Source organism: Pelodiscus sinensis, chromosome 11 (genome assembly GCF_052426305.1).
Source record: "Pelodiscus sinensis isolate ZL-2025 chromosome 11, ASM5242630v1, whole genome shotgun sequence".
Classification (NCBI taxonomy): Eukaryota; Metazoa; Chordata; order Testudines; family Trionychidae; genus Pelodiscus; species Pelodiscus sinensis.
In genome coordinates, this window is record NC_143062.1 from 33447005 (window position 1) to 33591183 (window position 144179).

Consider the following 144179-nt stretch of genomic DNA (forward strand, 5'->3'; position numbering starts at 1 on the left):
CCAAGATATTTACACAAGCGATATTGAAATTCTTTTTTCCCCTCTATAATGTAAAGAATGATTTTGCAGTCCAGGAGAGAGAGTTTGGGGGCATGTTCATGAGAACATTATTGGTCCTGATACATTGTTAACATTCATTAAGAAGAAATATGAGGCCACCAACTGTTGACCTTTGCGATTTAGTGCCATTTCCCTTGTACCTTGGGAACAAAAACTAACTCCGTCTTAGGTCTATTTGTCACGGTTAGTGCTGCATGAAATCAAGATAAACTCATAATTTTGTTTTCCCTAAGGTCAGAAGCCTGGATCCAAACTGGAAAAAAAGGAAACTTTCCTCAGCATGTTAGAGCTGCCATGGAATGGAGTTAGGCTAGAGGGAAGAAGTTTGGATTCAGATCCAAGCAAAAATATTTCCAAAGTTCAGGAATTTTCAAGTTTAGAGTCCTAGTTTGGGCATGAAGAGAGATGTGCATAAGCCACAATTTGGATTCAAATGAGACCCAGATAATGTTAAAGCAACTAAAGATTTTTTTCCCCAATAAGTACAGGCCAAACTTTAATACCTTTACTCCATAAGACAACTTGTTGACTTTAGGACAGCTTTTGGACTAAGGTCCTCGTCAACACGAATTAGAGTAAAACAAACTATCTCCCAGTGAAATATTTACTTCCAGTAGTACTGACTCCAGTTTTCATTGAATATTTTTTCCAGTCACAATTAAATTAGCCAATGTTTAAACTAAATCAAAAAGCTACTTTTGGCCAAATGTTCAAAAATGCATGCTTTTGTACATAAACATGCTTATCTTCTGCCATCATGTCTATGCCAGAAGAAATATTATAAAACAAACAAAATGTTTGTATAGATTTTGCAGCTACTCTGGTTTGATGGATGCATTTTATTTGGCATTGTGTCTCTCACTTCCAAAAAATCAGTCGGTCCCTAATAGTGTCATATTTGGCTGTTCCCTTTATTCCTGTCTCCTTTACTATCTGTTGTAGTATTTGTGGGGACTATTGATAGGTCTAAGTCCCAAAACTCATATATTGCATGTCCAAGCATTCAACAGATTTCAGAGCTGGGAAGTTGATAGAGCCTTTTCTTCAAATGAGCTCAATTTGCATTTGTTCCTAAAGCAACATCTCTACCCTAAACCTGGGTATAAGCATCATTAGGTGGCAAGATTAGAGAACATATTTTTAGAAAGGAGGAGAATATTTTTAAAATGTCAAAGTTAAGTTTTTGTAAAAAAATTTCGCAGTGGTATTGCTATTTATTAAGATAGCAGTTAAATGGATAGTAGTGCTAGTTCTTAAAATTATGTATGGTACATCAGCAAGACAGAATCTATATAGCTGAAAACTAAATGCCCCCCCCCCCAAAAGACTTCTAATCATAAAATAGTGTGTGAATGAAAGAAAATGCACAACCTTGCAAGCAGGCACATTCTAAGAAATTAAAATCAAAGTCAGAGTTTGTTAGTAAAGGTAATATTCTCTCGTTTATGCATTTAAGCTCTAATTTTTTTGCTGTTGGCACTCACTCAAGAGATGTGGTTTTGAGTTTGGAAGTGACCATGGAAAAAGCAATTCTATACAATAGTGCTGTTTTATGTCTTATGTGGACCAACTGGTACAGTAGCCACCTATAGGAGGGAACACTGGCAAATAAAACAGCTGATTTCCATGTGTCTGTATTTTATGGCCACAAGACATGTATTTTACGATAAACTTAAAAACCAACAAATGGTCCGGTAGCACTTTATAGACTAACAAAACATGGAGATGATGATATGAGCTTTTGTGGGCACAGCCCACTTCTTCAGATGACCAGAGTTTTTGGTACATTTGTACAACAACCAGCCCCCTGCCCACCCTGTGGCAGCATGTCGCAGAGCCCTGGTTAACAGACTCAGATTTGCTGGACTAGCACCACAGGGCTAAATAAACAGTGTAGACATTCCTACTCGGCTTGGAGTGTGGGTTCTAAGACCCTCCCCCTTAGGGCCAGTCCTAATTAATTGGCAGCCCCAGGCAATCACTCGGCTTACATGTAGGTTTGCCAGATGGTTTTTAACACACACACACACACACACACACACACACACACACACACACACACACACACACACACACACACACACGGCTTTGTCAGCAGCCCCTTGATAACGGCAGCTCTGGGCGACCGCCCAACTTGCCCACCCCTAAGATCGGTTCTGCTCTCCCTCATCACTGGGGTTTTAGAGACTGAGCTTCAGTTAAAGGGGAATGTTTACATTGCTTTAGCCTTCTAATGCTAGCCCTGCAAGCCCAGGACTGTTGACTCAGGCTCTGAGACTTGCCACTTTTGTTGGTTTTTTTGTAGTGTAGCTGTGCCCTTAGCTATTATAATGGAAGATACTATTCCAGTATCATGTCAAACATTAAACATTAAGGGGTATCAAGTTCTTTATTTTGTTAAATTAAACAGCATTAAAACACTAACTACAATATCGGAGTCTAGTTGTTTTACCTGTAGTACTAGGCACAAAGAGACAGCATAGGACTGCCCCATTGGTTTATAAAATACAAGCTTTCCTTACAGGTCCACCAACGCCATCAATTGCATGCCATTGATCACTGAAGGTGGATTACCAATTGCACAAATCTGTCTAAAAAAAAGACCATCAAAGATTGAGAACCTCACGCCCACCAGAAAGCTTTTGCAGTATGTCATAAATAATATCAACACCACACTGGGTACACCACCACCAGTGACATACATTTTCAAAATGATGTTTCCAAATTCAACTGTTTTCTGGGGAAGTGATAACACCAGGAGAGTACATACACTTCAGTAGAAGATGGATCAGAGACTAAATAATGAAAATTAGTTTGGGCCTATGTCTTATGAAGTGCCCCATTTAGCCTCTAACATGCCATGCACCCACATATACAGGACACGGAGGGTGCGTCTAGACTGGCAAGATTTTGCACAAAAGTGTAGAGAGCTCCTTCCGGTGCAAAAGCCTCTTCTGCAAAAGTGGTGGCTCATTATGTATGCAAATGATGCTCGGCAATATTACAAGCTTAGACTCATTTGCATATTTCTTGCACAAGAAGCTGCAAGTGTAGACATAGCCTTTGTGTTTAAGGAAATAGCTATTTAGTCAGTAGGCATTTGCTCAGTGGAAGTGCATATGCCCCATTCCAGGGGAAAATACAAGATGTATTTTGTGCATCACAATCTTTGTCCTATCTGTAGATCTTATCTTTTATCTGGGTCAGTGGTGGTTTCTTACAAAGGAATGCAGCAGCAGAGTCTTATTGGCAACATGGAACTAAATCCTGTACTGAAATACATGATGTACAACCCTGTGTATTCCCAGGATAGTCTTATTTAAAGAGCAGTTCCTCATTTAAAATGCATCACTGGTCCTCAGTTCAGTGTATATATTCCATTAGAAAGGCATAACGTTCTCAGGATTTCCATATTTCAAAGCATTGGCCATGATCCTACTTTATAGCACAGCATTTAGAGAGAACTCCTTGTTTTCTGTGGATGGATAAATATGTACCCTCTGGTTAGGTCTATACCACAGAGAAGATCTAAGCTGCCACTGCTGATCTTCCAGGGTTCAAATTAGCAGGTCTAGAGAAGACATGACAATTAGAACTGAGAGGGGCACTTCAGTAAATGGCAGTAGTTCTGCTTCCACGAGAAGTATGGGAAGTTGAAGGGAGAGTGTTCTCCCTTCAACTTCCAGCAGGGTGGACAACTCCAAAAGTTGGAGTTAAGCTACTTTGACTTCAGCTATCCAATTAGTGTCCTTTAGTGTAGACATACTCTATGATGCCATTTCTTTCTGTATGAAATAGTTGCATTATAGTTTATTATTCTTGTTCATCAAACTCAAATCCATTCACATTTTTCTTGAATCAGTGCATACAAAGGCCTATAAATAAAATGCTGGTTTTCAAACTATTGTTTCCCATTTTATAACTTTCCTTTGTTTATTTTTCTAGCATTCCTCCGATTTATGGTCCTGGCTGACAATTTAAGGAGTTGGTTCATATTCTAACATTTCACACTGCAAATATATTTATAGAGTTTGTGCCACTGAAATGCCATGAAGTATCCTTTCTATTCATCAAGTCTCTGAGGTACCTCATTAATCAATGTTGAATGTAATAAATCACCCCTTGTAACACCATCTGTAAAAAACTTTTCCACTAAGCTGCTTCAGAATAACAAAAAACAAACACAATTTGTCTCTTTAACGCCCCTTCTGTTTTAATTACCAAACCTGTATGTCTGACTGAGATCAGATTTTCTAAAACAGTTGATTCTTCTCACAGTGCAATGAATTTCTCCCTTTCAGATAAAGGTTCAGTGCAAGGAATTGATTGTTGTTTTGGTACAAAATGGGAACACAAAACAGAAAGGGTCTTTACATTTCCTTCCTTGACTACTGCAGTTTTTCAAGTGCATTTTTTTTTTTTAAAAACAGAGCTGATTTTCAAACCTGGAGACCACCAACCTGCTTCTTCCAAAGGATTTGTTCAGCATTATTTAATGCTTTCCTTTGAAAGAATTTACACAGAACTTATCTGCCCCCTGAGTTTCACAAAAAGACTAAAGGCAATAAAATATAACTACAGGGTATATGCAAAATGGTTATTTATGAATAGTCTGAAGTGAAAACACTGTGTACTACAGAGCAATTTGATTGACTACCAGATTTAATGGTACAAATAAACTGACTGGGACCAGAAAATTCCCCTGTGAGCCCTCTGTCATGGTTCAGCACTATAGCCTGTAGAGGTGGGGAAAAGTGAATGTTTGCTGAAATACCACCGGTCCCTTCCTGGGATCTTGTAGTGGGCCTCAGAATTTGCTGGGTCTGCTTTGTTCCATGGAAAATGAGAATAAGCTCTGCAAGAAAACTATGAAATCCTTGTGGATGATTCTTCCTTTGGGCTCCCTCTTGCTGGCATAGGATGCATTGTCAACAAAAAAAAAAAAAAAAGAAGAATAGCTAGCGGCTAGTGTACTGCTCTAAACCAATGATTCTCAAAGTATGGTCTGTGGACCACTAGCGTCTTGCAGGTGGGACCTGGGCTTGGCCCCTCTTCCCTCCCAGTGGAGGAGCCCCAAGCCTTGTAGGTCAGATCTGGATCGTGCGGGAAGGAAGCGTCTGCATGCACTACTGCTCCTCCTCCCTGTGTCTGGAGAAACAGCAGGAAACTGCTTCCACGGAGGGTTTTCCCACTGCTCCCATTGGCCAGAATCCCAGCCAATGGGAGTAGGGGAAGCTGGTGCCTGGGAACAGCAGGGTGCACAGAGTCAGGTAAGCACCCCTCCCCCCCCCATTTCCCTTATTCCCAGACCCTTACGCACATCCCCCTCACACACATCCCCCCTGCACAGACTCCACCCCCAGACTCCTGCACTCTTCCTCCTGGCCAGACCTCACACCACCACCCATTCCTCCATCCATTTGGTCATCGTGGGTGATTGGCTGATGGTACATGGAAAGGTTTGTATTGAGTGGGGAGGGCCACAGGTAAAAAAATTTGAGAACCACTGCTCTAAAGTTTAGTCTAACCTATTCCAGGGCCCGGGATGACATAGAATTGGCCACAGGAGTGACAGTTGCAAATGGCTTCTTTGAACCACTTCTCTATTTTGCCCAAAATGAAAATTAATCAGATAGACTAGTCTTTATGAGTAGATAATCCATAGGGCTATAAACATTCTATACCATTTGCTACCTTCAAAGACAGCTGGACTTGCATATGCATTTATACCAAGAACACTTAAGAAAAATGAATCATAGAATCACAGCTGGAAGATACCTCAGAAGGTCACCAAGTCCAGCCCCCTGCGCTAGGCAGGACCAATCCCAACTAAATCAACCCGGCCAGGGCTGTCAAGCCAAGACTTAAACACCTCTAGGGATGGAGACTCCACTACTTCCCTAGGTAACCCATTCCAGCGCTTCCCCACCATCCTAGGAAAATAGTTTTTCTGAATATCCAACCTGGACCTCTCCCACCACAACTTGAGACCATTGCTCCTTGTTCTGCCATCTGTCACTACTGAGAACAGCCTCTCTCCATCCTCTTTGGAATCTCCCTTCAGGAAGTTGAAGGCTGCTATCAAATCCCCCCTCACTCTTCTCTTCTGCAGAAGAAACAGACCCAAGTCCCACAGCCTCTCCTCATAAGTCATATGCTCCACCCCCCTAATCATTTTGGTACCTATATAGCTCTGTGTAATAGTGTAGGCTGTGCAATTAGAAAGAAACAGTATCAAAATTGCAGAGAGAATTTTCTGAAGTTTAGTAATGGCAACCCCCTCTCACCAAAACAAAACACCATCCTTGTGAGAGGAACACACGGAATTCACAATCCGGGGGAAAGGGACATTAAGGCAGCTGTAAGCCACTGTTGTGGCTTCCCAGTCCCGAGTTATTCTGGAGACCAGTGTTTCTCAAAGTTGGCTGTGGGCCTGCTTTGGGAATGCCTCTAGTGGGCTTGCGCCACTTTGTTTTCCTAGTGGGTCCATAGCCACAGAGCCTCATGGTGCCTTTTAGCTCTGGTTCACTGTTTCCAGCCAGTGGAAATGTGAGAGGCAACTTGTCTGGATAAACATGCTCCTCCCATAGTTACCCAAATTTTCCTGTTTTTCTCCGGCTGTTGACTTATCATACGTTTAGCCCATATACTCTGAGAAAGGAGTGTATTTTTATATTGTCAATACAGTGTCTAACACAATGGAATCCTAATCACTGGTAGGGTCTTTATGCTCTATTCACTCAGGCAAAATCATACCAATAATACAGGGCCCAATTCAGACAATTGTTACAGGAAGTAGAGTTCCACATACTTCCACCAGGTAGGAATTTGACCCACTAACTTTTTTTTGGGGGGGGGGGGGAGGGGAGGGAGGGAGAGGGAGGAGGAGAAGGGGAAAAAAAAGAAAAAAAAGCTTCCCCCCTTTCACTTGCTCTTCTCCCCAGCCAAAGAAAAGATACTTGCCTCTTCATCTTGATGTTATTGTGGTATTAAGTATCTTGGCTTGTTTACTCTTAGATTTTTCTCTGGCTATATTTTGTATGTCCACTTCTTCAAAAAAGCCCCACAAACAAAACCCTGCAGTGATTCCATTGGAAATGAAAATGTGTTCTTTATCTGTAAAAAAGAAGTACACAAACAGTAGTTTCATGTAGAGTAGTCAAATCCAGAGCAGTCAATTAAAGACCACTTCTATATTGATTTTAGGATTCTTTGACTACTTAATTGCCCAGATCTTGTAATGTTACCAGAAAAGAAAAATTACCGTGACAAGTTTTCCTCGTGTTTGAAAAATGGCCTTTTGTTTGAGTAAATTCTTTTCTGCAGAAAAGGACAAGGCTGGTACCTCCCTGTTAAATAGCTTTGGAATCCTGTTCTACTAAAAGGGTACCTTTTTCAGGCTTTTTGGTTGAAGGAAATTTATTCAGATGGTCTCAGGGGAAGACTTTGGCAGTATATCAATAGGTCTCTTTTATAAGGAGACCTTTACTCACTGAGCTGTAACTTGGCCTTAGTCTGTTTCAGATTGTAAGTTAAAATACACACAAAATGGCTGTATTGAAAGGCCTCCATGCTTCAGCTCTGATTGTTAGTCTCCAAAGGAATTTATTAGCCCAATAAATAAAACAGCTGGTCCAACAATACCACCTTTGTTCAGAGTTTTTTATTTTGATATAACATGGCGGAGATAAATAGCCACCTCTGAAAGATTGATATTAGAATATCCCTTTTAAATCTCGTGGTGCATATTTAAAGCTACACAATTGTGATGAACCCTTGTACTCTGCAAACAGAACACCATGTGCATTTGGAATAAATGGCACACTGTATACAATACGGATCCTGTCCTTATGGAAAAGCAAACATAACACATACAAGTTTACCAAATCAGGGAATATTGAACAGCCATCCATTGTACATGTTGCCTTAAGGAGATGAAATCTCTATGAAGTTTAAAAAAAGTTCAATTTGTTGCAACTGTGCCCAAGTGTTCAGTTATACATTTTCATGTGCATATGTGCTTACAGTCACTAAGACAGCTTGTGCAGTAGTTGCAAGTGCAACTGTTCACGCACTTCCTTGAAAACAAGCCTCCTATATTCAGTTGTACAAATACCATGTTTCTATAGAGTGGTACTATACTTTGCCCACTTATATTTTAAAATTATAATTACAGTTTGATAGCAATACTTCAGAAAACAGATCTGCTTTGGAAAGAAAGAAACCATCTTCTCTTCTCCCAAACATTTGCTCATCTCCAGAACTCTCAGCTGCAGAATAAGCCTTTTTGATTTTTCTGAAAAAGTGTCGTTAATTTTTTTTTAAAATAAGTTTTCATTTCTGGGGTTCGAGGTGGGCCTAGAACATGAACTGACAAAACACAGCAGGAACCCCCCCACCAAACACCACATTCACAGTATTTGTTGCATGACCTGAAGCTGGAAATGCCAGAAGCTGTATAAGAAAGCATGTTCTTTTAAGATTCTGAACCCAAGTACGCAGCACCAAGAAGCTGGACACTGGCTTTGTCATGGAGATCAGCACAAAAGGAAAATCATTAAGGGGAAGAGGGCCCCCAAATCCATATCTTTAACCCTCATTTCATTCACAGATAGATTCAGAAATTCACACAGTCTCTGTTTCCTTGCTTTGTCAAAGAAAGGACAAAAAGACCCAAGCTGGTTTAGCAGCAAGCTTCTAACTATGCAAGTAATAAGTACATGGAAAATTTCATGTTCCAACAGAACAGCATGGAAAATATTTCAACAGATCAGCAATTTATGCTTAAGAAAACCTAAATCAAAACAGTTCTGTTGTCTGTAAATAATCAACTCTGTTTTGAAGGATCATCATCATTTTTCAGTGCATTAGAACCCAAATGTGCCCAAGGCATAACTTCAGACAGATGAATTTGCCCCTAGAAACCTGAAGTATTTAGACAATTTTAGACCCTCTAAATAGTTAATAAAAACCTGTTTTGCTTCAATTGATATTTGGTAGTTACTGGGACAAAGTTATTTTTCTCTGCAACCACCAACTATGGCCAATATTTTAACAAATACTAAATAATAATTAATAAAGTATTTTCATAAGCAGTGGAAGTCAGAGTAAAAGCAGGAACAATTAGATAAGTACTTACTATAAAGCTCCTGCAGGATATATGTGATGTCCATGTAAATTAACTTCAGAAATAGAACAAAACACAAAAATCTTAACTATACAGATTTACTTTAGATAATTTTCCCCAGTAAAAACTGTAATTTACCAAAATAATTTTAAAGAAGAATAACTAACTTCACTTTTTACAGGACAACATATATCCATATCAACATTATCGTAGGATAGCCTGAAAGCAATATCAGGCCACCGAATGTGAAATGGGAGTTTTCAGAAGCACAAAAGTACTACATAATTCAAAATGAATGCACGTTATTTTTACAACTCAGATTTTCTCTCTAGGGTTTGTAAAAAAGCCTCATAATAATGTTTATGCAATGACCTTAGCCTGCTTTTGACTCATGTTTTTCTTACCTAATGTTGCTGATATATGATTCTTTATTAGTTAATTAAATGTATCTTTCTATAATTCCATTTACTTTTAAAGTTGTCTTTAAAGTGCTACCAGACTAATTTGTTGATTAAATTTTTCCTGTTACAGACTAACTCGGCTACCCCTCTGAAGCTTTTTTACAAAAATTAAGACTCCTGACAATTTCTATTTGTTTTGATTTTAGCACATTTCTCCTGTGTCCAAGGCAAGATGATCATGACTAAGGGTACGTCCAGACTACATGCCTCCGTCGACGGAGGCATGTAGATTAGCCAGATCGGCAGAGGGAAATGAAGCCGCGATTAAAATAATCGCGGCTTCATTTAAATTTAAATGGCTGCCCCGCTCTGCCGATCAGCTGTTTGTCGGCAGATCGGGGCAGTCTGGACGTTCCCCTGTCGCCAGAAAACCCTTTTGTCGACCGCCCCGTTATGCCTCATCCCACGATGCCTACATGCCTCCGTCGACGGAGGCATGTAGTCTGGACGTACCCTAAGTTACAGTGGCTGCTTTAGGCCTGATTTTGTCATCAGAAGTCCCTGCTCTATTACAGTTAATGGATTAGGCCTGTTATCTCTTCTGAGTAGTTCTATTAGTTTTAACAAATAGTGTCAACACAATGTGGCCTATGTTGTTACTAGGGGGGGTGTAGTAGGGCATTCTTACCTGGAATACAGATTAGGTTGCAGCCATGCCTCAGTTTCACTCACATGGTCCTTTCTGATTCCAGCTAAGTACATACAGTCCCCTGACCAAACCAAAAGAATTGCCTTCTGAGGTAAAAACCTAGAGTCTAGTAAACTATTCCAGGCTGAGTCCTTGCCCTGGACTGCAAATGTGTAGATTTGGGGTGGGGGGGCGGGGAAAGACAGGGAGAGAAGAGGGAAATAATTCCTCCTATGCTTTTTAAAAAGTGTTTCAGCTTGAGACCTCTTCAGAAAAAGCAATTTGCCTAGAGAATGCCTCAGCCCCATGGCACTGCCACTGTGCCAGATCAGACAGCCCTTCCCTTGTGCTATCCCAGTTGTCAGCCTTCACCTGAACCCCAGCCCTTCATCCACAAACAGATCTTTATCCTTTAACTTCTACTACAGCCCTCTAGTAGAAACCCATAAGTATCTCCATATTTCCCTTACTTAAGTCTCTACCCTAAGCCACTGTGCAGAGACATCCAGAAACACACCATCTCTTCTTCTTACATAGCAGGAGAGTGCACTTGCACCTGACCCCTCTAGGCCAGACAAATGTCAGCTTCTCCCCTGACAGGATTACAATTTAAAACAGATGTGCTGACCCTCAGGTCTGTCCTTTAACAGATAGCTCCCCTACTCACAGTGTTGTCCCCTGGACATTTACTGTTTATCTGTGAATATCCCCTAGTTTTCACCATCATGTGTGATCTCAGAGTTGGCATTGAAGGATGCCAGGAACTTGTGAGAGTTTCAAGACTCCCAGACTGCCTGCCCATATTAAAGATTTAAAAATGTGTTTCTGATGCTTCTCATCTCCCTCTCAGACAACAGTACCATCTGACTATCACCTTTGTTTTTGAGGTACTATTAAGCTCACAGATTTTCTTTTCATTGCCCTAAATTTTATGCAATGCAATACATTCTCAAAGAGAAACAATACAGTTAATCTTTAAATGGCAACTATTTCAGTGGAAGAAGTGTAATAGGCTGTAGCCCTTATTGGGGAGAAAGACTAACAATCATAAGACTTGCCCATGCAAGTCCTGCCAAAACATACTATTGACATTACTAATAATGCTGATCAAAAGGCTCCAGTTTCCCCAAGAATGGTAAATATCTGTGTACAAGGTTCATGATTTGTTCAGCATTAAGAATAAATAATCAGCCTCATTAAAACAATCTTATGTAATCATCCCACCCACAAGGTTCATAGAAATCTGAACTTGTCTGGGATTATAGAAAAGATCCTCATTTACTATCAATAGAGCATCTGTTGGCTTATGGTAGCTCAGTATCTGGCTCCAGGTATTAAAAATGACTAGCATAGTAAGATCCTCACTCAAGCCCCTTGCCCTGGGATACCTCCTAGTCCACAAATCAGCCAGAGACCCCCTCTAGTACACTCACCCATGTCTTTTTATTGCCAGTTTCCCACCATCTTCTATTTACAGAGATGTAGATTGCAGCAAACTCAGCCAACCTCTTCTACTACCTTGGGCACACCTTGGCTCCTCCCTCCTGGCTCCTTTCCACTGCCCTATATAGATAGCCCTCTGGCTAATGAGGCCCACAGCTGCTTCTAATAGCCCTTCAGGCCTGGGCTTGCTCAGCTGTTTGCCATCAGCCTTTTCAACCAGGCTATAGTGGCAAAGCTCTAGCTTAGCCAGCAGTCTGTCACACTAGACATTTACAGTTGATCATAGGTTTGTTTTTTCATAAGTTCAGGTGCTCTGCTTCCATTCTTGGAGCTGAAGAAGAGCTTTGTGTTGTTCAAAAGCTTGTACTGGGCCCTCCAAAAAATTAGTCCCATAAAAGATAGTTCCTTACCTACCCTCTCTATAGAAATCCATACATATTTATGTGGGGTCACCCTCTCCATTAATGTACGTGTGTGAGGTTCATAGCCCAGGGATGAATGTTTGGCCCAATTAGCTTCAACAGGTCCAGGACTCCAGCCTAAGGCTCTGCCAATATCTGCACAGGTGACCTGGACTCAGATCTGTCAGACCCCAGATTCTGAAGTGAAGGATGGTGACCCTCAAAATGTGGGACACAGGAAGGCCAGGCCTTGAAATTTACCTGCCACAAACATCTAGACCAGAATACAATCATGCCGATGTTTATAGTCGATCACACAAATAGGGTCTGAGCATGGGCCAAGCAAATGCATTTCCAAACTGCATGTAACAATTACAGAAAATAAAGGAAAATCAATTCTTATTGAAGTTTTTGTCTAGGTGTACTTATTACCTCTTAAGAACTGGGCATGACCTACTGCCTGAGAGCAGTGTGATCTATGGAGAATGAGGAGGGTGCTTGGCTTGCAAGGGGTAGGAGCCACAGGTCTAGGGGACACAAGGAATAAGGCCTGAAGAAAAGCACCAGAGAAGACAAGGAGGCACAGCAAGAAAAGAGCAGATTTGTGAGCTGGACCAGGGCTCCAGCCTAGAGTGGGAGAGTCATAAGCCTGAAATGCCTGGAGAAGGTGAGTTGTAGCTAAGGAAGGGATTTGAAGTGGGGAATGACGTGTTTGGAGCAACCAGCCAGAAACAAGAAGCTTTTACAACAGGATTTTGTATGGTCTGATGGGAATCAGATGACAAATGAGAAAGCGATTTAGAAGAACCTTATAGGCACCCGGGAGAAACTCTCAGAGCCTGAACACAGGGGTGCTTTTTGGTTCTGTTATCATTGCTACCCAAAAACTCTCCTCCTTTAGTACAGCAGCAGAGTAGTGAAAGCATTTAGGCAGCACAGTAGAAGTGGATCTTTAGAAAGGATTTTGAATACAACAGATGTTAGCCTCAGGAACTGGGTTTGGGAGAAGCATGAAAGTAGGCATGGAGACAGAAGCAAGAATGAGGACAGGAAAGATGCTGGCATCAAAGAGGCATGGTGGGGACACAAGAAGATAAGCTTGAGCTATGGTAGGGAGTCTGGGAGTAGACGTTAGACACTTGCCTGCAATCCTCTGACCTTTGCATTTTTCCAGGACCAAGCCTAATTTTATAAATAAATGGGACAGTTACTGTCTTTCTTACTGCAGATAAAAACTCACCTTCAATCTAGAGAAGGTGGCTGCCTTTTACCATACACAAATAGCTCTACAGATTTAAGCCTTTAAAATAAACAAAAACAAGTCAAACCATTTCCATTAACGGATGTCTATTTTGTTCCTCTAACCATACTGTGACATTAAAAACTGTCCCAGTGCAGTCTCCACCTCCCCAAACTACTCAGGGGGTGTATGCTTCGTTTTCTTAGCACAGGATTTTTCTTCTTCCATCCATCATACAGTTCAAAGGCAATGTTTCTAGAGGCTTTACAACATGATCCAAAGTCACTCATCTTGATTACCAGCAGACTGTCCAAAGCCTCTCCATTATTTTTTCTGCTCATTTAATACACATTGAAGAGTCTAACACTAATTTCTCTGTTTCGGAATATTTCCCTTGCTTGAATAGAAAATCCCACTTTTCTCTAGGAGTTAGAGTAGAGGTGAGAAAATCAGGTACCGGGTCTGGATCCAGCCCAACAAGCATTTCTCTGAGGCCCAGCTGATTAGCAGAGCATGCACACTTACAGCAGGAACCATATATTCAGCTGTCCCTCCCCCCACCTTGCTCTGTCTTACCTCTTGGGAGTGACTAGGCTGCATGTCTACACTATGGGACAAATTCAAAATAAGATACACAACTTCAGCTATGCTAATTACATAGCTGAAGTCAAAGTACTTCAACTTGAATTTTGGTGCTGTCTACACTGCAGGAAGAACACACTTCCTTCAACTTCCCTTACTAACTGTGAAAGTAGGGTTACTGGCATTGACTGGAGTACCCCTCTCACTTCGAATTAGCTGTCTTCACTAAACTGCTAGTTCAAACCCTGGAATATCAACAGAGGCAGCTTCGGACTTCCTCTGTAGTGTAAATGTACCCAGGATTCTTGTGAGCTGTGCAGAGTGTATGCAGAGTGTATGGGTGTGTGTGTTTGTGTGAGTGCTGAAGTCAGGGCATTTCCCTGCTCCTGTACATATCTCTGCAGAGCAGAGTCAGGGAGAGGGAGACACACAGCAGAGCTGCTCCAATCTGAAATATGGATGGTAAGTGACTCAGAGGAGTGCCTGTTTTAAGATTTTAATCTACATGTAGATCTTTAGCGCAAGAGTTCTTCTGCAAAAACCTCTTCCAGAAGAGAGCATCTACACTGGCATGTGCTTTGTGCAAGAGATATGCTTTTGCACAAGAGCATCCATGCCCGTGTACATGCTTTCTTGCGCAAGAAAGCTCTAATGGCCATTTTAACCATAGGGCTTTCTTGCGCAAGAAATTCATATTGCCTGTCTACACTGGCCTCTTGCGCAAGAACAGTTGTGCAAAAGAGCTTATTCCTGAGCAGGAGCGTCAGAGTTCTGACACAAGAAGCCCTGATTTTATACATTAGAACATCAGTTTACTTGCGCAAGAACACGTGGCCAGTGTAGACAGGCAGCTAGTTTTTGTGCAAGAGTGGCCACTTCTGCGTGAGATCATGCCAGTGTAGACACAGCCTTTCTGTATCACTGGCACGTACCCAGTCTGTGCCACACACACACAATCTGTGTGTCAAAGTCTGTCACAGAGTCTCTCTCTCTCTCTCTCTCTCTCTCTCTGTATCCCTCAGCCCCATAGTGGGACCTAGAGCTGGCCTGTGACCATATATCAAGATTCACGAAGTGATCCCTCTTGTTAAAATTATCGCCCAAGCCTGGGTTTGAGGATAATGATTCTTTTTTTTTCCTCCAAAGCATCTTTGCAAGACACTTAATACAAAACAATAGACTAAAGCACTGAGCTATTATTTTATACTAACTCAAGTCTTTAAACATGATTTTAAAGGATAATTCATTGGTACTAGATGAAATTATGTATGAGTAATCCAGTCACCTTTATTAAATTGACAGTGGTTACACTGGTCATTTTTTGCTGCGTATTTCTTTTTTGAAATAGTAGGATTCCATATTTGTTTCAATACAACTTGGGATCTGCAAGTCACTGTTTTAATCTCTCCAGCTCAAGTTGCAGTTTGTCTCTGTCATCCTTGTGCTCTGTCATAAATCTTTGATCACAACAGCAAAATATGAAGTAAGACAGTTGAATATACACCTTTTTTCTGGAGTGTTCATGAAAATAGGAGATTCAGCATTAAACAGCATCTCCCAAATTTATTGTTTTCTTTCTCCACATTGTCATATCTGAGCAACTCAGTCAATGGATTTTATCCTTATGACACCCTGTGGGAAGTAGGAGCTTTCTTTACAGATTTCACAGGTTTATGCTTCGTATTTAAACACTTTCCAAAGAGACAGGGTAGAGCATATTGAGAAGCTTAAAAAAGTGATGTTATATTTATATTTAGAAACATTTGTGTTTGGTCAGTTATATCTACAAACATGGAACAGAACATTTAAAATGTAATCAGACAAATATTTATATACAAATTATATTTTACCATTTTGAGAATAAATGCAGAAAGTAAATTAAAAACTTAGTCACAAAGCCTATGTCTACACTACAGGGTTTTTACACGAAACCAGCCATTTGTGCGCAGAAAACAGCAGAGCGTCCACACCTCAAGCACGTTTTTGCGCAAGAAAATCTACAGTCAATTGACAGAACAGAGGGCTTTTTGTGGTGTAGGTATATCTCCTTCTACGAGGCATAACTCCTTTTTGCACAAGAGTTCTTGCACAAAAAGGTTTGTGTGGATGCTGAACAGGGGTTTCTTAGTCTCGTTTTGTGTATCACAAAAAGCACAGGTGCTCTGATGGTCATTCTGTTAATGGCAATCAGAACTTTCTTGTGCAAGAGCATCCATGCAGCGTGGATGCTCTCTTGTGCAAAAGCACATTGCTTTTGCGATGTGCTTTTGAGGTGTGGATGCGCTTCTGCGCAAGAAGTTTTTGCAGAAGATCTCTTCCACAAAAAGCTTCTTGTGCAAAAACCCTGCAGTGTAGACAAAGCCTTAGGGTATGTCTACACAACAGGGCTAAACTTGAAATAAGCTATGCAACCTGAGCTACTCTAATTGCACAGTTCAAGTCAAAATAGCTTAGTTTGAATTTGGGCACATCTACAAAACACTTATTTCAAAATAGAGCACGCTTCCTCTGACTTTCCTTACTCCTCATACAGTAAGGTTTACAGAAGTCAGAGTAAGAAGTCCATTATTTAGAATTGATTTTGAAATAATGGGCTTGCTGTGTAGATGTGCAATATGTTATTTCGGAATAAGACAATTTTTCAAAATAATGCTGCTGTTTAGATGTACCCTTATAGACTCAAGCTATAAAACTGGCTACAAGTTTGCTTATTAGAAGAAGAGTTACTAAATTGCATGTAAATAATAAAGTATTCCTCTCCTCTCATGGAAGAGCTACATTATAAACATGTCCATCAAATTAAAAAGTCATTTATTCCTACTTGCTACTGAGCAATTTGCTAATCAACTGAAAGCAACAGATAAAACCAAAATTCATAGAATTTATTTGCAACAACTCATTCTTGTGTGAAACCAAACTGTCTTGTACAGCTGTCCTGTGGCCTGACTGTGTAATAGCAGCACATACATGAGTTTAAAAATAAATTACATCTAAATCCTTTATGAAAGAGTGACAATAAGAAAGGTGTTTGCTAGGTATCTGGGATTTTAGTGTCATAGCTAATCACACAACCTAAAGTATGAATTATCCCCGCTAGCATAGATCCTTGCAGTGGAGAGCAAACTGAGCACAGATTGCATTCCAAATTCAATGCAGTGTTTCATTGAAATGAATAGTAATGAAGCTCATTCCAGTTTGTGGCGCTTATTAAATTCCACTTGCCCAGTCCCATACATTTATAGTGATTAGAAAAACAAATTTTACACCATCTGAATGAACAGTTTTTAGATTCCAGTTAAAAGGAACTGAGCTAAGGGGAAAATAAATTTGTCAATTCACCTGGCAAATAACCAAACATTGCAGAATGACTGATGTTATTCTTTTGATTGAGGCAGTTCTGAAGGCTTACATTGTTGCTCAGCATCTTTTAGTTACTTAGCCCAGAAACAGAGACTGATATTCTAAAGTCGTATTACATACAACCAAATCTGACAGGAAGCTTTTTCATCCTAACAGTTCACTCCACACTTAGTAGTCAAGTGGCTTTCTTCAAATCACACAGAATATGTTAGCAGCTGCAAACACTACAGGAAGATTGGAGTTCTTGTATGCTCCTCACTGACAGCCAGTTTTTCCATGTCTGTCATTCCCAACTGGGAGTCCTATGTGCTTATTGCACATGCTGGTGTATTTAGTCCTTTTACCCTCCTGAAGCTGAGCCAGTTCTCAATATGAAGGGTGACTAATGTCAGCAAATTAAAGGGAGGGGAATATTTTCCAGAAGGTGGCAATAACATTGGTAGGTGCATTAAAGTGCTCAATCATCAGAATGAACTAAGTTTTAGTAGAGGATCTAAGGGAAGCAACACATAGCTCTGTCAGTGAATCTGAACTCAGTTAAGCAACAGGGATGACCAAAGTCATTCTCGTGTCAGACCTTTCGGCTGGCTAGACCAGAACAAAAATCAACTGCATATTCAATGGAGGCCTTCTTGCAGCTGTCAACTAAAATGTTACACAGTAGGGAAGGCACCTGCAGCACCTTGTAACAGCAAAGACTTTATCATAGCACTCATTCAGGGCATGTCTACACTGCAGAGAAGATCAACTTTCTAGGAGGTCGATCTTGTAGTGTGTAATTTAGTGGGTCTCATGTAGACCCCCAAAATGAACGCTGAGAGCAGCCCCTGCTGGCATCCTGTACTCCTCATTCTGTGAGCTCCCATAAGTCTCCCACAGCATAGACACTGCAGCTGCTCAGCTTAAGGTAAGCCAAATCCAGCTACGCATTTTGTGTATCTGGATGGTATACCTTAAACCCACCTGCCTGGCCTATGTGGGTATGTCTACACCGCATTCCTCTTTCGAGCAAAATTGCAAATGAAGTGCAGATCTGAATTTCCCACACTTCATTTGCATAATGGCATCTGGGCGCTTTCAAAATACCCTATTTTGAAAGAAAAATGCAGTCTAGATGGGGTTATTTTGAGAGAAAAAACCCTTTTTTCAAAATAACCCTTACTCTTTTTTTTTTTTTTTTTTTTTAAAGATGTTTATGGGTTTTTTTTTTTTTTAAAAAAGATGTTTATGGGTTATTTAAAAAAAAAAAAAAAAAGACCCACCGCAGTCTAGATGGGGTTATTTTGAAAAGGTTTTTTTCTAATACTTCTTAAAAAAAATGAGGTTTAAGGGTTATTTTGAAAGAAGGTTTTTTTCCCCTCCAAATAGCCCCATCTAGACTGTGTTTTTTCTTTCGAAATAGGGTATTTTTGAAAAGCGCCCGGATGCCATTATGCAAATGAAGTGCGGGAAATTCAAATATGCACTTCATTTGCAATTTCGCTCAGCTACATTTGCATTCCTCTCAAAAGAGGAACGCAATGTAGACATACCCTGCTAGACCAGGCCTTAGTGTTTGTGGTTTGTACCATCCTCTTTTGGGCTATTATTCACATTGCCATAGTAACATGGATACACCAGGTGCCCCAACAGCAATTCTGGGCCTCAGGGCAGAACAGTCAATGGGTCTCCTGTTGCCCCCCTCTGCTTAGAAAACCCCCAAGCATCACCCCACCAGAAGAGTCCTGGGTCAGCCCAGCCCTGTCCCACACCTGCGTGGATAAGTCCCAGGGTAGTGGCATGGTACCTTCCCTGGGCCCAATTTGCCTCCTGGGGAAAAGTAGCAGCAGCATCTATTCACTCTGTCCCAGCATTTCAAAATCACTTTTGAATCCCCCAGAACATGCAGAACTACTACAGCAGTGGCCAGGTCCCCCAGGCCATTTTAGATTGCCTGGGCCCCTGAGCAATTGCTTCCTCCCCCATCCCCATTGGCTAGCTGGGGAAACAGAGTCTTGGTACAAGTCCTCAAGGGGCTAGGAATTGTACAAGTATGTAACAGACAGTCCCAGACTCAGAGAGCTTAAGCAATAGTCATCATACTACATTCCTCTCATTTTTCTTACCTGTGTGTAGTGGGAAGAGAGCCTGAGTCATAAGCCCCTTGCATTAAAGGCCTGGTTGGAAGCAGGCCTTGCTCGCAAAGTCAGGAAAGAACAGGGTGTATATTTCTGCAGTATCCATTCTAAGTAGTGCTAACACATTCTGCAAGGATAACAGGAAAACACAGACTCCCCCTAAAATAAGACCATGACGACAATATGCAATAAAAATGTTTTAACCAAGCCACCATGTAACAAGGTAATAACTAACCAAGTCAGGGGGCAGTACTAAATTTTTATACCCTGATACTAACAAGTTCTCTCAGAGGGAGTCTCTTTGTATGGATCAGGTAGGAACAGAAAAGTCCTGCCGTTCCCTGAGCTGGTCCATTTTTATGGACATACATGTATTAGTATTCTGGGAAAGACAGTAGGATACTAGTACCATGATTCACTGACAATAGATGTGGCTGGGTGTCTTCGTTCTTTAAGGATAGGTCTACACAGCAACATTATTTCAAAATAAAGTCCACGCCTACACAGCTGGCAGATATTTCAACGTAATGTCAAAATTCTGTCACGCTAGAGGACTTCTTACTCTGACTCACAGCCCTCATTTTAGGAGTAAGAGAAGTTGGAGAGTGCGCTCTGTTTTGAAATTATGCTGTATAGAAAGCACCAAAACTTGAAATAGGTGATTTTGAAATAAGCTACACAATTGATGTAGCTCAATTTTGAGTTTGGGCGTGTCTGCACAGCAGGGCTTAACGGAGCTTCAGGTCATTAGGTGGTTTGCTCAAAGTCTATGACACACACACACACACACACACACTTTCATTTATGCTGTTGCACTGAATTGGTTGTCATGCAATGGTAGGTATAGCTTTCTTGCTAAGGGCATACATTGTATAAGAAGTGATCTTTGTTCTGGATGAGCCACCATAAAAATACAGGCCAATGCATTTATTAGCTATTGCCTGGTGTAAGGCTTCATGTTTGCATGTGTTTTGACATAAAAAGTGAGATTCAAAAGACTAGGACGCTTTGAGATGTTCATATAATTCTTATGATCTAGATACTGATACCTGAAGTGAAAAAATATTGCAGCCTTTAGACTGTAGTGCTGTTCCAGGATACCGGCAGTATCCCAAAATAGCATATCATCTTTAAATGCTCCCACTATTTACCAAAATAGCGGGCATGCTATTCTGGCGTCCTTGCAACCCTCGTTCCACAAAGGTTAAGGGATTTGTTGAAATAGTGCCTTATTTTGAAATTTGGCATGGTTTACACAGTGCCAAATTTCAAAATAGATTCGGAATAAGCTTATTTTGAAATTTGGCACTGTGTAAACAGCGCCAAGTTTCAAAATAAACTTATTCCGAATCTAAGTAGAAAGAGCTACGCAATTTGCGTAGCGCAAATTGCGTAACTTATTCCAACAAAAGAGTGTGGTGTAGATGCACCCTTAATGTCACAGAAGCTTTGAGCAAAGTGACTTTACAGAGCAGTACGAAGGCCTCAGAGGTTAAGAAAGCTCTAGGGTTCAGGGAGACGTGAACAAATCTGAAGCTAGAACTTCTGCAGAAAAGAAGTTATGGTTTTATCTACTGGTATCAGAGCAAAATTGAAACTAGAACATGGTATGTTAGCATTTTGAAATCCTGAGTGATCAAATTAATTATTTAATGCAGTAAGTATGTCTACACAGCAGGGATAAAGCTGAAATAAGCTACACAACTTGAGCTATGTCAATTGCGTAGCTTAAGTTGAAATAGCTTATTTCAGCCAAAAACTGAAATAAGCTATTTATCTAGCAGGAAGTCTGAGAGAGCACTCTTCCTCCTACTTCCCTTACTCATAAAATGAGGGTTACAGGAGTCGGAGTAAGAAGTCCTCCAGCTCGACATTATGCCAAAATAACTGCTTGCATTGTAGATGTGGACTGTTCTTTTGGAATAATGTCAGTTATCCTATACATAGTAGCCCAATGTCAGTTATCCTGTAATGCTGAAATGCTGTCTGTTCCCTCGGGGCGGCCTGTGCTGCATGGGGAGTGTGGGGTCCAAACGGCCGTTTGATCTCCCGTGGCAGCCTGGCTGAGCGGCGCAGAACTCAGCTGAGCACCACAGTGGGAGAGGAAGGAGGGTGGGGTGGTGATGTGCGGCGTGACAGCAGCTCTAGGCCCCACCCCCTGGCTGTTACCGTTACCTCCCCGCCCCTCTTTGCCTCCCACCGTGGTGCTCAGCTAACTTTTGAGCCGCTCAGCCAGGCTGCCGCATGGAAGCAAGTGGCATAAGCAACCATTTGGGCTCTGCGCTCCTCATGCAGCACGGGGCGTGCGGAGCCCAGAAAGCCATTTGGGTGCTGCAGTTCCCCGGGTGAGAGGCAGAAGGGGGAGGAGAAGAGAGACAGAGGCACAGGAGGCGGAGGGGAGAGAGAGACTGGAGGCTCAGGAGAGTAGACCAACATGGAGGAGAGACCTGAAAATCCCATCTTATGACAGGCTAATTGATTAGCTCTGAAATAAAACTGCTGTGTAGATGCACCCTAGTAGTTTATCCACCACTTAGGGGCAGTGGGCCTGAAGAGTTCCCTGTAAGATTGTCTTTTTTACCAATAGAAAAAAAAGGTACTCATTGAGCTTGTGACACATGCTACATACAAATGTATACAGTTGGTATTGAATGTTAAATTATAATTGTAAATTCTAATCCATGGCCTGTGATCTTCATTGATTAGGAAAGATATGCAGAAGATATTAGCATTATGACTCTTTTTACATAATCAGAAATTAACACCCAGAATAAACTGAGAAACAGTTTAATTTACTATTTTATCTGGCAAGATTAAATAAAACAAACCAGGTTTTAAATTGGTTCAATTTGCAATAGCTCAGAGAGAAAGAATGAGATGTTCTTGTGGAGATGGGGCAATAAAAGAACAGCAGGTATAATGGTGTTGAGAATGAAACTTCTGGTTTGCCAACTTTTTTAAAAAACAATTTTAAAGAATTTAGGAGTAAAACTTATAATTTTATTCCAGTAATTCAAAAACTAGACTGAATTCTGCTCTTATAGTCTTATAATACAAAATAGTTTGGCCCACCACAGCAAAGTTTCAGAATGGAAATTAAGAACATGATTCTACCAACCTTTCTTTATGTGAATGATCTCTTTTCTTATGAGGATTACTCACATATCAATGATCTGTAGGACCAGATTCTAACAGAAAAACAGGGCAGAATATTAAGACCTCTATTTCTGTATAATTTCACACCCCGATTTGATCTGTTCTCTCAGTTTAAATTAGGCATGGCTATTCAACAGCCAAGTTGTCCATCATGGTTTATGTCCTCTCTCTTCCCCCAGATACCTCCTCCTATTTGGGGGGCCATTTCCAACAGTGACACTTATAGCTTGGCTACCTAGAGCACTAAATGCCCTTATGGCATCTAGGAATAGGCAGAGTGAAGTTGTGCTTTAGCCAATACTCCAACCCTGCTTTGCCAGGGCACACCCTGAGATGGGTGTGGATGGGCAGAAGCATTACCTAGAGTCATTGGGCTACTTTTACACCACATTGGACTGTCAAGTGCCTAGATCCCCCAACTTTACTTCTTTGTACTCAAAAGAGACTGTGGCACAATGGAAAAAAAAAGGAAGCCAGAAGTAACTTAAGATGCAGATACAAAACCATTGTCAGCAAGGTCAGTCAGGCCCCAAGCAGGACAAACTGCTCGCATGAAAGTGAAACTTCATGGGACAGTAAAGTCCTCTGATTTGAAGGCACCAGTAGTCTGCATTCATTGGGTCTGACATTTACACATATTACCACTATAGAAATTCTTTTGAAATAAGGTAGAACAAATTGTTCTTATGTTCTCTCTGATCTGAGCATGTAAAGAGGAAGATCACTTGACATCTACACCATTTCTTTACAAGCTGCTGTAGCTGAGACATTTTTAGATGAAATCTGAACTTGAGTATCTTCAGCTTCAGACTCGTGTCCATTTCAAAGAAGATATACTGCAAGGAATAAACATTCTTACTTTAAGCAAAATTAGAAACCAATTACTCTCTAGGTAGGGGATAGATCACAACAAAGTACTCTATGCACTGCAACAATGATATTTACTATATTTAAAAAACTCAATGTTTTAGTGACTCATTGCATGTGATTTGTAGTTTTCTTTTTATATTTACCTCTTATGAAATCTGGCTATAACATGGCATACTTTGGAGAGTGAACAAATAGAAAGTAAATGCTGTCTAGATTCTAATTTCTTTATTGAAAGCATATTCCCTATATGATTCAAGTTATTTTTACCAATGATTGCATGCAGTGCGTGCTTTTACCTTTCTTTTTTGAAGTGTCATTAAGAAAGTTCACATACTTTGGGCAGCAATAATTCAGGATACTATAAAGGATATCAAAAGAAGGGTGCAGTAAAACTAAATTTATTTTTCATTCACATATTGCTAACATTCAATAACCATGGTCTACTTTTATCCAAAGCTATTCAAACAGAGCTTAACAATTCCTAGTATAACTTGGAGACAACACATTTTAAGATGATTTATGTCCTACCCAGGTCAGAAGTAACTGAGTCAGAGATGAGTCAGATAGACAAAGTAGCTACAGGCAATCCCAGTCATACGTATACTGTAGGTACTCCACAAATGATGCATTTTCACTGTTTCTATGACTATTGCCATCAGCACAACTTCAGAACTGTTGATGCCACCACATCAGTCCTGGAGGTCAAGGTTTATATTTAGTGTCCAAGCATGTCCAGGAATACCAATTATAACATATCTAAGTGAGTGGTCTTCTTACAATACACACACTGAGGGTTTTGTTAAGAGTACCCACAGACCTCCATGTGTGGATATAGCCTTTCCCTACCCTATTATCAGATACAGACTTTTATGGATTCATTCATAGTAGCAGATGTTTTGTCTAGTGTGACGTTAGGATTGATTATAATAAAGGGGTGAAGAGCTAGGAACCTAATTTGTGCCTCCAGCTTTCAAATGCATAGGCCAATTCACCTCATTTTCTAGTCATATTAAAGAAATTGTTCACACACTCAGCATGCACTTACACTTTGTCTGCAAGTAAGACATCTTCTATAGTTTGAAGAATGTTTAGCCAGAAATCCCAAGCATAACATACGTAGCATGGAAATATTGTTGCAAACGATATTCCAGTTTTGTCAGTAATTTGGGTATAATAATATAGAAAACTAGGCTTATACACCATGTGTACCATCTGGATATTCTTTGTGTCTGTTAAAAGAATCTGATGGCTGTAGGGAATTGATAATAGGATCAGAAGGGTCTGGAAGTTAAGAATCCTTTCGGTTTCTTGGGTAGGAGCATTAAAATGTTATCAGGCACAGCAAGAACCAAATTGAGAAAATTATTTTCCCGTGAGACTTCCAGACCCAAGTCCAAATGCTATAAAAATGCAAATGGGTCCCACTTTTGAGGCCATCCCATTAATAATATGCCTCTGCCCAGAAATTCACACACTATAAAGGGGATCACAAAGATGAGCATGAGGTTAAAGCCTGTGCTCTTGGGGCTACAAGTCTAGAATTTCCAGAAATTTTTCATCTTCTCTAAACTCCAATTAAATAGTGGGATTAGTCAATTGCTCTTATCACTCCATTCTGCCATCAACTTAGATATGCCTGGTGCATAGGAAGGCTGCAATAACCTACTGGCAATCAAATTCTTGTGGACAATTAAGATGCCACATTATAGTGAAAAGGTGGGACATTATACACCAACAAGGAAAAGCCTGCTGATTTCCACAATGTACATGTTATTCCTGGTCACAACATAATTTTGGGGGTTAATCTAATTCCCTGAAGCCATTGATTTGCTACTAATTGCTAGTTTTTTATGAATACATGTATTTTAAATTCATTAACTGGAAGTATAGTATGCCAAAAAAGGGCATATGAAATATGTCATTATAAAAAGGATTCATCAAGATCTTACAGTTGAACCAAAAGTCTGCATGTTTCTGAATGTCTTGGGTTCATATTAGTCATGGCTAATTATAAGATGTAGCCTAGTGTATTTCATCTCCCAGTTATTACTAACACCAATGTGCTAGAGCAATTCTTTCCCATTAGGAGAACAGAGATCTCCTTCCTTCCCCCTAGCACAGGAATTTTCCTTTGTTTCCTCCAAAAAAAGGGTTATTTTCCTTAAAAAAAAAAATCAGTTCCATTTAAGGAGGGGTGGAGAGTGGTTCTTATCGGCCTGGCAGTGAACCACCAGACTCTAAATTGAGCCCAACAGGGAGAGATTCTCCTCCTCCATCCCCTTCTGCATATTTGTCAATTTACACCAATTCTAGCTTGGATCTGAGAGAGCAGACTTTAGATTCTCAAACTACTGGGTGTTCATGGATGTTTGGTTTTACTGCAGGTCGTACATAGAAGCTTGGTTTTATCCAGACTGAACGATTTGCCAGTAAGCAGCGTCTCACACTCCAGACAGGTAAAGTGTTTCTTGTGCCAGGTCAGCCCTTCAGCTTGCTGGTAGTCCTCTGAGAATATTATCTGTGGATGGAAAACAGATAATCCTGTTAATTCCTCTGTATGAGGGAAAACTATGGCAATAGTCACCCTTCCAATTGCCAAATTGGAGCACAAAAAACCAAATGAACATGCTTACTGGTCGACATTAGATACAAAGGATGTTTTAGGAGATTGCATAAACAGTGAGTATGAGATTATTCTTGTTTGTTAAACCAAGTCCATAGACCACATTATTTACAGCTTCATAAAAGAACTAAAAATCCCATCGATTTTAGAGGCAAATAAAGGGGAAATTTAGCTTTGTTACGCTAATATAAATCCAGTATATCCACACCAAGCAAAATGAAGAACCTCTAGATTCATGATAGTGGAGTTAGAAAATGACTGTCCCCCAAAGAGTATGGATGAACACAAAATGAGTTAATTATTCATTTGTGACAAACATAACAGCCATCATACTTGATGTCAGACTAAAGGTCCATCTAGCCCAGTATTCTGTTTCTTGACAATGGCCAGTGCCAGATGCCTCAGAGAATGAACAGGACAAGTTATCAAGTGATCCATCCTCTCACCTATTCATAACATCTGTTTTTCAGAAGCTGGGGTCACCACCTCTACCCATCCTGGCTAATTGCCATTGATGATCCTATCTAGCACTTTAACCCTGTTTTAGTATTGGCCTTCACAAATCATCTGGCAAGTAGTTCCACAGGTTGACTGTCTGTGAGAAACAGTACTTCCTTTTGTTTGCTTTAAACCTGCTATCAATTTTATTTGGTGACCTGTAGAGTTCTTGTGTTATGGAAAGGAGAAAAATTCCTATATTCACTTTCTCCACCTTGCCTAGATTTTAGACGTCTTTCATATCCCCCCCTTAGTGGTCTCTTTTTCTAATAGGGAGCAATGTCAGCGCTTTATCATGCTTCAGTGCATGACTATTTCCCTACAATACTGTAATTCTATAATGCAAATACTGTTAGCTTCAACATCTTAAGTTGTTTTTAAACAAACACACAATTTGGATCAGAAAAATCTCTCAAAGTTTTGCACCATTTGTATATGTTGATAAGAAAGTCCTATGAAGGTAAAATATGAAATTGTTCTCAACTACATTTCAATGAGACCATTATCCAGGACATTTTAACAAAGACCACGTTCAATAGCCACAATAGCCAGTAGATATTCTATGACCAAGCTTCTTAATGGTTAAATTGCCCTAAATTAGGATCTTAGACTTGAACCACTTCAAATTTGAGACTCAATCTCTGGATCAGAGTCTGGGTCTATCCAGTGACTTTGGTTCTAGTCTAGATCCCAAAACCAAAGGAGAAATATAACCTCTTTTCTGGTTTTAAAATGAGCAAAGTCTCACAAGATTGGTTGCCCTTCTGAGGAGATTTTGGCAGGAAATAGTGGAAAGTTGCAAGATTGTGCCTTTGCTGGCAAGAAATACAATACAGCCAGAACAACATTTTCTCCACTGTCAATTCCATACCTGAAACCCAGCCCTATGCCACGAACCTCATCTTAAATCTAATCCTGATTCAGTTGCTGGCCTATGAGAAGCTCTGAAAAATTAAGGTATTTAAACCACAACTGCCAGTTTCAACAAAAGCAACAGCATATGAATCTCATTAAGATTCCAGGTTATAATCCTTACTATCATCTATCTGCATGGAGACTTCATTCTTCTAGTAGCCCTGTACTGCACATCCCCAACTCACGAGCCACGTTTATTGTCCTTGACGTTTCTAGAGCTAGTAGGAAGCATCAGAGAACAAATTCTCTACCTTCCACATGTATTTGAGCCTCAAAAGTCACCTAGGAAGATCAGATCCACACAGCCTCAGAAGTGCATGTATGCATGAACACACACCCCTTCCCCTCCCCCCCTCCACACACAAAAAGCATCCATGTGCCGGGAGGAAGAATCCCACCAATAAGCAGGATGCAGCTAGAAGAGAATTTCCTGAGTATATAGAGATGGAGGAACATAGAAGTGGAACAGGCCCTCCCTATCTCTTTGCATAGGATCCCACACAGCTTGTCTGCATGGGAGACTAGCAGAATCATAGTAGGGAACCAGCCCTACCTCATCACAAGCTGCACAGCGCGGCCTTATGCTCTCGCAATAATGGCGTCCACACCAAACTGCGCCGTTCTTCCAGAAGTAGATCAGGTCAACCAGAGGTTCAGAGCACTTGTAGCACACAAAACAGGCTGGGTGCCACAGGCGATTGTAGCCTGCTCGGTCCACATACACCACAGGGTAGTCCGCAGGCACCACCTCTTTGCAGATCTCGCAGCACTAGAATAGAGAATAGAGGACTGTGTGGGGATAGCAGAGAGGAAGACTGCCCAGCTAGTTTGTATCTTCTACCGGACAAGAATACTTTCTGCAATTCACGTGGCAATCAAACCCACAGAAAAAAGCGTGAGGCACACATGATTAGAAATTGTGCATATTTTAGTGGCTTTTTTAAACAAGGAATTCTTGATTTATGGCATTTTGGATCTTAAATTCTAGTATCAGACAGATAACCGCAATGGTGGACTAATACAGTAATCCACATAGCCTGAAAGAGTTAGTCTTGTCTCCCACACAGAGGGCATCTCAATATTCCAGGGGAAGCAATATTTAGACAGGAATGCTGCTAATTATTCAATAATATACCAAGAGGAATGCTTTCTGGTCTCAGACTTAGTCAGATAAGCGGCTTATGTCCTGAAGCAGGATTAAAATCTATCAGTGACTTAACAGCAGAACATGTAGGAATTTTTATAAAAAAAGTGTTCAATATATATATTGCTTGCTCTGCATCATTTGGGCTTAAACTCTCCCCTTATCCTCATAGTAGGTGGAAGAACTGAGCAGAGGTCCATTTTTACTGCAGTACATTTCTACATGGGCCAAATGTCGGAAAAAAACCCTTTTCCGGAACATCCCTTCCCTGTAAAATGAGGTTTACAGGGGTGCCAAAAAAGCACATCTGCTCTTCTGAAAAAAGCTTCAGAAGAGCAGACACGTTCCCTGGATGCAGCAGAATTTCAGGGATCTCTCTGTAGTGTAGACATATCAGAAGTGAAATTAGAAACCAGTCTCAAGGATCTTAAGCATGCAGTAGGGATCTTAATGGTTAACCAATAAGCCTCTCCTTTAATGGAGGAGGCTTACCAGTTACAGTTAAGCAGTGGCATCTAGAGCAGCCCCTGCCCACTGCCAGCCCAGCTGAAGCACCCTCATCCATGGCAGGCCAAGCCCAGGTGAGAGACACACAGACAGAGAGAAAGGGGAGGTGCTCCAGCCTGTTTAAATGTTATGTTTAACCAGTTCACCTATTAACAGGATTTTACGTCCCTGCCGGACAGTGTTGAGAAGCTGACCCATGGAAAGCATTACAGACTTGATACCCCACAATCAGAAACAAGGGCCAGTGCTTCAGCTGGGGTAAGTGGGCACAGCTCCTCTGAAGTCAATGGAGTGACATGAATTTTCCACTGACTAAAGATCTGACCCTGTAACTGGCTGATGAGAATGAGTTGATTAATGTAACAGTTACACAGGCTGCAAGGTATCATTGCAATGATCTAATCTGATCACCACATAACAGGGCCATAGGACTTGTCTGAATGAATTCCTGCTTGAACTCCAGCAGGTCTTCTAGAAAAAGACATGCAATCTCTATTTAAAACTTTCCCATGAGGGAGAATCTGCCATGGCCCTTGATCTGCTGCTCAAATAATAGTCAACATCACAGTTAGTGATTTGTACCTTGTTTCCAGTCTCAATTAGTCCTCCTCCAATTTCTAGCCAGGGGGAGGGGTTATATGTCAGCTAGACTGAAGAGCCTTCTTATCAAAGTTTCTGTTCCTCATGTAGGTACCTATAGACTCAAGTCGATTCTTGATCTTCTCCTTTAAAGTTCAATACAGCCTACAATCTTTGCTCTTAAGGGGTTAATGTAACACTTGGCCTTCGTGAAACAGATTATGCTTGTTTCCAGTGTACCAATTTGAATGGCTCTATCCAGAGCTCAATTTAAAAAAAAAAAAAAAAAAAAAAAAAGGATTTTAGGGGCTACAGCCCAGGGCCCTGGACGAAGTAGGGGGGAGCCCTCACAAAATGATCTTTGGGCTGCCAGAAGTCCAGACCTTTTTAAGAGGCTCCCTTCGCCTGGGCAGCAGGCACTAAATCCCTGTGTTCTGGCTCTAACTGGTGTGCGTGTATGTGTGCGGCGACATGGTTCTGCACACTGCCTGGGCTGGAGCAGTGTTGCCTTGTGCACCGGGGAAGGTTCTGTCCTACAGGGCAGCACAGCCCACTCTAAGCCATCTGCTTCCCTCCTCTCTCCCCCACCCCCAAGAGGAGCTGCCCCCTGGGAAGCTCCCCATACACAAGCCCCCTGGCCAATCCTGCATCATATCTACCTCCTGGACCTCACACCCCCAACCCTGAACCCTACTCTAGCAACCCTACTGCCCAGAACGTCACTCTTCAACCCCAGCCCCCTCCCTCACTCCCAATCGCTTGATGCCAGCCTGCAGCCCCCTCCTGCACCTCAAACATTTCCACCCCACCACAGAACCCCCGCCCCCAGCTGGAGCTATCACTCCCTTCTGCACCCATTTTTGTGCCTCAAACCAGAGCACCCTCCTGCTCTGAACCCCTCAGTTTAGAGCTAGTGGGCCCCAAAACAATCTAATAGCCCCAGGCCCGAAAGTTAATCTGGTCCTGCCTATATCAGTGACTTGTCCTCTTCATTATTTCTCCCAATCTATAAAGCTGACCAGTTTTGATTTTACATTTACATGACCTGCTTTAACACTGAACAAAACAAAACAAAACATTCAGCAGTTAACTAGTGTTATTTTATGCAGACGTTGAAAGTTTTAAAGCATAGTTCTCTGTTCACATAGTGGTTTTAAAACAGGTGACATTCCATGGACTTGTCGTTTTACTCTTCATTTACACCATGCAAGAGAATCAGGGCAGATCTACACTTACCCAGAGATTGATGCTCCAGAGTGATTTTTCCAAGGTTTGATTTAGCAAGTCTAGTAAGGACCCACTAAATTAATCCCTGACAGTGCTCCCATTGACCCAGGTATTCAATGAGTTTGCAAGGAATAACAGGAAGTTGACAGGAGAAACTCATGTCAACTTCCCGCAAGGGGGATGCCACAGAAATTTGATTAAGTACGTTGACTCCAGCTATGACAGACAGAACTCCAGCTACAAGACTAAGTCAATTTTTTCTCCTCAGCATAGACCTGGCCTAGGTTCCACATGTCCACACAGGATGGGAAGTGAAAGCAAGCTGCAGGTACTTGGAGATCAGAGAGCTCAAATTACAATTAAGGCTAGTTTTTTTTTTTTAAATAGGTCACAATAGGAAATCCTATAACCATTTTTTAAATAAATATATTTAAAGTCTGTTTTCTACAGCTCCAAAGCATACTTTGTGGCTGACAGGTTGCCTTTGATGTTCCTATTTTACAATTTTGGATGGACAGAGTCTGCCTTATAGCTGCTGAGTCTGCACTTGATCAGCATTTTAGTTTCTCAGCCATCAAATGAAGTGCTTTTTAAGTGGCAGCTGGAAATTCTTCCAGCACAGCCTTTGGCTGCAAGGCAATTTTCTACCAGCAGTCTTTGAAGCACTGGTTAAAGTTTCATCAAAACAAGATGTACTGCTTAAGCAACTTAGGTCTCACACGTGTTGTGATTTAAATTGCTCTGCCTGATTAATTGTTTCACCAAGTAAATTTCCAACTGTTTCTCAGAGTTTAATGCTACAAGAGTTGTGAGTAATCAGACATTAGGAAATCTCGATTTGAGCTACCTCCAATGCCTATTTACGGCAAACAACAATTTTGTTCTCAATATTCCAGGGGAAGCAGTACTTGGACAGGAATAAGAAAAAAATATTAAGTTGTGTAACATTTGACTTTACTTCCAAAGACCTAGAGAAACCAAATGCAGGCACAATCAGAAGATGGGGAGGGGAGCACTGTGCCAAGAATTCCACCACCAAACCAAGCAGAGTATTGGAGCAATAATCATCTCTCTTCTGAAGATTCATCCTTCCCCAACTTCATTCCTGACAGAAGGGAGCCCACCAGATTTCATCAGGGCTCAAGTACAGAAAATACTATTTCCAGATGAGCACATTCCTTGACTGCCTAGACGAGTCTTCTCTTTTATAGCAGAACTCTCTGCTGTATGGTCATTGCCCTTCATATGTTTTTTCCACAATCAAACGTTTCCAGCATGTGGGCTTGCAACAACACGCTGCTGCCGCTTTCCTTAGTTAGAGCTGCAAGAAAGGGCTTGAACCCAAACAGCATTGAAGTTTGATTCCCCTCTATTACAACTGCACCTTCCCTTCGTACCCGAGAGGATCCCGTTGTTCATTTTGACAAGGAGGATCAACCAGTGTTACAAGCCGTCTTAAGGAACATTTTCTTGTTCCAACATTCAGATTAAGGAGTGAACCATTCCGGGCTTCAGTTTGAGACAGGCTTCTGAAGGGTCACATTTCACAAGGGCATGAACAGTGAAGTCCTAAACTATAGAAAAGGTGGTGGAAATGTAACAAAATCCAAGCTCTACAATTTCTTTTCTCCAGGGGTTTGTATAAACCCGTGGTCACCAACCAGTAGATCGTGATCTACCGGTAGATCTCAGGGGCTCTAAGAGTAGCTCTTGAGCCCTCTGAACTGCACACCTGTGCAGTACATTTACATTAGATTTCCTCATGTAATGTAGGCGGGGCTTCAAGGAAGGGGCGGGGCAGTAGATCTTCACCTGTTCTGAGACTTAAAAAGTGATCTTGGGTATAAAAAGGTTGGAGACCACTGGTATAAACTGTACCCCTCCCCAGCTTCAGCGGACGTGGATTTACTCGGTTTCACGTTCTAACAATAGAAAAAAATCTCAAAGCGGAACCACATCCCAACCCCAGGATGTTCTGCTGTTGTGCAATATCTACAAATTACTGTGGAGCTGAATGACGTTAGCTGCCCCTTTACAGCTTTAAAGGCGCTTGTATGGGCAACACTCCTGGGAACATGCCCATTGTGTTGCAGAGTTCAAATATTGTGCTCTGTCCCATCTTAGGTAGGGAGAAAGATGTTAGAAACATGAGGCCACATAAATAAGGCCTGACTTGAAAAAGAAAAACACACACACACACACACACACACACAGATGGTGGTTACATTTTTCAATGCCTTTAATCCTGAAGGGTCCTAACACACCAATAGATAGTGAGACACAGTCATCCATCTCCGGAGTAGCAAACATGTTTTGCATCAGCCAGACTGTGTATAAAAAGGAAACTGAAGCATAACTTCTGCACTCGAAAGTGACAGGGAGAATCATCATTTAGTTTGTTTTTGTGTTCGTTATTTTGCACAAGTACAGAGAGTCTAAGTTTGATGTTCTAGCCAAAATACAAACACCAACCACCACCACCACCACCACCGATGGGTTGTTTAAATGTCAGGGCATGGTTTTAGAGACCATTTGGCCATTGGAAACTTCCCTGGGACCATCTGTATCTAGATCCCTCCACACATATGGATGCAGATATAGATACAAAATTTGTAGCCACAAGAAGCAAGCTGCGGATATCCACATTGCATCTGCAGATGCAGATACCTATGGATATCCACCAATTTGCAGGGTTCTAGATACAAAATTTGTATCCATATCCTCATCCAGAGCTGCAGAAATGAGCTGTAGATATCTGTGGATTTGCAGGGCTCTATCTAGGTCTGTCTGGGGTCACTGGCTCTGTCCCAGCTCAGGGAGGAGCAGGCTATCTAGTGAATTCACCACCGTAATCAGCAGCAACCTACAACTTGCTTACTGCCCCATAGGAGGCGGCCTTTAAGAACTGACCCAACCCAACTCTGCTGTTTTTTTTTTTATTTTTTTTTTAAATATCCAACTGACTCAAACCGCAATATTAAATGAGTAAAATCTCTCACTGGGTTCAAGCTCATGTTTCTTGCCAACACAAACACGTGTGTGTCTGTTCCATCTTATGGCCGTTATTCAGTCTTCACTAGCCATCAAAAAGCATTGTACAGTAATATTCCTGCTTATTATTCCTTGTGGTAAATGGCACTCGCACATTTTAGGAGTGATCATAATAAGGCATTCTTGCCTTACAGCTCCATTTCTCTGGGGAGGAGTGAATATTTCATTTGCTGACTACCACCTGGGGTAACTGAATGCTACCCCCTCCGAACTGAATGGTTTCCAACCTGACCTCTCAAAAGAGCCAGTCATGCTCAAATCTCACTTACAAGGGAAGTTTCCACAGTCAAAGCTATTTTAATAAAAAAAGAAGGTCTGTGCTTCCACTGAATATTTAATAGATGTCTGCTGGCCTCTGAGTATTTGGAACTGTGGCTAATTTTGATTGACTGCTTAGCTCTCTGGTTCGTTTAATTCCAGCATGCTGGCTGCAGTACTGGAACATTTCTAGAGACTGGGTGGGTCAGAAATATTCTGTTTTCTGCCTGACAGAAAACTAGTTTGGCTAACAGGAGGGAAGGAGTGCAGTCCCATGATAGTTATGGAACCCCTCCCTCATAGGGAGAAAAAAAGGGCAGCCAGAATGGTTTGAGATCAGCTCCCTTTCTTAGGGAGAAAATTACACTGATCTAATAAGTTTTGCTTTCTACAGTTGGATTCCAATAGAAAACAGCTGCCTGAGTGTGCAACACCAGTGTCAAGGTTAGTATTCGCCACTTGATACATGCAATTAACATGAAAGGAACTTGTCACAGGGAACTCAAATAGCCACAGACACACAAACTGGAATGGCCCCATGTAGAGCGACTGTTGTCGCAACACAAAGCTAGGAGCCAGTCTGGCACAAGGTTTTTGTCCTCTACTTCTACGTGATTCTTTGACAGCAAAATGAGTTTGTGTTAGACCAGGGTGCCACTCTGCTGCTGAAATTCATGCAAACCTTCCCACTGGGATAGAACTGAGTCCATACCCTCTTAGTTGGAGCTGGAATAGAAAACAAGCAAAATGCTGTAGAACTCAGTGTTGGGAAAATCCAACAGTATACCCTAGCATTTCACATTTTGCAACCCTGCTAAGTTCCAAGACGGGCCTCCTCCCTCACCCTCGGCACTTGTATCCTTTAGTGGCTGGAAATTGCGACCTCACGGTCCTCTACCTATTATGGGAGCCCAGCAGGCCCGCTGATGGGGAAAGGGGGTGGCGTGGGAGGGTGGAAGGGGGTAACTACCCTCTTTGCCCCAAGGGCCAACAATTCAAAAGTGCCCAGGGCTCCCAGGAGCCACTGCAAAGCAGTGGCAGCCAGAACCCCAGGCCCTTTAAAATTCCCACTGGAGCACCATACCATGCACTCAGGATGGTGCTACAGTCTGGGGAAGGGGCAGTATGACAGTCCTGGTAGTGCTTAGGGCTGGCTGACTTGGCCCTCCACTCCCTCCCTCCCCACCACACCACCCCATGCCCAGGGGTCCAAGGAAGCTGTCTTGCTCCCCTGGTGTTCAGACACTGGCAAATATACTTTACTCTCTGGATAATGCCAAGATTAAACACTCTCCATTCTGAGGTCAGCTTCAGATGGCATGAAGATGGCTCACTAGATTTGACTGAAGCCTCCTTGCAAAAGCAGTGGTAAGGAGGAGAGAAGAGGTGAGATCCCACAGACCAAAAATAAATCAGTCCATGCCATGAAGATGTTGCCATATTTAGGCTTATTGTTTAGGAGAAGATTGCTGTAAATTTACAGCATTTTAAATATCTGGCCTGCCTCTTCAAGGAATAAAATACCAATACACATCTTAGTCTGGACAAATGGAAAGATCTGAATTACAGCCCAGTGCATAGCTGCCTCCTTTTCTGGAGTTGAAGATTGATCAGGGAATTGTGCACGATTTAATGGGAACCTGGCATAAAGACAAATTTCTGCTGGGGTACTACAAGCAAATGGGGGAACTCCTGGTAAAGCCACAAGCTTGCTTTGCAATTCCCAGCCAAGGTTCCATGTAAGCTGCATGGTAGCACGGCCCTACAGCTGCTTAATTAGCTCTGCCCAGCCAGAGTCTTAGTGCTCCAGGCAGGGAGCTGCCTGGCTAGGAGAGGGGTACAGTAAAACTCCAATAGTCTGGCATCCAATAGTCCAGCACTCCTGCTAGTCCGACATCAAAATGGCAAGAGCCTAGTGAAGGAGCTTTGGCAAAAAAAAAAAAAATGAGTCACAAGGTAACAGCAGCAGCAGCTGAACTGACCAAAAAGGGTAAAAAAGGCTTAAAAAACTAACATTACAGTATGTACAATAAAAAGGGTTAAGAACACTTTATATACAGTATATAATGTATACTATATATCTATATAGTATAAATAAAAAACCCAGCTTATAGTACCTCCTGATAGTCCGGCATATCTGATAATCCAGAACCTATGGGACCTAGGTGGTGCCAGATTCTCGGAAGTCTTCTGTATTTCTTCCTCAGCTACAGCAGCAGCTCCCTGAGGAGCTGGTAGGGAGGGGACATGCAGCTTAGAGGGAACCTTGTTCCCAACTCTTAAGGCCCAACTCTTACCTGTGTGACTAGCGTAACGTCACTGGAGTATGAGAAGCTTAGTGGAATCAAAGTGCAGCATTATGGCTTCGTTGCACAGCCTCCTCCCATGCTACTTTTAGAGGTAAGAAAAATACAGAGCATACCTAGTACTTAGTGTGACTGTCTGTGAGACTAAGGGGACAGGGAGTTGGTGTGGACAGGAAGAGGGAGCACTCTAGGATATGTGCAAACAAGGCAATGACAGAGGCTCAGGAAACAAGTAAACATCACCATGCAACTCTCAGGAAGCAGCACCTTAAGTACATCACTTAGAATTGGTGTTGCAGGAATCTCAGCCTTGATCTCTATCTGGCCTTATCCTACTTTCCTTGCTGATTTACATGTGTATGACGTGGATGTAAAATGCTACCAGTTTTCACAGCAACGCTAGAGAATCAAACCCATTGCCTGTGTTTCTTCAACAGGATTACTTCCTGGGCAGTTCTAGGAAAGCCAATATAAACATTTCACACACTAAAATATTCAGCTTCCTGATGTCCTATCGCCTCATACCATTTCAGCTCTGTTAATTGCAACAATCAAATCATACTAAAATAGGTGCTCCTGTTAGACTGGGAAATGTGCAGTTACTCTTTGGTATAGCAAAGTGCTGCCTTGCAGTTCAGCTACATTATATGTTAATTACAAGAGCTATGTTTGTGCTGGTTTGGAGACTATTTCAGTTTTCAGCAGGAATCTACAGAAAAAAAGTTCTAAGAAGAATATCAGTGTTATGTATTTGCTTGGAATGACAAACTTCCAGTCTAAAGCCCTCTGTGCCAAGAGGATTTTTAATAAAGGAGTTTTATGGAAGCCTTCTTTTTGGATGGTAAATTTTTTGGTTTGCGATTCTTCACCCAGGTTGAAGTTTTGCTGCAATATTCAAAAATCCCTGCTGTATTCCCAGACTCTAAAGACTAGTTACATAACCACTGGACATGGATAAAAAGTGAAAGTTAATAAGGAGGTTTTTACTTGATATGGAATGAAAAGTGACTGCACTTGACATGTTACCATCTCAGTATAATAATTACAAGACAATAATCGTCTTAAAAGTCACACATTAGTTTTTCAGTTTTAAAAATCAATCACTGAAATGATCTTGGCAAGTATTAGCACAAAATAAGTTTCCAGCTCAATGAATACACTTTATGACAGTATTTCCTGGAATGGCCACACTGACCACCTAAGACACCTTTTCAACTTTGTTGCATTAGATTTATATTCTCCAAGGATAAAAGACTAGTAAAGAATCTGGATCCTTTTGGAAAAGCATTTCAGTCCCAGCTGTGCACATATATAACATGATGGATTCCAGATGTATTAAAATCAAACTTCTGAAATATTAACTAAAAATAACTGCTCCTGTAACTTCAGCACAGAGAACCTCCATTACATGTTCAAAGTGTTACATTCAGGTAAAACACTACCTGCTATTACTGAAGTTGTTTTTATTTGTGTTGAAGACCTAATTGAGTTATTCAGTAATTTATAGGCATAGTAAAATAAAGCCACTAACTGTGTGTGCGCCTTGTTTTCTCATGCCCAACTTGAGACAGCTTGTATCTGATTTTTAGAAGTGCTGAGAACCCATAACTCCCACTGAACACAGTGGGAGCTGCTGTTAATGAAAACCAGGCTGCTTTTTCCATGTGCTTAAATTTAGGTAGTCAGCTTCTGACTTTGGATAATAGGATTTTAAGACACAAATCAATAGTGGGTGAACTCTACTTTGAATGAGAGCAGAGTTGGTCTAACATCGAATGCATCTGTAAGTTGTTCAGGCAATGAGAACACGTCACCATGCAACACTACCAGCCCCCACATCATCATCATGGTTTTCAAGCACTTACATATTCCACTCCTGTTGATGCATCACTCAGGGCTCCATTGGTTGCAACAGGTGGCTTACTTGCAGCTGCATTTGTGTTTTGCTGCTTCCCTTCCTCTTTAGCACTGCCACCTTGGCCAGGAAGTGCAACTTCACCAACTCCAAGAGCATCGCTTTTATATTTCTTTACAAAATCTTCCATAAGCTTTAGTTCACTGTCAGCCAGGCCACGACAGTGGAAAGAGTCCTGGTCGTAGATGGGGAGCTGCCTCATCAGCTGCCTGCGACGATAGTATGCCCCTTCCGTGCCGGCTACTGGTTGCATATCCTTTGGAATTAGCTCCATGTACTGTATAGCCTGATGGAAGGAGAAGGAAAAGATCAACATTCTCAAAGTGGTTCCTACACAGAAATACTAACTGTGTGCTTCATAGTTTTAGAGAAAAAAATGGATGAACATGTTCAGAAGAAAATAAGAGGTAGGCTGAACTTCTGGAAGCTAAGTTCTGAGGTTTCAAAGGCAGAGCTGGTCAAAAGTTTAAATAAAATTTGGATAAGAGGCAGGAAAATAACGAAATGTTGGATTTTGTTCTTTTCATTTTTTCCCCTAACTAGCTGCATAAATACTTAGAGCAGTGGTTCTCAAACTTTTTGGCCCATGGCCCACCCCACTCAATGTAGACCACCAGACAACCACCCATGATGACAAAACGAGTCCTGGAGGGGTCTGGCTGAGAGCTTGGGTGCAGGAGTGGGCTGAGGGTGGTGGGTGGGAGGTAGGATACAGGTGGGAGGAGGTTGCAGGATCTGGGCATGAAGGATGCTTACCTGGCTCCATGGCCCCCGTTGCTCCCAGGTGCTGTCCATCATCCTCCCCTGCCCCCATCGATTTTGACCAATGAGCACAGCAGGGAAAGCCTCCAGGTGAGCCGTTCGCTCTGCTGCTCTTTCCCCAGTTGGGGGAAGGTGACAGACAGCACACAGAGCTGCTTTCTTCCCCCACAAGCTGGATCCGGCCTGTGAGGCTTAGTCCCCCTCCCCCGCACCACACAGTAGGTAGCCAGTGCTGCTACTCTCACTTCATGACGGTGGGGGAAGAAGGGGCAAGCCCCAAGCCTGCAGCCTACCTGTAAGACCATCATGGACCACACTGAGCACCACTGACTTAGAAATCAGCCAACCTGATATTTTCATCTCCGCTCGGACATCTTCATTGTGACCAGGAATAGAAATACTATCTTTAACACATTATATGTAGCTCTTATGGAACATGTTCCATTGATAGGAGTCAAAGCACTTTACAAAATTATTATAATTCCCATTTGTAAAATATCAAATTACCCAACATCACCAGGCTGGCCAGTGGTAGTACTAGTTCTTCAATCCAGGTCTTCTGGGCAGCACTCTGGTGAACTAGCTTTTAGGCCACATTCTTGTACGCATCCCAATACACCTGACTCAAAGTCATCTAAATACTAGAAGGTGAGGGGAAGTTAGCTTGTCCAACTCTGATAGATCTGGATAAACCTGTATAATTATATGAACCTATGCAGCTTCTATTTTAAATGGACTTCCTTTAGAAGCGTGATCCTAGCATAAAAAATAAAATTAAAAATCCAGACGTTCTCGTCTACCTAAACCATTCTAACCAACATGGTTTAGTTGCCAAGAGATTTTTCCCCGCCCCCAAAAAGCTGTTTATCCAATACAAGCATATCTGGTAACAAAAAAGTTCTGAGCTGAGAATCAGTCCCTTAATCTTTAGCTTCAGATCCCTTCTAATTGCTTAGTTCTAAACAGACCAGTTGCTACACCCCTGTGCACGGTCACAACAGTTTTGAATACTGACCCTGCTAGTGTGTAGTGCATTAGAAGCCCATCCTCGTAAAATGAGGTTTTCCTAGTTCGAACTAAGCGCTCCGCTAGTTCGAATTAAGTTCGAACTAGCGGAGTGCTAGTGTAGCGCCTATGAAAGTTAGTTCGAACTAACATCCGTTAGTTCGAACTAACTCTGTAGTGTAGACATACCCTATGTTTGAAAGCCTCAGACAGTGCAGAAACCAACTACCTGTCTATGGTTGTCATCCAACTCCAGATAACTTAGTTGGGAGTTGAATCAGGACCTTATTTAACAGTGTTCACTAAAGGCACCATAAATCTGAAGTACAACAAAATTCCAAGTTCCATGACCTGGTCCCTTTAATTCAAACAGCTTGTTAAAGCATTGAGAGGAGACAAAACCACCCTAACTGAAAAGGCAGTTTTCTACCCCCACCATGCTAGGTTTTCATCAAGAGGTTTTCATTCTTTGCAGCCAATGTCTACCTTCAGAGAAAGGCCTTTTAGAGTTAGAGAGATAGTAAATACTAACAAGCAAATGAATTCCTTGATGTTATTGAATCTGTGTATTCTCATCTTGTGGAAAGCTGGCAGGTCTAGTATTTTTTCAGTAATGGTTTCTTTTCACTTGAGCATAAGAGCTCCTAAATGTTCTAGGGTAAAATATTCCTGTAGGAGGCACTTTCAGGTAAAAGGCTACAAGAAGAACAGAGTATGTCAGGGGACTTGACTCCTATTGCTGAGCAATTGTACAAAGCAGCTGCCAACAGTCAGGTGGCTACCAGCCATTATAAACCAGGAGTCAGAAGCAAGTCTATAGCATTGTATAACCAAAAACTGCAGCTTATAAGCCTCAAGAATGGCAAATAGCACTTGGGTGAGATGTTAATGAGTTTTGGTTAGCTTAAGTAAGATGTTACAAATAAAACTACTCCAAGCTCTACACTGGCAGATGATCATTTTATACGCTATATAAAGGGAAAATCCAGAGACTATCCATGCCTGCTGATGCAGGGCAGGAGGGCACAGTGAAAGTAGCTGGCTTCAGCAGTGTTATGGAGCATGCTCCGTCTGTGTGTGAGGACATTCAGTAGAAGACCAACAAAATCTGGGGAAAGAGGAGGAGGAACATGACCAATATGTCACCTCTAGATAACCCTATATGCCAATAAGCATTTGAGTAACTACTGACCCTACAGCTTTCAACTGGATGGTCACCAACGCTACTGATTTTTTTGTAGGTGGATGGTGGTCAGCTTCTCAATACTGCATAACTGTGGGGAGAGAATTCGGAAGATGGTAATTAAGAAACAGCTCTCTGAATAAGGTTAATCTGATGAAGATCCCCTGGGTAGCTAGTTGGCTATGAATTCATAGTTTTTTGGGACCAGTCTTGTCCCATGCTGAATTAACATTTACAGGAGGATGTTTTCTGTACACTGAAGTGATTTCTGGCATAGCTCTTAAAAGAAAGGGAGTTTCCCTCTGGAGGCCTTTTTTCCTGCTTTAGTGTGAAGGGCTAAGAGGCAGCCAGTTGGCTGCCTTTTGTTCATTTTTAATACCACAATCCAGCTGCATTAGATTTGCTTCTTATTTTGTCAGCATTTACAAGTGGAAAGTAATGGGATGAGAAACTATTAACTGTTTAGCATATGTCTTAAGTAGGCAGAGAAGTTTACATACAGAGCAGCAAACATTAAACAGCTAATAAGTAGTTAAAAAACCACCTTAATGCAAATGTTCCTAGCTACCTTTAGCAAAAAAGAGGATCTTTCAGAAAAATCATGAAATTTCCATGTGATTTCAGAGCTCAGCTAGAAAAAGGATATTGCCATCGAGTAATGGGAGAAATCCTGACCCCACAGAAGTCCGTCATTGGTTAAAATGCCCATTCAGTTCTCCAAGTACCAGTTTTTCACCTCATTTTTTGACAGTGTAAACAGATGTGGTTGCAAGCAATGGTATTTCAAACTATCCATTCAGAAGGTAAATAGTGTGTCTTTTTTGGTCGCTCCTGATAATTTACAATCCCAGCAGAAAAGCATCTCAGACCACTGTGGGTACTAAACTCAAGATCATGTTAAGCCTTCTTTAAAAACAGTTGATCCTTAATGAAGAAAGGTTTCCATAGAAGACCACACAAGGAAAAACAACATTGGCCCAGTCTTTAGGTATGTGTGTCAAATCTAAAGCAAGCTACAGAAAGGTGGCAACTACTTAAACCACAAATATTGTATCACAGACATAGCCTTCACAAAATTAAATGTGAAAATATACTGCCATAAGAATTTGAGTGGGAAAAGAACCAAGGCAGTTTATCCAAGCATATTAAAGATTCAGAATAGGAGCTCAAAATCTGCTGGCCTTGTTCAGCTGCAGTACAAAAGACAAAAACAAACAAAAAACAAAAACACTACACTAGTACACCTTAATGAAAGAATGTAATAAGAATTCAGCTGGACTAATGCATTTCTATAGAAGAGCCCTGAGAGCAATATAAATGTCAATATACCTATTTGAGGCATCTTATTCCAATGCCAGATGTTATATTGCATTATTTAAAAAAACAAAAACACAAACAAAAAAAGTTAGCAAAGAAAATGGATGCAAAATTCACAAGCCTTTGTAAGCCACAAAAAAGGTGTGTTGGTCATCTCGGCAGGGTCAAATACAGCAAGCTTTCCCCCTTCCAGATGAAAGATGCCTATGTGACTGCAGAATAGGTCAGAGAAGTCCAACCTGTCACTGAAGACTGGATTCAGTGGCAATAAGAGTGAGATTGCTCTTTAGTTACTATTATGTATAGATAGATGCTTCATGATGTTGCTTCCACTTTGATCATTTGAATCTAGAACTCCACCCCTATTTTCTTCAGATATTTCACAAGCGGTTTTCTTCATTTTCCACTGGGATTTTAGATACCCACTTCATTACTTACAGACCCAGCTATTTGCAAACAAGTGCTGAACTTTCTGTTCTTGAGCCAGCCACTTCAGGACAACAATATTAAAAAAAAAATCCCCAGTTTTCCACTGTGTGTTCAGAAGGGGAAGTCATTACTGCTGGTTAATTATAGGTTTTTCTACAGCAAGGCAGCCTTTTCTCAAGCTTGGCACAAATTTTTCGTGTTCAGAATTTTTCATGAAAATTACATGCTTATCAAAGTTATGTTCAAAGTTAATGAACATGTGTTTACTGAACATTTGATAAGTCAAAATCATGTTGGAAATTAAGTTAAAGATTTTAGAATTCCCCCCCCTTCAAAGTGGATCCTCTTTTTCATATGAACACCTTATCCTGTCCCATCTGTAAGAATCTAATTTCAGCTCTTTAGTTAATCTGAAGATCAGTGTTTGGCAACTCGCCTAACCACTATGAAGCTCTCCAAAATGTTTTCTGAACAGTATTCTTACACTGTATTGGTATAGACACATGAATACCAGTAGGAATGTGGTAGATTCATAACCACAGAGTATTGCTATGAATTTAAAAAGTTAAGATTTAAACAATGAATAATCTTAAATTCCATGAACAGAAAATACCCTTCCCTACTGCAGTCTAGTCCAAGCAGCACTATTCAATCATCAGCATTCGTCATGGGGAAAACTGGATTGCTGTTAAATCTGAACTAGGCAGTGTGCTTAATAAATCATGTTACTTTGGAGAACTGCCATTATTGTTCTCTGGATCCCCCAGCAAGTTTCCTATCTCCCCGGGGAACTGTGAAAGACAAACATTGGTTAAACAAACATTCCAGCTTTATTTTTTTTTAAAAAGAATACATGCCACCAGTAGTAGCTCTCTGATTAAATAGCCAGACAGTCAAATAAGATGTAATGTTGGCTCCCTATTACACAGTGCTGTGTCTTTAATTAAAAAAATAGTGTGTCATGATTCTTGGGAACAATAATTTGTTCCCCTCCTCCCCCCCCCTCAAAAAACTAGGGAAGACGTTTAGTTAAATTCTATGTATGCTTTCCTGATTTGATCAATCCTACAATTTTACCTGGTTTCTAAACCCTCCTATGGAGCAGAGAGAAGAACATTTTGGGAGCATCTAAAAAATCATTCTAGTTTAAATTAGAAGAGGAAGCTGCCCATGGAAGGGTGTGGAGTTCTAGGATGTTTAATACCAGAGCACATAGCTCAAATTGCTTTGAGGTCTCAAATTCCCCTAAAAGTCCTTCTATCAGCTAATATACTTCCAAATATTTTAAAAATGTCTTCATTGGTATATTATGCCATTATGGGAACAAAGTCCAAATAGTGCCATGGAAAAGAATGTGAAGTGATTAAAGCCAACAAAACACTCCAACTCCATTCTGATATAGACCCTCTTTCTAGTTCAAACTCATTAAAAAAAGAGAGAAGTTTATATTAGTGTTAAATAGCTGACTTGCTCTAGACCGTGTTTAGCTGTAAGAAAGATCTCTTCAATGTGATGCAATAGAGGTCATTTCAATGGTTTTATCATCTAGAGTCCAGTTGCATTTATTACATGCCGATGGAGTTCCTAGTTACGGATTCATGAAAGTTAAGGAAAAAAAGTTTGCCCAGCCACCGAGCCTCTTGCAGTTTGGACTGTGGTACCTGTGTCCAGATATTTTCCTTCATATTCCCTTTTAAGAAGGAAGGGGATAAAAGAAAACAGCACTTGCTAACATGACATTTATTATGCAAAACTGTAGAGTTCAGCAATAATTGGTTCTCAGAGAAAACAGATATTTAAATAAACTTCATAATTTTCCAATGGTTACATTTGCTATATATATATATATATATATATATATATATATATATATATATAATAAAATGACCAGGACATGTATGTATGGATAGATGGAGGGTACTGTGCTTCATAAGACATGGAGGTAATGTTTAGGGTTTTTTTTTTATATCCTACCATACATTTCAGTTCCACATAGATAAAGTCCATGTGTATTTTTAGTAGCTTGAAATCTGTGCTCAGTTCCTTAAGAACTGAAGTACACACAAGACATTAATAAGCAGCAATGATCGTTATACTACTGAATGCAGACTGACCAGTCACTAAGTTATGTCCCTTATATGTCCCTCCATTTCAACTCACTCCCATGTGAATATGGATTTCAATTCATATTACACACCCTGAGAGTGTTACTTAGCAGTAAAATAGTATCCTTAATAGCTTAGGGCAAACATTAAAATTTTAGTGTTTCCCGCAAGCAAGCTGTACAGCAAGTTGTTTAAAAATGGGAGGTGGTCACAGGGATTCGGTAGTCTAGACAGGGTAAGGTACATTCTTCTGAAACGGCCAGGCTTGGCCCTGCCCACACAATGCCTACGGTAGGTGTACTGGAGACAGTGCTGCTGCCCCCTGCACCTGCCCTCTCTGTGCTCTGGGGCCAGGGCAGGTGCATGCTTGTCCAGTCTCCTCTCCCCCTCTCCACAGGAGGAGCCTGCCTGCTGCACAGTGCCCTGCCTCCTCCCGGTGGTGGGGGCGGGGCCTCACCAGAGGGGGCAGGGCTGTAGATTGGGCTGGGGGCCTGCCTCCCAGTCCTAGCTGCACCAACCGCCCACAGAGATTGTGTCATTCCACTTGATTCAATAGCAAAACTCCCATCTACTATACATGACAGTTTGTCTGTCCATCCAAGAACTCCTACAATGACAAGAGCTAGGACTACCAAATTTGATAGACTGCTGTGTCTTACAGCTTAAAGCAAGGTGAGGGGCTGGTTGTGCTAGGAAAATGGTATGTTCTTGAAATGGGATTGCTTCTCAAAGCCATACAGACGTGAAAGGGGCTGACTGGGGTGCATCCCCCCCATTCTGCGGAGCCAGAGCCCCAAGCCTCACAACCCCCAGGTGCCCTTTAGGGAGGGAGGGCGGGCAAGGGGTCTGATGCTCCTCTCTGCCTCGTTTGTCCAGGAACACGATGCGGTTTCCCCTTGCTCCCTAACACAGGCAAACAGCCAGTATTTTGCTGCATTCCTCACTCTGGCTGGGGAATGCAGGAGCCAGATGAACTTGGACCTGCCCCAACCAGGGGACATGCACGCCTACCCCACCTATGCCCACAGGCGCTGCAGTGGATAGGCACGTCTCACCTGGCCCCAAGCGGCAACAAACGAGAGGGCCAGAGTCCTCTCTCCCTGGGACAGCCTGCATACTGAACCCCTCATTCCCAGCCCCACCCCACAGCAATGATTCAAATGAATCAGACATAAAAAGTTAAGGATGTGAGCAATGCCAGGTAAGTTTTCTAGTTGCTCTAATCAATGTGTACATCTACACAGCAATTAAAAATATCTGCAACTGGGCTGGGTCAGTGGACTCCAGCTGTAGGGCTACAATATTGCTGTGAAGACATTTGGGCTCAGTCTGGACTGTAGATTATTAGAGCCCCCTCCCCCTCATGGTGCCCCAGAGCTAAGGGTCTAGCCTAGGCCCCAAACTTTTACACTGTCATATGGGGGGAGGGATAGCTCAGTGATTTGAGCATCGGCCTGCTAAACCCAGGTTTGTGAACTCAATCCTTGAGGAGGCCATTTAGGGATTTGGGGCAAAAATTTGTCAGGGATGGCACTTGGTCCTGCTGTGAAGGCAGGGGACTGGACTCAATGACCTTTCAAGGTCCCTTCCAGTTCTAAGAGATAGGCAATCTCCATTAATTAAAGTTATATAACCCCACAACTCCAGCCCATGGGTCACATGCAGCCTATTTAAGCCAGCCATAGCTGTGTTGGGAGTCTTATTCCAGTGTAGACTCAAGTAATGAGGCCAGGGTTTGGCTGTTTTTCCACCTGGAGTTACGGAAATTTTTGCATTCCAAACAATTGTTAGTCCATTGTAAATCCCAGTCTCTGTAGCTGCTTTTGAGTTGACTGAATTTATGGAGGATCCTCATTCCTTTCAAGTGACAATGAACTTTTTAAAAACATGCATATTAAGTCAGTCCCCCTACCTGTAACATTAGAAGGTCATCTAGAGCCTTTGTAGGATATTTGCCAACATACGTGATGCCTCCAAACGCAACTCCCTAACTTGTCCCTCAAACCACCTTGTGCTCACTACCTCAATTTCCATGCATCACTTGCTTCTGGAGAGACTGCAAGTCCCAGCAGAATTGAGAGGCCTCATTTCTCACTATTCCAAGCCAGCTGGAAATAGGAGAGACTAGAATTCTATGAAAAAATCATGTTTTCACAAGCATTCTGGAAAGATTTCTGGATGCAAGATACTGAGAACAAGGGAAGGCAGGGAAAGCTTTTTGGCAGAGAACTGGCGCTTGATCATTCTGGGAGAGCTCATTTCAATTGGAAAGGGATGATTGAGTATCTAGTCATTTGCAGAGGGGTAAGGACAACAGTGGCTACAGAAGCAAAGTGTTGAACAGATGCAAGTCATCACTTATGGCCATGAGCATGGGTTGGCAGTAATGAGTGCTAGTCATTACACAAGCAAGAGGGCTGCATTCAATAGGATTATTCACATGAGTAAGGATTATTCACATGAGTAAGCAAATGAGGAATTTATTCTGTGCAAGGGTTTATTATGGCCTTGGACCTGAATCTGTAGACTTCTGGGCAGGGACCAGATCTTTTCCCACCTGAATATTGCTTACTGTTCTGTTGGAACTATGGGTGTGTCTAGACTACAGGGTTGTGTTGACAAAAAGTCCACTTTTGTCGACAAAACTATACCTGCGTCTACACTGCCGCTGAGTTGTCAACGTAACGTTGACAGAACTCAGCAGTTTTGTCGATGGCGGTAAACCCCGTTCAATGAGAAATAATGCCTTTTGTCAATAGAGTTCTGTCGACAGAAGGCATTATTGCATCTGAACTGTCCTTTGCGTCTACACTGTCATGTTGACAAAGCGGCTTGCTTTGTCAACAGAACTGGATGTAGTCTAGACGCTCTTTGTCTACAGAAGCTTTGTTGACAGTATCTGTCGACAAAACTTTTGTCGACTAAAGCTTGTAGTCTAGACGTACCCTATAAGTAAACATCTTCCCCAATTTTGAAGTCATGCTTAAGGGATGGTATTAACTGGTCTCCATCTGCATATTTATACAGTGGCACAAATATGAAACTTGCATGCATCATTCTTATTAGCCAGTTAACAACCAAGGGAACATCAACACAGCAACATTATTTTGAAATAACTTAGTCCATGTCTACACAGTAGGCAGTTGTCAAAATACTGTCAAGCTAGAGGACTGCTTTCTCCGACTCCTGTAACCCTCATTGTAGGGAAGTCGGAGGAAGAGTGCTCTGTTTCAAAGTAAGTGCTGTGTAGACACTCCCAATTTCAAAATAAGCTATGCAATTGACATGGAATAAGCTATGCAAATTGAGCTGAGTTAAGCCCTGCTTTGTAGACACCATAAGATACTGACCTAAAAACAAGCTACAAAAGCTATTAAATTTAAACTACAAAGTAAACATTTTACAATGGCTGCTGTAGTTTGTGTGTCTGCAGAAATAACAGAAGAAAATCCAGAAGCCTACTGAGAATTAAAAAGGAAGTAATACTTCATCCTAGAGAGACGTAGAACCCGCATGTGATTTAGATTAGAAAATGAGCACTGATTGTGCTTCTGGTTAAATGGAGACATATTGCACCTCAAACTAAGCCCACACTGTTTATGGCCTTAGAGTCAAGAAAAAAAATACATGGCTCCTTTAAAAGGAGATTGTCTCAATAGCAAATCTGAAATAACCATTCAATAAAAATGGAGACTCATACAGGAAATTTGCAAAAACAGCATCAGATGTAGATACTGTGTGGGTCCTGTCAGCATTAATATTATGGTTTTGATTTGAAAGATGGAGTGAAGTACAGTTTACTTTCAGCTAAACTTTACTCAGAGCCCTGAAATGTGTCACAATTACCAACTTCAGTTAAGAATGCCAAAATTTAAGTAGGTCTTGCATTTAGACTTGCAGGAGAGAGAGTCAGACCAATACAGCAAGTACCCATGGGATATCCGCATCGGTATTGTTTAGGCTTTGGAACAAACTGCAACATTCCATCTTCCTTATGACCATCCTGAAGAAAGCTGAGAAACTCTGCTTTATGCATTTTATGTTTTCATCTTAAAAATACTTGCGTAGGCTGCAAATTTGGTATAACCAAAAGTACAGAAGATATGCTTATCCAGTAATTTGTTTAAATTGGGCATTAGCTATATTAATGTGATGGCCTTTCCCTTTGTAAGATACATTTCTAGGAGAAACATTAATGTAAGTGAATCTAACCCCCCATATAGCTCCTCTCCAAAAAACCCACAAACCTACCACAAGCCATCTTATTGTTGCAGCCTGTAACTACTGAAGTTATTTCTGCAGTTGTGTGGTTTTCATAATATACCAACAATTGCATGATCTTTAACTTCAAAAGAAGCCACTGCTTTTAATGGCAACATTTCCAAAGGGGACTTTGGTAGGCAATGGAGAGCAGATTGCTCCTTTGGTGAATCCTTACCAGCTTCTGGGTCAGTCCTGGTGGAGCCCACTCGTAAGTTATTGTGTCAAATGTTGGATCTTTCCGAGACACAATGGGATTGGTGATGATCATACGGTTCCTTTTGTAGATGCGAACGCCGTCCCCACCTTTCACCCGGGCAGTAAGTGTAGAATACTTGGAGTCAGACAACAAGCGGCCAATTTTCCGATCATCTTCTGCATCAGAGCTCAGACCGTGATCCTCCTGGCTACATTTGCATGACTTGCATATCTTCCTGTGGCAGACAAATGAGATCATCCTTTTGATATAAGCAGAACCTTGATCGGCATGTGCTCTTTTTGAAGGCTCAGCACTGAACTTTAGTAACTTTAAAGGTTAAATATTAAATGGGATCATGACATAAGACAAAAGGGCTTTGTGAGGCCAACTATATTTGGGAAGGTAGCATGATATGGCCCAAAGGAATTTACAGGGGTATGAAATCTAAAAACTGTCAATGCCAGACTGTTGTCCCTGACAAAGGAGGGTGCAGCAGCACACATTAACCAACTTTGCTGTGTTGCAGCGGATTAGCAGACAGCCAGTTCTGATGAATTTATAAAGGATGCTCAAAGACCTGATTAGTTTCATGGTAGTACAACATGCAGTTTTCAATAGCAAAGCATTGGCCTCCATTATTGGGGCTTATACTTTATTGCAAGGGTTTTTGGTAGTCAAACTATAAATTCATATTCTTTTTCTTGGCAATCAAATTCCATAGTTTTGAAAGCAAAAGGCTAAATTAATTTTTTGTATAACTGAGTTCAGTGGAATTTGACAGTAATGATTAACTTGATAATTCTTTAGAATTAGTGAGTAATTTAGAATTATCAAGTTATACAATACTGAACTTTGAAGGTTGAGATTTTCATGCTGCATAGGTGGGGAAGTCAGGAATTCACAGTTGTATGTGACATTACATATTACATGCTGGAAACCTGTAGTAGTACACAGATTTCATATGTATTGTACATATGAAACTGCAGTACTTAACTACATAACATACTGAAAACACAATGGAACAAAACATTCATGCTTGTAACAGTTGTTAGATTCTCAAATCATAATTCTTGTTTATATGCTGGTGTAACCCTTCTGACCCTTCTTACACTGGACAGAAGTTACCTTCTAATTTTTAATCTGTTTCTTTTTGGTTTGCAACTGTTCAATACTTTGGTATTATTCCTCATCTTATCCTGAATAGGAGTTAACATCTATGCTGCTCAAACAAGTGTGTTACTGGTAGAATTCTTGGGTAGATTTTGCCTAAAGTTAAAAAAAAAAAAAAAAAACTGAAAGTGGGATATCTAGAAACACAAAAGAGATTTCTGATACTAACCATCCTGTTGAGAACTCCAGTTTGGTCAAAAATAGGTGTAGGATAACTATTGCTAAGGTAGACCTGTTCATGTGTGCAAATTAACAGCCTGTGAAACCAAAGCTTTTGAATTTTCACTTTTGCCAGCCACGTTTGTCACTTTTGTCCTTGACAGCAAGGAGGCTGTGAGTGGAATATTTACTATGGACATTTGGCATTATCCTCCTGGCTTGTGTCTGATTTGAAAACGAGCAAGTACAGACAGCATGGGTTTCCTTTAAAAAGCATGTTTTGAGTAATTGTAAACAGGCTTCTTAGCCTGTGAACACACATAGGATTACAGTATATAAGCCCATATGCAATGCATCAGGTGTCTAAAGTCTGAAAGAGTATAATTACTTTGGCACTAAGTCCCATTCCTGCTGTGTCATTGAATAGCATCAAGTACATGTCTGCTGTTTTGCAACAGGCTGATGCCAAAAGGAAAAAATGTTGGCTCTTTTGGCTGGGCTCCCCCAAGGTAGAATGCAACAAGAATTCTTCAACAGTAGCACAATGAGCCACCCTCCTTCAGTATCAGTCCCCCAAAAGTTATGTCAAAGCATACATCAATATTCAGTTTCATTTACCAAAATTCTGAGAATTATGCAGGACTGCAGTAAGTGATACTCTAGGATTCACACCCTGTTCAAATTCCTGCCCAAATTTTATTGCACAGTGCAATTTTTAAAAATATTTAGTACAAGAGAAGAGGATCCACAGTTACGAACGGGGCCCTCTCCCTGGTCTCCAGCAGACTAGGGAGAGGAAGCAAAGCGGCGGAGCATGCGGGCAGCGGACAGCCCAGACAAGTCTGGGCTGTCCGCTGCCCTCGGGCTCCGCGGCTTTGCTCTGCTTTGCTCCCAGTCCCCCTGGTCTGCAGACCAGGGAGTCTGGGAGCAAAGCAGAGCAAAGCCGCGGAGCCCGAGGGCAGCAGGACAGCCATGGCGTGTCTGGGCTGTCCTGCTGCCCCCGTGCTCCGCAGCTTTGCTCCGGACGCCTGTGGTACAGCAGCTGGGGCGCTGCCGGTTGGTCCCGTAGCGCTGCTCTGGGCGCTACTGGACCAACCCGGCAGCACCCCAGCTGCTCTGCCCCAGGCGTCCCCAAGTCAGCCGCTGCTGAAACTGACCAGTGGCTGACTACAGGAAGCCCCTGCCCCGGGCTTCCTGGAATCAGCCGCTGATCAGTTTCAGCAGCGGCTGACTTGGGGATGCCTGGGGTTCTTAAGTTGAATCTGTATGTAAGTCAGAACTGGCATCCAGATTCAGCCGCTGTTGAAACGGATACAGATTCAGCCGCTGTTGAAACGGATACAGATTCAACTTAAGAACAAACCTACAGTCCCTATCTTGTACGTAACCCAGGGACTGCCTGTACTTAATCTACACCGCTCTGTAGACAGAAAGGTGTAGTCTAGACACAGCCTAGGTTAATACATTATTGGGTCAAAAATAATCCTTACGTCTCAGTATGTCACCTGCAACATGTTGGCAGAGTTTAGTGCAGTTGGGTGATCCTGATCCAAACCTAGACAGCTAAAAGTCTATTTTCCTTGGTTGTGCAAGTCTCTAGCCAGCTAGTGTTTTCTTACAGATTTTATATTATAGCCTATTCTATTAACAGCAGGCAATCCCATCAGAGCAGTTATAGTTTCTTGGCTCCAAAGAAACCATTATGTAAGTGAAGCTGAACGTGTGTTTTTATTTGTACAAGATGATGTATCATTAGTTGGATTTTGGCATCTATGTAGCCTTCATCCAAATATCACCTTAAAAAGGGTTCTAGGTACAGCCACATCTGCACAGTAGAGATGTGGAATGAAGCCATTTGTTTCCTTAAAACCCCCCCACTACTATAAAAAGTGCCTACTAAAGAGAAGAATTATTGCCTCACACTTAGGTAATCATTTAAATGAAAAAAAGCCACCACAAAAAAAACCACACCCCCTTCTGTAGCTGCTCTGGAGAACTACCTGGGGACAAAGTGAGACATTTAATCCTCTCAGTCATGAACCCCCATAAAAAACTTACAGCATTCTCTGAAGTGATTTATATGGACCAGCTGGTCATGACTTCAAAGGGGTATTTGCCATTTGGAGATAGCTAAGTCATAGGGATGTCCCGATTATACCTTCTCCCCATACCCATCAGGAACTGTAGCCAGCAGCAGCAGAGCCTAGACATGATGAACAAGTATGGATATTTCTCAGAAAATACTTGCCATGACTAACACTCTTCCCCATTTCAAGCTGCTCCCATGAGGGGGAATATTTCATATGAATGTTGTGCCCCTAAGTTTCCCTTATGTGCTGCATAGTGAGCTAAGGTGTGTGTAGTGTGGTGTGGTGGGATTTAGATCTTTGCAGAGACTCAGATGGGACTGACTCCTTGCTGTATGGGGCCTGGCCATGTGGTACCTAGCAACTAGTGACCGGAGGGGCCGCCCTCTGCAGGAAGCCAGGTAACTTTGGTCAGCTGGAGAACAAAGTGATAATGTTTGCCCAGAACAAGAACAAATTGTAAAGGAAGACTAATCCCAAGAGGCTTTGTGGGGCTGTTGGAAGAAGGAGAGCCTTCTGGGGTGGAACTACAAAGGGGTTGGAGGGCAGCTCTGGGATGGATTTTGCAGTAACAGTCCATTCTCCACTTTAACCCGAGAGGTCTAGAACACAGCCTAACCACCCCTTCTGGTTTTAGAATGCTGGCCAAGTCACTCCAGAGCCAAGCAGTCAGGGGTTCATTATTCCCTTAGGAAAAACGTGTACAACCAAAGGGTCCAGTTCAGGTTCACTCACTGAAGGGAGCTGATGGCTCCAAAGTTCAGGCCCAAGGGACTTACCCAATGAGAATGTGACCCAATGAGAATGTGACCCTAAAAGGGTCAGTGTACTAAAGGGGTCCTCCTAGGAACTGTTGCAGAGCTGTTTGAGGGCATGGATTTGTGGATCCGAGATACTCCCTTTGCCTTTGTTTCCAGCAGAAGAGGGTGGGGCTTGGAGACATTTTGACTAGTATTGAATAAAGTTAGAACAGCATAAAGAATGACTGCAGTTCTTCATCGTAGGCTTGTATGTCAAAAGGTGTCTGGATAGAATCAATGGTAGCTCAACACACTGGGCCACTGACAATGTTCCCTCTAAGTTTTTCCATCTATGTGCAGAATAAATGGTGTTATATGCACCAAGACATGTGCATATGTGCACCACCAAACATGTTGCTGGCTATAGTCAGCTGTAAGCACTCTGCCAATCATCTGGGCAGCACCTGAATCTCTCCTGGGCAGCTGCAGGGAGACTGGCCACTGATAGTTTGCACAAAGTCTGGCTAGAGAGACAAGTCCACTCCTGAATATATATTTTTTTAATTCTGAATTTGTATCCTTTCAATTGTTACTTTCATTAGCTGCACTGTGGCAGATTTAGGAGGATTTGGGGGGGAAAAGGACATGATTGTTATCCTGTGGTCACTTCAGCACCCTTCTGAGAATGGTTGAGTGGCACAAAGCAAAGTTGGAGCAAGTGTCATGAACACAACATACCAGACTGGTGTTTGAGGAACACACTAACTATTATAAATTGTAAGCACACAGGGATAAACACTTGACATTATAAGCCTAGCTACTATGCCTGAGAACTTCCAAGAGTTGAAGAACCCAGAGAAGCAAACGAAGGGGAAGTCTAGCAGTACTTAACTGTGAAGTGTTTATATCATTTGGCTTATGTTTCAGACCCTCTTACTGGTAGTATTGATTCTGGTCTAAGAAAGGACAAGAGGAGGATGGTTTTAAGCTTGGTTTTCCCCCTGCCTTGATCCTAGAACTACAGAGTTCTATAGGATGCCAGAATAGAAGGGATATTATCTGCTAGTTTGTATCTTCTGGGTCATTCTTCATTCACTAAAAGCCAATCCCTACTTCTGGAGAGGGTTCTAGTGAAGCAATTTTTTGCTAAAAATCCCTTTCCCTCTCCACTATGCCACCAACACACCTTGGAGGCAGTTCCCAAATATGGGGGCTTCCCCTAGAACCCATAATGAGCCTATTAATACTAGTGTTATAATAATTCTCCAATCTTAGTACAGTGGGCACTAGACAATTTGGGTGAGAGACAGTCCCGCCCAGACCGGCGGGGGGGGGGGGGGGGGAGGGAGGGGAAGAAGAGAAGAAGAGACAGACAGACAGACAGACAGACCTAAAAAGGTGGAGGAGGAGGACATACACCTTGCTGGTAGGGTGAACAGGACATCAGTCTCCAAGTATCATGTTAAGTCCGCAATTTTTATTTATTTCTTTAATTTTTGGATGGGGTTGGAGGAGAAGATCAGCTAACCAGAAAGAGGGAGAGAAGAGAAGAGGAGAACAGGTCAAGGGTTACTTCTACACTGTGCAGTTAACCTGGCTGATTGGCACCCAAGTCTGAGCACTTGGGTTTGCTTATACAGAAGTAGACTTTCAAAGCACAAGACCGTATCATGGTGTCCTCACTGTTTTTGTTCTTACACACGTGTGTCTGGGGGAATTTTCCATGGTTCTTTATGCTTAGATACTCAAAGGATTCTTCTCTAGTCAGTTGTGTCAATTGTGGAGGATCATACCTGTGTCTCAGGAAGACTTGGAGGATGAACACTCAAGTGATCTTGTCTGTATCTTCACTGCAAAGTGGGCAGGTTCCAGTCTGAGCTTGAAACCACACAGCTTTAACCCATAACCCCAGATGTACATGCTAACACAGGTTCAAAGCAAAAAAGAGGCTCACGCTGAAGGGTTACCACAAAAATCATATGTAGGTGCATGAGCTAAGGCTACAGTGTCAATGTATCATAAGACCAGAAGGCCTTCGCACACGATCTACCCCCCCCCACCACTGTCTTCCCCAGCTCTGAGTATGCACAGACTGCAGTTCCATTTCTCCTCCAACAATCATTTATCAGTTTTCACTTATGCTGAGAGCCAGTGAAGTTCGATTATAGGGAAAACCCACAAGGGAGACATTTATAGGAGAACCCTCCAGCAGAAGATAAATTACCTCCAAGAATGTGGCTCAAAGCCTGTACACATCCCTCGGCATCTTAGGCAAGGCACACCTCTTCCTGATTGCTGCTGGCTTATAGACATCTGGAAGAGAAAAAAGTTTTGAGTGTGTATATATATATCTTGGCCCCGAGTCCTTTCATTGTGTGTTGCTTCTTAAGCATGTTGACTCCTTTACAACTATGCCTTTTGTGGTTTGAGGGCTCCACATCAATAAATCATTGGGTAACTGACTACACACAGTTCAGCAAGACAGCTGAAAATGTTCTGGCTTTGAATGTAGATGAAAAGGGAAGGAGAATGCTGATGGACTATCAGGGTGCTAGCTCCCAATAATTCTACCATCCATTATAAAACCACTGAAATAAAACCTCTAGGGGCTAATAAGTTAGTCCCACCAATCAGTACAATTGGAAACTTCTTATCAAAGCTAAATTTCAGACCCCTTTCCTTCTAGCCCATTCATTTAATAGACAGGCGCTGCATTTTAGCCACAATCTAAACAGATGTTTTGAGACTGGTTAGGAGTATGTTTTATATTTAGTTTTAGCTCAGGATATTGAATTACCACTTATATTTTCCATTTAGGGGGTTGCTTGAGATGCATCTATTAATGTGAGAAGAAATGATCTCCTATGGAGTCTTGCTGAGAGGTGATCAATGAACTAAGTCTCAAACTTACAACAACTTGGTATGTACACAGTATACATACCAACTCCAGACTATTGAGTAAGAATGACTGAACTCTTCAGTGTTTTTATATTAATCTAAGGGGGGGGGGGGCTCTTCAATCTAGCAGAGAAAGGCGTAGTGTGAGCTAATAGTGGAGTTGATCTTGACAGTCAGACTAGAAAGACGACCTCTTTTAAAAAAGGTAATTAACCACTGGAACAGTTTGCCAAGGGTCATGGTGGAGTCTCCATCACTGAATTTTAAAAAGGGGAGATTGGATAGCTTTTGCAAGGCACCTGCTGTAGGAATAATTAGGGGCAGTTCTATGAACTGTGCTACTCAAGAGCTCAGATTAGATGATCACAGTGCTCCTTTCTGGCTTTTGAGTCTATGAATCTGAGTTTCATGGGCTGCAAATACAAAGAGAAGGGTTGGAACTTTATCAAACTTGTAAATAAAGTTTGATACTTATCAGTGTCTTGTAACTTGAACAATCCAATTCACAATTCCCCTCCTCTGCCTTCCTCTATCTATTTTTGGATCTGGACTTCTAATACTCCCATCATTTGACTAAGTGGGTTGTGCCCATGAAAGCTATACCATGTACATGTTGTTAGTCTTTAAGATGCTGCTAGACTATTGCTTGTTTAAGTTTTTCCAGTTACGGACTAACTCAGCTACCTCTGAAGCTTAAGTTTATATATATATATATATATAACACACACACACCCACCCCCCCACCCACCACACCCCACCCACGTGCCAACAGTGTCTATGTACATTGGATAAACGTCTCAGATGCTTCACCAAAGAATCAATGCACACAACAGATAGACATTATAAAAAAAAAGGTATTGTCTCAATGACTTATTACCCGCATACTGCTTCAAAGACGTTTTCACACCAGACTTGAAAGAGAAACCGCTGAACTGTCATTCATGCTTAAATTTGACACTTTAGCATCTGTTAAGACTCCCCCCCCCGCATAATTACCTTACCTATTACAAAGATAGCTTCACCAATTATCACCTCTAATATCATTAGCTCACAAACATTTACCTCCCCCCCCCCCCATCCTCCCTCAGTTCTGAAATTTGATTTGTCCTTTTTATATGCGTTCACTTTTTTGATTGTATCCCTTTGGTATATATGGTCATGCCTATTTTCTTCCACAATTTGATCTGAGGAAGTGGGTCTGGCCCATGAAAGCTCATCACCCAATAAGCCATCTTGTTAGTTCTGTCTTTTGTTTTGGCTTTTGCCATGAGAGAAACTGCCAGGAAGAAGGGACTGAGTGAGAGGCATTATTTACATATAAATTTCCCACCTATTTGTTAATTGTGCGCAAGGACACAGAGACACCAGCACAATTTAAAAAACCCACGAATCAATGATCAGCGGTTAAAAAGCTAAACTGCCCACTTAAACAGAGACCAGATTTTAAGGGAAATCCCCCCCCCGGCACCTCATGGGGGGCTCTCCCCCTCCATTTGCTGCCTCCTCACCCCACCATGTAGAGGCTGCACCATTCTAGTTGTTCAGAGAAACTGCAAAGAAGAAACCACACACTCTTCACCATGCTCCTCCTACAAGTCTAAATCGGTGGCTTTTAATGTATTGAAGTTACAACAGCTTGCCTTTCATTTGGTATTATAGTCAGACAGAACATCCTCTCAAAGCAAGAGAGATGAATAGGAGCTAAGGGTCATTACTTTATGGGACTATTCTCAGGTCATGCAAGTTTAAGGGTTTCTCTGGGAAGCTATTCCTGATTATCTGCATATGTAGACACTTATTCCAGAATCAGAATGCTTTATTCTGAATTAGTTTATACCAATTTATCTTAGTTCACCTTGCAACCCCCTCCAAAAAGCCTCCTTTTTGGGTCAGTACATCTGCAATCAACACTAAAATTTAAGAAAATAAATGAAAATTGTACAATTTTCAAAGTCCTATGACATGAAATAGACCCAAAAAGGACCATGAATTTGGCAGGTCCTTATATACATTGGGGTAACATACTACAGTTAACATTTTATTGATAAACAGTGTATCCAAACCCTTATCCCCAACCTCTGCATTATCAGAATCCCTTATGGGTATGTATACACTGCAATTAAACCCATAACTGGCCTATGCCCAGTAATGATTTGCAAACCCCAAGTCCTGGGGTTGTTTAATTGCAGTGTAGCTATTCAGGCTCGACCTGAACTCTAGGACCCTATGAAGCAAGAGGACCCCATAATTTCAGTTCCAGCTGCAACCCAAACTCCACACCACAATTTAACAATCCAGCCACGAGTCAGTTTGCAGAGAGCAGCCAGGGGTGTCTAACTGCAGTGTAAACATGCCCTTCAGCACAAGGCACAGAGGGTACAAAGCAATTTAGATAAGGATATTTGGATAACAGAGCAGAGACCCCCACACAGGATGCAAGGAAGGACAGTGACAAGCCTTGAGGCACAGGGGAGGCCACCTTGCTGCAGAGTGGCTTCTGTCCTCAAATTATCTGAACAAAATCCATGGCTCCCATGCTATTCAGATAGCTGGGAGCGGGCTTCCTTGTTCACCCTACAGAGACTCAAATGTATTTGAGAGTATGGCACGTCTCCATCTGTCATGTTATGTTTGCAGATGGTTTCCATGGTGAAGGGGAAACATGGTGGGGAAATAGATAAATGCCCAAGTGAGGAAGAGAAAAAAAATCTGATTACACTTTATGCTATTCATTCAAGATAGATGGCAGACTACGTTTATAATCGTGTACACACGGCAGATTAGATGCGACTTTCTGAATTTAGAGAATGTGAAATGTCTGACAAGAACCAAGACTGAAGTAAGTTTCAAGAGGAAAAACCCACTATGGAGAAGTGATTGTGGCATCCTGAATTTCAGCCTGTCGTTATCTCTAGACCTTAACTGGGCTAAAGACTCAGACAGAGAATTCAAGTTATCCCCCCCCTCCCCACACACAAAATTTTGCCAACTAATAGGATTTGAAAAAAGTCAAGTCAAGACCTACCCCAGACTCCCAATTAAAAAAAAAAATTATAATCAAGACTGATCTCAAAATATGATTTACTCTTAGACTTTGTAGCCTTCCCTCACTCCATGTGAGAATTCAGATGTTGCCAACTCATTAAGTTTAGAGTAAAGAATTTTGGCCTCGTGGGATTTTCCACTTGAGGACACAATGGAGATCAGGGACCCATTGCCATAGGATTGGCCTCTATCCCAAAAAGCTCATGCTGCCATGCTTTGCAGTAGAGGGAGGTTGTGACATGGGAACTGGGTTTAACTTAATCTCATAAAAGATCTAAGCATCCTTTGGAAGGTAGTCATATTTAGCTTCTGTGAGCAACATAGGATTTAGATTACAGGTTCGACCTCCCTGGTCTGGCACCCTCAGGACCTGAGCAGTCCTAAAGCAGGGAGCTGGTTAGACCAGGGAAAAAAAAAAAAAAATATATCAATGCTCCCCTCCTAGCCCTGCTTCCGATCTTCTCTCCGAGCTATAGGGATCCCAAGGCTGGGGCTCTCTGCCTAGCCACTGGCAGCCACAGCTGGCCATCCAAAGGGGAGGTGGGAGGATGGTGATCCCCAGCCCTGCCCAGCCACCACTGGCTCTGACTACTCCCTCCCCTGCAGGACTCGCAGCTGCCTCCTGTGCTTCACCTCTGGCACTTTTTGGTCCAGCACCATCCATGGTCCAGCACAGCCCCAGCTTTGAGAGGTTCAACTGGTAGTGACTTTCACTTGTGTTAATGCCTCATTAGAAATACCCCAACATATCAAGTCTCTTGTAAGTGCCAGTGCTGTCTGGCTTTCTGGAGAGAGGCGTACTAAATCAAGTTCTGACCTTTCTGGAGTTAGGCAGACTGGGTTTTTCTTCTTCCAGACAGACAAAGCATCACACATGGCTCTCCATATTAAAAATATCCTTTGTTCTTAAAGAGACCGCTCCAATTGGTAGCTCAACATCCATTATTCCCTTCTAAATTGTTAAAACTACTTCAGGATCCATTTATACACAAATACGCAAGCCATTAAAAGAGCACAAAGGCTGCAAAGATGAAGTGGTCTCCCCTGCACACAGCCTCAGAGAGATCACAGGAGACAGGCTCCCTGCTCAGTTCAATTGCAATTCTGGCCTGGGCACCTGCAGAGGAAGCCCTGTTCCACCCCACGCTGCAGCATCCCTATTGTGCAAAGAATCTTCAGGGAAGATAAAGGATCTATTAAGTCTCCATTGGGCCTTGTACAAGTTGTAATCCCCTCCACCCACAGGCATAACTTGGGAATGTTAAGGCAGGTTTTCATGGGAATGGGAGAATCCCATATCTGAAACAAAAGCCTCCCCTTGCCAAATTTAAAGTCTCTTCTCCAGAACATAATTCAGCTTTTCATAGAAATGGACAAATTTAAAAATAAAAACCTAAAGACAAAACCCCATCATCTTTCCTTTCCTAGTTGTATTCTTGGAAGCCACTGAACTGCTTTGATCTAAGAGGCAAGTTTGTCCAAGACAGAACATAAGGAAAAATTGAGCCCAAATGTTTAAAGCCACTCAGAACAGGGTCTTATTACATATAGTGTTGAACAATCTTAATAGGCAGTACTAGCTGCCTTCCCTAACACAATATATATTTTCACTGCCAAATAATTTGGGCTTAACCCCTCCGTTCCAAATCTTAGAACTACTGAAACTGATGCAGAAGAAACTGAACTATATTTCCCTTCATTCCTGCTATGAAACTTCTGAGTCAACGGTTGGAAAGGGCAGGGACATTAAACAGAAGAACTGAATGTAGCACTTATCTCTGGTAGTCTCATGCACCTTCCATTAAGTTGCAAAGAAGCCATCTGGGGAGTATCCCTCATCCCTGCTCATCCATGCAACAGCCAAAGCTTTGCACATCATGTAACTGCTGTGGCACATACAGCAGTCCATAGATTGCTTCTGGAGAATGGTCTCTCCCAAGATGGAATGTTGCAGATAGTGAGTTTTACTTGTCTTTGTCATCTTGTTACTATTTACTCAGCTCCCACCTCTGTTGAACTGTGGCCATGAAATACTGGGCAGTTTGGACAGATCAACTATATTCAGATGCAGGAAATGTACATAATGGGTATTGAACCTCCTCTCAGTCACTGATCCCACACCATACTCCCTTTATGGTGTGAATGTCTTTGCATGCCTTGTGGTGACAAGACTGACAGGGAGAGCCCTGCAAATACACAAGTGTGGATATGGATAGCTGTTGCTCATTTTCCACAGACACGGATGTGGATACACATTTGATCTTTAGAATCCTAAACAATTTGTGGCTATCCGCTTTATGTCCAGGAGTATCAGCATTCATGGATATGGATATCCAGGGAACATTTTTTGCAGATGCAGATCGATACAAATTTGGCTTCCACCCAGGGCACTAGTTTGAATACTAGCTTTCGAGAGACCCACTATAGCTACGGCTACACTGTAGCCTTCTTGCAGAAAAGCTTATGCAAATGAAGTGCGGCATGGAATATTGCTGTGCTTTGTTTGCATAATTAGCAGTCGCTTTTGCACAAGAGGCTTTTGCCCAAAAAAGGAGCTGTATAGACAGCTCCTTTTTGCACAAAAACCCCTTAGGCAAGAGCTGTTTTTCCTCTTTTATACACAGCTCCTTTTTGTGCAAGCGCGGCTAATTATGCAAATGAAGCACAGCTATATGCCACACCCCACTTCATCTGCATAAGCATATCCTCAAGAAGGCCACACTGTAGCCTGTCCACTTCAAAGCTGTAGAATTTTAAGAGCAGTTTAAGTAGACCAAAGATTTTTCTTTATTTCCATTAATAAAAGGCTACATATAAATTCCCAAAGTTGTTCAAGAATAATTTGTGGACTTTAGCAGCGCCCTGCACAGAAAAAGTTTGTTCCTGAAGCCATAAGAGTGAGCCATGGATATCCATATTTACAATCACTGATGTGGATACCAAAGTATATGAAGCAGATACACAAAGCTCCAGTTTTTAGGAGTTGCCTCAACACAGGAGGAATAAGATCTAGAGATTTTAGAACTCTTTTATAATAAAGTCCCAGTTATCATTAGTACTACCTGTAATTAGATGTTAGAGTCTGCACTGAAGAGTATTTATCCTTGAGCAACTTAAAAAAAATTAAGGAGAGGGAGAAGAGGATGAGAGAAGCTGTTCTCAGTGGTGACAGAACAAGGAGCAATGGTTTCAAGTTGCAGTGGGGGAGACCTAGGCTAGATATTAGGAAAACCTGTTTCACTAGGAGGGTGGTGAAGCACTGGAATGGGTTACCTAGGGCAGTGGTGGAATCTCCATCCTTAAAGTTTAAGTCCCATCTTGACAAAGCCTTGGCTGGGATGATTTAGTTGGAATTGGTTCTGCTTTTAGACCAAGTGTTATAAATGATGTTTTAAAGGATTTAAATAATCATCTTTGGCCCTTGTATGGGTCTAGGCTGCCAAGTTCAGATTCAATCTAGTTCTAGAATTCTAACACGCTAAGGTCAGATGTTTAAAGCAATGGTTTTGGTCTGGCCTCTACTTTAAGACTTGGCATTCTTACAAATGCTCTTGCCTGACTTGCCTCACCAGATATGGTCCCAGATACAAGCTTGCTGTCTTGTTAACGTGCCTTCAGGATGTGAACTGGATAAAACCATCACTGCTGTATAAATGAAGCAAACTGGCTACAAACAAAGAACACAGCTGATCTGAGACTAAGTCTAGGCATCATAACTCATCATCCACCACAGTAAGGGAAAAAAAATTGCTACAAATCTTTGAAGAGCAACAACCCTCAAGCCCTGATCTATACTAGGGAGTTATTTTGAAACAAGAGGAGTGTCCACACTATCAAGCCTGTTATTTCAAACTAAGGAGCTGGTTACTTTGAAATAGTAACTCCTGCTTTCCACAAGGAACACCACTTATTTTGAAACAACAGTGGTGTGGATGCTCTGCTACTATTTTGAACTAACAACTCCCTGAAGTCAAAGTAATTACTCTCCAGTGCTTCTGGGAGCTCTAACTCAAGATAGCATGGCCACATTAACAGAACTGGTCTCAGACTAATTTCAAGGCTTCCTGTAATGTGGACACACTATTTCAATTCTGTTATTTTGGGAGTTTTCAAATTTAGTTATTTTGACAATTCCCTAGTGTAGACATGTCCTCAGTCCTGAGAATTTACACTGTATATCTGGAAGTGGTCACTGCTGCTTCTCTTCCCCTTCCCTTCACCCCCACTTCAAAAGCCATCCCTGCCCAAGAACTTTTTTGAAAGCAAGTGAGAACATTATCTGTTTTAGAACAGTGCATTAAAATACAAAAAAAACCATTAAAATCCTCAGTCCTTATAGGTAAGGCTTACAACTAGAGTTTTAGGATAAAATAAAATCCATTTGGAAGAGTTACAATACGCAGACCACAGAAAATAATGTAGGGGAGAATATTGGTGGGAGGGACCTCACTTGGTTGCTTTCCTGTCAGCCAGTTAAAGATCTAAAATACAAGTACCCTTAAAAGATATTGGATTGATTGAGAGCAAGAGAGATTAGAAGTTCTCAAATACATTTGAGATTGAAACTGATATTTCACTCGAGTTTTGTTCTGAGTGTGGATGGGACAGTAGGTGTATTTCCATATAAATACTGCGTTGGGGGCCTAATCCAAAGCTTATTAGAAGTCAGTCACTGTTGCCTTTAGGTGATTGGAATCTGGGATATAGATGCTTTATGGAATATCAATTTAGAAAAAGGACTTAGTTGACTTTATGCACCTTACCAGCTCCATATTATCCCTTTGTTAAAGCCTATTATAATTTGTCACCCCTTTTCTGCACTATTTTATGGTGAAAGACTTGATTTACATAAGAGTTGGTCAAAGATGGAGACCCTTACAGCTGACCTGCCCCTTTTACTTTAGAGGGGCATAAAGATGCAGGGGTGTGCAAGGTTAAGGCTACAGTGTTCTGGAGACTCCAGAGATTGGCTGAAGGGGGGTTACAGATTACACCTGGGTTTGCACTCAGATTAACCATTCAGCAGTACTCTTAGTGTGCATTTTCTGACAATAGGCGAGGCTGCACAGTGGACCTGTTTGTCAATCAATTCCTCATATACAAGATTTTTGCCTGCCTTTGTTAACCTTATCAGGATAAATGAGATGAAATAGGTTTCAACTTCTCACTTGCTTTCTAGACAACACAGCCACTTTGCCAACCATCCTCCTTTGCAATGGAATCTCTGAACTCCCCTATCGTGCATGAGATTACACATCTATTCAGCTGGATCAAATATAACAGATCAGATTGAGTGTATCGGAGATTTAACAAACTCTTATCTTGAGCTGTCAATATAAACTAGCAGTGCACTTCTTGGATTAAGCAGTTCAGCCTTTCCACATGACCCATTTGCTTTGATTTAGAGATGTAAAACAGATGGTTCATTTCCTTACAGAAAACAAAGTCATTATTCTTAGACAAACGTAGAAACAAGTTATCAGTCAAACAGTGGAAAATGCCTCCTGTGGCTCCCCTTCCCCACTTGTTTAATTGCCAGAGCTAATTCCATGCCTCAGAGATAAGCAGCAACATGCTGCTAAACTTTCCTAGGGTACTTTAGTTTCATAACTTTTGACAGTAGGCCAGCACTGCTAATCACGGTACTAGGCACATGAACCAGCACAAGGCCACCCTGGTGTAAAATTTAGGCCTAAAGCAGAATGGGGAAGGAGAAAAAAAATAGTGTCAGGAGGCTACTGTGCAGGACTGAGCAGACAAAAGACACTTTACAGTATCCTTTGACAGTGTTTGCTTCTAGCACCATGACTGGAAAGGGAGATCAGGTCAACCAATGAGCTGCAGAGGCCTTCAGTAGCCACTTAGCACAGAAACCAAAGTTACCGTGCAGGCACAATCCTGTGCAGTGGCACTATCCCCTTTAGAGCATCAGGAGACATCACACATTAGGGAAGCCTAACACACCTCAAAAGTTTCCAAACTCAGGGGCAGAGTATGGGTCTACAGCACTATGTCAGCTGAGTGCGTGTTTTCCTCTACACAGCCAACCTCTTCCCCATCTCAGTTTGAATGGCCAGTGATTGAATATGGAAGCTCCTTCACGAGGACTGCATGTGTGTTCATTTCTTCCCAGAATGGGAGATTTTAGCCACTCTTCATTTGCATCCCTGTAAAGGGGCTGGCCATCACGAGCCTGTGTTTGTGTTAGGAGTTGCATCAGCAGCAGCACTTTCTGCCAAAGAAGTGGAGCTTCTTAGTCTGCTTCTGTAGCCAGACAGCCCCCCCTCCCACCCCCCCATCTCAAACAATCTTGCTTGCCCTCTGAGATGTCTGTATACAGGGCAGAGAAAGAGCAGTAAAATCAGCAGAGTCTATGCTGGCTCATCTGATCCTGAGAAGCTGAAAAAACAGATATGTGGAGAGAGAGAGCGATTAAGGTAATCAGCATAGCCATTAAGCTTTGATGCAAGATCAGGATATGCGAGTGTGCCCGGCTGGCACCCATGTTGATACGAACACACAGTCCCTGGGAGAGGAATTTCCCACTGAGAAAAGAATCCCCAGTAATTCCAATTTAGTTCTCTCACAAGTGTAAATTAAGTTCACAACTCCCTTGTAAGAACTGGTCTCTCAAAAGACAGACCAGCCCCATTTGGCATGACAGATAAGAAATACGTGATCCCATGAGTATAAAGGTGGTACAGCAGCACACTTTTGAGTGTCATTCTACCCTCTACCTGCTGGTCGGGTTAGGTGTTTGGCCTCCCGAGGTTCTATGGGGACGCCCACCTCGTATTTTCGTCTTTCCGAGAAATTGAGGGACCAGCCCTGGCCTGACATGCTGGAGTCGAGAGGCACAGAAGGGGGTAAAAATTGTACCTGGATGTAGTCCTCTGTCTTAAGTGTACACATAGAAAGAGTAAGCTGTTACTTGATACCATTATTTCTATTTTTCTATCTATCTTCTTTGTAACCATTTTTAAGATCTATATTTTGCTAGTAGTTAAGAAATAGAATAGCCATTGCAACCATATGATTTATAAGCTTCCTCAAATAAACCTGTAACTGTTTAAGTTTTAACCTGACTCCTTCAGTTGCTGTAATAGAACCAAGAACAATTTAAAAGAACTTCAGCCGGTCATTAGGGACAGATATAGGGAGAGCTTGGGCGTTTGGATTTGTGTCACACCCAGGTGGCACAATCCACTGGGGCACCTTTCAGTCTTTCCCCAAGGCTGCCCGCTGCGAAGGAATTACAAATTCTAGCAGCTGAAATCTAAGGTGTAATAAGCTCTTCCTATAAACTCAGGGCATCTGAGAGCCTGTTGGCTGCCCTCTGCGACGGGACCCCAGTCCTAGCAGTAAAGTCACAGACGTTAAACTATTTTTCAGGGCGCCCTCCAGCCTCCTAGGCTGCCCACTGCAACGAGACTTTGTGTCTCAGCAGTTGAAGACTTGGGTGTAACACACACACACACGACCGTCGGCTGACAGCTTCTTTATGTATGTTTAAGAGTCTGGATTACAAACAAACCTTGCAGGGACTAGCAGCAAGCAAGTGTAACAAGTGCTTGTGAACTTGGTATCAGATTCTGACTCTCCTTATGTACAAACATGCTTACACATAGCAGCTGTGAAAGACGAGGTACATTTAAATGCATAACCCTTTAAAAATAAGGTGTAGCTTGACCCTCAAGTCCAGCACCCTCAGGACCTGACCGGTTCTGAACTGGAGAATGTTCCAGACCATGGAAGTCAATATTATCTAGCAGCATTATCAACATCTTCACTGCTTACTGGGCTGTTAGAGGACATTTAGGGGTAAATTAGAGCTAAACACCACCACCACCGAACACTGAGCGCTAAGACTGGTGGTTAAAAAAACCCCCACACACTATGGGACGACAGGAAAGTTGGTCACACCCATAAAAAGTGAACATCTGGCTAACTAAAATAGTTCCAGAAGACAGGTTTCCGGACCAGAGAGAAATTCAGCCTGATTAGCCTGTCCACAAACTTACCACATGTAACGTATTTAAGTAGTTTTTTTGGGGGGGTTCTTGTCTTCACTGCTTATGTTATTTTTTTTAGTATTTAAAAAGGCATCCAGTGCCAAGGAAATTTAGATTCATAAAGTCAGAGGCAGAATGGGCTCAGTTTATTTTTCCATCCAAGAAAAACACTGAGAAATAGCAATGATGGGCCAGATTCTGAACAGAGAGAAATCAGCATACCTCTAATGAAGTCATTATACCAGCTAGGGATGTACAATCCTGTTTAGTTAATTATGTTTTAATGGGTTAACCAATTAAGGAGGGGGCAGGGAGTCCACTGCAGCCCAGCTGGAATGCTCCTCTCCCCCCACTGTGGGTAAGGGCCGCTCTGGCCAAAGCAGCCCTTGCCTGCAGTAGGCCCCTCAGGACGCGGGCAGATTCTGCCCGCAACGGGTGAGGTGCTGCTCTAGCCCCTACCAGTTAATTGGTTAGCCATTCACCTCCCCAGTGTCAGCAGAGATCTGGGCCTTTTCAATTAGAGGCAAGTTTGACTATCCTTTGAAGGCAAAACTTTGCCTTAGTTTTCTATAGTGCTAGGCTATAGAGAAGTGACTGACAGTTTCCCCTCTATTACTACTTCTTTAGTTTGACATTGTAGTTGATGAAGGGGAGCGTTTAGGTGATAAGGTAAATTCTCCAGGAATAAATCTGCCTGGAGACAAAACCTTTAAGTTCTATATATTCCACTCACTACAGGAATGATGATGGTTCAAGCCACCTTTCTGTTGCTCCAGGGATGGAATCTGTAGTTTAGTAAGACTGTCAGAATTGAGCCCAAAGGAGTTCAACTAAACTCTGCAAGCACTTGAGTAAGGCATTGACAGGAGCATGGCTGGAAGACTCCTGGAAACAAAACTGCCATTGAGGTTAGTGAAAAGGAAAGCTAACACTAAATGTGCAAGGAAGGGTGCAAGAGCTACTTCCCAAGTCATTGCATGTGCTCACTCTCCTTCAAATCTTTTAAAGACCTTCAAGTCTATATAATGCAGCACACCAATATAATGCAGCACACCAAAGAGACAGGTTGCAGGAAAAAACAGGTTTCTCACCTTGGGACAAGTGGGGAAGAATAAGACTGTGGGTATGGCTCCCAGGAACAGGCTAGAGTCAGAGACCTCCCAGGGCTGAACAGACATTCTGACAATAGCCACCACAGTCGCTTCAGAGAGCCCTTCCTCCAACATTATTGGAGGTAACGTCCAAGTAAACACCCAGGTACCTTCCAAACTTCACTCCAAATGGATTCAAAGCCTATTGTTAGTCAAGATCTTAGGGTATGAACAAATCCAATCTAAAGCTCTAATAAGGGCTCAAAAAGTACTGCTGGAAACAGCAGACAGCAAAACTAGTGCAAGGAGATTTTATCATGCAGCCTGTGATATATTGCACACTAGAAGGGGCTTACCTTGAGGTGCTGTTGTTCAACAGATCCTGTTCTAGCCACAAGAAACAGTGGCATCGTGTGAAATAGACAATTGCAGGAACAAGTCTATTGATTACAAATTGTCACCATGATTTTAAAACATTTAACATTGAGGGCTTGGTGATGCATTGATGCACCACTTCCGAGCAACATGAAATACAACAGCTCTATGGGACTAGGGGCACTGTGCCTCTGACATACCCCCTTTGACCAGGCTTGAGTCTTGCATTGAGCCTCTCCCTGCCCTCTGCAACCAGTTACCTCCTGAGCCAGTAGGGAGCCATGGCACCATCACTTCACTCTCTCATACAGTTTCCCCCTGCACCAGATGTGGGATCCAGTCATGTCTGACAGTGCATCAGAGGTGGTGGGTCATGGCCTTGTCAGGAAAATTCAGCTACTTTGCCATCAAGTCAGACAGCACATTGATCAGGAGCTTGGTGTTGTGTCTGTTGAAGCTATCAGACTCAGGTGCTCACCAGGTACTCCCAGGGAAGTAGCTGACCGACCTCCTGATGTAAAGCATTATCCTGCAAGTTGCTGGATACAACTGACTCAGACTGAGTTCAACAGGAGTGGAGGGAACTCTCAATGTTTCAGGGCTATACCCATGATCATCCTGATTCTTTTGCTATGCCAGGCTGGTGTCCAACATTTGCCATACAAAGGAACATTGTTAACACTGCTCAGAGCATTATATGCTCCTTCCCTACAATGAAGGCAGACATGCCAATAAGAGGTTTGTGTTTCCCTACAGATGCTAATGATACATGCAGTTCAGCACCTTTTCAAACCTGATGCCTCACCAGGCATCTGATTTCATATTTAGGCACCAAAACCAAAGTGCTGATCATCCTCAACCTGCCATTGCCATCACATTCAGCAATGGAGATGGCCCAGTAGCCTCTTTTCAGTATTGATGAATCTTTTGAAGTGCCTTGACTTGACTTATCAATAGTGTAAAGAATTAGACTAATAGCTTTGGAGATCAAGAATTTGTTGCTTGTGTTAAACAGACCCAATACGCAATATTAGACAAGGATTCATAAATGTATGGTACAGTCATGGAAAACATGGTTGAAGTCACACTGAATAGTCCAGCATTAGACTAAATTACTGGAAAGGCAAACTTTATTCCTGGTCAACTCCCCTGATAAGCTAGTAAAAGGAAGCAAAGCAAAGCACTTGAACTTGCTGAACCCAAGTATTTATATAAGCAAACACTCAGAAAAGTTTCATTTTACATCTCCAGTGACAGCTGGATAACACAGAAAGTGTGGACTGAATGTTTGATTTGTAAGCAAGACAAGTCTACACATTCACTGTAAAGTTTGTTTTCCTACATGCACTACAGTGTCCTAGTTGCAAACATGCCCTGTTTTAGCCATGGAATATGGAGGTAAAAAAGCATTTGCCTGAGAGAAGCACAAATAGGAAAAACAAAAACAATACATTCTATATTGTGATTGTACAAAAAACCAAGAACAAGAGAAGGCCAATAAACCCTGGTAAGTCAATCGGCTGTACTCCAGTGTGTAATTAACATAGCCAAGAGAGAGACTTGATTTAGGATGATGCAGACTATTCCCCACACTTCCTGCCTCAGACCAAGGAGCTGGCTGGTCATAGAGAAGGGAAGAGTCCTACATATTCCCCTTCCACTCTACCTATTGGAGAATTTGCAAGCAAAACTGCAAAAAGTAACAAGGGCAGGGCTTTGGTCTCTCCCAGTTATAGGTCCTTCCAAGCACTACTGAGATTCTTAAGAATTCGAGCCCCATTATCCATATCCAACAATCCTCCTCTCCCCACCTCCCCCATTTCATTATTGTAGCTCTAGGAGCCCCAGTTATAGACTGGGATCCCCCTGTAGCAGGCATGGGCTAAGTATTATTTGGAGGCCTCAGTTCAAGAGTCATGAGTGAAAGTGAGATTAGTGACTCATTTGCTTTTGTGAAGGTAGTGGCCATAGAACCTGGAAGCACAGTTGAGTTGCATTTGTCAACCAGAAATCATTTAATTTGAAGAACATGACAAGTCATTTGTGCAGGTTGGGAAGTGAAAGAAGGGAAGGCCCCTTACGTAGACAAACACCTCTAACTTGGGCCCAGATTAACCCTTGTGCAGATGCAGTTTTGGCACCCATTGGAGAAATTATCCTCATTTCACAGTTAGGGGGAAATCAAGACATGGAGGATGAGCACTGTGGCTGAGGCGGTGGTAGAAGCAGGAAGCAGAGCTAGGTCTGACTAACTGATCTTTTTGTACCACCTTAGCTCTTCTAGTACTGAGCACTGCTGAAGTGGTTAACACAATCAGGACTGAAGGGCCTTGGCCAAGATTAACAGCCAAACTCGAACACTTGCTTAAATATTGAGTTCCTTCTGGCAATTTTCTCCCTCACAGCCATGCATGCCAAAATAATCCATAGAATTAGAGGGGGATTGACTAGCCATTCCAGGTTGGTATCAGTCTGTACAGATACAGGTTGAATAGGTCTAGTCCTGCACCCTTGGGACCTGACGGGTGCTGAACCAGAGAATCTTTTGGACCACAAGAGGCCAATATTGTCTAGCAGCATTACTAACACTTCCACTGCTTACTGGGCTCTTAGACATTTAGGGGTACAGTAGAGCTAAATAATGGCACAGAGTACTGATAGCCAGGACTGTTATCTGTAAACAACCTTTAGTGGGACCACAGAAAGCTTGGGATTAGTGACCATAAGAAGTAGACATCCAATTAACTAAAATCATGCTGGCCCACTGATGTTGCCAGACCAGAGGGGTTTAACCGCTCTATTCTGAGACAGGTAGCATCCACATGAAAGGAATCACAGCATCAGGCTTGTTCTAAAACATATGGTCAGGTCTGGCCCAGAGATTTTTTGTGAAAGTAGTGGCCATAGAACCTGGAAACCCAGTTTAGTTAGATTTGTTTGCCAGAGATCAATTTAATTTGAACACACACACACACACACAAAATTCAGTTTGAAAGGGTCATAGAATACAAAGTGAATAGCATTATATGAACCCTGGACAGATGTTTAGCTTTTTTTTAATTAAAAAAAGCCATTTCTCTTGGCAACAGGTACTACTTTTCTCCTTCCAAATAGTTTTCAATGGCTCTAATCAACTGGAAACTCTTGTCTAGACTCAGCTTGTGATCTAAATTTGATCAAACTCTCCCACCCCCAGATTTTTTTTTTTTTTTTACTTTTTTTTTTTTAAAAAGATACATTTGGAATTGTTTTCAAGAGGCAGGGAAGGCCATTTCACCCCCTTTTCCTTCATTCTCTGAAGAGGGATGCAGAAAATAGGCATTTACCGATTTAATGAGATATGCATTCACATTTGGAAACCAAACGACTTCTTAAACAAAACTTCAAGAACAAGTTTGTCAGCCTTAACCCTCCTCACACATGTACATATTTTCTAGTTTAAAGCAACGCCTGAAACATTGATCACAGGCCTATCCAGTTATGACTTTGTGATGTCATTGGACTGGACTATGACCAGACAAGTCATTGTCGCAACAACTGTTGCGTGCACCAAATCTTGCAAAAGTGGGCCAAGTGAGGAGTCTATAGAAAGATTATGGTTTGCTGATTCCATTTATACTGTTCATACGCATGCATTTTTGTACTTGAAGTTATGAGTATTGGCTATGTACCTGTATTTCAAGTGTTTGCTGCTGAGAGACAAGCTTCGCCAACCTATTGTAAAAGAACAATTAGTCAAGAACTTCTATTTCACTTGGAGTGACAAATTACCTTGGTGATAGAAACGTAGCCGTGTTAGTCTGGTGTAGCTGAAACAAAAGACAGGACTATGTAGCACTTTAAAGACTAACAAGATGGTTTATTAGGTGATGAGCTTTTGTGGGCCAGAAAAGGACAAATCACATTGCAGAACAGGAGGGGGAGGCGGGGGGGGGGCGGGGGGAAGGAAGGTAAGTGTCTGAATTGATGATATTAGAGGTAGGGAGAGTCAATTCAGACACTTACCTTCCTTCCTCCCCCCCCCCCCCCGCATCCCCCTCCTGTTCTGCAGTGTGATTTGTCCTTTTCATATTTGTTCATTTTTTTAATTGTATCCTTTGGTATATATGGTTGACTACTTTCTTCCACTATTTGATCTGAGGAAGTGGGTCTGGCCCACAAAAGCTCATCACCTAATAAACATCTTGTTAGTCTTTAAAGTGCTACATAGTCCTGTTTGTTTAAAGTACCTTGGGTGATGCCAATCAACATCTGATGAGCTCCTCTGTGAACCTTCTGCCCAATAGGTGAGCAATGGCTGCTGTCTCAAAGGGACCGAGTCATGCATGAACATGAACAGGTGACTTGTGGCAAACTATCTTGGGGCATATTTTTACAAAGCAAGAACAATGGGAGTTCCTCCACATGGCCACTGTTGTAAAAAGGGCCCTGAGGATTCCTCCATTTGTCTTCAACCCAGCTCAACATAGCAAAGATCCTCCAGAGGGGAGCTGATGACTGAAAGAACTGATGACCCATCCCAACAGCAGATGTATTCCGGAGACTTTAGACAGCAAGTTATTTCATCTCTGCTATAAGGCTGCACCAAGAACTTCGCAGCTGGTGTGTGCAATTTGATCCCTTTAAACAATGATCACTCTCAAACCCTTTATGAATAAACTTTCCAAAGGACTGGCTGAAATCTGAATTCAACAGCTTGCTTTTTGGGTAAGGTCTGAGTTTAAAGTTGACCTAGGAATGCATCTGGTCCTTTTGGATCAGACAAACCTGTTTTGATTTGGTGAGATTGGTTCTCATTACCTCTCACCTGTACAAGGAGTGATACTGGTGGTGGCACAGGAGAACTGGAGTGTCTAAGGAAATTGCTTGTTAGGACTTCTTGCTAGTCAGTGTGGTGACAAAGCTATTTGTGACCAGTTTGGCATGCTTTATAGTGGAGAACCCCCAGGGCTGGGCTGTCAGTAGCCTTGTCTTGAAGCAATTCACCCTGAAGTGACCTGCTCATCAGTACCTCCAGAACCCTTCTTTATGACAACTGCCATTGAACTGGTATATTTTACCAGTTGTCCCACACTATTTGCTGTATTTTGTCCCAGACCCAGCCTTATTCATATACTGGAGTTATGAGACATTGTAACCTTCCTTCTCTTCTAGTTTATATTAAGGGTTTAATACATACAGCTCAGACTGGAGTCTGGTTTTAGTTTTGGTGTAAGCAAGTACAACCCACATACTGGGGCCTGCTTATAAACAGGGCTCAGTTTGGTCCCAGATTTCTGAGGAAATATGACTAACAGCAGACCAGCACTATACAAAAGAACTTGAGAACCCCCTCCTTGAAAGAAAAAAAAAATCAAAATAACCTTATTTGTGCCCTAGCCTTCCAAATGGTTAGAGCACTTTCCACTGATAAAAGCTTTGTTTTATCTGGAAGCCTGTGCAGAAGGATCTATCGGATTATTTGCATTACACATTATAGTAGTAGCCTAGACTAAAGGCTTCAACCAAAATAAGGGCCAAGATTGTGAGGCACTGTAAAGACACATTTCCTCTTCTGGAGACCTTAATGACTAGGCAAAGGGGGAAAGCAAAAAGGCACAGGAGTGTACCTGCAAGATTCTCAGAAAGCACTCTCCCCTCACTTGAGTTTTCATACATGGACAAAAACCCATGGAAAATAGGGGAAGTTGATAGCACCTAATGTCATTAAAAGCTAAGCATTGGAGAAAACTGAAAGCGAAGCAAGGACCATTTCTCCTCATGTTTTTATCTATGGCAAGCAGAATTAAGGAAGAGGTTTTTTTTTTAGTGCATCAAAGTAAATAACCCATATAAGTCTAAGTGGGAAACAGGAGTTATATTAGAGGACTTGAATTTTTAAAAGAAGTGTAGCTGAAAACTGTCTAGTCTGAATCAGTTTAGCTTCAAAGTATACTTTTAAACAAACATACTACGGAACAGCTCTCAAAGCTTTGGGGGATTCAATATCACTGGAAGTTTACAAATCAACACTGGATTTTTGTTGAAAAAAAATAAGCACTAGCCTCTAGTTCAAGCAAGGCTATTCAACCTGAAGCAGGAATTGAGGGAAATCCCGTGGCCTGTGTTAAGCAGAAGGTCAGATGATCACAATAGTACCTTTGGACTAAAATCCTATGACTGGACAAGCTCATAAAGCAGATCAGCGATAGAGCTAAACAGAACTCAGCTCTGTCCTGGAAGACCAAAGGCACAGGATGGACATATCCTAGCTTAATAAAAATCTATTCTCAAGTTCAGGCACATCTAGCATATATAAATGTACCAGGCAGAATAATGCTACAAGAATTAAGGAAACATCTGCTCTTAAATTAATAAGAGTGCTTTTAAAAGCGTTACCTATAGGGACCCAGAAATATTTAGCTATTGAAATGCTTATCCTAGCCTTTCATCTCCATTTACCTAGTGGAGGCCCTCTGCATTCTCAAAGCAAAGATTAAACATTTAATCTCAACAGAAATGTGCAAATACCCTATATGCAATAGGGTAGCACCCAGGTAAACACTTCAAGGTATTTTTCAACACAGGCTCCAATTAAAAAGGTAATCTATATCACTGAAGTTGACTTCCAATGAGGTGATTTGAATTCACTGAATATAGATGAAGTTACTGCCTAATCCTTTCCTAAACAATGAATAAAAGGTTGCTTAGTTCTAGTTTTGGGATAGTCTAAGAAATCTTGCTCTGACAAAGAATCAATGCACACAGAGCAGACAGACAGTTTCACAAAGAAAAAAAAGTAGTCTCTTGCCATTTCAACCAGCCTGGGCATTGTCTCAACAACCTGACTAACTGCATCAAAGAGACTTTAACAGAAACAAAAGACAGGACTATGCAGCACTTTAAAGACTAACAAGATGGTTTATTAGATGAGCTTTCGTGGGCCAGACCCACTTCTTGATCTGAGGAAGTGGGTCTGGCCCATGAAAGCTCATCATCTTGTTAGTCTTTAAAGTGCTGCATAGCCCTGTCTTTTGTTTCAGCAAGACCAGACTAACAGGGCTACATCTCTGTTGCTCTACAAAGTGTTTTAAGTACAGTAATAGAAATGTAGCCATGTTAGTCTGGTGTAGCTGAAGCAAAATACAGGACTATGTAGTACTTTAAAGACTAACAGTGTTTTAAGCACTTACTAATCTGGACAAAAAACTGGGGTTAAATACAGTTAAGGCAGAGCATAAATGTTATGGGTGGGGTTCCTCCAGCTGCAAAGAATTTCCAAACATTAACAATTATAGCTTTGAAAGGACTCCCTCAGGCAAGAAACAAACACCTCAAGCATACAATGGTTAGAGGATTCCATGAAGCACAATTGTTGAGTCTAATTACTTATTGCAGTTACTCAATTGGGTTGCATACCCTAGAGCAGTGTTTCTCAACTCGTGCTCTGCAGAACCCCAGGGTTCCACGAGAACACAGTACTCCCCCACCTCCTCGTAAACAGGCAGAGTCTATTTTGTGGTTTTTTTTGCTGGACCAGTTCTAGCAGATTTTTTTTGGCTTGACAAATTTTACCCTGGCAACCCTAGAGGTTCCTTGAAATTTTTAAGCTGAAAAGACTTGTGGCCAAATAAAATTGGGAAACACTGCCCTAGAGGAATGGTTATTTGAACATATTGGAAGACTAGTATGGGTAGGAAAAGGATGCCTAAATACTGACTACAACTCAGTAAGTCTCCTTAAAAGATTGCATGTCATTGAATGGTACTGTAGATTTTTAAAACACTTTCTAAAATACTGGTGTAGCACCCCTCTCCACCTGGTTACCTTCTTTAAAGCCAGTCTGCTTACAGGTTTCGATGGATAGGTCTGCGTTCTTCTGGATCCCGTCACCCACTCAACTTTGTTTTTTCTGATGGATTTATTTGGCAGTGCCTCGCCCCCTCCCCCCCCTCCAACTCCTTCCTGGCAGGGTCACCAGGGCAGCTTGGGAGGAAAATTCTAACCCTGGATAATCCCCATGTATTTGCCAGATAGTTGGAGACTCCCAGAAAATAGCACAGACACACAGGCTACGTCTACATTGGCCCCTTTTCCGGAAAGGGCATGGTAATTTTTGAAGTCGCAATAGGGAAATGCATGGGGGATTTAAATATCCCCCGCGGCATTTAAATAAAAATGTCCGCCGCTTTTTTCCGGCTTTTAGAAAAGCCAGAAAAGAGCGTCTACATTGGTCCCGATCCTCCGGAAAAAGCGCCCTTTTCCGGAGGATCTTATTCCTACTTATTCCTATTTAAATCCCCCGCGCATTTCCCTATTGTGATTTCAAAAATTACCATGCCCCTTCCGGAAAAGGGGCCAATGTAGACAAGCCCATACACTATAATAAACACAAGTATATTAAACAGGAGGCAAATAGAACAGGGTAAAACACTATTTTTAGGTTCACCGGTGCCCAGCAACTGTAAGATTAGTGTCCCGTTGGTATGTGTACTTTGTTGGGGCCCTTGATGACTTGACCACAAAATTCTTCTCTGCAGTGGTTTAGTAGTGGGGCTAACTAGGTCCAGTACAGCCCAAAGGACTCACATGGGAGAAGGCAGTAAATCCCTCCACAGGTTTAATATGCAGCAGGTAATAAAATCCCCAAACAGATTCCCTGACTTACTAACTAAAAAATAAATAAATAAATAAAAAAAAATGGTGCACTCACACTCCATGAATCAGCCTCAGGTTCAGAGATGACTCAGTCTCTGCAGAGGGGCTGGTCTTCTGGAAGGAATCAGGCTGCTTCAATCCCAGAATTTCCCCTCACCGCGAAGGGGTGCAAGGCTCAAGGTGCAGGCCACACAACTGCACCAAAATTCAAACTAACACCTCCTAGCATTCAGACATACAGCAGGCAGCAGCCCCAAACCAGCAGACAGAGCAGAGCTGACCAAGCGGTGACTCCTCTCATCCAGGAAGCTGGAACGCCAACTCAGCCTGGCTGTGGAAGCCTCCCAGCAAACTCCACAAACTGGGAATCAGCAGTGGAGACATAAAACCCAGCTGAGGGATCCTACCTTCAGGTCCGTAGAGGCCAGTTCTCACGGGGAACCCTGCATGCATGCCTGGGGCTTACTAGCTCCCACACAGTCAGTCCTCCCCTTGCTCTGGCTGGCTCCAGACTCTCTCCACAATGGCCCCTCCTGAACTCCCTGGGAGGGGCATCTCACTCCCTATGGGTTGCCAGGCAGACTGACCCTGGTAGGGAAGGGGAGCCAAGGCAAACTCAGAGTGCCTCTCCCTGAGCTGCCACAGACAAAGCCCTGGGAATCTAAGTAAGCTCCTTCGGGGTTACACTGGTAATGTTGCTGCATGATCGGAACAAGGATGACTGCCCCTGTATTTCTTCACTGGAGTTGAGGGAGGGAAAAAGTCAAAGCAATGCCAACAGTGTGGGAGAGGGGAGGAGGAGTGGAAAAGATTACACCCAGGATGCAATGTGGAGGAGTACAGGAGAATTAGAATACCTAGTATATGGACAAACACTTTCTTCATTGCATTTAGCAGGCCTAGTGTAAATACTTCTGTTTTTCCCTTTGGTTTGTTATAGCCATTATTGACCTTTGTGATCCATCTAGATTTCTAGACAACTGTACACTGTATCCACATCCCTAGGGAAACTTAAAGAGTGAATAACATTCCTTTCAGTTTATTTGAAGCTATTCTTAAGTAAATCCTGAGAGAGAGAGAGAGAGAGAGAGACAGACTATTGAGTCATTCAGCCAAGGCCAGAGACTTCAGCACTCTTTTCTGCCAGAGCCCCTGTATGGGAGCACCAGCTATTAGAGAGGCTTCCAGGAAAAAAAGATTGTTAGGAGAACAAAGTTACCAAGTTATGACAGGTTTGCAGCTCTGCTCCTGTCACTCAGGGAAAACTTACATTTACCTGAAAGAATGAAAGTTCCACAGCTACTAAAAAAGGAAGCAAGTTTTATTTGTAGGAAAAAACTCCCATCCTCAGGATTCTTATCATTCCTCTTCTGTGTTTCATATCCATTTTGGTGGAACAAACAACATTTCTTGAATTCCCATATAATGGTCATCACTCCCACCCACCTTCATATCCTGAAATCTTCAGGAGACACTCTAGGACAAAGTTCATAAATGCGTTTGCTCTTGTTTATAGTTCAGATGTACAGATGACTATGACTGCAGAGGAAAGGAAACACATCTGCCTTTTTGCTGATTGTGTTTATGTGCAACAGTTACCAAAAGCAGCTGCCAAAACCCTGTGTATACAGACTGGATTAGACAGTGACTGGGCTTTACAACTACGTTAAATGCCATTCTCTGAAACTAGTTCACTTTTGTTCAAAGTAAAGTACATCACATTCATGCATTTATTACTATAACTGAACAAGGAACTGGAAGGATTAGAATACAGTATACATAAATCTCTCAATGAATCCATGAGACCTGCCCTTAAGTCAATGAAAGTCAGGACATTGCTATAGCAGCTGGATCTGCTTTGGTAGGAGAAAATAAAGAATTGTGTTTCAGCTAGCAAGTCTTATTTCTACTCTAATTAGAGCTTGAAAGTTTACATTATGATTCTAGGATTCAGAAGGTATATAATCTGAATTTGTAAAGTGAAATGCATCAGATGTATCATTGGTGTTTCAGATGGGAAAGCGGTGATCCACTGCGGACAAGAACTTGCTCCAAAATTTCTCCTCAAGACAAGCAGCAATATTTTGGAACTGGTTTGTATCGGAACCTCAAAAGTGCCTTTTCACATCTTAATTCTGGGCATACATTGGGATGCACTTATCACAGTGTAAGTCTCAATTTTAATGTTTATTTTCAAAATGAGATTAAGTACCAGAACTCAGGTCCCTCCCTCCCTTGAGACTTCCAGGTGATTTTTCTGGTAAACCACATCAGAATGCATGGGTGCTAGAGATATGAAAGTATAACTGTGTTGATTAATGTTCATGGTTATGTTCTGTATCAAAAGGCAGAAGCATGGGGTGGCAGCCAGTACATGCTAGAAGACTGTTTAAAATTTATCATATACCATGAACCGCATGTTAGATATGGAATTCAGTCAGCAACCACAGCTGAGGCCAGGGTGTCAGAAGATCTTATCTGAGGGTATGTCTACACTAGCCCCTTAGTTCGAACTAGGGAGGCTAATGTAGACATTTGAAGTTGCAAATGAAGCCTGGGATTTAAATATCCCGGGCTTCATTTGCATCTTCCTGGGTGCCACCATTTTTAGAAGTCCCTTAGCCCGAACTCCGTGCCCACAGCTATATGCGGCACGGAATAGGTAGTTTGAATTGGAGACCCTAATTTGAACTACCTATTCCGTGCGGCATGTAGCTGCGGGCACGGAGTTCGGACTAAGGGACTTTTAAAAATGGTGGCACCCAGGAAGATGCAAATGAAGCCCGGGATATTTAAATCCCAGGCTTCATTTGCAACTTCAAATGTCTACATTAGCCTCCCTAGTTCGAACTAAGGGGCTAGTGTAGACATACCCTTACTTAGGCCTAACTAAGTGGACATAACTTCAGAAGGGCTCAACACAATGAGTATTGTAAGTATGACTAGTCACAATGGAAGAGGTGCAGAACATTTCAGAGTCTTGTTTATGTCAGTGCCTAAATGGGACATGAGGCCTTGTGGGGGAAAAAAAACCCACTCACCTGATTTGTTGGGGCCGCATATTTAAGCGCAAACCTACAGTTATGCACTGCAATTATATAGGCACTACTTGCTATTTAAAATGGAGGGGAGTTCTTAAATTAGGAGATTGTAAGTGAGAAGCCTATGGTCATCTATTCCACAGATACTTTGGCAGATCTTGTGATAAACAGGGAAATTTTTTTAAGAGTAGGTAGATTAATGCCATAACATTACAATTTGTTATGCAAGTTAAAATTAATGGTTAATCTCAAGAGGAATAATCTGGGATTACTACCCATTAAATCCATGTGGTACAGAGTAGGCAGGGAACCTTACACAGTGGATAAAAAAACTGATACATCTGGCATTTACTATTAAGTGCCGTTTGTCTTAACAATGGTATTTAAAATTGCATTTCTTGGTGAGCATTGCTGGCCCATGCAGAAATTTAAATTACATGATAAATGTACCAAAAGGATGTCGAGAATCTGATTTTCAGAAGTCCACGTTTGATTGCATGTGCATATTAGCAATCGAGCATATTGCAGCTGCATTTCACATTTGGTGAGATCCATAAAATTCAGGGTTTTTTGTGTGCAAAGCTTAACATTTACATGCATAACACCATTTGTACATGGAAGTGTGTTAAGTGTTGTGTAAATTGGAGTCTCAATCCTACAGAGACTTATAATGCATAAAGCTAAGCATGGATAGGAGTGACCAAAATTAAATCTGGGATTATTCAGGGATACAGAATTTATGTGAGTAAAATGTTTGAAGGTTGACACATCAGATACAGAAAGGGTACATTTTTGGCTGATTGTCAGGTTTTCTGTGTAGTTTGATACTAGTCCTGCATTTGAAACTTTTAGAAAAACATTTTTTTAAGTCACAGTCAAATTTTAGGCAGTGATAGCATTAAGGTAGACAATGCACCTTTGTGCATTATGATGGCTAAACAATTTTTTTTTAAATTACAGGAGCCCAGCCTTATTGATAAAGAGCACATACACCAGTTAGCATGACATACAACATGGAAAATTTCATCGCAACTGTTTGACGTTCAGCTGCTTATAAAAAACTTTGCTAAATTGGGCCCTAGAATGCGAAGTGTTGTGCAACCTTATAGGTAGTAGGTATACATAAGCAGAACATTCCCTATCAGTTTGCACAATGGGTAGTAGGAATCTGGCCTGGCGTTATCCAGTTCATGCTTTTGTTTATGGATTCACCTTATGTACAATTTTCCTTGGTTATTCTGCCTCAAACCTTTTGACAAACTCTTCTAAGAAGCAGGTTTCTTCTCAAAGACAAAGTTAAAACATTTGAATCACTCACTTTTGTTCAAAAAATTCCAGTGCTGAATATGCACCAATCCCATGTGTTCCCCTAGTATCAGGTAATCCAATTTTTACCATGAAAGTTGACAGACGTGACTGTTTGTAGGAAAGGGCGATAACATTTCAAGAAATATTGACACTCTGCTCAAGTTGATATATATTGACATGAATGAATATTAAAATAAAAATTGTGGGGGTAAAACCAAACATGTGTGCACCAAATATCAATTCCTCCTCCCCCTGCCCTGCAACTCATTTAGCCCTGTAACAAATAAATCTTGGGTGGTAGTAGTAACTGTTAAACTGAAGAGTCCAGAACTTAGCTCACATTGGCTCAATGTGTTTTGATTCACGTCGTATCTGGAATTGATATGCCTCTTGCATGGTATGTGAAAGCTCTCTGGTTTTACTATTTTGCAATTAAGCAAAATGTTTACTTCATTGCTTCTCCACTGGTTGAATGCAAGATGTGCGCTTGGATGATAAGGTCTGTAATTTACATGAATACAGAACATAGCGTGTATATAAGTCAGTGGCAAGAACTCCCTATTGACTTAAATGGGGTTGTCCCATTAAACTCTTCATTGACTTTAGTGCATTGGGTCTTGTGTCCGGATGCTGCTAATTAATGGAGCCTGCCTCAGACTAATTTCCATTCTTTCCCATAGTGAAGACAACTTCAAATCTGTAAAATTGGGTGCCCAGAAGTCAAACTTAGTAAATTTGAAATAACTCCTAGTGTAGATATGGCCTTGGAGAGGACTACTTTCAGGGCACACAGTTCATATTATACTCCTGTGCTGTAGAGAATCTTGCTCTTGTGACTTTTGGAAGGTGCTCCTCCTCAACCATGCTAACATGCCCATTGCCAGGGCTCGACAATTTAGGTAATTACTCACCATGTGCAAGTAGATGATAGCCCAGCATGGTGCCGCAGTGCCATCAGCACATGTGCAGCGTGCTGAACCACGCAGCTTGGTGAGCCCTGCCCATTGCTCACCTGTGAATTCACTACCAAGTTCCTAATGGCAAGCACTATCATGCCAACTGCTCTGATGCTGGAAGTCTCAGCAGGGGTTAAAGTGGCAACTGAACAATCCTCTTCCCCAGGAGACAGTACTTCCCCAGGAGACAGTACTTCCCCAGGAGACAGTAGCTTCAGTTGCGTCTCAAACCATTAATGTGCAGCGTTGGGAAGTTCTACAGATAGAGCAAAGACGCCATCTAGGGCTGTCAATCTTGCACCTTTCCCCAGCATTACATTGACTAAAAAAAGTGACAAGTTGTCAGTTGATTTATCAGTACATGCCTTCCTTTCTCTTGGGATAAAGAGGGACTGTTGTGACTGTTTTACCATTTGCAGGGTCTATTGTATACAATATCTCAAGCTAATTTGTTACCAAGTCTTGGTCAAGGGCCAATATTCATGTTACTAACCTTAGGAAAGTCGCTTTTAAGGGCTGTATTAAACTACTCCAGTAAAGAGGGTTTGGATGCAAGATGTCAGGGAATGAATTGGTGCCATCTGGAACGTTGGGAGCAGTAGCTGACATTGCACTTCAGACCTGTGGGAAGTTTACCCTAGAAACAATGCCTTTTTGTTTTGGCAATACATAAAGCACAGAGAAAGGCATTAATATCGAAGGAAGCTATTTCAGCAGAGCTGCCAAATTTCAACCTCTAGTGCCACAAAGATATAATGTAGCTAGAGCCTCTGCAAATATCAGCCTCTTCCAAGAGCACGTAATTGGCAGTCAGAGTTCCTTTCCTCTAACAAGAGTGTGAATTCATGATAAAGAAAGGACAGGCTCTTAAAATAAGATGAAGAGACTTTTCCACTAGTTTGCAACTGGAGCTTCAAAAACTTAGTGTGAATTATCAACACAAAAGCAAGTGCGTGGGGGTGCATCTGTCCAAATTTGAGCTAAATTATAGCACTAAAGTGTGTTGTTTCATTCAAGTACTGCAGTTCAGTTAAGTGTGCCCCCTGAGTTTGCTTCCCACTGGAGGCAAAAAAGGGTTAAAATTAAGGCTGCCAGATCATTTCACAAAATAAATAAAATACTGAACAACCTCCCCCCCCCCCCAAAAAAAAGAAAAAAGCTGCCTCCTGTTAAGTGCCCCAAGCTGAGCCTCGGGAAAAACAGACCTTTTAGATGTCTGGTACTTTCTGCATTTTTTTTTTTAAAAACAGATGGAAGGCACAAATACCAGGCACCTGGCAACCTTAGTTAAAATACCATGAGCAACATATTATGGTCGTAATATACACCAATAATTCATAGTTCTGTAGCCTTTTCCATTCAAGGCTACTAAAGAGGCTCACAAATGTCACTGATTAAAATCTCAACCCCCCCCCCCCATACCCTCCCTGCCTTCCAGCACCACTGTCCTTGTTTGACAGAAGTTAAAGCTTGCCTATGGACATAAGAGAAAGCTGTGGCTGAACACCTGACTCCAATTAGTCCAAGGATGGAAATAGATTCCATTCCCTGTTCTCACAGTATTTACTGCTCAAAGGGAGGTAGGCACTATCAGGAAGAAAACTGACATGGAGAAAGCCTGTCCTTGAGTATGATAACCACTGTTTAACACCTAGGTGGAACTCTTGGGCCTGTGTAGGTGAGGTTATCACAAAAGACAAACAGCAAAATCTTGAATGCAAATCCAGGGCTTTTAGAAGAAATGCTTGGGAAAATGTATTTAAAGGTTCAAGGCAAAGTATATTCACATTTAGGTACTTGACATTAGCAACCTACATGGCTTGAGTGACAGTAGTGCATATCCTTAATTCCCACAGACTTTAAACAAAAGAGCTCCTGCACAGGACTACAGGGCTAGGTCCTTGGTATGCAAGAACAGTTATTGCTCAATCATTCTTGAGATTAAAGTGACTTGCAGCATTGTTCATCCTTGCCTATCCTGATTCAGAGCCACTGGTGTCCCAAACCTCTGTCAGAAGCTGGGAATGGGTCACTTGATTATCTGTTCATTCCCCCTGGGGCACTTGGCAGTGGCCATTGCCAGAAGCCAGGCTACTGGCAAGATGGACATTTAGTCCAAGGTGGCTGTTCTTATACTGTAGTCACGTTGGTCCCAGGATTAGAGATAAGGTGGGTGAGTTAATATATTTTATTGGGCCAACTTCTGTTGGTGAGAGACAAGCTGTCAAGCCACACTGAAGCCACCACACTTCTTCAGGTTTGGGAAAAGTCCTCAGCATGTCACTGCCAAATCCAAGATTGGGCAAAGTTTAGTGAGAGTGCTTAGCACCTCTAAGGCACCATTCAAGATGAAGTGAAGCCCTCACAAGGACAGGGCTTAACCTGAGCCAAAACATCTACAAAGCCATTTTTAGTCCTGCGGCCCAAGCCAGATGACGTAGGCCAGCTTCTTTTAATATCCGTGTAGACATATACTGTGACTATGTGGAAAAAGCTTCAGAGGGGTAGCCAAGTTACAGACTATCCAGAAAAAACCTTAAGTAGTCTTATGTAGATATCATGAGTTTGTGGGCACAACCCACTTGTGGGTTGTGTTGAGCCCACAAAAGCTCATGATACTAACACATGTAGATGGTCTTTAAGGTGCTGCAAGACTATTTGTTGTTTAAGCTTTTCTTATGTGGAAGATACTACCATGGACTCAGTGCATGCCAGACAGTTATTACTCTTGGGTCTGATCCTGAATCCATTATAGTCAGTTAGAGTAAGTCTCCACAGCAGGGCTAAAATGCCTAAATAAGCTACACAACTTGAGCTAAGTCAATATAGTTTATTTCAGCTTTTAGCATTGCCTACACAGCAGGAAGTCAGGAGTCCGAGGGAGAGCACTCTTCCTCTGTCACCCTCATTTTACGAGGAGTAAAGTCCTCCAGCTCAACATTGAAATAACTGCTTATAGTGTAAACGCAGACTATGTTATTTCAGAATAGTATCTGTTATTCCAAAGTAACATTGCTGCATAGATATAGCCTTAGAGTGAAGAGTGTTCATCTCAAAAGAACGATCAGAAGCACAAACTGTGCTCATAGCTTCTCCTCATAGCTCTGCCAGCAATGTTCCCTCTAATATTTTCCATCCATGGGAGGAATAAGTTGTGTGCACCAAGGCATGTATGAATGTGCACCACCAGTAGAAACAAAAAGCCTAACTAGGCACTCAATCAGCTGGGTGGCATTTGAATCGGAGTGGCTGTATGAGTGTGCCACTCAGGGAACACGGTCTGCCAGAAGACCTCATTCCAAATCCACACCACTCTAGGACTGTTTAAACAATGCAGGCCCAAGGCTAAAACAAACAATGATGACAAATTTTAAAGTGTGGATATTTATCTAAAAAGGAGGAAGGCTCTAATCCTTTCAAGGTTTCTAGGCACCTAAATTGCACGGCTACCAACAGGAGTTTGGTACCTAAACACAGGGCTGATCTCAATCCAAGGCATGTGAACATCAGACCCTTATCTATTTGTAACCTAGGCAAAGGGACTTTAGAGAAGAAAAGCTATGGCTTTACAGAGCTACTAGTTCTAGCTCGTTAATATTTTACAGTTATACTGTAGTCTAGAATATTTGAGCATAATTGTCGTCTTTTTAATGAGCCAACATCAAATCAAATGGACTTGTTCCACAAATGAACAATTTATATTGTTCAAAACCAGAGACCAATGAAGCGGACACAGGGTCATTTAAAAACCAATGAATAATCCTGGGACACCTCAGGGACTTAAAAAAAATAGAACCATGAGCTTTCATGGGTAAGAGCCACTTCATCAGATGAGGCCCCTTTTGCTGTAGGGAACACCTATGTGACTCCCCTGTGGATCCCCAGAGAAATAAACGAGTCCTACAGATGCTCCCTTTACCTTGAGGAAATGTGGTTGGCTAGGAAGGTACATCTACACCCATCCTACCTCAGTGTTCTTCCTGAAGTGAAGACAGCAGATTTAGTTCTGCTTATGGCTGGCAATACATAGAAATCACATTAGCTGAGGGTGCAGGCTGGATGCACTGCACCAAACATTGCCCTGCTTGTAGAATCATCTTGGCCACTGCAGCAAACTGTTTGACTGGCTCTGCTCCCCTATGCATTCCTAGGGACAGGAAGAGATTCCCTGATGTCAGGAAGGCTTTCTTCCCTACCTAACACGTTTTCCTGGTCAGGTTGTCAGGGGTTGAGCAAGCCCGGGGGGGAACTTTCCTGTAGCTTTATGGGACTGTAGCAAGTATTAGTGTAAAGTGTAATATAGAACTGGAACCTGCTTCCATTGAAAGCAATAGGGCTTCATCTACACTGGCAGCTTGTTGCTCAAAAAGTCTTCCACAAGAGCGTGTCTACACTGGCATGTACTTTTGCACAAGAGATGTGCTTTTGTGCAAGAGTTTCTATGGCAGTGTGGATGCTCTCTTGCGCAAGAAAGCTCTGATGGCCATTTTAGCCATAGGATTTCTTGTGCAAGAAATTGCTGCCAAGCGTCCACACGGCCCTCCTGTGCAAGAGAGGTTACACCTGTTAGAAAAGAGTGTAGCTCTTGCGCAAGAAGCCCTCTTACCATGCTGTCCTTGTGTAAGAGCAGGCGGGCAGAGTGGATGCTCTGTGGGTTCTTGCGCAAGAACAGCTGTACTTGTGCAAGAAGCTGCGAGTGTAGATATAGCCCAGGAGTTTTAGTAAAAGGAAGATCAAGTGCATGGAGATCAGATTTGGACTGTGCTGCTTTTGTTTGTATTGGGATATTACACTTCCACACACCCCCCTACCCCCCCCCCCCCCCCCACTCTATCTGCTAAATAAGACAAAAGTATCTCCCTATGGGCTTTTTAATCCACTCCCTCTTCCCTTTTTGTGAAGCGCTCCTATGATCAGGGTGACCCTTGCTCAATCTTGGGCTTCTAACAGAGATTGGGCAGCATCTCAGTTGGTCTGGTTCCAGGGGTGCATGAAAGAGGGGAAGGGAATTATCATGCCACTTGCGCCACTCCGAGGGCCTCATAAGTGCCACAGCCTGGATTTTCAAAGTTACATGTGGATTTTACACAAGGGTTACATTTCAGAGCCTACTAATTAAGGCCACACTTTCAGAAAGACATTTCTTTAACAGCTCATTTGCAATCCTTACTCAAGATCTCAGGACCCTATTCTTGTACTCATGTCTTTGGAATTTATGGCAAGCCATTAGACATGTCTGCTAGGCAGTGGATGGAGTCTCACTTCTAGAAAGTATGTCATGTACAGTAATGAGTGTGATGTTACATGGGTATTCCCACCAATTCCAGGGACAAGGGGTTCTCTCTTCTCCTTTCCTCTCAGGCCCACTCTGAGGATTCAATTCTTAGCTAGTTTAAAGACTCTTCCTTGAGAAGTTGCTAAGCATTGCGGCCCAGATTTTAGATGTATTTAAGCATTGCTGCACTCAGCATTACATGACAGACTCAGGAATCTAAATTTCATTTTCTAGAGGGATTTATGGTACTCCAGAGTCCAAATAGTCAAATTTGGATGAATTTAAACTCTTAAATCAGATGCCACAATGTTTAGCAATGACTTCATTATTTATTTATTTTTTTTAGACCAGATTTTTGAACTGTGGCTTTTCAGGCAGCAGGTTTCCAATCCCCAAACTTGACGCTAATTCTAGTGGTATCAACAGCATTTTTTAAGAAGTCAGGCATGAAGAGGGGGGAGGGCTTGAAGACTCTGTACTTCTGCCTAGAGTAGAGAGGAAAGAATAAAATACCAACAAGGTGTTGTGGTGGTGGTGGTGAGGGGAAGGGTCTATAATTAGAATGAGATTATCTGGAAGCGGACTGACAGAAGTAAAGAATTTACAGCCACAGTCAGGTGTGGTGAGAATGTCTTTGGAGTGGGGAAAGAGGCATCGCTTAAAATATTGACCTCGTTAGCTAAATAGTCCCAGAATAGCACCTCCAGAGACCTTCCCCTTCTTTCACTAAGTATCCTTTCATTCAAAAATAGGAGTTAGTCTTGGCACTTCAGACTTGCTCCTCACTTAACTTTCTATAAGAAGTTCTCCAGTCATTCTTCCTGTAGGAGGAATTTTAAGAGGGCTGAGCCATAGGGTGATCTATAGCGGGTACTGAAGTCTAGATAGAGCCCCAAAACACAAGCTCTTCATCCATGCATTCTGCAACTTGCCAAAGGTACATGACAATTTGTTTGGTCTCATTCAAGGCAGTCTAAGTCAAGATCAGGGAAAGCTAAAGTAACAGGTCACAGTTGACAGAACAGAACAGCATTAGTGCCTTAACAGTTTAGGTCTAAGTGAAAGAAAGGTGTGGGAGTGGGTATAACATCTAATCCCCCTGTACCAAATTCAGACTGTTACAAACTCTGATTCAGTACATAGAAATACTTGGAGACAAACCTCTGTAGGAACATGAATGTTTTCCTTCGCAGACTAATGGCTGCAGTGCTATTAGTCACTCAACTCCATTGGGATGACTATTGCTTTCATTAGGGTATGTACTATTCATGGCATGCAGATATCATGACCCCTGGGGACTACCATTTAAATAGGACAGATAGGTTTCTTGAATTATACATTACATGTAACCATCAATATCTACTGGAACTAAACAAAGAAGAAACATCTTGTGTTTTCCAAACACAACAAGCAATCCTGCAGTCATGTCACTAAGTGCCAAGAAATATATTAGTTCATGAGCTTTCGTGGGGAAACTGACTTCATCAGTTGAATTGGAGTGGAAGTTAGATAGATATGCTGTATTCTGTAACACCAAAAGAAGTTACCTGTCAATTATAGGACCTGTGTTAATGAAGCTAATTAAGGTTGGAAGTGTCCCATTCATTGCATGTGATGTGGAAATCAAGGCAGGGGAAAAAAAGCCTTTTTATTGTATTAAAAAGTTAAGATCTTTAGCCTTTTAGGCTTGAATAATCTCAGAGGGATAGCTGTGAGGGATTGCAACTTTAAAAATAATGAGTAGTCTTGCGGCACCTTAGGGCACATCTACACATAATGTCAAGCTGGAGGACTTCTTACTCCAACTCCTGTAACTCATTTTACAAGGAGTAAGGGAAGTCAGAGGACTAGTGCTCTCTTGGACTTCCTGCTGTGCAGACAACACCAAGAGCCAAAATAATCTATTTCGACTTAAGGTACACAATTGATTCAGCTCAAGTTGCATAGCTTATTTCGGCTTTAGCCCTGCTGTGTAGACATGCCCTTAGAGACTAACAAAAATATATGTAGTATCATGAGCTTCTGTGGGCAAAACCTACTTCTTAAGATGAAATATATTTTGTTAGTCTCCACGGTGCCACAGCATTACTTGTTTTAAGTGGCTAGTGTTGAACTTGTAAGTGAACGCACCCATCTCCCTCTAATTGCAAGATAACATTCCTTTGTAGAAGAATGGATACTTGAAATCCATCCTCTAAGTTGTGCTGCCCAAAGTGGGCAAACTACTTAGGTATTTACACTAGGGATGTAAAATCCCATTTAAAAAGTTAACCAGGATCCCATGTATGGGGGGCACAGTCCCCCCCCCTTCTTTAAAGAAAGAAAAAGAAAACATTTGCATCACCCGAAACAAAGCTTCAGCTTGGCTTTGAACAGTTTTTAATTTCCCTTTTCTGATCATATTGTTGGTTAATCGGGGGGGGGGGGGGGGGGAAGGGGGACAGCCCATGAACCCTTATTTTCCAGTTCCCATTCAAATGTTTCCAATAACCTATATATTTGTGTTGAAGGCAAGATTCTCTCAAAACTAATCTAAACTACTTCGCCAAGCTGAATGCTTCCCCCCCCCCCCCCCCCCCCCCCCCCCCCCCCCCCCCAATGTTTTAATTTCCTCAGAGGAGTTCCATAATACACTGGGCAAAACATCAGCAATAATTAAACCCAACAGCAATTGAAAATAAAACACTTTTAGGAGCATGGAACAAGCCTTAATGAATTCCAGACTCACATTCACAGACTTGCTCAAACTGGCTGTGCGACATTGCCAGGCCAAATTAAATGTTGACAGTAGTTCAACCAGTGCCCAGGAAAAAAAGTGCCCTTCTCACAATTCAGGAAATTAAACAGCTGTCTACTGCAAAGATGTTCATGTGCCTCTAAACATCTTATATTATTCAGACAGATTGATGTAAGGTATTTATTATGCAACTGCATTTCCCTTTAAGTGCAAACTTTTTTCTGTTTTACTGTTGTGCTTGGTTCTGATTCAGCAGACAGTTTGTCAGAACAATGGTAGAAGATAAGCAATAATTTATCTCCTTCACTCCCTGCATGGAAGTTTTAGCCCCATGTTGACCATTAAATAGTAACTGTGGTGTCATGTTGACATGTCTTTGCACATCTCCATAATGCAGATGAGATACTCAGGCGATTCTTTTTGTACATTTAAAGGAAGTTCAAAATTACTGACACCATCTTACAGAATGACAGATGTGTCAAGCTTAATCTTTTGGAAAGTCACTAACAAGTTTCTGTATTCAGAGTAGAAAATATCCCCTCTGATCCATGGCTGTGCAGCATCAGATGCCTTCATATCACATATGAAGATCTTCTGGGAGAGAACAGATTAGTGTAGAGGTTGTGACTAGAGCCCTGCTCAGATACAGAATCTGTATCCACAAAAGAGAGCTATAGATGGCTGAATTGACATGTGCAGATTTGTGATCTTGGTACATAATTGACACCTCACACTGGGCAAGAGGGGTAAATAAGGAGTCCCCCTTGTTCTCCTGCACAGGTCATCCATATCACAAGGGTGGGCAATATGTGCTGGAGGGCCACCCCAAGATTTTGATAAATGGTCAAGGGCCACAGTTTTCTATGGAGGGCGTGTGGGATCTGGGACAGAAGTTAAGAAGAGAGCTTGGGTAAGGAACTGGACTTCAGGAGAGAGAGAGTTTGGGCAAAGGAGGAAATTGTGATCTGGGGCAGGCATTAGGGTGCAGGGTCCAGGACAGGACATGGGTGTAGGACATGGATGTGAATGGTTAACCAGTAAGTATCCCCCAGTTATAGATAAGCAGGAGGGCTGCTTCAACTAGCAAGGCTGACAGTGGGCCCAGCCGGAGTAGTCCCTGCAGTGAGCCCGGCCCAATCCCCCCCTCCATATCCCATTTAAGTAGTTAATGGGTTAAGTTGGATTTTACATCCCTAGCACTGCAGGAGGGGATTCTGGCATGGGGAGAGATTTAGGAGGGGGTGTAGGGTCTGGGAGAGAGTTGTGACCTGGGGAAGGGGGTGCAGAGTGTTTGTGGTGACCTAGGGCAGGGAGATGACATGCAGGAAGGGGTGGGATGCCAGAGGCAGGCTCTGGCTGGGAGGTATTTACCTAGATGTCTCCTGGCTAGCAGCCCAGCAAGACCCTGAGGGAGGCTCCCTGCCTGCCACTGCCCGAGGCTCAAAGCATCCGCTGTTCCATGTATCTTTCCGCTTCACACACAGTCCCTGCCCCCAGCACAGTTTCTCAGCTCCCATTGGCCAGTTTGACCAGTTGGAGCTGAGATACTCTGCTGCGGGTATGATCAGTGCATGAAGCCTCCCTTCCGCCACATGCAGCGCAGACAGCCTCATGGAGCAGCTAGCGGTTTTGTGAGGCACCCCACCATCTCATGAGAGAAGCATAGCTAGAGCCAATTGGGGCAGAAAGTATTTTATGCCCCAAGAAAGGTTTCAAAACACCAACCTTTTTTGGTGCTAGCCACCCTGAGTACAAACATGCCAACCACCACACATACACACTCACGGACAATGTTCCCTGTAAATGTTTCCTTCTATATGTGGCATAAATTTTGTTGTGTGCATCACCACATATGCAAATGTGTGCTACCAGTAGGAACACAGGCTGCAGGCAATCTGCTGGACAGCATTTGAATCCTTCCTGGGTGGCCACCCAAGCACTCAGCTTACAGGGAACACTACTCAAGGAGGGTATGTCTACACTACCACCCTAGTTCGAACTAGGGTGGTTAATGTAGTCATACAGAGTTGCAAATAAAGCCCAGGATTTGAATTTCCCGGGCTTCGTTTGCCTATAGCCAGGCACCGCCATTTTTAAGTGTCCCCTAGTGCGGACTCTGTGCCGCGCGGCTACATGCGGCACAGACTAGGTAGTTCGGACTAGGTTTCCTAGTCCGGACTACCGTTACTCCTCGGCCAGGGTGCATTCCAACCTGCCTAGTGAGGGAATGAAAGATGGGGAGTGGATGGCCACAAGAACAAACAGCAGAGATGGAAGATGGAAGGCGAGGAAGATGATGGGCAGGAGAAGTCACAGCACAGATCAGGGAGGTTCAGGGATGGACTGACTGTGAGGGTTCACAGAGGGCAATATGAGCAAGCTGACTCCTCAGGAACTTGGTGCAGGGGCCTGTCACAGTATTAGCCCCCAAAGCTCAGCAGAGGGCAGTGGTGTGCATGCATGGGGTCATTGAGCCAGAGGGAGCAAGTAGGGCAGTGAGAAAACAGGGCTATGGTCTCAATCTCAGGGGGAGGAAGGTGCAGGGAGACAGACTATACAGACTCTTTCTTGAGAAAGCCTAGAGAGACACAGGGATGTAACATTTTAAACAGGATTTTAACTGGTTGAACTATATGGTTAACCAGCCTGCCATGTGTCACGGCAGGGGCCATTAGCATAGCCCTCTGCCTGTAATGCAGTCATCCAGGCACTTGTTAACCAGTTACCTCAGTAAGCACTCAGTTAAGACAATACTAGCCAGGTAACCAATTACCCCTTTAGATCTCTAGTGGGAGATTGGGCCCCACACTTCCTAAAGCCAGCCCTATCTGTATGTGACTGACACATAGCTATCTCCATATAGAACAGATCAATGGCAGGGATTGTGCCTCTGAGGGACAATTTGAGTAGTTTTGACGGGGCCCTGGCACCCAGGATTTTTGTTGAGCAGAGAAAAAAAAAGTACACCACACACCAATGTTTTGGTACATTGCGTCATATTAAATATCACGTTAGTTAAGAGGGACTTCATTGTACTCCTCACCTATGTTTTTAAAACTATCTTCCTTAGTTTTTGTTCAGCAAAATCTTTCAGTGAAACGAGGCTTACAGGCTCTGACAAAGGGTTCTGGGGTCGGCTGATCCTAATCTAGACTACTGCATCGTGCTGACAATCAGCTGATTACATCAATATGGCCGCCACGCTGTGCCAGCCATATTGATGTAAATGAAGCCGCGATTATTTAAATCGCCGCTTCATTTTGCTATGTCTAGTAAACTCATCTACATGGCTCCAACGGAGCCATATAGTCTAGACACCCATTGATAGAAGTCACCATGTTCTAAAGATATTATAGGTTTTCACTTTAATAGTAGAAAAATAATTTGTTTTGATAGTTGTACAACTGATTTTCAGATGTAGGGCCTGCGGGAAAGCGGAGTGCAATGATGCTGTGGCCAGATGGGGGCTTGGCCCCAATTGGGGGTTTGTTGGCCAGGCTTCATTTTTAAATAGAATACTATGTCAAACGCAAAAAGTTTCTTCATTGCCTTTATTTCTGAGAAGGGCAGAGAACCTGTTTTGAGTCAGAGGTCACTAACCCACAGAAGAGTCAGTTGGGGCCACACAAGTGAGATGCAAAAAACCCTCCTCCCACCCCCCCTCCCCCACCAAGCTTCACTAGTGTAGCCCCAACTGTGTTGGTGGGAGCAGGGGACATAGTACTGGGGACAGGTTTCTGCGGCTGGGGAAGGGAACAGGAGGGAAGTAGGGGCAGAGAGTCCCCTGCACAGCTTCTTCTCAGGATTCTCCCCTCCCCCCGAGCCGGCCAAACCCCCCACCCATGGTACATCCAAAACCCCTTGCAGTACCACGCCTGCCCAGGGGGCCGGGCCAAAATACCTGCACTTGACTCACCTCTCCTGAGTCCTGCAGTCACAGTGCTGCAGGGAAGCCGCCGGCACCACACTCCTCCTCCAGCGCTGACACCCCCTGCCATGTGCCCAGCACACTACAGCCAGTGCACTTCCAGAATCCCCAGAAGTGGCGCGAAGCTGCAGGAAGGACTTCCGTCCACCCCGGGGAAGCCAGCACTACGCTGGAAGTAGGTAATGGGGCTTCTTGGGGGGGGGGGAAGGGAGGAGATTGGAGGGCCCCGAACGCCTCACGATCCACTGGTTGAGGCCTTGTGATCAACCAGTCGATTGCGGCTTTAGGGGATGGGGCCCTCTTAGGCATGGGGCCACATTCAGGGGAATAGGTTCAATCAGCCTAAGGCTGGCCCTGTACACAGATGCCCCACTCCTAGCCAAGAGTGGGATTTCTGGTGAAGATGATCATTGGAGGTTCCATGGGGAACCCCCCCCCCCCCCCATGTCCTGCCAGAGAAGAGGACCTGCCTCCAAAACCTGGTAGATCCCAGGGTGACTATAGTCATTAGAACAAAAGCCCTGAAATTCAGCACCAGTGTGAGTCCACATGTGCTGTACCGAACCAGCTCCTGGGGGCACTATGATACTGGACTGTTGCCATTAAGCTGCTAAAGACACCCAGAATGTGTTATTGTGAGAATGAATGCATCCCTAGGTTTCTACAATCTCACTTTAAGGAAGTGGTTTCTCTTTCCCTTGTTATGCTGCCATGCTGGTGTATGAAATAAGGCCAAAGAACTCCCAGTTCCCAGGCAACAGGCACCTTGTATCTTTTCTCTGGAGACGGACCACTAAAATTCAGGAGCCACTGAACTGTTTGCCTGTTGTGACTCAAAAGGCTAGCATGGAAGAGGCCTGGGTCTTCACTTCCAGAAAAGGGGTGGAGCTTTCCTAGATAAAGTTACTGGAAACACCCCAGTCTTGAACACTCCTCCCTTCCCCAAGCATTTCTCAAGAGCCAACTGAGTCTTTAGTAGAGACTGGTGGTTGGAGCTCTGAGCCATATCCGTTTAGATAAGGACTAGCATTGGCCAACTGAAGTAGTTTTCTTGATACACATTTTCCTGTCCAAAAGCTTTATATAGTTCAACTTGTGTTAATAAAAATCCCTGAGGATTTTTATTATGTCCTTAGTGCATAGTTTTGTAACACACACACACTTACTCTGTAGCATTCCTTTCCTCTGTGTCTGCTGTTTATGCATGGATCTAGAGTCCATGTAAGTCAATAGACCTCCTCTCCCCCCTTCATTTCAGTGTGCTTTGGATTAGGCCCAGAAAGGGACAAAAAAAGTCTCAGAATTAATCACTCAATTAATTTCTATAGTTCTCAGATGCATAGTGAAAACCACTCACAACCCTGATCACTTCAGCAGGATACTCATACTTTCCCTGAATCAGTACAGTACCCAAGAACACCAGCTGATAATTAAGCAGAAGTAGTTCTATTGGTGTTAGAGGTTACTAACATGTTTAAGATTAAGCATGCGCTCAGAATAGGGATGTGAATGTTTAATTGTTTAAATAGTAAGCCTTATGCTAAATGGGTGACGCTTACTGGTTATGGCGTACACCTGTGAGGGCAAGAGCAGCCCCTGCCTGCAAAGGTGTGGGGGACAATGACTGCTCCATCCCAGTGGTGGGCAGAGTGGCCACTGGAGCGATTCCCGCCTCTCCCCCCCCGCCTTCCCCTTTAGCTGGTTAACCAGTTAACTGGATTTTACATCCCTCACTCAGCGCTTGAAGGATCAAGCTCTATATGTAATCATGAATGCCACTTAGCCAACATTCCATCACAGCTCCTTTTGGGGTTGTGCAGCTACATACTGCCCCTTCCACCAGGCAGAGTGTAATTGTCACACAGTGGTGCAAAAATATAGAACTGAAAAAAAATCCTCCCACCATCTGCAGCTCACAGGTATATAAAAATCTCTCTCCTCCCACAAGAATTCCCCCTTCCCAAATATATATTTGGAGCCTTGGAGAAAAGTGGAAAGCTCTGCATAGGCACATACAATGTGCTAAAATCAAGGAAATGACAATGTTCCTATTATACTCCAATTCTGCCAAGGAAAGGAACAAGCCCAAACCCATTTTTATGCAGATTTCCAGTCTATTGAGGAGAGTGAATTCTAAATGACGCTCCCTCATTGTACAGCCTGGGGGGGAATAGTTCATAAAGAATCTCAACTTTCCAAAGATATCGCTCCCATCATGCATTTAGGCAGCAAGTGTTGTCAGACAAGTCTTCCACTGCTAGATAACTACCTCAAAGAGATTTGGAAAGAATCCTTAAACTGCATCCACTGGGGTTATTTCTCCATATCCTTAGCAGATAAATGACTCCATTGAATGGGGAACTGAATTCCTTCCAGACTCTGGCTTCTTTCCATCCTGTGCAGGTAAGTGATCTGCCCTCAAGCTAGGCGACTAAACTACTCACTTTTTATTTGTTGATCTGCACTTTTGTTAAGGAAGCACCAAGCTGGGAACCAGGCCAGCACTGGGGGAGTAAGTGTTCAATCCCAGGGGCTAGCAGCACCTTTGTCTGAGCTGCTGCGGTCAGTACTTTGAATGAGCATTTTGGCAGTGGCCAAAGAAGCTCCAACAGGCAAAGGGGACTGGGGTTTTGTTATTAGAGCACTACTAAAACAGGCTACCTACCAGTTTGTTAAGAAAGGTAGGCTGTCCAGTTTATCAGCCTCTGTCAAGTTGGACTCAGTCACACGGTGGCAGAAAGTAAATCCTAGGAAGTGTCAGCAGATTAACTGTCTACTTTGGAAAACGTTACAGTAGCCTCATCCCAGAGGCTAACACCTCCACTGGCACAAGCCCAGGAAAGATCAAGGTGACACCATATTCTCCCTGCACACAAGCTAACTGCAGAGACCCTGTTACCGGGTGTTCAGGAGTGAAAATAGACATTTCTGCAGGGAAGAAAAATAACTGCTCAGCCCTGAGTGGTCTCGATACACAGATAGCTCATGTCTGGAGTGGTAACCACCGATTATGCCACCTGACACGTGCTGTGGGGACCTGTCTCTAAAGTTTTCATTAGACAAAACTAGTTTGGAGGTTTTACTTGGCAACAGCCACAGAAGTGGGGGGAGGAGACGCTAGCCGCTACTTAGCCTGCCAGGCAAGTGCTAGGTAGGAAGAATGCACCAAGCAGAAAGCACATTGCAACTCACCTTTTGAATGCCTGGGCTCAGATCCATGACACGCCTTGCCCGTGTATTCGCCCTTCTGGTGTTCAAGGGGTCAGCTCTCTCCACTCACGCCAGGCAGCAGCCGGTGAATGACTTGTGCTTGTAAATGGCCGTAGACTAGCGTGGTCGCAGTGAGCACCGCTGCACTTCAAACCTTGTGCAGAGCCTGCCTGAACCGTGCCCCTTTAATTGGAGGCTACAACTCCCTCTAAAATACTGTCAGCCAATCCGAGGCGGGGCTCCAACTTTTCCTTCCAATGCCGGAGTGAGACTTGATCCTCAGGTTCTTTCGCTCACTTTAACCCCTGAGCGAGGCGGGTAGCTGTGGGGTGGGGGGAGTAGACCCACCCAGTCCCAGCTGTTGAGAGTTTGCTGCACATCTGTCCCACGCAATCACAAGCAGGGAAACTGGAATCTGCATCACATCTTCCCCTTTCCTCTTTCCCTTTAAAGGAAGAAGTGGGGGAAAGCATTGATCTTGGAAAACCAACTCATTCAGAGCAAAAAGGAGGGTGGGGTGTTATGTAAGAGAAGCAAGGATATTTTTACTCCTTTAAAATGGGAAAATAAAAGCTGATCTGTCCTCTTCTCCCCCAATATCTCACTGTCCCCCCTCCCATCTCCACTTTACAATAATCAAGGTGTTGATTTAAACCATGCTATTATCTTTCAAGTCAACCTAACATTTTCTTGCGATGGGGTGTGTTTGGAGAAAAGGGGTAGGATTGTGAGCTCTGAGAGGGTTGTGGGGTGATATATGATTTGTTAAAACCACAGTACATGGGTGAGTCATTAAAACATTTTACAGTGAAAACAGGCATCCTCTCAATAATCCTATGCACATACACGCTTATTCTTATTCTTTTTTCTTTTTTGAACTGCCAGTGCTTTATATATTAGCACTGGGAAGTGCTGGAGAGGGGGATTTCATTAATCTTCAATCAGGTACAAGTGTGCCCAGTCAGTCTTTCAGAGTGGACATAAATCAAATAGGAAGGGCAAGAATCTAAAGAGATTATTCCCTTGTCATTGTTTTGGTGAGGGGAAAAACAGTGCAACAGAGTAGAATAAATATACATTAGCCCTTCATTTTAATATGGAACTGTTTGATCTCCCTTAAAAGTTCATTTCTGCTCTTTTTTTCCTCAGAGATTTAAACACAAAATCCCTGTGTCGAGAAGAAAGTCTAAGTGGATCCTACAGGGCAAAGTTTTCAGTTTCCTCCCTCCACCCTTTCCCTCTCCTATTTCCCACTTCCTAACTGGTGCCTGAATCCAAAAGCTGCTGAAAAACACAGAGAAAATGGGAAGTCCAGTCAAAACAGCAAGGAGCAGGATCCTGTTACTGTGTGTTCAGGAGTGAAAATAGACATTTTAGCATTGAAGAAAAACAACTGCTCAGCCCTGAGTGGTTTCCATATACATATAGCTCATATCTGGAGTGGCAACCACTGATTATGCCACCCGACACGTACTGTGGGGACCTGTCTCTCAAGTTTCCACTAGATAAATTTGAACATTTTTAAATTAATCCAGAATAGAAATTAAACGGGAGAAAATCTGGACATACCTAAAAACCCCACTGGTGGAGTTATTCTAAAGCCAGATCCCCTCCTCCTCCCGCCCCCACACACACCTCAAAGAGGCATTTTGAGACTAGAATGGCATAATGATATTTAAAAAAACCCAACAATAAGTAATCCTATAGCACTTTATAGACTAAGGTGCTACAGGACTATTTTTGTTAGTCTCTAAAGTGCTACAGGACTACTCGTTTTTTAAAGTTATGTAGATTAACACGGCTACATCTCTGAGATTGTTAAAAAAGGCAGTCTGGGAAATGGAAATAAGTTTACGAAGGCACTTTTCAAATCCATATGTATGTAGCTTCCCCTGAGGAACCAGGAAATGGCGGGGCACTTTTAATGTTTTAGGGCTAGATTGTGACTTTGCCACATGGAATGCGTGTGGGGCAGCCAGTGGCCGTGTCACTCCAAAAGCAGCACAATGAGCTACAGTTCCCTGCTTCTCTTGCTGTAGAGGATTTGAAGGGGGACCTGATGTGACGGTTCATAGAAGCAACCATGGTTGTGAGGCACCTCACTATCAGCTGCCCTTAATGTGAGGAAAGCTAATCTGTGCCTGCCAGCTTCCCGACTCTACTAGCCACAGACAACATGAGACTTTCTAGGCCTCACTGATCCTGCTGCTTCTCTGAAGCTTATTAAGAGGCAAATGCCAAGTATTGAGTCCTCCACACATTTCCCTGAACGGTCCAGTCCCCCTTCCCCTGCACACTTGGGCTTTGTCTACGCTCATGGCTTCTTGCGCAAGTAATATGCAAATGAGGCTAAGCGTGGAATATCGCCGAGCCTCATTTGCATACCTAATGAGCCACCATTTTTTTCAGAAGAGGCTCTTGCGCAAGGAGCATCTCCACTGCCCCTTCTTGCACAAGAAAAACCCTCCTGCGCAACGCCATTACACCTATTACTTTTCAGGAATAACGGCATTGCGCAAGAGGGTTTTTCTTGCGCAAGAAGGGGCAGTGTAGATGCTCCTTGAGCAAGGGCCTCTTCTGAAAAAAATGGTGGCTCATTAGGTATGCAAATGAGGCTCAGCGATATTCCAGGCTTAGCCTCATTTGCATATTACTCCCGCAAGAAGCCGCTAGTGTAGACATAGCCTTGCAGTATTCACAGAGTCGGTGTTGCTATGGAAGCAGGACAATCCAGCTTATTGGTTATATCTCCGACCACTGCTCTGCTTAGCACACAGCACTCAGATAGTGAAAACAAGTAAAAGTGTATTTAACAACATACAGAGATTCTAGGGATAGCAAGTAAAAGTATTGGAAACAACTGATTACTGGTTGGCGATGTTCTTCCATTCATGAGCCAAATCACCCTGTCAGTTTGCCTTCTCTGGTGACTGTCCAGAGTGTTTGTTTGCACTCCAGATAGATCGGAACAATTGTTGTCCTTATTAATAAAAAGGAAATCCCCCACTGGTTGTTTTTATCTTCATACTCCTTTCATGTACTTTTCACAGTCACTTAATCAGCATCTGGCTCAGTGTGCAAATACGCTCACATTGTGAAACATACAACACACAATTGCCAGACAGGGAGTCTGTTACCCCTAGCCTGAAAGAAACCTGTCTGAGACACGTCTTCCAAGTTACCTGCTGTAAGAACATAATTTTCAGCGTACACTCACAGCCCCTTAAATGTCAGCAATATGTACATGCCTCAGTGATTATGATGACCTCACATGTCACCCTTTAGTGAATTACTAGGCATATATTTGACCAGGTGGACCTCTGTAAAACTGTACTCACCCCCGGTGTCGTCTGTCAGTTGACACTGAGAGGTTCCTGGATCACACTTGGGCACTGTGGCTAGGCGCACACACATGGAAAAGCTGTCTAAGAGCATGGGGCTTTTCAGTCTTGCTGACAAAACCCATTACAAAATCCACTGACTACAAATGAAGTTAGACAAATGCAACCTTAAAATAAGAAAATTGCAACTTCCTAGCAGTGAGGTTAATCAAACACTGGGACAGTTTGCCAGGGGCAATGTTGAACTAGCCACCCCTTTGGAGTCTTTAAAGGGACATTAAATATTTTTCTAAAATTGTGGTGCTGAAATTCTTTCAGACGCACCCCCCCAATAACAGAATCTATCTGAGACCTCCCCACTCCTCCCGCCCCCATTACTGCATGGCCAAGGCTTTCTTGGTAGTGGAGCTTGGGAGTAGAACTGGGGATGGGGGAAGAGCTGGGACTGGACGTGAAGCTGGTCAGGGTGCAGAGAGGGTGAATGAAGGCAGAACCTAGCTGAGGCAGAGCCGTTAGCAGAGTGGTCCTGTGGATGGAGTCAGAGACGGCCTCGGGGTGGAGAGGGAATGAAGGAAGCGCTGGTCTGGTGGTGGGGGGATGGACACAACAGAGCAGGGCGGGAAATGGAATGGTGGCTTGGCCTGGAGCTGGTCTGAGGGTGAAGAGGGAGGGAGAGTGGAGCTGGGCGTGGAGACAGAGTCGAGCTGGGGGCTGAATAGGATCGGAGATGGTGCTGGTCAAGGGGAGAAGTGGGGCCAAAAGCATCGTGCTCCCTCCCTGCCCACCATGGGGACTGATCCTGCCCTCAACAAGCGCCCCAACCCAATGTTCCTCCCCGCCCCTGAGGGGAGCCCGCCTTTCAGTTGGAGAACCACTCTTCTAAGTCCTGTTTGTGAGGGAAATTCAATTGCCTGTGTGCAGAGGGGTTCAGGCTAGATCAGTGGTCACTAACCAGTAGATTGGGACCTGCCAGTAGATCTTAGAGCCTCTGACAGGTGATCCTGACTGGTTTGGCCAGGAAGCTACCAAGCGCTGGCACTTCACTTGCCCCTCCACCCACTGTCATGCTGCTCCTGCCCTCTGCCTTGGAGCTGCTCCCCTGGGAGCCTCCTGTTTGCTGTGCAGGGTGTGGGAGGGAGAAGAGGGGGAGAGTTGATGTAAGGGTGTCCCCCCCCCCCCACTCCTGTACTCCATCTCCACACAAAGAGAAGGGGATAGAGGGAGTTTGGCAATGCAAATCTCTGTCACTTTCTCAAACACACACTGTCCTTCACTGTCATCTCCCGACCCAACACACGGGTGGTCATTTTGGGGTTTGATGGAGCTGTGCCTTTCAGAATTTTCATTTCTCTCTCACACTTAAATTTAATTCATTGAATAGTGAGTTCTAAAATGCTGAACCTGTTGTGGTTCGAGTCATTATCCCTGTGGAAATTGCTGCTTCTGGAAGTGGCTGGCATGTCACTGAAGCCCCTGAGAGAGGCAGAGCAGGGGGTCTCCACATGCTGTCCTTGCCTGCAGACACCACTCTGCAGCTCCCATTGATCAGTAATGGGGAACCCTGGCCAGGAGAAGCTGTGGGCTTAGTGTCTGTGGATGAGGGGCAGCACACGGCACCATGGAGCCACTGCTGTACATGCCAGCTGCTTTCAGGAGTGGTGCAGGGCCAAGGCAGGAGTAAGCCAGCCTTAACCCCACTGCTCCACCATCCGGAAACCATCTTAGTTAAATGGTGCCCAGTCAGAACCTGCTTCCTGAACCCCTGTCCCAGCCCAGATCCTCCTCCTGCATCCAACCTCCTGCCCCAGACAAGTCCCCCTGGACCTAAACTCCTTCTCAGAACTTGCGTCCTGAAACCCTTCCTGGATCCCAATCCCCCACCCTGGGTTAAGCCCAGAGCACCTCCCACATGTCAAACCCCTTGGCCCAAGACCAGAGCCAGCACTTCAACCTCCTACCCCAGTCTGGTGAGAGTGAGCGAGGATGGAAGAGGAAGGGGGATGGAGAGAGCAGGATGAGGCCTTGGACAAGGGTTGAAGTTGGGTTAGGGCCTCAAAGTAGGGGCGGGAAGGAGGTGGGGCAAGAGTATTTGGGTTTGAGGTAGATCTTACATTGCACTTACATTTAAAAAAGTGATCTTGTGGTTAAAAAGGTTCGAGACCACTGGGCTAGATGATAATGGTAGTACCCCCTTCTGGCTGGAGCCTATGAGTCTGGGAATCATTCACTCTCTGCTTCATGGGCCTGGAGAGACCAGAAGGCTCTGCATTTCCCTTAATGTGCTAACAACACTCAGGCTACATCTATACAGCAGCAGCATTTTGGAATAACTGATGTCTACACAGGAAGCCATTATTTTGAAATAATGTCGAGCTGGATGACTTCTTATTCTGACTCCTGTAACCCTCATTTCACGAGGGGTAAGGGAAGCCAAAGGAAAAGTGTTCTTCCTTCAACTTCCTGCTGTGTAGACAGCGCCAAAAGCAGAATTGGGCTATTTCGACTTCAGCTACACAACTGACATAGCTGAGAGAGTGAGGGTTGGTGGATGAGGAGGAGCTCAGGGCAGGCAATCCCATCCGGTGGGGCTTTCTCCTCCCCCATCCCTTCTGGCCAACACAGGCTGTCAGTCTCCAGTTCCCCCAGCCACCAGGGGTCTTCTGTTTTCCCCAGCTGCCTCTGGCCACCAGGGACCTTCTGTTTCGCCCCCCCGATGACCTCCCTCCTGGCTGGCATGCATCCTAGCACTGCATCCAAAGGTTGGGGGGGTGTAGTTGGGGCATGAGTGCTATTTACCAGGTGTATTGGCAGGCAAAATGGCAGAGCCCCAGCTCTATTGGCCAGTGTCTCTGTGGTGCTGCTGTCCCAATTGTCTCTGTGCACTGTAGCTCTCCTCTGTCAGCCTGATGCCCCCAGTGGCAATTCTCAGTATCATGTCCCTCCAAACAGCCCCTCCCTTTCCATGTTATGGAAAACAATCCCATTCCTGGCACTTCCAGTTTTCTTGGCACAACCAACCCCTGATCTTGGTTTTAATTAGGAGAAGAGGAAGCTGCACACCAAATATGATGGTACTAGCTCTTACCATTTAGGAGGACTTCCTGAACAAACGGACTCTCAGTCAGACATTCAGATTTCTAAAATACATACATGCATTCTCTCTCTCTCTATATATATATGTAGTGGTGTGGGGGATACAGGAATCAGGGTAGGGACCTGGGAAAGTGAGGGGGGCGGGGCAGGGAGAGAGAGAAAGAGAGAAAATAAACATATTAGGGTATGTCTACACTACAAAGTTAATTCGAACTAACAGACGTTAGTTTGAATTAACTTTGATAGGCGCTACACTAGCGCTCCGCTAGTTCGAACTTAATTCGAACTAGCGGAGCGCTTAATTCGAACTAGGTAAACCTCATTCTACGAGGACTAAGCCTAGTTCGAATTAACTAGTTCGAATTAAGGGGTGTGTAGCCCCTTAATTCGAACTAGTGGGAGGCTAGCCCTCCCCAGCTTTCCCTGGTGGCCATTCTGGGCACCACCAGGGAAACTTGTCTGCCCCCCTCCCGGCCCCGGACCCCTTAAAGGGGCACGGGCTGGCTATGGTGCCCGTGCCAGGTGCAAGCCTGCCAGCACCCAGCCAGCAGACCCTGCACCTGGCACGGCTCGAGCCAGCCACCCGCTGTCACCCAGCCCTCCACCTCTTCCTGGGACCAGGCTGGCGGCTCCCGGGAGCCTGCCCAGGTCCACAAGAGGCGGGCGCCCGCTTGGTCTAGTGCAGACATCGTGGACCTCATCCACGACCTCCGTACTAGGCACAGGAAAGTGGCCATCTAGGGCAGGAGAGCTGCCAACCTGGCCACCCAGGAGCAGGTTGGCATGAAAATCAAGGTGGTCCACTGAGACCCCCGACCCTGAGCCCTGAGCTTAGAATGGCCGTCCTGGGTCAGACCAAAGGTCCATCTAGCCCAGTAGCCTGTCTGCCGACAGCGGCCAACCCTAGGGACCCTGGAGGGGATGGACCGAAGACAATGACCAAGCCATTTGTCTCGTGCCATCCATCTCCAGCCTTCCACAAAAAGAGGCCAGGGACTATTTCTACCCCCTGGCTAATACCACTCCATGGACCCAACTCCATGACTTTATCTCACTTCTCTTTAAACTCTGTTCTAGTTCTAGCCTTCACAGCCTCCTGCAGCAAGGAGTTCCACAGGTTCACTATTTGCTTTGTGAAGAAGAACTTTCTGTTGTTAGTCTGAAGCCTGCTACCTATTCATTTCATTTGGTGTCCTCTAGTCCTTCTATTAGGGGAACTAATGAAGAACTTTTCTTTATGCACCCTCTCCACACCACTCAAGCTTTTATAGACCTCTATCATATCCCCCCTCAGTCTTCTCTTTTCTAAACTGAAAAGTCCCAGTCTGTTTACCCTCTCTTCATATGGGACCTGTTCCAAACCCCCGATCATTTTAGTTGCCCTCCCCTCTCCCACTCTCTCCCTTCCCCTCTCCCACCTCCTTTTCCCAGTCTCCCCGAGTTTTGTTCAATAAAAAGAGTTTCTGTTTTTGACCACACATGTCCTTTATTTTGTACATCAGGAAGGGGGGCTAGTGAGGGGTAAGTGGAAGGAGGTGAGGGAGGAATGGGGTACAAGCCCCCGATGGGGATGACTGGGCTGGCTCTGCAGGCTCCTCAGGGTGGAAGCTCTCCTGAAGCCCCTTGATTGACCCCCCCCCCCGGATGGCAGCCTGCGGCAAGTGCAGCCGGGCTGATGGCCGAGTGCTGTGATGTGCTGAGTGTGGGCACTCAGGGCACTCCAAGCCAGGACTGCTTTGCAAGTGGGGAACCCCTGAGAACTGTCTGTCCGAGATGGGGGTCGGGTCCCTTTAAGCACAGTCCTCGGCTAGCCTGAGACAGCAGCTGCATGCTTTAAGTCCTACTCTGATGCCCTGCCGGCACTGCTTCCGGCCATCCTTAACCTCGGTTCAGGGTCCACTCAGTGTGGACATGCTAGTTCGAATTAGCAAAACGCTAATTCGAACTAGTTTTTAAGTCTAGATGCGCTAATTCGAATTAGCTTAGTTAGTTCGAATTAGTGCTGTAGTGTAGACATACCCCTAGTCAGAAGCCATATAGCTAAAGTCCTCCGCTTTTATGGCACCATTGAACTACGTGCAACATGATCTCCGAACCAGGAAGTTAGTGTTAATTATAGTTAAGGAACATCCAGTATAAACTCTCAAACATTCTAGTGGTTTATAGATTTATATTTTACAAGACCAAAAGGGACCACCATGATTATCTAATCTGATTTGCTGTATAACCCAAACCATAGGACTTCCTAAAAATAATAATAGAGCAGTCATCTTGCTAGTTTACATACTGGTGTTATCTAAGACACTTGTCAAGTAAGTACAACAGCTGAAAGAAAAAAAATATAAAGATGGTTATTTAATTAATGTTTTTAATTTGCATATCAATAAAAAGGGCATATTGCGGGTATGTTTCAAATTATTTTCTTCTTACCACTGTGCTCTTTTTATGATTTATTTACTGTGTTTTCTATCTGTGGTTTTAAACCATAACCAGGACGCCTCTTCAGAAACCCAAAGTTTATTCCAATCGCTCACTATTAGCAGACAGGAAGAGACTTTTATTGCGGGGCAGATTGTCCCACATCAACCAGCTATGCAGTTGTTACACCTCTTCCTGCAGCATCTGCTGCTGCCCACTGTCAGGATTAGGGTGAGTGAGATGAACCCTGGGTCTGATCCAATCTGGAAATTTTTATGTTCCTAAATAAAACTCACTCTATAAGCAGCATTAAATAACCATGACTGGCAGCTGTTTGAAGATGAAATTTGCTCTTGATGTGAAACTGGCCAGCTGATCAGTGACACAGAAAGAGAAGTAATTTTGGTTAGCAATATAGGAAAAGAAAAGAAAATCAGTTCTGAGGAACATAGGACACAAACTGTGGCACGGGAAAGATTCCAAAGTAAGTTATCACTGCCTGCTTCTGAATAAGAAGTCTGGTGAGAGGTGATGAAGACACAAAATCTTTCTATGACTCAACACAGTTAAATCTTTGTAGCCATCATTTTCGGGAAATTGATGACAGTTGATGAAGGAGAATGATGCTCAATTATCAGAAGCAGAACAGCAAAAGATCCTGAGCTTCCTGTTGATTCACCAGCAGTTTTTATCAGAACAAAAGTATCCCCGCAGAGATGTCATCAGACTCCTGCTTCCTGAAGAGCATTCATAGGTCAACTGAACTACAAAGACAGGAGCCTGCTTTATGGAGGTAAAATCGCTGCCAACTCATAAATCAACAGTAAAAGGTTGAAATCAGTCATAACTTGTAATCAAACGGGATTCCTTTTTTTATTCTGACAAGATGCTGAAGATTTAAGTCAATTTCCGGTCTCCTTTAAGTACTTTTTTATTGGTTTGGAAGGGATGGGAGGTTTTTTTAAGCTCTGAAGTTAAAGGGATGGAAAAGATGTATTAAGTTATCTAATCCATTCTCCTAGAGCGGGGGGCATGGTAGGATTTTTTTTCTTTTAATAATTCTTATGGTTTAAAATGTTTCAGTCAACTTACACATTCTGGGGCTGATTTTGCACTTTCTTGTACAAATATTGTAGGGTATAAGGGTACGTCTACACTACAGCGCTAGTTCGAACTAACTTAGTTCGAATTAGTTAATTCGAACTAAGCTAGTTCGAACTAACGCATCTAGAACTAAAAACTAGTTCGAACTAGCGTTTTGCTAGTTCGAACTAGTAAGTCCACATTGAGTGGACTCTGAACAGGGCTTAATGATGGCCGGAAGCAGTGCCGGCAGGGCATAAAAGGAGGACTTAGAGCATGGAGATGCTGTCTCAGGCTAGCCGAGGGCTGCGCTTAAAGGGTCCCGACCCCCACCCCGGACACACAGTTCTAAGGGGTGCCCCGCTTGCAAAGAAGTTCTGGCTTGGAGTGCCCTGAGTGCCCACACTGGGCACATCACACCACTCAGCCATCAGCCCGGCTGCACTTGCCGCAGGCTGCCATCTGGGGAGAGGGAGTAATTGGGGGGCTGCAGGAGAGCTTCCACCCCCAGAAGCCCGCAGAGCCAGCCCAGTCCTCCCCATCGGGGGCTCGTACCCCATTCCTCCCTCACCTCCTTCCACTTACCCTTCCCTAGCCCCCCTTCTTATTGATGTACAAAATAAAGATAACGTTTCTTCCAACATTGACTCTGTCTTTATTGAAAAAAACTGGGGGAGACTGGGAAAAGGAGGTGGGAGAGGGGAAGAGAAAGGCTGGGAGAGGGGAGGGCAACTAACATGATCAGGGGTTGGGAACAGGTCCCAGATGAAGAGAGGCTACAGAGACTGGGACTGTTCAGCTTAGAAAAGAGGAGACGGAGGGGGGACAGGATAGAGGTCTCTAAAAGCAGGGGTTGGGTGGAGAGGGTGCATTCAGAAAAGTTCTTCCTGAGTTCCCATAAAGAAGGACTAGAGGACACCAAAGGAAAGGAATGGGTAGCAGGCTTGAAACTAGTAAGAGAAAGTTGTTGTTCTTGACAAAGCAAATAGTTAACCTGTGGAACTCCTTGCTGCAGGAGGCTGTGAAGGCTAGAACTAGAACAGAGTTTAAAGGGAAGTGAGATCAAGTCATGGAGGTTGGGTCCATGGAGTCCTATTAGCCAGAGGGTAGGAGTGGTGTCCCTGCCCAAAGTTTGTGGAAGGCTGGAGATGGATGGCACGAGACAAATGGCTTGGTCATTGTCTTCGGTCCATCCCCTCCAGGGTCCCTAGGGTTGGCCGCTGTCGGCAGACAGGCTACTGGGCTAGATGGACCTTTGGTCTGACCCAGTACGACCATTGTAAGCTCAGGGCTCAGTGTCGGGGGTCTCAGTGGACCCCCTTGATTTTCATGCACACCTGGTCCTGGGTGGCCAGGCTGGCAGCTCTCCTGCCCTAGCCGGCCACTTTCCTGTGCCTAGTGCGGAGATCGTGGACGAGGTCCACGATGTCCGCACTAGCCCAGGAAGGTGCCCGCCTCTTGCGGTCCAGGGCAAGCTCCCGGGAGCCGCCAGCCTGGTCCCGGCAAGAGGGGGTGGGCTGGGGGGCATCGGGTGGGTGGCTCTGTGCCGTGCCAGGTGCAGGGTCTGCTAGCTGGGTGCTGGCAGGCTTGCACCTGGCACGGGCACCGTAGCCAGCCCGTGCCCCTTTAAGGGGTCCGGGGCCGGGAGGGGGGCATAGAGTTTCCCTGGTGTTGGCCAGAGTGGCCACCAGGGAAACCTGGGGAGGGCTAGCCTCCCACTAGTTCGAACTAAAGGGCTACACAGCCCTTAGTTCGAACTAGCTAGTTCGAACTAGGCGTTAGTCCTCGTAAAATGAGGTTTACCTAGTTCGAACTAAGCGCTCCGCTAGTTCGATTCAAATTCGAACTAGCGGAGTGCTAGTGTAGCGCATAGGAAAGTTAGTTCGAACTAACGTCCGTTAGTTCGAACTAACTTTCTAGTGTAGACATACCCTAACTTGGTTGACTTTAATATTCTTGATTTATACTCTTGGGCTACATCTACACTGGCAAGATTTTGGGCAAATACTTTTAACGCAAGAGTTTTTGTGTTAAAAGTATTTGCCCAAGAGAGCGTCTACACTGGCATGTGCTTTTGCGCAAGAGATGTGCTTTTGCGCAAAAGCATCCGTGCCAGGGTAGACGCTCTCTTGTGCAAGAAAGCTCCAATGGCCATTTTAGCCATCAGGCTTTCTTGCACAAGAATTTCATGTTGCCTGTCTACACTGGCCTCTTGCACAAGAACAGTTGCGCAAGAGGGCTTTTTCCTGAGTGGGAGCATCATAGTTCTTGCACGAGAAGCACTGATTTCACACATTAGAACGTCAGTGTTCTTGCGCAAGAACTCCCTGCCTGTGTAGACAGGCAGCATGTTTTTGCGCAAAAGTGGCCGCTTTTGCACAAAATCATGCCATTGTAGACACAGCCTTGCTGCTTGTAGCAGAGGAATTAGAAAATCCTGGTGGAAAAGAAAACAGGAATGGTGACAGTGTAGCATTCTTACCTGAGGAATTCAGACAATGTTTTCATTTCACCCCCTTTCAACTCTACACCTCACCTCACTAGCTACATAACTATAGCGCTTTGTCTCCACCTGGATTTCATTTTGAGATAGCTTTCTTGATTTAGCAATCTCAGTATAAACCACCTTTTTTTCCAGAACAGACATATCCAAATCAAGGAGAGAGAATGAGAGAAAGGGATAGGGAGCTCTCAGGTGCACCCTGTGCTAGACTCAGCCCATCTTCTCAGGAGAAGGGATTAAGGTATGTATATAGTGCATACCTTACAGCAGCACAGCCAGCAGGAAAGAGGTCTCCTGCTGGCAAAATAAAAGCATCCACAATGAGTGGCAGTAGCTGTGTTGGCAGAAGAGCATTTCCCACCAACAAAGCACTGTCCACACTGGCCCTTTTTGCTGGTAAAACTTTTGTCAGTCAGAGGTGTGAAAAACGCACCTTGACTCAGGGGTGTATTTTTTCATACCCCGTGACTGACAAAAGTTTTACTGACTAAGTGCAGCGCAGATCCAGCCTATGTCCTGGGATCTTGCAACAGAAGACTGGTACCAAGAGCCAAGCTTGCTCCAATATAAATGACAGCCTGAGTCCAGGGGGCAGGCTAGAGAGAAGAAGGTAACAAAGAGGCCCTCAGGAAGGTGTCCTGGCAGTGCAATACTATAGGGAGCTGGCTTGAAGGGCTGAAGCCATTCTGTTGCAAAAAGGCATCAGGAGAAGTGAGCAGAAAGACTCTCCTTGACTCCCAAGCAGAAAGGCTGGAGAGTGAAATCACATAGGAGAGAGCGGTACAGAATATCCTGGCTCAGGAGAAATCATTGGGTTTATATGTGGAGATTATTTTAAACTGTTTCATTTGAAGAAACAAAATGCAACCCTGAAGAAAAGACATTGTTAGGAGTGTTGCTTGATAAACTAATGAGTAAGGCTATGTTTAAACTACAGAGTTTTGTCGGAAAAATGGCTGTTTTTCTGACAAAACTTGAGATACGTCCACACTGCAAGCACGTTCTTTCTACAGTCAATTGAAAGAACAGAGGGCTTTTTGCGTAATTGGTAATCCTCATTCTATGAGGAAGAAGCATTTTTGTGAAAGAGCTCTTTCGCAAAAAGGCATGTGTGGACAGGGAAGAAGAGGGAAGAGGAAAAAGCACAGGTACCCTACTGGCCATTCTGTCCATTGCAATCATTGCTTACATGTGAGATAGCATCCAGGCAGACTGGACGCTCTCTTTTGAAAAAGCGCATCGCTTTTTCAATGCACATTTGCAGTGTGGATACTCTCTTGTGCAAGAAGCCTGTAGTCTAGACATAGCCTGGGTAGATCCACTGACTCACAGAGATAACTTGATCATCCATGGGCAGGTGATATGCTACTGTAATCCCCGAATGTGCATGGATGTTTGCCTGCAGTGTAACAGAGCTCCCTTCCGTTGTTTGCATTTTTGGAACATAAGAATGAGCATGTAACCCAGAGACAATAGAAATTTTCCTGTGCAAGGGCTATACAGATTCACAAAGGTTACACATGTACTTGCTACTCCTGGGGGAGTTCTGTATCACTCAGTACATGCATAATTAATGAGCCATGCATATATTTATTTTTTGTGTGCAGAAAACGCAGCTGCTGAAAAGTTGCTACAGTTCCACCTTTTGCCCACCAGGGGGAAGTGTGGCAATAGAACCCAGCAGCTGCTCCTAGCCAGATAATGAAGAGAAAGAGCCTGCAGAGCCTTCTTCACCACGCCTGTCAGGCCAGCTCAAGAGATGGGGCTATGGAAAGACAGAGAGCATGGGCTATATGAGCTGGGGCTCAAAAGGGCTGGTGGGGAAGGGCACCCCCCAGGAGGAGGCTGAATTGGGAATGCAGGCACAGGGTTACATGCTTACAGGGGAGTAGCTGAGTGGGGTCTTAGAAACACATGAGGACAGGGAGAGGAGGTTCAGGGCCACAAGAGGATGGGGACCTGGGTAAATGAGTGGGTGTGGAGAAAATGAATGGGGTCAGTAAGGGTCTGCATGGTGGAAGCTTCCTAACAGTCCCTCTTTGTCCCCCCCACCAAAAAAAAAAAAAAAAAAAATCTGTTCCATACCTTTCCCACCCATACCCAGCAACCCTCCAAGTTCACATCCAGGCTCCTTCCCAGCAATTATTTTCCTCTCCTTAAGCTCCTCCATTACTCCTCACTCCCCCACGGCCTTCGCACTGCTTCTGGAGTGTGGGATATATGGTTCTGAATGAATTATTATTCAAGAGTTCTGTGTTAATATGCCTGGTAAGGAATGAATTTGTAAAAACCAACCAACCAACCAATCTATCAAACAAAAACAGTTTCTTATTTTGCTGTACGTATTTTGTATGTATTGTTACAGACATACAGGCTGACAGATATTTTGAAATAAGTGGCCAAAACTAATTGAAACCGGTGTGATTATATTGTGTTATTTTGACATATAAAATATACAGAATTCTGCAGAGTCTGAAAATATTTTGTGTAGAATTTTAAATTTTTTTTGCTGAACAATTTTAATTTTTTTGATGCAGAATTCCCTCAGGAGTATATTGCTCGAGTTGCAAATGTGACATTATAATATATTGGTGAGAATTCTTTTACTTTTTCAGTGATATTAATCTTCTGTACAACTTGTATAGTCCTTTGTTCCAGTAAAATAAAGTTTATGAGCTGCAAATCAAAGAGATGACACTGTGGTAAAAGGAGTTATTTCACACTGGCTCTGTTTTGAGCAAGTATTACTACATTCTTGGACAATTTTATTCATTTGTATGAACACAAAGGACTCACTGGAGTAGAAAAGGCCTCTCCCGGGCTGTTTTTGCTTTTACTCCCTGAACAAGGTATTGAGAATATGAAGAAATTCTGAATTTAGTTGATATGCTTTAGAGAATGCTCTAATCTCACAGACTCTGAATCAGAGTAAAGCAGCCAAATTAAAATGAGCTTGAAAAATGTCTGGAAGAAAAGAAAGTGATACAAGAAAAACAATTAAACAAGGCAGCTCCTCTCATATTGATTACCAGTTAAACAAAACCAACCCAAAGTACTTGTCAATATTCCCTGTATTTATCTGTGAAGAGATATATTACTGCAAGAAGAAGAAAAAAATACTGCAGCTGCTTCTCTAAGAAATATTTTGTGGCAGCATATTTTGACTTTTTCCCAATGCCCGCAATCTAATGAGTCATAGAGTTTATGGACAAAAATAGATCCAATAATTTGGATTAAAAAATAAAACTGTAATACATGTGGTTCTAGACATAGTAATTGTTTTGCAGATTTTCCTAATTTGGTTATTTTTGTATATGGGGAGTTTTCTTCCAGAGCCTTACACAAGTGAATAGCCTCTCTGAAGGGATCACTCACATGAACAAGCCTTTTTCCTTCCTAATCATAGATTATCTCCCTAGGTCTCAGGTAACTTTTATCTTTACACTCAAAATAGCCACCTGGCATCTATAATGAAAATGACCCCCCCCCCCATGTTAGCCAGACAGAAAATTGTGCCAGCTTCTGTGAACCTGGATACACACATTCTGCCCTTGAGACCTCCACACTAGATTACTACAATGGATTTGTACCAGAGATAGATCGCATGCTTCAGTCGGTACACCTTCTGGGTAAGAGAAATCACCCTGGGCCAGGTCATCCTGCTTCTCTGTAGTCTGCACTAGCTACTGACCCACGTCTGGATCTGCTTCATGAGCATGGTTCTAATCCTGCAGAGGGCTGTCCTTACCCATTCCGGCTATGTCTAGACTGCAGGCTTCTTTCGGAAGAACCTTTTTTTGGAAGAGATCTTCCAAAAAAGCTTCTTCTAAAAGAGAGCATCCACACACAAAAGCGCATTGAAAAAGTGATCTGCTTTTTCGAAAGATAGCATCCACACTGAATGGATGCTATCTCGCATGTAAGCTGTGATTACTATGGATGGAGTGGTCACAAGGGCACCTGTGATTTTTCCTCTTTCCTCTTCTTGCAAAAGGACTCCCTCTTCCCCATCCACACATGCCTTTTTGCAAAAGAACTCATTAAGAAAAAGGCTTCTTCCTTATAGAAAGAGGATTAGCAATGCCAGAAAGCCCCCTTTGTTCTTTTGATTTACTTTCAGAAGAACACGATTGCAGTGTGGACGTAACTCCGGTTTTGTCGGATACACACAGGTTTTGTCGGAAAAATCTGACAAAACTCTGTAGTGTAGACATACCCACACTGAATACGCAGCTGCGTAGGCACCCAAAAATTTGAGGCACCACTGGGTCTTAATGTCCACCCACCAGCCTCTTCCTATCCTTGGTCTGTGGCTTCACTTCCACCAGGGAGAATTTAGTTAGTGAAAAAGCCTTCCAGACCTATTAGCAGAACACTGAACCTATGAAAGAGCCATTTAAGGGTGGGATGGAGCCCAGGTACATACTGTCATTTTCTGAATTTACTATTAGTATACAGGATCTTTGTTTAAAATTTGCTTTAAAATAGTTCGTTATTGCATTTCAGAATATTATAAAATCACATCTCTAAAAAAATCACATCCCCCATCAGATATAGATGCACCAATTTAATAGTATCACATAGGACCCCATAAATCCTAAGGATGGCCCTGATCCTGAAGTCTTCAACAAGCTCACAGACACCTCACAGACTGCCTTTCTCTCTGCAACACCTATGACTGGCTCCTGTGCTGTGTCTGATTGCCCCAAGGGGAAATTCTTAGTAGGCGGAAGCAGGATGGGCATTGTTCTACAGTGAAATTTTCTGTCCAATGAGATCAGGATGAGTCCAACTCTTCTCACCTTCTTAATGAATGGTAAAACTCATCTCTTTACTCGTGTGTTCATTCCTTCACCAGAGAGTGCTAGCAGTAGAATGGACTGCCACCAAAATAGCTCCTGACATTCAACTTTCCAGAATGGACCCTCTTCCAAAATAGGATAACATGAGAGAGGAAAAAAGCATCTTTTTTTGTAGATTGAAAGGTTGCTACCTTACATTTTATAGATGTTACTGAAATCCCAGGATGAGATGTACATGTTAGAAATTCATGAATACAAAGATAACAATAATACTTTTTCAGAACTTCATAATTTACATAACTATAAGACAATGAGGGACAACCTTTACTAACTTCTGTTCCTAACCTCAGGTGCATTCATTTGGTTAACTCTGCATTTTCAAAAGTGTGCAACTTAGAAATCAATAGTTCTCTTGAGTGCCCCAAAATCAAAGCTGAAGACCAGTGAAAAATCTTGGAGGAATACATATTTGACCTAAAGAGTTCTACTCACAGACTGAATCCATAAATAAAAAACAGAGGAACTCACACAAAGGCCTCAAAATGACAGGAACTCATTAACTTACCCCCTGATACAAGCACAATATGAAGCACATCTCACTATAAGTTATTCATGGAGACAAGTCTAATTTTAATGAACATGTAAATTTTTCCTAGTGATTTTGTTGTTGCCACTTAGAGCAGATAACTTCAGGCACATTTTTACTGACTGTAGCATATGTAATCATACATATTGTTTGGAATTTTTCCTTTCTTAATAAAGAGGTTCAATTTCAATTAGCATTATTTGTATTCCAATTGTCCCAGTTATTCATGTGTATGGGTCTGTTGTTAGTTGACAGCTGGTGTCCTGTTTTTTTTTTTTTAATTAATGATGCACTGCGTAAGCACTAGCATTCATTTAAACTGTCATTTACTGTAACAATAAATATCAATCAAGATATCTAAAAGAAGAAGAATGTGCTATTGTTAGATGTAATAAGCAAATTCTGTGTTACCTTTGGCATTCTTACCTCTGCATGGACATGAAAAAAATGTTGTTTACGTTTTGATATTTCAGTAGGCATATACTCCAGGGCCTCACTAAAGCTGTCTATATTCACAGCTTGCACACAAGATCAGGAAAACAATTATGGATTTTAAAACAAGTATGTATATCCTAAGAGCTTAGCTTTAGCTCATAAAATAATCTTGAAAGTTTAAAACATGGGAGACTTAAAAATGAAAAGCATCTGGTTACTATAAAACTCATTTCTTTCCAGTGGCAGATAAGATTACAAATGTAACTGTTTTTCCTTTATTTGCTGACATGGGAATCAGAGTAAAACCTCAGTTTAAAAGGATGTCCAAATTTGCGATTTTACTCAAGTCTACACTAGAAACATTTGTTGACATAATATTGTTGCTTAGGGATGAGATTTTTTTAAAGTAACATTTTTATATTGGTGTTGACATAAAAATACTAGCAAAAAAGTGTATTTGCTCGGATAGCTTATTTCATCTGAGGAACAGGCAGGGGTGAAAGTATCTTACATTTCTTGAAGGCACTGATGTATCACAACCCTCCGCGGTGGGACCCCCAGAGCTGGAGGTTGGGTGAGGATTGTGATACAACAGTACCTGTAAGAAATGTAAGGGTGGGATGGAGTGTGGGGGACACAAGGCAGAGGGTTGGGGAGTGTCAGGGTTCGAACTAGGGATGCAAATGTAGGCGACCGAAATTGCTAATGAAGCGGGGATTTAAATATCCCGCGCTTCATTAGCATGATCTCGCCGGCGCGTTACTCCACTCAACAGCTGTTTCGAAAGTGAAAGTGCGCGCCGGGACATTTTAGTTTGAACCAAGGGGTTCATTTTTTGAGGCGTAACGTTAGTTCAAACTAAGGGGTTTGGTTCGAACTAACACATCCCGGCACACACTTTCACTTTTGAAACAACTGTCAAGCAGAGTAACGCGCCAGCGTGATCATGCTAATGAAGTGCAGGATATTTAAATCACCGCTTCATTAGCAATTTCGGTCGCCTACATTTGTATCCCTAGTTCGAACTAGGGTGCAAATGTAGACATACCTTTAGAGAGTGAGGGGAAAGTGCACAGTTAGTCTGCCCCCTGCCCTGCCAAGCCAGAGTGAGAGGCCTGCAGCAGATTGTGCATTCCCCCCTCGCTCCCTGTTGGGAAAGGGAACAAAGGCAATCAGCACGCTGGTACGAATCTCGGAGGGAGCTCCCCCCTTTAAATGGAGCCCTGGTGTAAGAGAGCTCAGGCAGTCCTGGACCGGTGTGGGGGCACCCCCCTTTGAGCCTTGGTAAACTGCCTAGTGCTTAGTGTGGCAGCCTGCTGGAGAGCCCCGGGAGCCTGGCTGGGCATGTGCTACCCTCCCCCTGCAGCAGAGCACCCCAGCCTGCCAGCTCCTCCTTGCTGGAGCAGTGCAGTGAGGTATACTGGCTTACTTTCACGTCTTAAAACTGTCTAGAATAGTGAAACAGATTTCTGTGTCTACTTAGCTAGTTGCTATGTTCATCCCACTGGGGTGAGCTCAAAAAGCTCACTTATTGAGCAAAACCTCAGACAGAGCCAAGAACACCGTGCCATACATTTGTTCTAATTCAGAACTAATTTGAGCCTTTGCAAATATCTCCCCTTTTATTGTCTTTTAGGTGCAGATACAAGTTTGTTTGAAAGAAGCCAATAGAACTATAATATAAATTATAGATATTTGAGTACAGGAATTACAGATGTTTGAGTACAAGGAATACAGTACTGTCTCCCCCTTGAATAACTCTAAAGGAACACGCAACTAATGAGCAGTCTAAATGGTATGTAATTGTGTTCTCATTCTGCACAAGTTGATTGGTGTATTTACTCAGAAAAGCAATTTCACACACACAGTGGAGCTTCTCTAATCTGAAGCATGTCTGGTAAGTGACAAAGGAGTCACTTGCCTGTCTTAAGAGGCAGTGCACTGTTTCCAAGAGTTCAATCTTGTTCTCTCTCTGTCTCCATCTGTACGCAGCAGGGGTGGAGGTGGGGAGATGACACAGCAGGACAGCTTTCCCTGTCTTAAAGAGACAGCGCATGGCTTCTCTCAGAAACTTACCCAGAAGCAGCCAGCTATCTCTCAGTGTTAGTCACACCCAGCCACTCTATGCCACACAGTCACATACACACTGCCCCACACTCTTGTCTGTCTGTCACACACAGAGTGTGTCTCTGTCACACTCACTCTCTCTCTCTCTCTGTAGCCCTCAGCCCCGCCCTTCCCACCATAGGCCACACCCTCTCCTGGGGACCTGGTGTCAACTTGTGACCACATACCAAAATTCATGCAGTGACTCCCTGCAAAAATTATTGCCCACTCTTGGGTTGGAGGAAGAAGGGGCAGAGGTTAAAATAAATGTGAGTTCTGGTAGGTTCTGAGTGAATCTTACACGTGTGAGATTTTTGAGTGGGTTCTGAGGTAGACATGGGAGGAAGAGCAGGTCGAACACAGGGCAACAATGGAGAGCAAGGCAAAAGAAGCAGGGATTGAGAGTAGGAAATTGAAGGAGAGAGGTAGGAAATATTGGTGCAGAGGAAATAAGGTATTGTTCTAACCTTTTGGAACACTGTGAAAAATGAAGGAAATGAGTGTGAGAAGGTAACAAAATGCAGAACAAGTAGAGTGGGCACACTGTCATTAATGAGTTAAAATCCTCAGTATTGGCTCATTTGAAAGGATTGGAAATATCACTTTACAGATACATTTATTTGAAAATGTTTATGTTTTCCAGTGAAAACTTTCCATTTTTTCTATTTTGTTGTTGTTCAACCAGTTCTGTCTATAAAATTACAAACTGCTGTTTTGGTTGTTTTTGTTACAAACTGCCCCAAAAGCCAACTAAATAGCAAAAATATATTAAATTCGCTTTTTGGAACCCACCTTTAGCATACAAGAGCAGGAGAGAAAACTCAGATGGACATTGTGAATTCACATCACAATAGCTTGCCTTCTCGTATTTATTCAGAGCTAGGTTTGTAAAGGTATTTAGGCACCTACAGCTGCATACAAGTGCCTGGCAGGATTTTCAAAAGCTCTACCTGCATTTGTAGGTTTCTAAATATCTTTTAGAATCTGGGTCTAAATTAAAGAGCAAATTAAGGACTGTGTTTCAGCCCAGATGTGTATCTGCAACGCTGAGTTTCCTTGCTTTTGTCATTTCAAATGCTTCATGTTCCTTTGACGTACTGAGGATTTTTGTTAGTGATTCAGTAGGTATGTGTCACCTACCCCTGAACCAAACTCTTTGCCAGAAATCTGCCATACAACCTCTGTGGTGTTACATGGCTATTCCATGTATTTATCTCTATTCCTCCATTAGCTTCACATTAATCTTGTTTATTATCTTGTTGTTACTTGTTGCCAGCTCATTCATCTAGCCGAGGCTCCCACTCAGAGGTTGTCTGCTAATTTGATTGAGAGTGCTGTAACACTTTGCCCCTGTCACTTGAAAATATGCCCTTCTCCTGGCTCAATGCTGTGCTGAGAAGCTCATAATCTGAATCCACCTCAGGGTGGATGGATGATTGGAGCACAGCCTTGTCCACAGAGTCGGTCTGGAAGGTGGGTGTATTTGAAAATAACACTTTATAACAAAAGCTTGAATGTTCTTAATCAAGCTATTAATCTACCGCAGTACTGAACACCAGGGTCTGATTTTTCTCAATAGACTCTTCCTACTCTCAAACTTGTTCCCAGGAGAGGTGAGAATCTTGAATGAAGGCAGAATTGAAGCATGCTTTAAAATTACTTTTGAAATGGAATTATTGCCTCAATCAATCTAAAATCAGGGAGGCTGTGAAATGGAGCATTGTAAATAGCACACTTATTTAACAGATACGTGATTCCCTCCATCCCGACGGTTGCATGCTGTATTATTTGTATAATTATTTCTCAGTAGCGTACGTCGATACCTGGGCTCTGATTGGCTGAGGGCCAATATTAGTCAGACAGCCAGAATTTCATGTATTTTCAGTAAAGTTAAAGTGATTTTATATTTTCTGCTTCTCTTCCTAAAGAACTCCTCATCCACATGGCCACAAGAACATAAGCCCATAGGACTGAAAGAACCCCCCTGGGTCATCAAGTCTAGTCAAGTCTACTGTGGCAACCACGTCCCATCAGCAAACCCGTATGAGGATCAGGGTGACAGTGGTCAGGCCTAGTGGTCAGAGTCAGAAACCAGTGCCAGGGGTCAGAACGGGAGAGAGAATCAGGAGTTGAGCTCAGGATTGAGCTGGAGTCAGGGTTGGATAGCAGAGAAAGCACCCATAGTGCAGCAGGAAAGCAAAATCCAGGCTAAGGAGCTGTGACTGGGCACTATTAGTAAGGACCCTGCTCATTGATGTTGATGAATAAGGCTGCAGGCTCAGCTATAAGTAATTAAACACTTTCTGTTGGGGGATTATGAGGATGTGGGTGGTAATCCCTGGGCTAACAATGTAACTGAGAGGATATAAATGGAAGGAACAGGAAGTAAGGGGCTCTCAGAGGATGAACCTTGGCTGAGGAAGGCTGCCAGGAAGCCTTTTCTTGCTTGCAAACCTTGCTGGAAGCCTTTTTATGCTGTAATAATGTGTAAGAAAAAGAACAAATATACACCTTGGTGAAAGGATAACAGCCAGTTGGGAGGGTCACAGTCTCTCAGAAGCTTTGTGGCTAGATCTTTTGGTGAACTAGAGCTCTGCTAGTCCCTGTGATGGGGTGTGTATACCCTGCACTAGAACAGGAAGTGTGAAAACTCTGTGGGTGGAGGAAGTCCTGCCCCTTCAACCAAACTGGGCATGCTCCAAGTGCTAGAGCAGCAAAAAAGGCAAGAGAGCAGCACGGTCTGGGCTGGCCAGCAAAGGGCAAGGTCTTCCAGCCAGAGTTCTGGAACTGCAATGGCCAGTGATCCAGACAGTGGGAACCAAAGTACCAGGAGTCTGCCACTACTCAGCCTCATCGGAACCCCCGGGAGAAGCCACTGCTGGGGAGTCGGGAGATCCAGCCGCTACATAGGATGATGCCCCAGCAGCACCAGTAGGAAGCAACTCAGGGAGGGCACAGGCCTGCCCTCTCCTGCCCATGTACACTCAGCATGTTCTGGCTGGATTCCCTGCTGAGAGAGTGGTAGACCGATCTACCACTCACAGGACCCTAGATTCAGACCCAGTGGAACAGGGTCGACCTGGGTCCCCCTACCGGGACACTAGCCAAGAATCCTACAGACTCTGGCTGGTAGGCCATACTGTCCTACGCCAAGGGCTATTAACTGACTCTCTGTATTGACCCGAGACAGGGGCTGCTTACGGACTCTGGCTATTGGGCCATTCTGCCCTGTAAACAGGGCTGCTTATGGACTCTGGTCATTGGATTATTCTGCCCTGAAAGCAGGGTTGCTTATGGACTCAGTGTTACCCAGAGACAAGGGGATATTTATAGACTAGAGAGATGGCCGACAACCCTACGGCCAATCGGGTGGTGTCCTCACCCAGAATAGTCTTTACTTCTGTGATGGGGTGTGCAGACACTGCCACAGCCCCCTTTTCTACAGAGGTACAAACTTATTCCATTTAAAGGTGAAATAAAAAAAATTGCCTAAACCCCTGCAAACTAGAACCACAGGTATCTGCATAGCTCCATTGTTGAACGGTTTAAAGAAGTAATACAAATAACACCTAGGAGTTTTATAATGCTTTTTTCATCCCTGGATCTTCAAGTACTTTACATATGGGGAAATTGAGGCACAGAGTGGTGATGCAAGATGCCCATAGCCAACAGGAATGAAAACTTAAAATACTAGACTGGGTGTCAAGAGACTTATCTATCAGATCATATTTCTTTTGGCTATTAATAAAATAGGTCATGTATTTCCATTGGGACAGATCCTGAGGTGCTTTCTACTTACAGATTTCATTGAAGGCTAAAGACAAAGCAAGAACCATGAGGATCTCAGGAATTGTTCCTGATTTTGGTAGCTTAGGGTGTGTCTACACAGCAAAGTTATTTTGGAATAATGGCCGTTATTCCGAAATAACTATGCAAGCATCTACACAGACATTACGTTATTTTGAAATAATTTCTTAATAACGGATGGCTTATTCCAACTTCTGTAAACCTAATTTTATGAAGAATAACACCTATTCCGAAATACCTAGGTATTTCGGAATATGGGCTGTGTAGACACTCCACTTCTGCTATTTCGAAATTGCCCCTCACCAGAGCCATTCTTAGTTTTCCTCCTGGGACTCTAAATCAAGATAGCATGTCTACATTAGGGAAGCCTGTCTCAGACTAATTTTGAGGCTTCCCTGAAGTGTAGACATTCTATTTTGAAATAAGCTATTTTGGAATAACTATCCCAAAATAGCTTATTCCGAAATAACTGTGCAATGTAGATGTAGTTGGAAAATTTTGTAATGGGTCCCTGAGATCTGTCATATTTGTAATTGCAATCTTATGAGACTTCATCATAAGAGAACTAGGTGGGTTTTTTTGGCTATAATGAACATTGGATATTTTTCAGGGACAGTACTTCCTAGAGTGGTGTAATCCAGATGACAGCTTCCTGGACTTTGATGTATGTGTAGATAAAATCAGTAATCATTCATGTTCAGAAGTAGCAACAGTGAACAATTCTGAATCAAGAGACAAAAATGTTTCTTTCCCTCAACTGCGACTTGGAACATACCGTATTTGCTGAACAGAGCTCTGTGTGTCTGCATAACTCATTGCTGTGGAGAGAATCATCAGGATGATGTATTGAAATACAATCATCTCTATTATGGTATGTCATGCATGTTTTTAAAAGCTATTTTTAAAATGAATACCACTCTATAATGCTGATAAAGTAGAAGGCATTTACAATTTGCTACACTCTCTTCATGTTTTCTAAATCCACATTAGTTTGCTTTCCATTTGAATAAAATACATTTTTAAAAAGAGCTGACACTCAGAAATGTATTAATATCACATTCATAGTACAAAAACTTAATTATTTAACATGTACATCATTTTAAATGTTACACAAAAGCTACTGTTCTTTCCCCCATCAGTTCATACCTAAATATTTCATGTTAATTCTTTCATTGCTTACCACAGGATGAACAATAAAGCTTGTCTTATTGGTGGGTTTTTTTCTTGCTGGAGGGGACAACTTTTTAATTACAAGCATAAGGTTTCAAACAACCTAGGTTCAGATTCTAGGATGAATAACTCAGTTTTTCATTTTGGGAGAGAGATAAACTGAGTTCCATGTATTACCAGGTGGAGATGATCCAGGTGATACCTTAAAACCAAATTCCAATCTGCTCTGCACAGACATTAACACATAAAATTTAAACCTACAGTTACACAACCTAAAACTTGGGTTTTTGCGCACCAACAGCATTCTCACATACCAATCAAGGGTATAGATCGATATGTTGGGAACACAAATTTTTAAGAGTGCTTTCTGTGAACAAGCATCATTTGGTACACACAAATTTTGAGTTTCTGTGTATGAAAATGAGGTTCCCTGAAGGGAAGATCTATTTGCATTATTTAATGACCACTGTAATATTTAGCCCCCCCTAGACCCTATAGTGATTTTTTTAATAGTTGGGGTGTGCCTTTTGCCAAAATGTCCAAGTCTCATGTTGTGAATCAGTTGCCTGCTGCACACCACTCTATGTTGGATGCATTTCAAAGGTACAGCACATATTGTACTCTGTAAAACCATAGGAACATGGCTAAATATGCTAAGTACATGACAAACATCATTATTAGCTTTTCATTAGATTTACTCTTTGTAAAAGTGACCTAAACAAATGACAGTTGTGTCACTTTTAGGTGATATGACATAGAAGGGCAGAGCTCAGCATCATCTGAAAGAACTATACAGGCAGTCCCTGGGTTACGTACAAGATAGGGACTATAGGTTTGTTCTTAAGTTGAATTTGTATGTAAGTCGGAACTGGCTCCAGATTCAGCCGCTGCTGAAACTGATCAGCGGCTGACTACAGGAAGCCCTAGGCAGAGTTGCTCTGCCCCCGGCTTCCTGGAATCAGCTGCTGATCAGTTTCAACAGCGGCTGAATCTGGACTCCTGGGACAGAACAGCTGGGGCACTGCCGGGTAGGTCCCCGCAGGACCAACCCAGCAGCACCCCAGCTGCTCTACCCCAGGTGTCCTGCAACAAAAGCCTCGTCTGCTGGGGGGGGGGGGGGCGCACTAGCTGCGCCCCCTCGCCCCCCAGCAGACCAGGGAGACCCGAGCAAAGCCGCGGAGGCGCAGAGGTCCTGCCACCTCTGCGGCTTTGCTCCAGGGCAAAGGAGCAAAGCCGCATGGGCAGCGGGGTCCCACCGCCTGTGCGGCTTTGCTCGGGTCTCCCTGCTGTGCTGGGGAGTCCCCCCCAGCACACCAGGGAGACCCGGAGCAGCTTTTCTTGCCCTGGAGGACATGGTGGCAGGACCGCTGCGCTCTGGGTGGTCCCGCCGCCCGCGAGCTCTGGGGCGAGAAAAGCCCCGTTTGTAAGTGCGGATCCGACATAAGTCGGATCTGCGTAAGTCGGGGACTGCCTGTAATCTCCTTTAGGAAATGTATTCTGCTATGAAGGGAGCTATCCGGGGGAAAAGCTAGGGCTCCTGCCCAATATTCATTATCCTGCTTTGCTATATGATGATGTTTAGATTATTCACAGCTCTATTCCTATCCTCTCTATCGGGGTTTGTCTTAGTAAATTACAATTTTTGTTTACCCGTAAAATACTTTGACCATTAATTAGCCACACTGATGCATGAAGTTGGCTGTGTTTAGTTTATATGAGGTCTTTATGACATTGATATTAGTATGGAGTTTTTTGACTTTCTCTTTTAAGACAAAGACACCCACATCAATATGATTATCAGAAGATGTCACTCTCTGTGTTGGCTTTACCTTTTTGGCTGTTTTTGAAGTTCTGATATGTAAGTATTAATCTGGTCCAAACAGAGCCAATAGTTTTCTGCTAATAATTGTATGTCTTTTTATAGTCAGCTTTTTGTTGCATGTCCCAATTTGTGTAGCTCTGTTTTGTGTCTCTGTGTCTGTTCTCTAGGCTTTGCACTAGAGTACAGACTAATAAGTGAGAATTATTAAGGTTACTAATTGGAACTGGTAAAGACTAGCTGCTGTAGTAGCAATATCACTCAGTAGTAAGAGGCAGACACAAAACAGTGTGAAGCTGATAGCCAATGGTAAGGGATTGGGATGCACTACAAAACTAATTTGGTGAAGACCTATATCCAACAGATATTGGCTAGGGAATGTGTTTTAACCATTTTCCAACATATAAAGAAAAATAGACACGTTAATTACTTTGGGCCCAATTCTACAATGGCTGCTTATGCTGAACTCACTGCCAGCATTCAGTGGAGTTGACCCATTGACTATAGTGGGACTCTGCATTACGATGTGCAAGTTAACATAAAGATTACAGATCCAGATCCTGGAATTTACCAAAATGTGTCTGAGACAGTAAAATAGTTTGATGTCATTTCCCATCAAAATGAATGGGAATTATTTTTTCTCAACAATGTAATGCAAAAAAAATCTTCGTGGTGTGTTACTCAATGAGCTGGGCTTGGACCCAATAATTCAACCCAAATTGTTGCCCAAAATTTCCTGATCTGAAGCTAAAAATATTGGTTTGCTTCCCCTCCCCCATTTCCTGACATTGGCCGATGGGAAACTGAAGTGCAAAAATACCAGCTGACACAGATGCATGTGCTGCCGGCATCACTTCAGCATTGGCAGAGAGATGGACTGGATGATCTAATAGGCTTTTTTTAATCTCTTACTTTTTATGTTTCCACGAACAGAAAATACCACTTGACATAAGAGGGCTGCTCTCAAGGGAATTTGAGTGAAATTTTTTGGTTCCATGAAGTTTTCCCTATATGTCTTCTGATCTTTTTGAATGAGTCTCCAGACTGAACCTCCAGCTCTTGGGCTTATTCGTGCTTTTAAAGTGATGGCCCACACAAGGAACATGCTATTTTTGGAGCTCCACAGTACATGAGTACTGCCACATGCCTTAAAAGATGCAGCTGGTTGTCCACTTTGAGGCCCGCATCTGAAGAGGCCTCATCTCATCTTTGCCCATCTCATCCCCTATAGCATGAAAGGACTGCAATTATGTCTGCTCACTGGGCCAGGATCCATAAAGGCATTTAGGCTTCTAACATCCATTGATTAAATACCACTGAGGCTCTGGGCCTTCATGCTAGTCTCCATCTTGAAGTTCTGTGCAGAGACCAACCACAATCTAGCCCCTTTTGACTTTCACCTCACAACTCCTTAGATTAATCTTGAACTGGTAAGAGAAATCTAATGATTATTCCCTCAATTGAGGATACTCCTAATTTGTCAGAAAAGGCTGAGCAAAAACAGAACAAAACAGAAAAAAAATGCCAGCAAAACAAAATAAACAAAAACCCCACCTCCAGACTGCTCACAGTTGAATGGACAGACCTTTTAAAATTGGTTGGTTCAAGGGGAATGGTCACTTTTTTTTTTAGCTGTCAGAAGCCTATAATATATGATACTTTATGCAGTTAGATAAAGACTGTGACATAAATATCCCTGAGAGAAACTATCAAAATTATTAATGGTGTTTTTCTAACCTCTTTAAATGAGGATATATTCACTTCCAACTGGAGTGCCAGTGTTGGCATACTTGAGGCGTTTTTTTCTTCTTACAAAGAGGTTTAATTGCGCTAGGTATAAATAGCATATCAGTAAACAAGACCTTTGGTTCTGTGAATCATGTCTAAAATATTTGCAAGCCCTCCACAATTGCTGTGCTGGTGAAGAATGCGCTCATTAGCCAGGTCCAGATGTACTCAGTGATCCACTGAGAATCTAATTCCTCCCGCTGATAAATCATTGGAATATTAATGCTGTTGTTTGCTGACAGCGAGCACAACAAGATTGAAGCAGCAGCTCTGTGAACCATGGAGTGTGTGTCCATGTTAGAGCTACACAGTTTCAGGAGGTTCCACCTGAGAAGGTTTTAGACAAAGGAATACAAGAAGTTACCATATTTATTTCATTCCTTTTCATTTGTGGCTTTTAAGTTTATGGAAAATGGGAGCTAATCGCAATTTAATTTTGGATTTGTGGTTGCTGTAGAGTAGGGGGGGAGTGAAGGTGGCAAGTACCCCAGAACCTAGTGTTCAAAGGGGCCTGGGGCTGCCAACCACTGATGCTATTGCAGCAGCAGCCAGAGTCCTGGGTCCTTTAAATCACCATCAAAGCACCCGCCATCATGCTGCAGAGGACCAGGTGTTGCACTCCAGGCACTGTGGGGGGTGGAGAGGGAGATGTAGTCTTGGCTATGCAAAAGGCCAGCTACCTGGGTCCCACCCCTTCCATCTGAGGCATAGAGCCATTTTCCCATACCTTGTCCCGGGACCTGATGAGTTTGTTGGCTCACCCGGTTACTAGCAAAAGTTCTCAGCTACAATTTATATGGCAAATAGACCTATTATTTGATCACACTTCACTTCTTTAAAAAGGCTGGCTTGCTCCTGAAAACTCTTGTTCAGGAATCCCTTTTATCATGGGACCCACTGTAGCCCTGGGAGTATGCTTGGACACAGGTGTATGTTTGAGTGGGTCCTGCAACAAGCTAGGCAGATATAGATCTATACACATCTATTTATCTCATAATGAGAAGTGATGCAGAGTTAAAAGGTTTAGACACAGGGCTTGTCTGCACTACGGGGGAGAGATTGATCTAAGTTACACAACTGCAGCTACCTGAATAGCTGAGCTGACGTCCACGCACTTAAATCTACTCATCACAGTGTCTTTGCAGTGGTATGTTGACAGGAGATGCTTTCCCATAGTCTCCCCTGTGCCTCTTGTTGAGGTGAAGTACTGGAGTCAGAGGGAGAAGGATCTGTAGTAAATCTGTTGTGCCTAATATAAATGTGAGCAATCAACCTCCACCGAATAAATTACTGCCCTGTCGGTCTGTCCCATAGTGTAGACTTGCCCATTTAAGGGTGTTCTGATCAGGGCATTTGTTTTGGGTCTAAATAAAGATGGTGTCTAGCTATACAGTCTGGGTCAGATCTAGGTTCATGTGCCCAGATTTGGGGCACTGAAATTCAGGGGGTTGGTTTGGATCATCTCTAGTTATCTTAACTCCTCTCAGAATTCATTGAGTAATAAATTAATGTGTTTTGTATTTATAGGACATCTGTCATTTAAGGATCTCAAAATGCACTTCTGGTCTGTATTAATCTGTGCAGGGCTGTGTTTAGGTAGGGAGTATTATAACTATTTTTTCAGAGGTTCATATGGAGTTTAAATGACTTGTCCATGACAATTCATTATAAAAAGATGGTAGAACTCATGAGGAATAGGAGGAATACCAGCTAATTTGAGTTAGGGCTTTAAATCGGAATCCCGTTTCACTGCCGCGTGTAGATGCGGGCAGTTACTTCGGGCTAGTCAATTTCTAAAATGGTGACCGGCCAGGAACATGCAAATCAAGCTCGGGATAGTTAAATCCCGGGCTTGATTTGCAATTTCGGTTGCCCTCATTAGCCTACCTAGATCGATCTAGGGGGCTAGTGTAGATGTAACCGAAGAGTAAAAAAATTGTACTTGTCTAACTGTCTTGACCATCTCATTGCAATATCCTCTGCAATCTTAAATGAGATCCACTAGTCAATGTTTTTAAACCCTCCAACCCATGGCAATGATGTGCATTATAACAACAGTGGTAAATATATTTTACTAGAAGATTTACTCATCATTGCTTGAGCCCTTAACTTAATTAATTTTTGTATTTCGGAAAATGAACGAAAATGTCCATGCTTCATTTAAATCATTGCTCTGGGCTGGGGCTGTAGCTGAGGGGTTCAATATTCAGGCTGCCCTAGGGAGAGAGGACTACCCCAGCTCTGACCCAGAGCAGCAGCTTGGAGCCAGGTGAGAAGTGCCTCTCCATGGCAGCTGCAACTCCAAAGGCAAAGTAGGGGAAGGGATGCATGTCCCCTATCTGGGGTAGGTCCAGGTTCATCTGCCCTCTGCACTCCCTAGCCAGAGTGAGGAATGCAGCAAACTGTGAACTTTCCCCTTGGCTCCCTGACAAAAGGGATGTATGGGGACAGAGGGGAGCTTCAGCTCCCTTGCCCTTGCCCTTCTTAAAGGGCACCGGGGGGAGGAGGAGGAAGAATTGGGGCTGGGATAGTTCTGGATCTGGGGGATGCCCCCAGCCAGCCCTTCAACTGCCTGGTGATTCTGACTCTTTTCCGTTTGGCTTTATGAGAAACAATTCCATTCTGGGTACACCCCATTTTCCTGGCACAACCAAACCCTTACTTTGCTTTAAGTTCTGATAAGAGGCAGCTGCATATCAAATGTGGTGTTCCTAGCTCTTACTGTCAAGGAGGAGTTCTTGAACAAACAGAAAGACAGACAGATGGATGGATGGACAGACAGACACACTCTTTCATATATATAATAGGTAAGACTTTCCAACTGTGTTTCAGAGCATTTCCACTACTACTCCTGATATTTCTAGTGCATTTGATGTGGGATTTAATTGATGTGAAATATGGCTGAGTTGCCTGTAAAGAATAGGTGCTTGGGGGTCATTTTATTCCATTTATTACTTGCACATCACTGTGTCATTGGTGACATGGGAGTTGTTCTGTAGTCTGACAGAATACAGCAGTATTTTGCTTGCAGTGGAAGCAAATAGGCATTGACCATGTTTTTGACTATACACCTTCACAGTGCTAGCATGGTCACATTCAAGAAACTGAACAGTGGCTTAAGACAAGGCTCTCAGACTAGAGATGTTTTCTGTATCTTCAGGGAGCCCCTGCAACCTGTTTTATTTTGAAATCTGAAAGTGGGAAACAAGTCAAGCAATGAACCTGTGAATTCCTACTGACTGTGCAGTCTGTACTGATCCTCTGCCCAATGATGCTCTACAAACTTTCACATCCAATTGGTTGAGGTAAATTAGCATCTCTTTGACAGCTAATGGACACAGATTGCCACAGGACACAATACAAAGAAGTCACATATTGGGTAGTTTTATTTTGATAGTATTACTGCTAAGTAAACTCTGATAAGCTAGATGTGTAGAAGGTCCATATTCTGAAGTGACATCTTAAACATTTATTTTTCACAAGTTTGGTAAGTGAGGGTGGGGAAGAGCAACTACTGCTGAATCATACCCTGTGCTGTGTTGCTGACAGAAAGTCACAGGATAAGTTGTGACAAACTATGTGAAATAGTCGCACTGAACCTCAAATGCATGTGAACTTGGCCTTGGGTTTGAACTCTTATAATTTACCAATCTTGGATTGCATCTGCAAAAGTTTGGCGAACATACACTGTGTGGCTTGTCTACATTGGCACCCCTTTTCGGAAAAGGGATGCTAATGTAGACTTCGGAATAGCAAAATCCACGGGGGATTTAAATATCCCCCGCGGCATTTGCATTTACATGGCTGCCTCTTTTTTCCGGCTTGGGGATAAGCCGGAGAAAAGCGCCAGTCTAGACGTGATTCTCCGGAAAATAAGCCCTTTTCCGGAGGATCTCTTATTCAAATAATCAATAATATGTTATTCGTTATTCCAAAGTACTCCACTGAAGGGCAGCCACATCTGGTGGAGGTAAAGCAGTTGTTGAAACTGGAAATTTTGGCTAAAGACATTACAACAAATCCTTACTGTCACAAAAACTGCTTTAGGATCCTTAGGACTTGATTTGCACACCCATTGTACACTATTACACATGCAAAAATGTGCACACATCAGTTCACATAGAATGAAATGCTCTCTAGACCATAAAAGTAATATCATGAGCCAGACATTATAATAACACAATTGAGTTAATCTCTGGTGTTAGCGCCCACTCTTCAGTGTATGTAAATCTACCTAATTCCATTGATTTTGGTGGACTTACGCTGATTTATATCAGGTAGCAATGAGGTCTATTTTTCAAAGTGAATATTAGATAGACCTAGTGTGGGCAGCATCATTCATATTCATCCTGCTTTGAGGTGACCACCTCTATGTTTGAAAGAGTCCATTCCACCCACATGGATCACTCATCTCTTGTCCTTTTTGCTGAGATTGCCAATGAGGATTGCAAATTGTGATAATTGGTGGTGTGGTCAAGTGTCCACTAGGAACCAGTTCATACATTGCTATCCTTTTAGCTAAGCTATTACAACTCAGTATTGATGAACTTTTCTGTAAATCTGAGAAACTTGGGACCCAATTTGACAAGCTTCCTCATACTGAGAACAATCTTAGTGCATCCTGGCTAATTCTGAAATCAGCAGAGGTGCTTGTACATCCACCACAACATGCAGAAGAGGACCCTTGCTAATCATCACTAGGTCCTTCCCTCATTTCGCCTATTCAACAAAAAGTTCTTTTCCATTACAGTTTAAAAATGAAAACCACTTCCCACTTCAATGATTCTGACAGTGGCAGGCATGTAGGAGTACACTGTGCAGAGGTGTGCAGAAATTCCTTAGCTGGGCTGCCATTGATAGCTGAATTTAGATGTCTGAACCCATGCATGGTGCTTAGACAGTTTAGAAAGATCAGTGATTGAATATAAATATAAATCTGCACAAAGAAATGCTTAATTTGCGGATTAACTCTAATTCCAATGCTTCGCTGTGGATCTGGCTTGTAGAACTGGTTTATGACAAGACAGCTACTTGGAGATCTTTTAACGTGTGATGTGGAAGATTGAAATGCTTCCCAATAGGTTTTTGTATGTTTCCTTTATGTATATCTGATTTGTGTCCATTGATTCTTTCCCGCAGAGACCGTCCAGTTTGTCCAATATATATAGCAGTGGGGCACTGATGGCATTTGATGGCATAGATCAAATTACTGGATGTGCAGTCAAATGACCTTTTGATTTGGTGGCTGATGTTGTTGGCTCCAGTGATGAATTCGCCAGTAGAGATATGTGGGCAGAGTTGACATCGTTTTTGGTTGCAGGGCTGGGTTCCTGGAGACTTATAATGTGGTTGTGTGGTTTGGTTACCAGAAAGAATTCGTTCTTGCTTACAGACAACCCCCTAACCTGAAACAAATTCTTTCTGGTAACCATACCACACAACCATATCCCTTCCCTTTTTCTTCCCTCCCCTTCCCCTCTCTTATTTATTTTGGGTGTACACATCCTAAACTCATAACTCTGGTTATCTGAAGAAGTGGGCTGTGCCCACGAAAGCTCTTGATACCATCTACATGTTTTGTTAGTCTATAAAGTTCTACCAGACCATTTGTTGTTTTTTTCTTTACCTTGAGTAAGAAGACAAAATCTGGACCTAAACCAGGATCAGGAAAGGCTTGTAAAGTTACTAAGAAAATACTATAGGTTTAGCAAAACCTGTGTCAAGTAAGGCAGCATCTGCCACCTAGAGAGTCCTGGGAGAAATGCAAGGAAGTATATAAAATGGCTCAACTCATCCTTAGGCAAAGTTCTCTTAAATTGACATAACCTGGCTCTGTTCCCTTCCTATGCATAACTTCAAGTGATGTTTGTTGTTATTCAGCGGAGGTTAGTGATGAGAGCCACCATACAGACCTGTGATATGGGAGAATATTTTGCCTTTAAAATGTATAATCTCCTCTGTTCCATTAAAAATACACAAAAGAACACTTATCTTTTAATGCCTAAGGGAGGATAGGAGGTTAACATTGTAGGCAGAAAGCACTGGAATTAATCACAGGAAAATCTTTTGTTACTGGTTCCATTTCGTGAAGAAGCTATGATAAGTAGAATTTATCTCCATTTACGTATCTGGAGTTTAAAAAGTGTGTGTTGTTTGTCATTAAATAGAATAATTCCTCATGAAAGGAAAATGTTTGCCTAGAGATTGTGATCAAGGTCAGTAGGTTTTGATGACATAATCTTTTAATTGTACCATGTTTGATTTGATTTGTCTATTAATTCATAGGATGTGCGACATCACAGAGATTAAGTGCTATGCAGCTTCTAACTTCCCTCCAAGAGCTTTGACGTCAACAATATATCCAACTTCAGTGCTGTGTTCTGACCTTGTGTCCAGATTATATCTATCCAGTACACACAGTTTACCAACAGTTGCAATCGATTCACCATCACTGGAAATTTTAAAACCTAGACTGGACTTTATAAAGATCATATGGTCTAGTTCAAACCACAATTAATTCAGGGAAGTCTTATGACCTGTGTTATAATGGAGGTCAGATCAGATTATTTAAGTGATCTCTTTTGGTTTTAGATTCTATAAGGGTATGTCTACACTATAGCGCTAATTCGAACTAATGTATTAGTTAATTCGAAATAAGATAATTCGAAATAACGCATCTAGACCCCAAAACTAATTCGAATTAGTGTTTTGCTAATTCGAAATAGTGCATCCACACTGATTGGACACTGGGTCGCATTTAAGGGCAGCTGAAACCGGTTCCGGCAGGGCATCAGGTCAGTAGTTGCTTGGTGTGGCTGCTGTCTCAGGCTATCTGAGGCTTGTGCTTAAAGGGACCCCTCTGGACAGCCAGTTCTCAGCTTTTCCGCTTGCTTGCCTACCTCACCGAGGGACAGCAAAGCGTTTTCCTCTCCACCTACCTGTGTTGGTGGTTCCATTGGGGCGCCGCCGCAGTTGGCACCCTGGAGCCAGAGCTCACCCTGGGCATGCTGCTTCAGTTTTTGGACTTGCTGCTGCAAGCCTGCCAGCAATGGCTGGAGGCTGCCTGGCACCATCTGGTGCATGTCAGCCTCCTGCCTCTCCCCCTGGCCTCCCTGGGGGCCGTGGAGGAGCCGCAGCAGAACCCGGACGCCAGCGTGCCCTGTCACATCTGGCATCTGGACACCAGCAGCAACCGGTGGGACCACATCATCCTGGAGCGCTGGGGAGACCAACAGTGGACCCAGAACTTCAGGATGAAGAAGGACACCTTCCTGGAGCTCTGCGAGTGGCTCGCCCCTGCTCTGCAGTGACGAGACACTCCCATGAGGCCCGCCATCCCCCTCCAGAAGCGGGTGGCCATCGCCCTGTGGAAGCTCTCCATGCCAGACAGCTACCGATCCGTCGGGAACCAGTTCGGTGTGGGGAAATCCACCGTCGGAGCAGTGCTCATGTAGGTACAGCACTCAGCAGCCACTGGACTGGGGGAAAGGGTCGATCACCAGCAAGGGTACATGGACTGCGTGAGCCCCCAGGATGTGGTCCAGGGCCTCGTAATGAGGGCATGCCTCCGGGGCGGCCCCGGGCTGGGAGGCCCTGGAGAATGCCTGCCGCAGGTCCTTGATCTTGCAGTGGACCTGCTCCTGGGTTCACATGTGGCCTCTGGTGGCCAGGCTGGCAGCCATGCAGCTGTAGATGGCAGCGTTCCTGTGGCTAGGGCTGAGATCGTGGACGTTGGAGGCCTTCCCCAAACCTCAATGAGGTCCATGATCTCCGCACTAGAGTAGGTGAGCGCCCACCTTTTGTGGCCCCTGGCAGGCTCCTGGGAGCCGCCAGCCTGGTCCTTGGAAGAGGCGGAGGGTTGGGTGGTAGCGGGTGGCTGGCTCATGCTGTGACACTTGCAGGGTCTGCTGGCTGGGTGCTGGCAGGCTTGCAACTGACACAAGCACTGTAGCCAGACCGTGCCCCTTTATGGGCTCCGGGGCCAGGAGGGGGGCAGAAGAGTTTCACTGGTTTGGCCCAGAGTGGCCACCAGGGCAACCTGGGAAGGGCTAGCCTCCAACTAGTTCGAATTAAGTGGCTACACAGCCCTTAATTCGAACTACTTAATTCGAATTAGGCATTACTCCTCCTAGAATGAGGTTTACCTAGTTCGAATTAAGCACTCCGCTAGTTCAATTTAAATTCAAAATAGGTGTTTGCATGTGTAGCGCCTATCAAAGTTAATTCGAACTAACGGCTGTTAGTTCAAATTAACTTTGTAGTGTAGACATACCCTAAGGGATTAGGTACATACTTTGAATTACAATATTATCTTCTTACTTTTGGACATACCACTACCATAAGCACCTTCTTAAGGTATGTCTAGACTGCACTCTAAAATCGAAATAAGATACGCAAATTACCTATCTTATTTTGATTTTTTTTTAAATTGGCTATTTAGAAATGTGGCACATCTACATGGTGCCAAATTTTGAAATAAAGCACTATTTTGAGACGTTCCTTATTTCTCGTGGAATGTGGTTTACAGGGATATTGAAATAGTGCATCCGTTATTTTAAAAATTATTTCAAAATAGTGGATGCATTCCTTGGACAAGATACTTCTGCTGTCCTGAAATAGCTTTGCGGTCTACACATACGCTTACTTTCTCTCCCTCTTCCTCTCCCCTCTCCCCTCAAACTTATAGTAAAAGGTTCATACCACCTGTAAATGCTTTATTACTTTATGGCTATGTCTAGACTGGCATGATTTTCTGCAAATGCTTTTAACAGAAAAGTTTTCCATTAAAAGCATTTGCGGAAAAGAGCATCTAGATTGGCACGGACGCTTTTCCGCAAAAAAGCCCCGATCGCCATTTTCGCGATTGGGACTTTTTTGTGCAAAACAAATCTGAGCTGTCTACACTGGCCCTTTTGCATAAAAGCTTTGTGCAAAAGGACTTTGGCCCGAACGGGAGCAGCATAGCATTTCCACAAGAAGCACTGATTTCAGACAGTAGGAAGTCAGTGTTCTTGTGGAAATTCAAGCAGCCAGTGTAGACAGCTGGCAAGTTTTTCCACAAAAGCAGTTGCTTTTGCAGAAAAACTTGCCAGTCTAGACACAGCCTATGTGTATAGCTAAGTGTCAAGGAGGGTGTGAAGGGATGTGGGCATGAGATTGAAATACGTACCAATGCTTCACATGATTAGGAGAGTAGTAGAAATTTAGTTACCAGCTCTCTTTCGCCAAAGGCAGGTCAGATTTTTCAGTGAACTTCTCCATTCCACCATAAGAACAGTACTCTGACCTTAACCTCTGGACATACTACTCACTCACTTGAGATCACATTACTGCCATTCACTTGCATGTTAGCTAAGGTCTGTTCTACTGTCTGGAACAGAAGCTGACAAAGCTGCGGCACAGCATTATGTGACTGAACTGAGAAATGCACTTTTGTCTGCTGAAATGTCACCATCAGATTCATCTTAACTTCAGTGTAACTGGTTCACTTTTTCTCCCAGAGGCGCCATTCACACAACATGTGCCCGCTTCCCTGACTTCACTTCTAAATGCTGTTTTGGCTTTGCAGGAGCTTTAGATCTGAGGTTAGAATCTGATTCTGATTTAGTTTGTACGTCATTATTCGCTACCCTCTTGAACACAGTTGCTTTTTGTACCTTCTACTGTCTGGTTAAACTTCTGGTTGTACCTGAGATATGGCCCTAAAGTAGGGGTGGGCAATAATTTTTGGTGGGGGGCAACCCCAAATTTGGTCAGTGATCAAGGGCTGCACTCTTCCATGATATTAATGGAAGAGGTTCAAGGTCTGTGTTAGGGGTTGGGCACAGAAGGGATCTTAGGACAAGGGATTGGAATGCAGAAGAGAATATGGGATCTGGGAGGGAATTGGGTGAAGGGAGAGGGAGGTTGACAGGGGGCGGGAGACTGGGGTGCAAAAGAGGGTGCAGAGTCTGGAAGGGGGGTATGGGTGCAGGAGAAGATTCTGACCTGGAGGAGGGGTTCAAGAGGGAGTGCAGGGGCTGGGAGGGGGTTGTGACCTGGGGCAGGAGTGCAGGAGGGGGTGAAAGGATCTGGGTTCTGATCAGGGGTAGGAAATTGGAATGCAAGGCCAGGGAGAGATTGTGACTTGGAGGAAGGGTATAGGAGGAGGTGCAGTGTCTGGGAGAGGGTTGTGACGTAGGGCAGGAGTGCAGGAGGAGGGGGAGAGTGATTGAGGTGCAGGGTCCTGTAGAGGTGCAAGAGGGGGACAGAGGGGTGAGTGGAGAAAGGGGTTGGGGTGCCAGAGTCAGGCTCTGGGTGGGAGACACATACCTGTGTGGCTCCTGGCCAGCAGCCTAGCAGGTTCCTCAGACAGGGTCCTGGCCTTACCCTGGCGTCAGGGACCATGTGCAGCTATTCATGTTGTGAGCTCAGAGGGAGAGGGGTATTTCATGTGCTGCCTGTCCTGTAAACAGGCAGCTCCTATTGGCCAGTGGGAGCTGCAAGATTATACTGGGAGCAGGGGCAGTGTGTGAAGCCTCTTTCCCGGGCTTACAGCATTCAGGGTATGTCTACACTACCCCGCTAGTTCGAACTAGGAGGGTAATGTAGGCATACCGCACTTGCAAATGAAGCCCGGGATTTGAATTTCCCGGGCTTCATTTGCATAAGCGGGGAGCCGCCATTTTTAAAACCCCGCTGGTTCGAACCCCGTGCAGCACGGCTACATGGGGCTCGAACTAGGTAGTTCGGACTAGGAACGAGGTGTACCGGTAGTTCAGAATAGGAATCCTAGTCTGAACTACCTAGTTCGAGCCCCGTGTAGCCGCGCTGCACGGGGTTCGAACCAGCGAGGTTTTAAAAATGGCGGCTCCCCGCTTATGCAAATGAAGCCCGGGAAATTCAAATCCCGGGCTTCATTTGCAAGTGCGGTATGCCTACATTACCCTCCTAGTTCGAACTAGGAGGGTAGTGTAGACATACCCTCAGAGAGCTGCTCTGAGCAGAGTGCATGGGTGCGGCAGACAGAAAGTCTGGCTGAGCCTCCTGCAGGCTGGATTTGTGCCTTAGTGGGCCCGGATCCAGTCCACAGGTCATATTTTGCCCATTCTTGCACTAAAGCAACTCTATGAGCTGGATATCTGTGTGGAATTAATAGATTTCCGTAAGGCTCAGTACCACATGAAATTCTGATTACAAATTTTGCAGTACACACAATCAATATAGCCCCTAGTAAATGGCTTTAAACTGTTGAACTGATAGATCTCATCATAGAGGGTGTTTCCAGTGGGATCCAAAGTTATTCAATATTTTTATCAATAATTTGGAAAAAAATATAAAATAATTGATGGTAGAAGTTTGCTAGTGATACAAAAATTGGAGGAATGTTAAGGATGAGAATAGGTCAGTTAGGCTATTTTGGAAGAACTGACATTATTCCAAAATAACATAATCCGCGTCTATCCTACAAGCAGTTATTTTGACATAATATCAAAATAATGTTGAGCTGGAGGACTACTTACTCCAACTCCTGTGACCCTCATTTGATGAGGAGTAAGGGCAGTGGGAGAAAGAATGCTCTACCTCAGACTTTCTGCTGCGTAGACAGCGTCAAAAGCTGAAATAAGCTAGCTTGACTTAAGCGACACAATTGACGTAGCTCAAGTTGCATTGTTTATTCTGGCCTTATAGAATTCAGTCTGTATAATTTGGTAAACTGGTCTGTGGTGATTTGGGGAATCTATTCAGGCAGAGTTTATGAATTCTATTCGATAATGGGGACTTTTTGTGTGTGTCTGTGTCTGACTGTGGCTCTATTTTGAATGCCATGTTTATTAGCTTTTTCTGTTGTCCATTAACCTCGTTGTTAGACTGGAATGCCAAGGGATAGTGGTCCAAGGCATAGAAGCATCCTAGACAAAAGTCTGCCTCCTAACCCAGATGTTGATTTATCAGAGAAGATGTTGTCTCAGGAATGAAATCACCCTTTATAGGGCCTGTGCTCACCTGTTGAGACTGACCAGGAGGCCACATGGCAGAGAGGGTTATAAATGGGCAGGAGCTGCTCAAGTCTTGGTCTTTGGCTGTTTTCACCAGCTCAAGCAGATGGGAGCTGTTACAGTCACCTGATGAGGTAAAGGAGCACTCTGCCTACCTGAAAACAGATGTATCTCACTGTTGTACTAGGAAAGGGTGAACTGGAGTCAGGGGCTTTGCTGTATTCTAAAGGAATTGTGCTCGCTTGTGCTCATGTCTTATGTGAAAAGTAATTGGGTTAGAAACCTTTTGGTGGGGAGATAGGGGTGGGGTGACAGACTTGTTGGGACCTTTGGCAGAGTGGGGTTCTGGCCCCACACTCCTGGAAGGGGCTAAGGGCAGCCAGCCCTCACTACCACCCAAAGCATGCCACACCTCAGCCGTCTCCCCCCAAGAGCCCTCACAGCTTCCAGAACACACAGCGCAGCACACCATCGGCAATTTAAAAGGTCTGGGATTCTGGCAATTTGACATTATGTATATAACCTCATGAACTGTGGCCCAGTTTTTATGAATGGGCTTTGAATTAATTTGTTAGTAACCTTTTAATTACTTTTGGAGAATCTGTTACTGTAACTTTTTTTTAAATATATTGTAACTGAAACCCCATTTTAAACTTCGTACTGCCTTAACTCTGTTTAAAGTTAGGTGTGTGTATATGTAAAAATGTGAATGTGCTGTATGTGTAAAGGAATCAGTCCCTGAACAGCTTCTCTGGAGACCAACTGCCAGCACCACCTTGATGGCTCAAGAACAAAGCAAGTGAGCCATGCAAAAGAATCCACCCAAGAACGAAAAAAACAAAAGCTCCATCAAGATAAGAAGATCAAAGTCCCAGCTGCTGTTAACCAATGACTCCTGGTCGTATAGTGTCCTGGGGCAGTGGGACAGCACAAGATCTATGGACTAAAACATATAAAAAGTTATATGCAAAACTATAGAATTGGGTCTCATCTTGTCAACATCGGAGCATTGGTCAGTACAGATAGAAGCCCGATTCCGCATTTCTCCTCCCCATCTCACTAACCTGGCCAGTGAGTTAAGGGGAGCAACAAAGTAATAACTAAGTAACGGCAAGACAGTGTGTGTGTGTGTATGAATACATTAATATAGTATATTATATGCATATAATACAATAATGATGTATTACTTATAAATGTGGCATTTTGCCTTATCCCCCTGCAGAAGAGCCCGTGCAATTCTTTAAAATACATCAAGGATGTGGGCTTCTGCCAGAATAGGGAGAGTGTCTTGCTAGACACTGATAGTGTCATAGCCTCTATCCAGGCCATGTGTTGCAATGCAATGTCATATATCTGGGAATGAAAAATGTCTATCACATTTGTAGGATGGAAAATATCCTTGAAAGTGGTGACTCTGAAAAGGATCTAGTGGTCATGACAGACAATCAACTGAACATGATCTCCCAGTGCAATCTGGTGGCAAATACAGCTCATGCTATTTTTGGATGTATAAATGGGTGAATATCAAGTAGGAGTACATAGCTGGTTTTACCTCTGTATACAGCACTGATGAGACTATTACTGAAAGAACTATGTCAACATTAAAAAATAAGAAGCTTCAGGGGGTAGCCAAGTTAGTCTGTACAGGATAAACTAAAAAAATAAGAAATGGTCTGGTAGCACTTTATAGACTAAGAAAACATATAGATGGTCTCATGAGCTTTCTTAGGCACAGCCCACTTCTTCAGATGACCAGGGTTTTGAGTTTAGGATGTGCAGACCCCAAATAAATAGGGGAGAAGAGAGAGGGGGGAAGGAGAAGAAGAAAAAAATGAGAGGAGGTGGGAAACAAGGAAAAAAAGGTATGAAAATATCAAAGGGAAAAACAAGTAGGCAGAACTGGCAATCTCTAAACACCTGAAGATTGGATAGTTAAAAAGAAGCAGATTTTTTTTCTTCTCCTTCTCCCCTATTTATTTTCGGTCTGCACATCCTAAACTCAAAATTCCAGTCATCTGAAGAAATAGGCTGTGCCCACGAAAGCTCATGATACCATCTATATGTTTTGTTAATCTATAAAGTGCTACTGGACCATTTGTTGTTGTATTAAAAAATAAGTTAAACTGGAAAGGGTCCAGTAAATCATATCAGTTCTCGAAAACCTGCCTTTCAGTGAAAAACAGAGGTATTTCTCCTCCCTGTGACTCACTTTCTCCTTTCTGTGCCCCAAAGCAGAGTAGAATATTTGGGCTACAATAATTTTTGTTTTAGAAATGTAATATCTTATTATGTTTTTAAACCGAATGGCTATGCCTAATTCTGTAGATTTCACTATGGGAGGCACCAAGGCTTACCCTTGCGATAAATCAACTCCAGATAATATGAATCATATCCAAAAGTCTCAAGCCTTCCCTTCTGCTCAGATCATCAGTGTGTCCCATTTGGCACATGAAAATATTAATGCAATCTGATATTAAATTGCATGAACCTTGCCTGTGTTTTCCTCTGTCCAGACTGCCAAAAAATAAATTGTCACTTCTTAACAAATTGCAACAATTATGCTTGCATTTCATTTCACTGCAGCTGTAATGATCAGCCTTTATTAATAATATCCCAAAAGCTTTCAGTGGGAGTAAGGCATATCTTTACAAATGAGGTCATTCTAAACTGTCATTTTCGTTAAATATGCTTCTTTGGCAAGGTTTGGCCCTGTGATTGTAGAGGGTTGTTGCTCTGAGAAAATGTCAGAAAATGTCTGAAAATGCTATCTCTGAGTCATTTTCAGGATCGTTTGGAAAAAAAAATATGAAAAGCCTGAGTAACTGATGCTGGAAATCTCTTCACAGTGTGGTTTGGCAGCACTGGCTATTTACCTTAAAACAATGTTTCTCAGCTTCTCCAGGCAACTATTCCTTTATACAAATAATAATAAAAAACAATCACCCCCCCCCCTTTATAGTATGATACTGCACCTCATCTTCACAATGATATTATTATGCAATGATTATGGCATAGTTATTTTGTATTTTAGGCGAGATATCTCACATGACATATAATTGAAAAGGTTATGATTAGATAAATATGATTATCCTATTTGTATGCATGTATCATTTTTGTACCTGAATTTAGAAATATTGACTAGGTATCTATATTTCGAATGTGGTTACACCTTGAGAATGCCCACTAGGCTAAATGCTATCTTTGGCTGTGTCTAGACTACATGCCTCTGTCGTCAGAGGCATGTAGATTAGACACATAGGCAAAGGCAAATGAAGCCGCGATTTAAATGATCGCGGCTTCATTTACATTTACATGGCTGCCACGCTGAGCCGACAAACAGCTGATCAGCGCGCTAGTCTGGACGCTCCCCTGCCAACATCAAAGCCCTTTGTCAGCAGCCCCGTTATTCCTCGTGGGATGATCAGCTGTTTGTTGGCTCAGCGCGGCAGCCATGTAAATTTAAATGAAGCCGCGATCATTTAAATCGCGGCTTCATTTGCCTTTGCCAAAACAACAAATCTACATGGCTCCGTCGATGGAGCCATGTAGTTTAGATGTACCCTTTGTGTCTCGCTATGAAGGACCAATACATGTCAGTGAGGAAGAAACAATAGGCCTTAAGAGAAGCATTCTTCTACCTGTGGAGCCTTCCTGAGGATGCTGCAGACAGTCTTTCCAGTAGTGGCTTCTGTGACACTATAGGGACATGTTACCAGGTCACTGGTACTGAACTCCATCTTGGGATGTCGGATCCCACACTAGTGAGTGGCAAAAATACAAAGCTTTGAAATAAATGTTCAGCCATAAGCAAAAGCTAAATAACATAAGGGAATGACATCATCTTGTTTTTTCACTGACATCTCAGCCCTGAAGACTCCTGAAACATCTGAGAACAAAGATTGAACTGGGAGAAGTGCTGGACCCAGGCTAGCAGGTTTTTAGCCTGTGAGTTGCCTACCAGTGGATTCCAAGCGGTAAGCAAATGCAGATTGCCCCTTAAGAATTTACAGCCTGCTTGCATCATTGCTTAGGGTGAGGACTTGCTACTCATAACCAATCTATTTGGTATATTAAACTTACTTTGTGTTTTTTGTTTGTTAAGTAATCTGCTTTGAGCTGATCGCTATCCCTTATAATCACTTAAAATCTATCTTTTGTAGTTAATAAATTTGTTTTTGCTGTATGATTTGTTTTCATTTTGTCTAATACCAGTGTGTAGGATTCATGATCTGCAGAGGAGGGGGAAAGAAGCTGTTGCATATTCCTCTCCTCATTGAGGGAGGTGGCAAATTTTATGAACCTACTGTGCTGGGGTATGGTCACAGACGACCCCTCGGGGGTGCCTCCTGGGGTGCTGACACGGCCACTGTCACTCACCTTCCCGCTCTCTGGGGCTCCTCACTGCCCGGTCCTGCTGGCCAGCTCCACTGGTCTCCCCCACCCAAGGACCCGAGCTGAGTTTCCTGCCCCCACCGAGAAGCAGCACAGACACTAAACCACTTCAGGTCCAAGGAGAATGCAGTTTAGGGCCCAACCTCCTGAGATAGCACTCCCCAGATGGGATCAAACCCCAATGAATTAGGTAAGCCCCCTTTAACAATGAAAGGGGGAATGTGCACACTGGTTGCCCCCCAGGTAACAATTATTTACACTGGGATTGATAGAAAATAAAAATAATTTTATTAAGTGGAAGCAGTAGGATTTAAGTAGTAATAAGTGAGAACAGGCAGAACAAAGTAGGTTACAAATCAAAAGAAACAAAAACGCTTGGCTAATTCTCCACTGAAACCTCAGTACAAACTCTTCAAACTCACCCTAAAACCTCTTTTCCAGCTGCCACTCTAAACCAGGGC

General features: G+C 43.1%; 1 protein-coding gene across 2 annotated transcripts; it reads right to left on the bottom strand.

Moving 5' to 3' along the window:
* Nucleotides 1–23827: 23827 nt before the first annotated feature.
* Nucleotides 23828–98667, bottom strand: LMCD1 (LIM and cysteine rich domains 1). Of its 2 annotated transcripts, XM_006132806.5 has the most exons (6): nucleotides 98380–98666; nucleotides 56109–56197; nucleotides 49708–49963; nucleotides 38419–38754; nucleotides 28035–28250; nucleotides 23828–25963 (listed from the first exon to the last, which is right to left on the bottom strand). In XM_006132806.5, exons 1-6 carry the CDS (start codon nucleotides 98404–98406, stop codon nucleotides 25805–25807), a joined length of 1083 nt encoding a protein of 360 aa, XP_006132868.3. In that variant the 5' UTR covers nucleotides 98407–98666; the 3' UTR covers nucleotides 23828–25804. The 2 variants fall into 2 exon arrangements, with proteins under 2 accessions (XP_006132868.3, XP_075794822.2); XM_075938707.2 differs by lacking the exon at nucleotides 28035–28250 and having other exon boundaries at nucleotides 98380–98667.
* Nucleotides 98668–144179: the final 45512 nt, after the last annotated feature.

Coding starts and splice junctions, on each gene's coding strand:
- LMCD1 (XM_006132806.5), bottom strand. CDS start 98,406: ATGGATCTGAGCCCAGGCATTCAAAAG. Junction 38,755..49,707: donor CAGGACTGACCCAGAAGCTG/GTAAGGATTCAC, acceptor TCCTTCCATCAG/GCTATACAGTACATGGAGCT. Junction 25,964..28,034: donor GCTGTGCAGCTTGTGATGAG/GTAGGGCTGGTT, acceptor TTCCATCCACAG/ATAATATTCTCAGAGGACTA.